The sequence below is a fragment of the Semicossyphus pulcher genome, unplaced genomic scaffold (assembly GCF_022749685.1).
Source record: "Semicossyphus pulcher isolate SPU_LCO1_2020_fin unplaced genomic scaffold, fSemPul1.0.p SCAF_15, whole genome shotgun sequence".
In the NCBI taxonomy this organism is placed as follows: domain Eukaryota; kingdom Metazoa; phylum Chordata; class Actinopteri; order Labriformes; family Labridae; genus Semicossyphus; species Semicossyphus pulcher.
Window position 1 is genome coordinate 25,119,634 of NW_027211659.1, and position 142,760 is coordinate 25,262,393.

A 142,760-nucleotide genomic window follows, 5' to 3' on the forward strand; every position below is an offset into this window, starting at 1 on the left:
TGGATGAATTGATCATCCATCCATCCATAATTGATGTATGTATAGATGGATGGATGCATAGTTTGATGGATGGATGGATGGATATATAGATGCATGGATGCACAGATGGATGGATGTATGGGTGGATGCATGAATAGACAAACAGAAAGACAGGTAGATAAGACAGATAAAATACATAGACCTCTCCACAGTCCGGGTCGGACGGACGGACGGATGGATGGATGGATGGATGGATGGATGAATTGATCATCCATCCTTCTATCCATCCATCCATAATGGATGCCTGTATAGTTGGATGGATGGATGGATGGATGAATTGAAAAAATGAAAAAATCAGCTTTATCATCAGGTTTAAGGTTCGGAGTTTCAGAGCTAGGGTGGGGACGGGTTTATCTCTCTCTCTCTTTCTCTCTTTCAGGTTCATCTGTGCGGGAACGCGACCAGCTGAGGATCTGGAGCAGCTTTATTATCAGGTTTAAGGTTCGGAGTTTCAGAGCTGGGGGGGGGGCGGGTTTATCTCTCTCTCTCTTTCTCTCTTTCAGGTTCATCTGTGCAGAAACGCGACCAGCTGAGGATCTGGAGCAGCTGCATTATCAGGTTTAAGGTTCGGAGTTTCAAAGCTGGGGAGGGGGGGCGGGTTTATCTCTCTCTCTCTTTCTCTCCTTCAGGTTCATCTGTGCAGGAACGCGACCAGCTGAGGATCTGGAGCAGCTTTATTATCAGGTTTAAGGTTCAGAGTTTCAGAGCTAGGGTGGGGTGGGGTGGGTTTATCTCTCTCTCTGTTTCTCTCTTTCAGGTAGAGTGTATAGTTGGATGGATGAATGGATCCATCCATCCATCCGTCCATCCATCAATCCAACCATAGACAGGCCTCTCCACAGTCTGGGCCACTGCACCATGCTGGTCAGACCGCTGAGCCAGGGCACCATAAAGGTTCAAAGCCGCTGAGCCCTGGCGCCAGAGGGAATCGGTAAGGGAAGGCTGGGACGATGGGCCTACTCACCATGCAGGTCAGACCGCTGAGCCAGAGAGCCAGCGGAAGCGGTAAGGAAGTGGCCAGGACGGTGGATGCATGTATGGTTGGATGGATGGATGGATGGATGGATGAATTGATCATCCATCCATCCATAATTGATGTATGTATAGATGGATGGATGCACAGATGGATGGATGTATGGGTGGATGCATGAATAGACAGACAGAAAGACAGGTAGATAAGACAGATAAAATACATAGACCTCTCCACAGTCCGGGTCGGTGCTGGAACGCGACCAGCTGAGGATCTGTATCCGCTTTATTATCAGGTTTTATGAGGAGGAGCGATGCTGTGCGTCCCTGTGTGAGTAACAAGCAGAGGAGTGCGTGTTGTGAACTCGCCTTTGTGTGCCCATCTCACCAATGCGCCCTTTTAATAGCAGGAACAGCACTGGAAGAACAGCATTGTGAACTAAACTGTGCGGCTGTATTAATTTTATGAAACAAAGGTAAAAAAAAACATTAAAAGTACAACAGATACACTCCTCATAGAACTGCTATTCCCATGAAAGGAGTAGAGAGGGCAAAACCCACGGAATAGCCAAAGAGAAACTCATTCATACAGTCGAGGATTCAGTCCAGTACATCTCAGTAACAGACATGACGGAGGGAACGTGAGTATTTTTTTAGCGGATAATATCGACGAAATTACAAAAAACAAAGTGTGTTAAAGCAATTGAAACTAAATTATTGTCTGTCAAATTTTAGGTTAACATGTAGGCTTTCTGTGACTGAACTACAGTGTAGTTACAACAGTTTCATATTAAGTGTTGTATCCCTGTAACAAGTTGATTTTAGTTTTCTGAGTTAAGGTGACGTCTGTACTTTCGTAGGATGAGCGACCAGTAATTTAAAGTGTGTCAGGGTTGATACATGTACTGAACAGACTACTTTATGTGCCAATTTATATAGGTACATAAATAAAGGGAAATAATTTAGCTTGGTGATTGTTAAATTAGGCTACTATATCTTACAGATAGATCAAGATCAATTGTAATGAAAGAGCTGTACTGTTTGCTCAGCAATATGCAAGATATGACCCTGGAGGTGTGCATAAGTTTACAGGGTAAAAGGTAGGTCACTCTTTCGTTGACAACCAAATGTTGTGCTTTGTAAAAAAAGTAATTTTTGCATATAACGTATTAAGTAGAATTTAAATTTAAATATGCAGCTATGTTTTCTTGAGTTCTTCCAATGTAGGCTCTTTTTGTTTTACAAAAAGGCAACACTTATTTGACAGCTGCAGTTACCTGTTTCTTTGTATACTCAAACTTTAGACTGTTTTTGTTCAATGCATTTCAGACTTCATCTCCCGTCGGACCTCGCGGTGCCGTCCGAGGAGTTCTCTACATGGAGAGACATGGGCAGAGACTCAGCGGTCCAATCAGAAACCGGTTAGGCGGGGAAATGGGCGGGTCTGCCGTGAGGTTCTCCAATCAGAGCGCTGCTACGACAAACACTACACATGTGCTCACATTGTTATGACAGCCCTGGCATTATCGCGTAATTTGAGGGCTTTGGCAGTAGCTACTCTATTGTGGAAAATACTTAAAAGTACAGCTGAAAATAATACTTGACAGTTTTGCAAGTTCTTGGTCATAAATACAATCTCATGGTGGCACTAGAGGTAAACTCAGGGACCTCTTTATTTGGCAGGATTCATCATCTGGAGAGAACCTCCATCTTTCAAGATACGTTACAGATTTTTATGGAAATCAACCAGATGGTGGTTGAAAAATTTCAGAGTAGCTTAAATCAATCAAAACAGTTGCCATTTCATTTTCTGTAAATTAACTGATTGATTTATCTACTAATCATATTTTCTGCATTAGTATAAACTGTTGAGTTTAGGTTTAAACAAAACAACATACCGTATAAGTGTTTTACGCACAAATATTTTATAGATTATGTTAGTAATCGAAAAATCAGCCTCTAGCTTCCGATATAGAATGATATCAGACAAAGTTCTGTGTCAAACGAAGAGTGGCATTTGCTCCAGAAGAGTGTGTGACTCTGTGCTCCTCAATCCGTTGCCAGCTAATTAGCCGAAAACATTGGAAGGGCCGTTTTGGCTTCAATTCGGGGTTTGAGCACTGCAATAGTTTTAAGCAAACATTTAAACATCGACTGCAGCATTACAACCACGCACCCACCTTCAGCTCACGAGATTTTTCCTTTGCTGAAGTAAGTACTCTGGCCAGTACGGAGCCCTACCCACCAGGTTTTTAATCCACCAGGTGGCGACAGAGCAACATACATAATACAGTAACATCAATGTTGCAGAAATTCAACAATAAAGGTTATTCCTAACTCTGTTACATTGAGGATGGATTTGTTTTTATTTTTATTTTATCCAGTTCTAATTAGGCTATCGTTCAAAAAGTAGATTTAATTGTAAAAGACAGGGAGTGTTTTCATACGGATTACACAACATTACTGTAATATTTAACAGTTGTTTTGGGAGTATGAAATGTCTCAACATACAGTATGACTGAGTTACCTGGTTGTAGAATTCCTGCAGAAGACAGTCCAACCAGGGTTCAGCCACCTCCATGGGCCGCGCCTCATTGGATATGTCGCTCACTTGTCGTTCATGATCAGAATCATCATCAGCTTCATCGAGAGCAGGAGCAAACAGATAATTGTCAGGTAACCAGTACTTATAAAAGAAAGCTAGAGGTATCTTAAGCAATATCTGAGCAAGCATAAAAGCTACACTATGGGGGGCGCAAGACAAAAGTCTAATAACAAAATCCTTAATGTAGTGGGAGTAGTGGTTCTAGCCTGTGTTTTTCATTGTTGGTCTTGAATGCAGCCTCTTGAAAGTAGATCAACTCCTCCTCTGGCCCAGCCCCTTAATCAGCTGAACCATATATAAAGCACCTGTGGCTACATGGCTGCCTTTTTCTCCTGTCTGCTTGCTGGTTGCCATATGTTCCCTGTGTTGAGTCCCCTGTCTGTCTGCCTCTCTGCTTCATATGAACTGGTGTCCGGTTTAAGTGTCTGTTTTCCTGCTGGTCCTTTACCTGAGGCATAAAGACTTGAAGTCTGGCTAGCTGTCACCTTGTTTCAGTGTATTAGTGAAGCCAGTTAATTGGTAAGTAGGGCAACATAACTTGAGTGTTTATTACATATGTATTACATTGTTATAAAGAAATTATAATTTGTAATGGGTTTATTTTCTGTATTTCAGGCCTTTTATCGGCTGCTGTTTTTGCCTTGATGTATTTTGTAAACTGAACCAACTGGTTTATTTGCTTTTCTTTGCTTAATCCTTTTGTTATCTCCACTCATAGTGAAGTGGTTGCCGGCTGCTGGTGTAGGCTAGGCACTTACACTGGAACACACCCTTTGATGTTAAGCTGCCTCCCCTCTGCTGGCACCCCTCACTTTCCCTTCCCATTTTGCTATTTTTAAATTAACTTGGATTGGAAGTGTCTTTTTAGCATAAGATATACCAATTATTGTAATAAACTTTGATATTTTCTCCTAAATTGACTAATTTATCTCCTTACAGCAATAACTAACACCCTCTCTTCACAGATGCTTCCAGTCTAAATCATTAATAAATTTACATTGTTTTTTTGGAACCACGTCTCTGTCTTACTTCGGTTATTGAACCTGTGTTGCCTTTGTCTGGTTAAGGTGTTTTTTATATTTCCTGGGGTGAAATTCCCCAGGTGGCGTTGTCGGGTCAGTTTTATTGTCTCTGGTTTATCATACATTAAGCCTACCCTTAGTCCGCTGAGTGTCTCAGCTCCCCACCACCCAGCCACATCAAAATGATTTAAAATTGCAGCAGTCGGACCAAAATGGGATTTTTGATACTAATACGACACAAGTTTTAGAGCTGATTATTGATGTTGCAGCCAACAAAGCTGATTTTTACAGCTGGAATTACATTTCTCCTTTTCTATGTGACTTGAATATGACCGTGCAAAGATACTCAGAAGTCTGCTTTCTTTAACAACTGACTTCATTAAAGAATATGTAACAGTTTTAGAAATTGCAGACCATTGTCCACTGAGATGAGATGCCCTGGGAATGTTAAGTACAGAGTCAGAGCGCCCTCTGCTGGACAACCTGGTGACCCTACAGCTCTGGAAAAAATTCAGAGACCCCTCCAGATGTTCCTTAAATCAGCTACATGTCATGGCCAGCCCAATCCAGGCCCGAACCCCACTGAAAACCTCCTGAATGTGATCAAGAGGAAGATGGATGGTCACAAGCCATCGATCAAAGTTGAGCTGCTCCAAGAGCAGCCTGACGTCACCTAACAGACTGTAACAGACTGGTGGAGAGCATGCAGAGATGCATGAAAGCTGTGATTAAAAAACAGGTTATTCCACCAGATATTGATCTGTGAACTCTCCCCGAGTTAAAACATTCTGTTTAAACATGAACTTGTTTGCATTATTCAAGCTCTGAAAAACATCTTTTTTTTTACATCTTTTCTTAACCAGTCGTCATTTTCTGCAAATAAAAGACCTCAATGAGTATTTGATTTCAAAGTAGGAGAAATAAACAAAAGTTCATTTTACTCAAACGCTAAACTATAAATAGAAGTTTTCCCTTAGCTGTATTTCTTAATCATCCCATGCATCGTTGTTTAATTATGTGTTTTCATAGCAACACAAGGAAAAGCATATTCGTCAATATCTGTCATTGGCCAACACTGGGAGATATCTGGTTACTGATAAATCTGTAGGGCTCTAATATCTAGCAGGCTGAACTACAGTACTTTTCCTATATAGAAAATGAATCAAATCAGATGGAGCAGATTTTTAAAATCACATGCACTGGGTTAATCGTGGTTTACTTAATTTTTTGTCTGTCAAATCAGCACCCGATCAGTCAGGTAGTTTTCACTTTTATTAACGCAAAACAATGAATTATACATTTAAGATTCAACATCGGCTCAGTATACGTTTAAAGGTGCATTGTTTCTTGTTTCAGTATTATCTATTCTTAATTCATCCCTCAAATGCGAAACAAAAAGATGACACATGAATTTCTCAGTGCATCTGCCCGTTGAACATATTGTGTCCTGCTCCCTTGTCTTACATTCTCAACTTACCACGTCTCTGTGGTCCTTGTTGGTGAAGTCAAAAGCTGGCAGGATGGACTTGAACTTGTTGAGAATCTAGTTGTGCCTCGTCATGTCGGTGGCCAGAATGCATCTGCAGTTACAGCAGAATAAATCATATATGATCGGCTGCTCGGCTAACCCTAATGAGAAAATGTGCATGCTAACAGAAATGGAAAGATAATCTCACTTGATGATCCCTTCTCGAATCCGTTTGTACTGATCCATAGAGACATTTCTGAAGATGTTGCTCTCTGTCTACAAAACAGGAACATGTTCATTGCGTAGTTGAGAGGTTTAATCTTATTACCTTAGCCCTGGTTCTTATGCGGGTTCAGTTCAAATCCCTAAACTAAAATGTATGTTTAATGGCAGCGTGAACAGAAAGCTTTGCACAGACAGCGAGTTGTCTTCCTTACCTTCTCCAGTATCTCGAAAGCTACAGCACAGTGGTGGTTCTCCAGTGGAGAGATGTCGTTGTAGCGCAGCGCGAGTTCAGTCCGAGCATTGATCTGAAAGAGGGTCAGATACTTGTTAGACTTTCTGATTGGGATCAAAATGAGTTGATGTTGAAGTAGTTCTGTATGCATTGATGCTCCATCCTCAGCAGATAACTACACAAACTGAACAGAAATGAGAAGGTGACATTCACACAACTGGAGGGAACAGGGAAGGCTGTCTAAAAAGCACACAGAGGGAATGTATCTATACCTGATAGGCGTTGTTGTATCCTGTGTGGTCAAGGTCATGGCTGACTGCAGAGGTCAGCATGATCAGCAGGTCGGTGTTGTCCATCTTACTCCTCAGGTCAGTGAGCCAGATCAAACCATACACCTCAGAGAGAAAGAAACAGACACATGCCGAACAGGGACCCGAGGTATTCTCTTGCAAATCATTTGGAGAAAGCAGGCGACCATCTACGGAAAGATTAAAGTCCTCCAACCATTACATCCATCATATGAGTTGATTGTACCGATCCTCCTATACAACCCACAGGAGCACTTCCTGAATGAGCCCCTCTGGTTAGGATTATGTAACAAAACTTCTTGTTTAGGTTCAGAAAAAAATGGTTTCTGTTCAATAAAGTACACAAAAGTCCTTACATGAGTTACATTCTGTATGTGACATTAGTGCATACGTGAAGCTGGGATACTAATTTAATAGAAGTCATCGTTGACTTTTGTTATCACACAGTATTCAAACTCTGCTCCCCAAAGGCAGTCCTTTGTTTGTAGGGCCCATCCATCAACACGTTTTTTTCTCGTCTTATTCTACTTCACCTGACTTGGGACTTTGCTCATTTCTGTAATGTTAAGGTTCTTAATAATCTGTTTCCAAACCTTCCTATACAGAAGTTTTCTTTAAAGAAGAAAGTCTCCTTTTTTTTTTACTTCAGGCTGTGCATGAGCCGTGAACAAAACTACAACCACAACACATCCTAACTGACATTTCCGGCTCTTTAGCTGCTAAATGCTGTAATATGTTCAACAGACAGATGCTTCTTTTGTCCCAAAGCTGTTTGTTTTGTACTTTAGCCAACCCTTTTACATAACAAAGAGTCATGTGTTTTAATGATATGAAACTCTCACTCTCTCTCTCTGATGGAGAGCTTGGCATGTGGAGCTTGTCCACGTCTTTTGGCACCACCACCACATCAGCACCAAACCGAAAGCAGTATGATGATGCGAGGAGAAGAGGGGGGAAAGCTTGTCCCCATAACTTTATTTCACTGTGTCACTAAACGATATTTCCTCAGGAGGAGGAGCGATGCTGTGCGTCCCTGTGTGAGTGACAAGCTGAGGGGTGCGTGTTGTGAACTGGCCTTTGTATGCCCATCTCACCAGTGCGCCCTTTGAATAGCAGGAACAGCACTGGAAGAACAGCATTGTGAACTAAACTGCTTTCTTGAAGCTCCTTTTTACTCCACGTGCGGCTGTCAGCAAAATCTGATCCATATTTAATATATTGATCATCATTTTTAACTTTTAACTTTACTTAACTGACAACTGTGCGTTGAGAGCTGGCATCATGATGTCACTGGTCGCTGCTGATTCCAGAAATATGACATCATTACTTACGTACAAGGAAGGAACACATGACGATAATATGATGTCACTGATCTTTCGAACCGAGGTTATATGTAGATTCTCTCTCTCTCCTCCCAAGGTAGATTCAACTTTCCTCTCTCTCTCTCTTTCAGGTTTATCTGTGCAGAAACGCGACCAGCTGAGGATCTGTATCCGCTTTATTATCAGGTTTTATGAGGAGGAGCGATGCTGTGCGTCCCTGTGTGAGTGACAAGCAGAGGAGTGCGTGTTGTGAACTGGCCGCTTTGTGCCCATCTCACCAATGGGCCCCTTGAATAGCAGGAACAGCACTGGAAGAACAGCATTGTGAACGAACTCCGAACCCTTTGTTTTTCTACCGATTCCACAACGTTCCATCATAGATAAAAGGACGAATTACGTGGTGGCACATGCGCAGCTGATCCGCGCTGTTGGTCAGTGGCGTCATTCTGACGTCATGATTCTTTAAAAAACCTTTTATCTCTCTCGCTCTCCTTCTCTCTTTCAGGTTCATCTGTGCAGAAACGCGACCAGCTGAGGATCTGGAGCAGCTTCATTATCAAGTTTAAGGTTCGGAGTTTCAAAACTAGGGTGGGGTGGGTTTGTCTCTCTCTCTCCTTCTCTCTTTCAGGTTCATCTGTGCAGAAACGCGACCAGCTGAGGATCTGGAGCAGCTTTATTATCAGGTTTAAGGTTCGGAGTTTCAAGGCTAGTGTGGGGTGGGTTTATCTCTCTCTTTCTCTCTTTCAGGTTCATCTGTGCAGAAACGCGACCAGCTGAGGATCTGGAGCAGCTTTATTATCAGGTTTAGAGTTCGGAGTTTCAGAGCTGGGGGGGGGGACGGGTTTATCTCTCTCTCTCTCTTTCTCTCTTTCAGGTTCATCTGTGCAGAAACGCGACCAGCTGAGGATCTGGAGCAGCTTCATTATCAGGTTTAGAGTTCGGAGTTTCAGAGCTAGGGTGGGGACGGGTTTATCTCTCTCTCTCTTTCTCTCTTTCAGGTTAATCTGTGCAGAAACGCGACCAGCTGAGGATCTGTATCCGCTTTATTATCAGGTTTTATGAGGAGGAGCGATGCTGTGCGTCCCTGTGTGAGTGACAAGCAGAGGAGTGCGTGTTGTGAACTGGCCGCTTGTGCCCATCTCACCAATGGGCCCCTTGAATAGCAGGAACAGCACTGGAAGAACAGCATTGTGAACGAACTCCGAACCCTTTGTTTTTCTACCGATTCCACAACGTTCCATCATAGATAAAAGGACGAATTACGTGGTGGCACATGCGCAGCTGATCCGCGCTGTTGGTCAGTGGCGTCATTCTGACGTCATGATTCTTTAAAAAACCTTTTATCTCTCTCTCTCTCCTTCTCTCTTTCAGGTTCATCTGTGCAGAAACGCGACCAGCTGAGGATCTGGAGCAGCTTCATTATCAAGTTTAAGGTTCGGAGTTTCAAAACTAGGGTGGGGTGGGTTTGTCTCTCTCTCTCCTTCTCTCTTTCAGGTTCATCTGTGCAGAAACGCGACCAGCTGAGGATCTGGAGCAGCTTTATTATCAGGTTTAAGGTTCGGAGTTTCAGAGCTAGTGTGGGGCGGGTTTATCCCTCTCTCTCTCTCTTTCTCTCTTTCAGGTTCATCTGTGCAGAAACGCGACCAGCTGAGGATCTGGAGCAGCTTTATTATCAGGTTTAAGGTTCGGAGTTTCAAAGCTAGTGTGGGGCGGGTTTATCCCTCTCTCTCTCTTTCTCTCTTTCAGGTTCATCTGTGCAGAAACGCGACCAGCTGAGGATCTGGAGCAGCTTCATTATCAGGTTTAAGGTTCGGAGTTTCAGAGCTAGGGGGGGACGGGTTTATCTCTCTCTCTCTTTCTCTATTTCAGGTAGAGTGTATAGTTGGATGGATGAATGGATCCATCCATCCATCCATCCATCCATAATTGATGTATGTATAGATGGATGGATGCATAGTTTGATGGATGGATGGATGGATATATAGATGCATGGATGCACAGATGGATGGATGTATGGGTGGATGCATGAATAGACAGACAGAAAGACAGGTAGATAAGACAGATAAAATACATAGACCTCTCCACAGTCTGGGTCGGTGCTGGAACGCGACCAGCTGAGGATCTGGAGCAGCTTTATTATCAGGTTTAAGGTTCGGAGTTTCAGAGCTAGGGCGGGGTGGGGTGGGTTTATCTCTCTCTCTGTTTCTCTATTTCAGGTAGAGTGTATAGTTGGATGGATGAATGGATCCATCCATCCATCCATCCATCAATCCAACCATAGACAGGCCTCTCCACAGTCTGGGCCACTGCACCATGCTGGTCAGACCGCTGAGCCAGGGCACCATAAAGGTTCAAAGCCGCTGAGCCCTGGCGCCAGAGGGAATCGGTAAGGGAAGGCTGGGACGATGGGCCTACTCACCATGCAGGTCAGACCGCTGAGCCAGAGAGCCAGCGGAAGCGGTAAGGAAGTGGCCTGGATGGTGGATGCATGTATGGTTGGATGGATGGATGGATGGATGGATGAATTGATCATCCATCCATCCATAATTGATGTATGTATAGATGGATGGATGCATAGTTTGATGGATGGATGGATGGATATATAGATGCATGGATGCACAGATGGATGGATGTATGGGTGGATGCATGAATAGACAGACAGAAAGACAGGTAGATAAGACAGATAAAATACATAGACCTCTCCACAGTCCGGGTCGGACGGACGGATGGATGGATGGATGGATGGATGAATTTATCATCCGTCCTTCCATAATGGATGCCTGTATAGTTGGATGGATGGATGGATGGATGGATGGATGAATTGAAAAAATGAAATAATCAGCTTTATTATCAGGTTTAAGGTCCGGAGTTTCAGAGCTAGGGTGGGGACGGGTTTATCTCTCTCTCTCTCTTTCTCTCTTTCAGGTTCATCTGTGCAGGAACGCGACCAGCTGAGGATCTGGAGCAGCTTTATTATCAGGTTTAAGGTTCGGAGTTTCAGAGCTAGGGCGGGGTGGGGTGGGTTTATCTCTCTCTCTGTTTCTCTCTTTCAGGTAGAGTGTATAGTTGGATGGATGAATGGATCCATCCATCCATCCATCCATCCATAGACAGGCCTCTCCACAGTCTGGGCCACTGCACCATGCTGGTCAGACCGCTGAGCCAGGGCACCATAAAGGTTCAAAGCCGCTGAGCCCTGGCGCCAGAGGGAATCGGTAAGGGAAGGCTGGGACGATGGGCCTACTCACCATGCAGGAAGTGGCCAGGACGGTGGATGCATGTATGGTTGGATGGATGGATGGATGGATGGATGGATGGATGGATGAATCGATCATCCATCCATCCATAATTGATGTATGTATAGATGGATGGATGCATAGTTGGATGGATGGATGGATATATAGATGCATGGATGCACAGATGGATGGATGTATGGGTGGATGCATGAATAGACAGACAGAAAGACAGGTAGATAAGACAGATAAAATACATAGACCTCTCCACAGTCCGGGTCGGACGGACGGATGGATGGATGGATGGATGGATGGATGGATGGATGAATTGATCATCCATCCTTCTATCCATCCATCCATAATGGATGCCTGTATAGTTGGATGGATGGATGGATGGATGAATTGAAAAAATGAAAAAATCAGCTTTATCATCAGGTTTAAGGTTCGGAGTTTCAGAGCTAGGGTGGGGACGGGTTTATCTCTCTCTCTCTTTCTCTCTTTCAGGTTCATCTGTGCGGGAACGCGACCAGCTGAGGATCTGGAGCAGCTTCATTATCAGGTTTAAGGTTCGGAGTTTCAGAGCTGGGGGGGGGGGCGGGTTTATCTCTCTCTCTCTTTCTCTCTTTCAGGTTCATCTGTGCAGGAACGCGACCAGCTGAGGATCTGGAGCAGCTTTATTATCAGGTTTAAGGTTCGGAGTTTCAGAGCTAGGGCGGGGTGGGGTGGGTTTATCTCTCTCTCTGTTTCTCTATTTCAGGTAGAGTGTATAGTTGGATGGATGAATGGATCCATCCATCCATCCATCCATCAATCCAACCATAGACAGGCCTCTCCACAGTCTGGGCCACTGCACCATGCTGGTCAGACCGCTGAGCCAGGGCACCATAAAGGTTCAAAGCCGCTGAGCCCTGGCGCCAGAGGGAATCGGTAAGGGAAGGCTGGGACGATGGGCCTACTCACCATGCAGGAAGTGGCCAGGACGGTGGATGCATGTATGGTTGGATGGATGGATGGATGAATTGATCATCCATCCATCCATAATTGATGTATGTATAGATGGATGGATGCATAGTTGGATGGATGGATGGATGGATGGATATATAGATGCATGGATGCATAGATGGATGGATGTATGGGTGGATGCATGAATAGACAGACAGAAAGACAGGTAGATAAGACAGATAAAATACATAGACCTCTCCACAGTCTGGGTCGGTGCTGGAACGCGACCAGCTGAGGATCTGGAGCAGCTTCATTATCAGGTTTAAGGTTCGGAGTTTCAGAGCTAGGGTGGGGTGGGGTGGGTTTATCTCTCTCTCTGTTTCTCTCTTTCAGGTAGAGTGTATAGTTGGATGGATGAATGGATCCATCCATCCATCCGTCCATCCATCAATCCAACCAAAGACAGGCCTCTCCACAGTCTGGGCCACTGCACCATGCTGGTCAGACCGCTGAGCCAGGGCACCATAAAGGTTCAAAGCCGCTGAGCCCTGGCGCCAGAGGGAATCGGTAAGGGAAGGCTGGGACGATGGGCCTACTCACCATGCAGGTCAGACCGCTGAGCCAGAGAGCCAGCGGAAGCGGTAAGGAAGTGGCCTGGATGGTGGATGCATGTATGGTTGGATGGATGGATGGATGGATGGATGAATTGATCATCCATCCATCCATAATTGATGTATGTATAGTTGGATAGATGGATGGATGGATGGATGAATTGATCATCCATCCATCCATAATTGATGTATGTATAGATGGATGGATGGATGGATATATATATAGATGCATGGATGCATAGATGGATGGATGTATGGGTGGATGCATGAATAGACAGACAGAAAGACAGGTAGATAAGACAGATAAAATACATAGACCTCTCCACAGTCCGGGTCGGTGCTGGAACGCAACCAGCTGAGGATCTGTATCCGCTTTATTATCAGGTTTAAGGTTCGGAGTTTCAGAGCTGGGGAGGGGGGGCGGGTTTATCTCTCTCTCTCTTTCTCTCCTTCAGGTTCATCTGTGCAGGAACGCGACCAGCTGAGGATCTGGAGCAGCTTTATTATCAGGTTTAAGGTTCGGAGTTTCAGAGCTAGGGCGGGGTGGGGTGGGTTTATCTCTCTCTCTGTTTCTCTCTTTCAGGTAGAGTGTATAGTTGGATGGATGAATGGATCCATCCATCCATCCATCCATCCATCCATAGACAGGCCTCTCCACAGTCTGGGCCACTGCACCATGCTGGTCAGACCGCTGAGCCAGGGCACCATAAAGGTTCAAAGCCGCTGAGCCCTGGCGCCAGAGGGAATCGGTAAGGGAAGGCTGGGACGATGGGCCTACTCACCATGCAGGAAGTGGCCAGGACGGTGGATGCATGTATGGTTGGATGGATGGATGGATGGATGGATGGATGAATCGATCATCCATCCATCCATAATTGATGTATGTATAGATGGATGGATGCATAGTTGGATGGATGGATGGATATATAGATGCATGGATGCACAGATGGATGGATGTATGGGTGGATGCATGAATAGACAGACAGAAAGACAGGTAGATAAGACAGATAAAATACATAGACCTCTCCACAGTCCGGGTCGGACGGACGGATAGATGGATGGATGGATGGATGGATGGATGGATGAATTGATCATCCATCCTTCTATCCATCCATCCATAATGGATGCCTGTATAGTTGGATGGATGGATGGATGGATGAATTGAAAAAATGAAAAAATCAGCTTTATCATCAGGTTTAAGGTTCGGAGTTTCAGAGCTAGGGTGGGGACGGGTTTATCTCTCTCTCTCTTTCTCTCTTTCAGGTTCATCTGTGCGGGAACGCGACCAGCTGAGGATCTGGAGCAGCTTCATTATCAGGTTTAAGGTTCGGAGTTTCAGAGCTGGGGGGGGGGGCGGGTTTATCTCTCTCTCTCTTTCTCTCTTTCAGGTTCATCTGTGCAGGAACGCGACCAGCTGAGGATCTGGAGCAGCTTTATTATCAGGTTTAAGGTTCGGAGTTTCAGAGCTAGGGCGGGGTGGGGTGGGTTTATCTCTCTCTCTGTTTCTCTATTTCAGGTAGAGTGTATAGTTGGATGGATGAATGGATCCATCCATCCATCCATCCATCAATCCAACCATAGACAGGCCTCTCCACAGTCTGGGCCACTGCACCATGCTGGTCAGACCGCTGAGCCAGGGCACCATAAAGGTTCAAAGCCGCTGAGCCCTGGCGCCAGAGGGAATCGGTAAGGGAAGGCTGGGACGATGGGCCTACTCACCATGCAGGAAGTGGCCAGGACGGTGGATGCATGTATGGTTGGATGGATGGATGGATGGATGGATGGATGGATGAATTGATCATCCATCCATCCATAATTGATGTATGTATAGTTGGATAGATGGATGGATGGATGGATGAATTGATCATCCATCCATCCATAATTGATGTATGTATAGATGGATGGATGGATGGATGGATATATAGATGCATGGATGCATAGATGGATGGATGTATGGGTGGATGCATGAATAGACAGACAGAAAGACAGGTAGATAAGACAGATAAAATACATAGACCTCTCCACAGTCCGGGTCGGTGCTGGAACGCGACCAGCTGAGGATCTGGAGCAGCTTCATTATCAGGTTTTATGAGGAGGAGCGATGCTGTGCGTCACTCACACAGGGATGCACAGCACCGCATTGTGAACGAACTCCGAACCCTTAAGTTCAAAGGTTGAACTTAAAGGTTCGGAGTTTCAAAGCTAGGGTGGGGTGGGTTTACCGCTTTATTATCAGGTTTTATGAGGAGGAGCGATGCTGTGCGTCCCTGTGTGAGTGACAAGCAGAGGAGTGCGTGTTGTGAACTGGCCGCTTTGTGCCCATCTCACCAATGGGCCCCTTGAATAGCAGGAACAGCACTGGAAGAACAGCATTGTGAACGAACTCCGAACCCTTTGTTTTTCTACCGATTCCACAACGTTCCATCATAGATAAAAGGACGAATTACCTGGTGGCACATGTGCAGCTGATCCGCGCCGTTGGTCAGTGGCGTCATTCTGACGTCATGATTTTTTAAAAACCGAGGTTTTAAATAGGAGCTGCGTGAGCCATGAGAGTAAGGAGAGACTGATATAATACATAGACCACTCCACAGTCCGGGTCGGACGGACGGATGGATGGATGGATGGATGGATGAATTGATCATCCATCCTACTATCCATCCATCCATAATGGATGCCTGTATAGTTGGATGGATGGATGGATGGATGGATGAATTGAAAAAATGAAAAAATCAGCTTTATTATCAGGTTTAAGGTTCGGAGTTTCAGAGCTAGGGTGGGGTGGGTTTATTTCTCTCTCTGTTTCTCTATTTCAGGTAGAGTGTATAGTTGGATGGATGAATGGATGGATGGATGAATTGATCATCCATCCATCCATAATTGATGTATGTATAGATGGATGGATGCATAGTTGGATGGATGGATGGATGGATATATAGATGCATGGATGCATAGATGGATGGATGTATGGGTGGATGCATGAATAGACAGACAGAAAGACAGGTAGACAAGACAGATAAAATACACAGACCTCTCCACAGTCCGGGTCGGATCACATTCCACCATGCAGGTCAGACCGCTGAGCCAGAGAGCAAGCGGAAGCGGTAGGGAAGTGGCCAGGACGATGGATGAAGGCATGGATGGATGTATCTATAGATGGCTGGATGGATGAATGGATCATCCATCCATGGATGAAAGATAATAGTAATATAATATAATATAATATAATATAATATAATAATATAATATAATGAAGATAATAGTGAGGTTAAAAAAAAGCAATAATCTATCAGAGATACCAAAAGCATTTGTGTTTGAAAAAATCAGCAGGTGTGAAAAGGAAAACTAGGAATTGGCCAACAGGCCGGCAGACCGAGGAGGAGCAATGCTGTGCGTCCCTGTGTGAGTGACAAGCAGAGGAGTGCGTGTTGTGAACTGGCCGTTGTATGCCCATCTCACCAATGCGCCCTTTGAATAGCAGGAACAGCACTGGAAGAACAGCATTGTGAACGAACTCCGAACCCTTAAGTTCAAAGGTTGAACTTAAAGGTTCGGAGTTTCAGATCTAGGGTGGGGGACGGTTATCTCTCTCTCTCTTTCTCTCTCTCAGTCTCATCTCTGCAGAAACGCGACCAGCTGAGGATCTGTATCCGCTTTATTATCAGGTTTTATGAGGAGGAGCGATGCTGTGCGTCCCTGTGTGAGTGACAAGCAGAGGAGTGCGTGTTGTGAACTCGCCTTTGTGTGCCCATCTCACCAATGTGCCCTTTGAATAGCAGGAACAGCACTGGAAGAACAACATTGTGAACTAAACTGTGCGGCTGTATTAATTTTAAGAAACAAAGGTAAAAAAAAACATTAAAAGTACAACGTTGAACCTAACATGCAGAGATCAGCTTGTGCAATTATTGTACTCAATAATTTAGAAAACCACAAATAATTTTTTCAGAACCACTTTTTACATTCCACCAAATATCTTAAAAGTACTTTTATGTTTGTGTCACACGTGCATTTAGCAGATCCTTATTACCCTCTTAATTAAGCAGAGGTAATATGATCTGGATGATCAACAATCTAATAATATTGATTCAAATAAAAAACATCTTTATCATCATCTTTGCAATACACCTTTATTTTGACATTCAAATGGCACATTTGTGCTACAATTTACAACAAAGCACACCTCCTCCCTTTTTTACTTAAAAATATATATTAATATATAAAGTTTTTTCTACACTGGCCTCCTCCCACAGTCCAAACACATGCTCATTCAGTTAAATGGAGACTCTAAATCGCCCATAGGTGAGGGTGTGAGTGTGAATGGTTGTCTCTATGTGTAAGCCCTGTGATAGACTGGCAGTCAGTCCAGGGTGTAACCCCACCTCTCGTCCAATGACGGCAGGGATAGGCTCCAGCGCCCTGCGACCTTGAACAGGATAAGGATGGATGGATGGATAGATTGATATAAATGTAATTAAAAAGTTTCTTTAAAGGAGTATATAACATGGTCTCATATCGACTGCAGGCCTCTGAATTTAACTGAATCAAAATCGTAGTACAGTTCAGTTCATCTTTGTCAGAGTCAAGGTCCATTAGTTAAAAAAACCATACAACAAAAACAAGGTACAATACAAACAGAACAAAAAAAGGGGCAAAAACATTCTATTTTTTTTTATAAAATACAGTTATACCAATATTTCCACAGGGCTGACTGGTATTACAAAACACAGAACATAGGATCAGTTAACAACATAATAACATTCTTGGAGTCATTCAGGTGATTAAAAAAATAAATGTATACATTATGTTACTCAGCAGAGCATAGAAAGTGGGGACTCCTGCAATACAAAACATTTCACTAGCACTGCACCACATACGTTTTTCAAGTAACTTCTCATACAGTCATTGTATGCTACCTAAATTTCATGCATGCTCACTTTTTTAAACGTGACGCACAGGGGGGCAGTATATACCGAGGAGTGCAATACGCTCTGAAGAGGGTCATCTTGACATGGTCTGAACACATTTCCTAGCCAACATGTTAGCTTGGGCATGTACGGAACTGCCTATATATATCATCATCAGACATCTGATCTGTAATGAAGTGCCCCAGATATTTCGTTTTGTTACAAACACTTAACACTTGCTCTGATGGATACTCAGAGCATACATTCAGCAGCTGTTGAAACCCAACACTGCTAATAAGGTGTTACTAAGATGCTACAGCCAGTTTTGCAACCTCTGAGTTGCTCGGATAATTAACTCGTATATATACAAACATTTAAGAGAGCTGGTGAAAGAAGCCGCCCCTCTCGAACTCCATTACCAACCCCAAAGGGAGCAAAGAATCTATTGCCCCATTTGACCTGCATACTCTGGTTGGCATACCAATATGCCAGGATTCTTATTATGCTGTCAGGCCCGCCCCTTTCGCTCAATTTTAGGAACAAGTTCTGGTAGTATTCCATACTTTGTGATATCTTCAAACAATCTTATTGTTTTCAAAATTTACATGTAAATATCAGAAAGTGTATGTATGTACAATCTAATTCTCAAATTTTGCTCCGTGTTTTTACGAGACCTTGTTTTGTTTTCTGACTGACATCTGTTCCAAAAAATGTTCCTCGTACTTCATCCACAACATTTCAAAAATGTGCCGTGCCAGGTTCAATGTCTCAGAATCAGACGCAGTTTTGAGAATTGACAGCAGCGCTGTAAATTGTAGGCGTCTCTTGATAAGGTGTGCAGAAGTCAGGGCGTCCAGGTGAGTATAACAGCAAATCTGGGAAGAGTTCCTGTATCACTTGTTTACCATCCATCTACAAGGAAACAAAAATATTCTGTCAATTGACTGCTGAGGAAAAGTTGTGGCATAGAAACAAGGCAAATCAAACTATCTGGACTATTTTTAAAAAAAAAGTGTATTTTCATATTAACAATGGATCACAAATATTAATGAATGATACTGAAAGGTATGTAGGGTAATTACTATTGCAGCAAATGTCATAACCCACACTCGGGTCTTTGTTCGACTCCATGTCCATCATGTCCATCATGTCCAGCTCCCGCGTTGGAGACGCAGGTGGTGTAGGATTGCTGTGAAAAAGACACATACATTTAGGCAAATATGTCTTTAAAGCATCAACAATATAACATATTTTTTAAAAACCCTTCTAAGGAAGGACAAAATACAATTTTAGGAGGACTTAAGGTTCTGTAATTGTTATCTTTTTAATCATGTTTTTTTTTTTGTTTGATTTCATATTTTCCCTCGTGTTAAATTGTTGTCAAGTAAATAAAGTTATTCAAATTAAATTGATTATTGTCGTCTTACTTACTCTGAAACAGGGATGAAATTTTTGGGTACATATCCGTCCTTGCTATTTTTAGACGTCGACATTCCTGCATGAACAGAGGTGATTAGAGGATAATGCAGGGCTCATGTTCAATAAAGAATAGCATGCCAACAAGAACATTACACTTATTTTCAATCACAACATTACATTAAATATCCATGAATCATCACATGTAAAGAGTAAGAGGGGATTTTGTCTCCTGCTGTTGCATTAAAAGTCAGTCACCAGGTGTACTTGTAAAGACTAGGCCGGGATTATTTTATGCAAATATGAGACAAATAACTGTTAATTGACCCTTTGCTAAATCCTGCCCCCCTTGGTTACTGTTGCTATGCCTGTCAAGCTTTCGCACCGGCATGGAATTATTATGGCGTTTTCAACTATAACAGTGAGAGATGTTCCAAGGGAAATAATAGCAAATTTCTGGGGAAAAAAAAATAGTTCCCAAATATCAGAGAGAAGTCGACGATACACATTTGAAACATCCAGAATATAATTTGTCAGCGTAGTGTTGACAATGAAGAGGACATAAAAATCAGGCACCCCATGTCTTGACAATTCATGTTAAGGACAATCATATACAGGAACAACAATGTTCTTGCACAGCAATATATTGTTTATTTTAAGCTAATGTTTAGTTATGACTCCCTATTGCATTCATTATCTAATATTTTTTTAGCCCATTGCTAGCAAAACTAAATCATCTCAATTTTTCATTTTGTTCAAAGCACATCAGGATGTTGCTTGAATATCGTGGCCTTGATCCAAACACTGGATCTCCTAAAGGCTTTGCCACAAACCAAGGGGGGGTAAAATAAAGGCTGTGCTGATATCATCGGTGTTGGTAGCGAAGGATGGCAAGCGGGGAGCAGTTGACTGTCTTTCACAACTTATAATCCATGTCCGACATCTCTCCTCTCGAGTTTTTTGCTTCGGAAAAGTGAAAAATATGACTAAACTCTGAAGATATCTGTCAGATTTGCAGATTCCGTATGAAAGCTTGACAGGCTTCCTGCGCCTAGTTACGGTTGCTAATGTAAGACTGGACAGTGGTCGTTCAAGGGAGTGGCTTAGCGAAGGGTCAATTACACAAACTGGCGTCCAAAATATCTGGATACTTTAGCACCAAGTACCAGGTATGCTGCCATTGCCATACCTGGCTTGTTAGCTTGTTCAGCGTTTGTCCTACACTGATATAATTTGGTAGGCTCATGCGTGGGATTCAGGATTGCTGTTGGCTTTTCCCTGCAGAGTAAACGGTGGGCCTCAGTGATGAGATTGTTCATTTTAGGTTATTCGGTTTGTGTCGATCACACGCTATCCTCTCTCAGGAGATAAGGTTGAGAGCGTCAAGTCTGCTGCTTTCTACACACCATTAGCTTCTTTAGTGTATTAAATAAACAACTGCGGTCAGCAATTAGCCACAGGCACAGACTGCTTAGCTTTGATAACTCTGCGTTTGCTAACCCCTCCCTCCTCTCCAGCTCCACCCTCTCCTCCAAATACGGTCTATTCTGGCTCCAAAAAAATTGACATGGCGACTCCAGGCTTCAGACAGTCGATAAACCACTGGGTGAGGTCTAGGTGGCTACCTCCATTATTTATAGTACAAATACGTTTTTTTAATCATTCAATTTATGATGGAATTTAGATCCCTTAAGTGCTGGTGGACAAAATAACTGATCATCAACTTTGGGAAAGTTTCTGTTCATTCATTGTTTTAAAGTAATCTCAAAAATGAGGAAGAGACGATACCTGAGGTGTTGTAGTAGCGTCCGAAGGCAACATCTTTGTGGATGTTGGGGTAAAGATAGAGCAGAGGTTTCCAGGTTGTGTTCGTATGGTCCTTCAGGCTGTAGCGGTTAATAACATCTGGCAGAGAATTGACTGACAGCTCTGGCTTGGTGTAGGGCTCGACTGCATGCACATGGGTCTCTGTACAGAAAGAAAAGCAAACACAAGACAAATATCTGAAGGTGTGGTATGGAAATTATTTCATTCCAGTTAGGAGTAACAAATGGATGCAGGCCAGAAAGCAATGATTATTTTAATGTTTTATTCTCATGGTGGTTGTTTAGGCTGTTTAGATTTCTAGCTGTGGATAAGGAATGGGCTTATGTGGAAGGACAATGAATATCCAGCCTGCCTTCTTCCCACAGCTACCCTATAAACCCTACACCTCAGATATCATCTCTTCCTCATTTTTGAGATTACTTTAAAAATGTGATTTATTAGACCAGGCCACCTTCCTCCATTGCTCCGTGGTCCAGTTGTGATGCTCGCATGTCCATTGTAGGTGCTTTCGGTGGTGGACATGGGTCAGCATGAACACCCTGACCAGTCTGCAGCTATGTAGCCCCATATGCATCGAAGAGTGATGCTCTGTGTGTTCTGACACCTTTCGGTCAGTACCAGCATTAACTTTTTCAGCAATTTGAGCTACAGTAGCTCTTCTGTTGGATCGGACCACATGGGCCAGCTTTCGCTTCCCACGAGCATCAATGACCCTGTTGCTAACTTTTGGTAGGTACTGACCACTGCAGACCGGGAACCCCCACAAGAGCTGCAGTTTTGGAGATGCTTTAACGCAGTGTAGCCATCACAATTTGGTCCTTGTCAAAGTTGCTCACATCCTTAGCTCCCAAGCAGACAGAGCGAGGCGCACCGCACTTCCTTTTATCTGTTGAAGCCTACGGTTCAAAGTAGAGCAGCTCGCTGTGCCTCTTTTTCTTTTTTACTGTTGTTAAGGCAACCACCGAATCATTAGCGGCCATTAACCTAACTGTTATATTGTAAACTGACAGAAGGCCCACCTCTACATCCAGTTCATCCAATTGGACAATGAGAAAAAAATGGCAATGACTTTTCTGCTTCGAGTTGTTTTTTCAACTCAAGTCGCTCAGAGCGTTTCCCCAAAAGCCCGAGACGCTGAGCGGAAAACAGTGAGGCGCTCTGCAATGCAAGAGCAGCACGCAAAAAGCTTCCCTCTCATCAGAAACAACTACAAACAGCCGCCCCCAGCTGCTAAAACGCGTTCCTGCTTCCAACACATCAACTTAGAGGACAAAATGTTCACTTGCTGCCTAACATATCCCACCCACTGAAAGGTGCCATTGTAAAGACATAATCAACGTTATTCACTTCCCCTGTCTGTGGTCATAATGTTATGGCTGATCAGTGTGTAAATACATACCACCATTGGCGTGCTCCACCCAGCTGAAGGTGATGGCTCCGTCTCTGCTGCTCTCGCTAAAGCGGAGCAGAAAGGTCCCGGTCTGTTTGTCCTGCAGCAGCTCCTGTGTTTTCACCCTGCTAACGAACCCCATGATGGACCTGAAACCCACACAGAGTTGACAACACACGGCAGTGCTATTGTTTCAGTGGTCTCATTTGTTACTGGGTTGTGCATCACTGTCTCATACTAAATGTGATAATTATTGTGAATGGTGTATTTTAATGTCTTACCCATCCCGCCAGAGATCCAATAAGTGTCTTTTGATCAAATCCAGGATCCCGTCGATCCAAAACCAGGCACTGGTCTCGATCTGTCCGCACAGGACAGCAGAGGTCAACATGTAAATGGAGGGGGGATGTTGTAGTGACAATAAACACAAACACGAAACACAGCGAAGAACTACATGTCATGGTTTCGACTACAATACAACAAAGAACTAGCTCACCTTGGAGAACTCTTTCCAGTGAACAAGATCATCAGGATCCTCTGTGAGGAAACATGAGCATTACATGATGAAAATGTGCAACTTTGAAACTGACTGTGTGTTAGAGAAACAGTTTGACATGTTAGTAGCACTTTTTATACAAATTCTGATTACAAGACTGATACATTTCTAATATCTGTGCCAGTATGAATCTATAAAAGCTTAGCATAAAGAATGGAAAAACTAGCTCTAGCTCTAGATAGTTCCGTGCATATTATGCAGCACGACTACAAGGGGTTGTTTGTACTCATCAGTCTTCATGCTAAAGGAATGAGGGAGGAGGAGAAAGAGGAGGAAGAAGAAGAAGAAGACAGACATCGACGAAAAAAAAGAAAGAGGAAGAGATAGAGAAAAAACACATTGGAATTCAGTTTTAAAACTCATGCTGCACACAAATAGGCCCTAAATACAAACATGCACAAACAGGACCCTATGGACATGCATTAATGGAGAGATGTCAGAGTGAAGGGGCTGCACATGAACATGCGCCTCGAGCAGTTTGGGGATTTGGTGCCTTGCTCAAGGGTACCTTAACAGTGCCAAGGATAGGAACTAGCACTTCTCCAGCTACCAGTCCCAATTCCATGTTTGTTCCATACCGAGACTTGAACCAGCCACCCTCTGATTCCCAAGCCAAGTCCCTACAGACTGAACTAATTAGCTGCTAGATATGGCTTCCTGTTTATCAGAGACACTGGAGTGGCATGGTTCGTCTTATCTAAAAGCATATTTCCAAAAATGTGTAATTATTCAACACGGAAGTTCTCTTTACATTAACTTGCTAATAAGAGCTGAACTACATTTCACAAACAACAACAGGAAAGCAACACGATTTAAATCTACTGAGGAAGCAGGTCTAACACTCACCCACAAATTTGTCTCTCAGCACGGAAAGCTGGTTTTCGTTGAGCCCCAGTTGGCCAACAGCCAAAAACTGCCAGCTCAGAAGCTGTGACAGCTGCTGCCAGGGGAGCGAAGGAGGGTCGAGAAACAGGGACAGCTTCTGCAGAAATAAGACGCAGTCTTTTAATACAGTCTGTTCTACAATATCAAGTCTACCTCACTAACTTTCACATGGAGCACAGAAGTTAAAAGGTTAATTCAGTGTCTCACTTCACCCTATTTGTTAATGTCTTGTGGTCCTTATGACTAACATTTAGGCTACCAAAATTTACGTTAAGGTAGAACCCTTTTTTAATCTGAAACAGGCGTTACATCGCTCTCTTCAAAGCCACCAGACTCCATTGACCAAGACAGTGTTTTTACCTATATATATACGTTTTGTTATCTTTGTTAGACAAATAAGAAAGTGATGCAAGTGTTGTTTCTGGTTTTAAAAAAGGGAACTTTCCTTAAAGAAAAGGTTCTCTCTGTGGGGATCTTTTCTGTAGTTTTGTCAGATAGTTAAAGCTACAGTAGGCAACATTATTCCAACAAGAATTTGGTTAAAGTAACAAATTTTGATCATTGCATTCTGTCACTGTGAGCGCCCCTTTGTATTGTCTGAACCAAACAACCAATCAGGATTAACTTTCCACGTAACTAGCCAATCACAGTGACTCAAACACTAGCGACCTTGGAGGAGAAAATTGCTACAAAAGAGAGCCCTTAATAACAAGAGGGATCAGACGAGTGGGAGTGTAAGGGGCTGAAGAGCGATGCAGAGGTTGCCCCGTTCCTTCTTGACAGGTGACGGTAGCTCTTAGGGTAACAGCGCACGGTAGCACTAAGCTCCAACACCTAGAGGTAAAAAGGTGGTCCACACCAAGAGTCATTACAGTGATGGATAACTTAAGTAGTATTTGAACATTTTGCCAGCAATAAAGTGTACATTTTGGAATAAACAGCGTCTCTCCTCTCTCTCTCTCTTTGCCTCGTTGCAGCAGAGAAACACACACACACCAAAATTTGGTTGCAAAATGCGTGTGCATGTTTTGCGGAGTCATACAGAGAGGCAGAATGTTTTTTCCATTGGATTGTTCATGTTGCTTACTGCCACTTGAAATTAACAATCTGTGCCATAAATTAGCACTCGTACGGTGATTAAGTGCACTCGACTGCAAGAATTACATTTCAGCCATTACAGCTTGTTTCACGGATGCTGGCTGACACAATCTACCTTTATTTGTTTTTTTTTACCTTTGCAGACGCTAAATTATTTAAAAAAAAAAATAGGGCCCCAATTTAAAAAATACTGAAAATACCCTCTACATGTAGAAAATTGAATTTGCAAATTCTAATTTATGCATCTAAATATGAAGAGAGTAAAAAGAATGATCTGTTTACGGTTCATAAACCTAAAAAGCATACATATGTCTGTGTGGTGTGACGTGGATGACCATTATCATGAGGTTTAACATGAGGTTTATTTGTTGTGTTGTGGTGTGATGGTATTACCCTCGGTTCGCTCTGGGACAGCATGTTAAACCACATGACAGTGGCCCAGGCGCTGGGGACCTGATTGGTGCTGGAAATGACAACCAGAGGCAGAGAGCTGGTCTGGACCAACACAAGAGGAGGGGAGCAGTTATAAGTTAAGTTCGGGAGTAGCAGAAATTAAAATGCATGTGACTGTAATTTACGCTTCATGCCGTCTCACCTCGATGTTAAAATCCAGTCCAGCGTGCTGAAACGCCGTCACAAACTTAATCATGTGGAGTTCTTCAGTAACTGCCAGATGACTCTGTTCTTCTGCGCTCTGATTTCTTTTCCTTTTGCTGGCCGGCCGGTCCATCACTTTGGCCTGGAAATATTTCATAAAGGATGAATTGTGAGAAAATACATATACATATTTTTCTACTTACAAATGGCAGTTAAAATAATTTGATCATCATATCTTACCTCTTGAGATCCTTTGACTTTTCCTTTTGTATCCTTGAGTAACTGATAAAAAAAAAACATGTTGATATATTTATGTAACGTTTACAATCACAATAAAGCATCTATCTAACTATCATCTTTAAATTACAGATCTTTTTTTTCTTGCTGCATCTCATGTTCATATATCAAAGCTGAAGTTCGGCAGTGTGTGGAGTTTCATACCATGTGACCAAACTCTGCCACCAATCCTCCAGCAGGCGTGTACACATCCAACAACTTATAGTCGCTGCTGAAGTCAAATTGACGGAACCTAAAACAACATTAGACCATCAGTGTGTCTGTGTCGACAAATGTGTTTAGCAATAATATCAGTAGTGACAAACTGAACCTACCCTTTGACTGTCTTGGCTTCTTCAACATCCCTTATTTTTAGAGAAAAAAGATACACAAAATGATGAGAAAATGATACAAACAAAAAACAAAGAAACAGGCTCACCCCAAAGTTTTCTTTGACTTACTTGTCAAACACAGGTTGGACTTTGAGCAGGCACTTCTGGACGAATTCTTGGGGGTTTGCTAAGAACCTGAGAAGAAGAAGAAACAGACGCTTACAGAATAATCTTAATTGTGGTTTGTTCCATAGACCGTATAAAAAAGATAGACGGGCATGACACATTCCTAAAAGTGAAGCCAAAATCTCTCTATCGCCCCCTCCTGACTGGCTGCATGGAGGATGGAGGACCACTGGTCTAAAGCTCATGTTTAGAGATGAATAGGTTAATCCATGTTTGATTGAAACATAATTATACAAATAAAATCACAAGTTATTTTTTCTTTATTCTTTCTTTTTTCTTTTATGAAACTCCTGAAATCATAGTGAACAATTACTTTATGAAACTGGAGAGCAATATGTGTAAGGCCCTTACCTCACAGTCACTGTGAAGCGCACCCCGGTCTTAATTACAAGAGGTCGCTGTGGTAAACTCGCCATCACAGGTTGTTTCTCAACCACCAGAGCACTGCAAAGCAAGACCACAGACAAACATGTCAACGATATACCATTGTCAGTCTGAGTGTATTAACTGTATACAGCACACAACAGTCCTGATGCCACGTTTTACATTGAAAGAAGTCTTTGGAGCAAGGACAATGCAAATCTCTTGATTTCTGCCATGGGACCGAGGAGGTTGGAGGCATCAGTGCTGTTGTATTTCTTGATCAAGTCTTGCAGTTTCTGCAGCTGTTTGCATATTATTAGAAGCACTTCTGCAACCGTTGTGAACCTGCACAAACAACATCACAATTAAGACATCAGGATTGTCAAAGTATGAGGTTTAAAAGGTAGGATAGGTGGATATTTTCTTTAATATACTAAGTTTCTAACTGGGTAGAGTCACCAGACAGGGGGACCACCACTAAGACCATAAGCAGTGGCTATCAGTGTCAGAAAGGTTAGAAAATAATGCTCTTTTGTTTCAACCTCTCCCTGTTTAAAACTATTGATATGTTTTCAAACATGAAGCACAAATAAGTTCATACCACTTCTCGAGATTGTCCAGAGAAGTGTCAGCAAGACTTCCAATACAGGCCATCTGCTGCCTGCGCTTCCACTCAGGCAGCTCCTCGTCCTGCAGAGTCACTACAGTCTGCTCTCCCATTTTTAAAATTTGCACGATCTGCTCCAGCACCATCTGCAAGACAAATTATGCACAGCAAGCGGTAAAGAACATGAGGAGGCAGGTCGTACATACAATTAAATAACTAGCAAATGTAGGTAAAGAGAAAATAGTTATGTCTTGTTGTTTGGGTGTCGAGTATCGTTTACGAGCAGATAAGGGTTCAGGATTTTCAGATTAAGCCAGAAATGGAGTCAGCATCTGAAACAATGACTGTATATAATGATGGATGACGTGTCTCCATCTGCTCTCTGTATGAAATTGAAGCAAAAATAGCCCCCGGTGTTGTGTATTGCCATCTTGCGCTGGGGATGTCATTTGGAGCCAGAGTTGCACAGTAGAGATTGGAGAGTGTAGCTGCCATGGCCACTTCCGCGAACCAAAACACACACTTAACTTACTGAAAAAAACCCCAGCATGGATCCCACACGTCAGCGTGTTTAACAGCAGAACAGCTTCTTGTGTTGGTCTGAAGCAGACGTTCACAGATATGGAAATTTCAATGACTGTTGAGAGGGTTTGGCTTCACTCTCCGGGAGCTGTCATGTCGTCCATCTTTTTATACAGTCTATTATCTGAATATAGTGGAGATAGCAAGGCTACTCTCAAACATTGAGGCCGGCGAGCCATCTCTGTCTTTAAAATTAATCGTAGCTTAGTTAAAACACAGAACAAAGGATTTTATAATCAGAGTCTTTGATTTAAAAGTATAACAGCAGGTCTGTAAGTTAGTTAAGTTGATGTTGGGAATGCTAAAGAGTCTGTGTAAGTCAGTTTGAGCAGTGAGATGTCGTTGTTGGATAGATTCGGTTGATTAAAGAGCAAATAAATGCAGCACAAAAAACTCCGAACGTTTAACAGTTTTTAACTGTTAACTTTTAATGTTATACTTACGGCTAAAAATGACAACAGATTTAAATCATGTTTTTAAATTACACATAGCGGACTGTGTGGTTACTCTGCCAGTCGTCGAACAGGAAGTGTTTTTAGCGCAACATCACAGTGGTTTGACCTACAGGCAGATTTGTTATCGTCCTCCACAGAGGAAAGGGCAAAGGGAGAGGTGTTGTCAGCTGGTCACAATCTGTAACCTCGCCGCTATATAATAATTAATCTTACACAATGCTCCCTTAATTACTAAAGTGCTTCATAAAAGTGTTTTTGATGTGTCAACTTCCAAAGAATGCATCTACAGTACCTGCTTAGTTTTTGTGATGAAGTTGGCCTGTTTAAGACATTCCTCCTCCACAACAGCCTGGGACTGGGGCAATCCAACGTGCTCCTCCACTGGAAATGACACATGAGACATTAATAATGAATAATGAGTTAATACCAAACCCACCACGTGTTTCTTCATGTCTCCTCCGTACCTCTGCTTTGCCAGTTCTTCTGTATGAAGTTCAGCTTTTCAATCAGGTCCTCCAGAGACTTGACTTCCTGTTTTACCTCCTGCATTGGAGAACAAATTCACAGGTTATGTGATGATAAAGAAAGGATGGTAACACAAACACAAAATCTGCTTTGTTATTTAAGGGAGTTACCGAGGTCTGCCTTTTCATATCATTGATTTTGCTGTCCAACACTCTCCATTTTGACTCCAGGGTTGAACTTCCACAACCCTGAAGAAAACGGATATTTATTTCACTCTTTTATTGGCATGTAGAATATTTCATTAAACAGAAATCATTTATTTTCAGCAGCTCTGCTTCATCTTACCCTTGCTTCAGAGGCTGAAGCCAGGATCTTCTTTTCCTCCCTGAGGCATTCAGAGAGGATAACAGCCAAATTCAGTGGGAAATACTCAAAGTGTTTCTAGGAAAGACGGACAAAAATAATCAAACACACACAGAAGAAATATGAGAATATGTTTCATGTCTCATAACAGATTTATTACATGGCATGTTAAATGTGTCTGCCTTACCAGCATGTAGACTTTCATCCCCTGAAAATCAGGTCCCTGTAACATGTTGTTCTCCAGGACACAACAGTTCCACTGTTCTTCCAGATACACCAGAAGTGCTTGGAAACAAGTTCTCGCTTTATTTTCATCCACAGCTGCCAAATCCCTGAAAGAGCGCAACAGATAATGTATATTAATTTCAGGATTGTGTCCGTCTTTGAATAAATAATTCAACATCAAAACTGAGGCACAAAGTAGTTTAAAATTAAAATCAGGTAACGAAGTAGCGGACGATTCAGCTTTTTCAAACTGATTGGGTTATAAATCAGCCGATTAAAATTTACACAGGTCGTGGAGAAGGGTGAACTTCCCCTTTAACTGAGTGTATTTGTAATCTGATTGCATAATCTGAGTTACCAAACAATTCAATAAAAATTGCAGGGTGACATGTTGTACACAGGAACTGGAGTTAAAATGGTGCCCATCCTTTTCTTAAAGGGCTCCTGGTATACTTGAATGCTGAGCTGTTTTGGTGGGCCATAGGCTCAGTCACCATTGTTTAAAGCCCCTGTGAGGAGTTTTTCACTGGTTATGAAACAGACAAAATAATTCTGATTACTCTATATGACCTACAAAAGCAAACCAGACCATCAGTGACAAGATTAATTCTGTCTACATTAGGGCTGTCAAAGTTAAAGCACATTCCCTTTAACGCCACTAATTATTTTAACGTGCGATTAACGCACGCACGTTCTATTATTATGACCCTCCGCCCGCCCCGTAATTTGAGAAATCAGGAAGCGATGCAGCCGCGATGTTGTGGATAGCATGCAGAAACAAGCCTCCGTGAGCAGTAATGAATAAAGAAAAGGGTCTTTTAAATGGCAAATTGAGCCAATTCAGCAATTAAACGACTACGCCCCTCTAAAAAATAGTGTTCAATACTTCAGTAACAGTGCATTCAGATCAATCCATTCATAGTGACATGACTTTACTAGGATATCTAGATCTATAGTTACTCACGTTAGACTCCACCTAATTTCTCAAGCATATTTTACCAAATGTTTATAAACAAATCACAGTGCTCAACATCATCTGCAGTAGAGCCTTTCCCCTTTCTCATCAAGCATGGATGAAGCAAAGGGGAAAGTTTTGGGCACATTTTGATCAATCACTTATGTTCTTAATTTACATCATTTGTGTTTAAAGTAAACATGAGATGTTAATTTTCTATAAAGTCAAAATAACATACGAAGGATTTACAGCTTTTACTCTGGACTTTCACAAACACTCATCCAGGGAATGGTGGTTGTATCTGAATTTCGTCAGAAGGCAAATAGGGAAATGAGTGACATGTACTCTGTACTGTGGTTTTGTGACCCTAGTTTTCAGAAGAAGAATCACATAATAATATAAACAACAACCATATAACATTTTCGATTGCTGATGATTTATGAGTGTATTTTAAGTAGAAAATTCGGGATGTTTGGAACGTATCCGAGTTCTGATTAGTTAAAGTGTAGCCTATTTTAAACCTGGTGAATATCAACCAACAAAAGTGAGATTAGTATATAAATAAAGTTGTAAACTTGGAGCCTCAGCAACACTTTATATTCCTATGAAACTCTTACCAGTCCTGGCTCTCTATCAGACAGCAGAGGTAGTGTCGGATCTCACGGGGGAATTTCCTCTCATACAGCTGACTCACTCTGCCCTGAAGAGCGGAGTCCAGCTTCAGCAATTCCTGCCACTGAGCCATCTGCCGGTAGACGATCAAAACTGTGACAAGTCTGGAAACCTCGACTGAGTTTAACAATAATATCGCAGTATTTGCTGCATGTGGCTGCTTTTCCACATGCGCGAACATGTAGACTAACTACTTTTAACGTTAAAAGCCTTTAGGTTGATATCTGATCAAAACAGAGATTTCCAAACTCAGTAACATTGTTTCCTGTATGTAGCAGGCAAAAATGGCTTACCTCGTAGCGGACGCTGTTTTTGTTGTTTGTCGAAATGCGGTAAACAACGGCAAAACCTAATTTTCAGTGTCGTCTACTCCTCTGGCTGTCTCTTGCGTATCTACACGACAGGAGGAAGGAGGGTGTTGTTATAATAACAACACGCACCTGGCACTCCCCCACAAAAGGCAGCATGTGATTCTCGAGAAATGGTTGAATGAGCGATGTCAAGTCAGCCGGTGGTTTCACAGTTTTCATTTCCGCCTTCAAAAATAAGGTAACATCAGAGATATCGGTTGCTTCTTTTTCGGGTGGTGTAACGGACAACGATGTCCTAACTCATTGGCAAAAATAGTTGTGCCCAACGTTTAAAGCTTTAAACCCTATATTTTTCGAAGTCCTACATTAAACTGGCCTGGAAAACATTTTTCATTAAACAATGAGCAATCACACAAACATGCACTAATTCCGCCGCCATCCATAATCACATATCCTGTTGATAGCATGGGAACTTTTGTTACATATGTGCATATGGTTTACTAATCCAGGGTCAGGGAGGTGAGAAAGCTGTACTTTGCCTTTTATTGGATAAAGGTGTATTTGCCTCTTTAGCAGTGTTTATACTGCTTCTCATTTCCCAATTAAAATATATTTATTGACTGATTAAAACTTTAATTTTTACAGGAAAAACACACTGCCGTGCAACTGTGACATGGCCTAACATTTAAACGTCACATTTAAAAAAACTGTCTGTAAAGAAAAGGGGTGACTTAAACTATCAAAACCATGCAAACCATGGAAGTACCTGCTTCAGAAATAGCATATAAGTTGCCCTGCATGACGGAGAAAACGTCTTTTGAATGAAAATTAGACTAGCGTGATTGCTTGCGAGTACAGTCTACAGAGGCTGATCATTTTTTTAATGGATAACATTTGTTTTATTGAATCATTCATTTCGCTCCACTAACAAGTACAAACTTGATTGAAACACATTAACATGTCCTGCACTGATGGCTGATTCAGAGTGATGCAAAGTAGGCCTATAGCGACAGCCCATCATGCCTAGTTTCCCATCAGCAATATAGTGAAAAGTCCCAGTGCTCTTGTACTCTATATCAGTGCTCATGGAATGCCTCTTGTCCAATCAGATTACTTGGTCAGAGCTTACAGCCGTAGGCCTAAAAGCATTATCAGGCAAGAGGGAGTGCTGTTGTACTGAATATCAGCACGTCTGTGATCCGGTCAGGACCACAAATGAGATTTTGTTTATACAGCAGTTCTACAAGTAGCAGCAGTAGTAGTTACAAGTAATAAGCAACAACAGATTATTCTTTTTCATTTACTCCTCTAACACAACCAGTTCATATATCAGCATTAATGGATTGCCACTTGTTCAATCTTAGTGCTTAGTGTCACCTTTTCCTGCTTCTTCTAAATACAACAGTTACATCTGTGGTTTTCCTGCTATGACTTAAATGATCATCAACTCTGGTTTCTCAGCTCTACTGACGACTACCTGAAGTGTCAGCCAACGCATCCCCTAACCCCACGAACATTTTGTGACATTAAAAGTGCAGATAAGGTCTGAGGAAAGAAAGTTGAAGATGCATCATTACATAAATTGAACACTGTATGGATTGTCAGCTTCATTTTCAGTGTAGTATTATGTCTGAATCCAGGGAAGACCATTTCTAAATATATAAAATAATGAGTCTTGTGAATCTTAGGGGACAGTATACTAGATTTCATATTCATATTTGTGGGGTTTTTTTAATTGGTTATGAAAACATTCCCTCTCTGCTTGCAGTACCGCTGCTTCATCCATACAGAGAATAGGTAACATTAATTAGGACTAAATTATATTCTAAATTAAAATCTAAAAACGTGTTATTGGCGAATGGCAGAGTGTACATTTGGATCATGTTGGTGGATTTTAATTTTATTCTGTAGGCCTATCTAGATGAGAGTTAGCCTATATTGTTAAAAAACTGACTCAAGTAAACAAGATCAAACTGATCCCACCTCATAAAAAAGCAGACATTTGTGTAGGCCTGTTTTTTTTATCTATTGTATCACGGTAAATTGATCAAACCAACTTTTGTCTTCACGACAGAACATAACCACACCCACCACCGCGGTCTACACTCTCCGGGAGTCACATGGTTCCCGAAAAACTCTAGATGCTGTAAACTGCTGGATCTAGCAAGTAGCAGTCAGGCGCAAGCGTTTCCATTTCCGGCTGATTTCAAAATAAAAGTTCAACATGTGTTGTAGACCCTGCCATGCTTCTTTTTGAGCTTCAGGTGGCAGATAATCTCTCACTATATGATTACATGAATGATGTTGATGATGATGATGGTATATGTGTATTCAGCACAGGTTGATTCAAAATGTTGTGTAACTACCATGTGTGTCGCCAGTAACAAATTAACACGAAACTGTGGTGCTTTGGATGTAGAAATGGTAGAGACATGGACATGGTAAACTGCAGTCTAAATAAAAATATGACTATAAAATATTGTTTTTGTATGTAATTCACTAATAATTAATAGAAATAATAATAATAAACTTTATTTGTATAGCACTTTTCAAAACAAGGGCACAGACTGCTAAACAGTACAACATAAAATAGTATACACAGTGAAAGTAAAAAAACTACATAAAACCCTATAAAACATAAGAACTAGTAAAAGGAGAGTATTATATTAACAGCTGAAATAGGAGTGATAAAAAAATGAAAAAAACAGGAAAACAGATTAGCTAAAACGATCGTCCTGTTAAAGTAAGTAAAATCACTCAGAGTTTAAATAATACTACCTTAATAATAAGTCACAGAGTTTCATTAAAAACAGATTGATAAATGAATCATTTTTTCAACTTTGTTTTATGTTCATGAAGATAAAGACCGACGTGTCAGGACAGCATGAAAACTCTTGACCACTGAGAAAAATGTTTCATCTGGTGTTACTCTGAATACGGCGAACTCATCTGTAACACAAAAAGGAGAAGAACGTTAGCAGCAGAACTTTTGTGAATGTGGAAAAATATTAATTTCAAGATATTTTTATTCTAATAAAGTAATACTGTATCATGTTTTCATAAAGCATTTGTTCTGCAGCATTATTATTTTCTTATAAGAACAGTTAAAGAACATTGTTAGTGTTTGTTTTTTTTACAACAGAAGTGGTACGGTCCACCAAATGGCAAATGCATGCAAACTCACGGTATCAATGTCGAAGCATAAGTGCTCGTTTAGCATGTCAAACTCCCCAGGAGTCATAGGTGGTTCAGGAGACTGACAGGAGGTTGGGGTGGTGCTTGTATTAGAGCTGGAATCACAGAGCAGGGAAGATAATAGTTACTTTATTTTTTCTAAATCATTTTAGTTTCCTCATCATGTTGTTTCCAGCATTAACAGCTTTGTGCCATAATCAATTTTTACTACCTCACATGAACTCACCGTAGTTCAGAGATGGGGATCAGGGTAGATGGTATGTAGGGATGGACTGTAAATTAAACAGAGGTACGAGAGACTTTAGTGTTTCAGCCAACAATAAAGGCAGCTAACAAAGATTCAAAACAAGAATTTAAAATACACAAACAATTCTAAATGCGTCAGCTGCTGCTCTGCTAAAGGTTCACTGGCACATCTTTCCTGGTTTTGCCCTGTACTATGCAACTTTTGGACCTCAATATTTGAGTGTTTCTTAAAGGCCTACTTCAGAGACAACCAGTCCAACCACAACCTGACCATCTCTGGATGCTCTGCAGATAGTTTTGAGTTGTTGTACGATATGCAGATTGCTCTGCAATTAGGAATGGTGGTTGCTAAAAGACTTATTCTCCTCACCTGGAAGTCTACCTCTTCACCCTGCTTCTTGCATTGGCTCAAGGACATGTTGTATGTCGTACAAATAGAAAGACACAAACCCACTACAGAGATTAAATTTGAGAGAGTTCGGGGACCTTTCTTGGCACAGTGTAATATTAACCCGCAACCATAGGGACTCTACAGTCTGGTGTTTAACTTGAAACTCTTTCCAGTACATATTCATGTCACCTTATCTTGCTCACGAGATGTTACTATTGTGATAACTGTGGTGGCAATATCTGATGACGAGACCAATAAAGTTCTTAGGGAAACAAAGTTGTCTTTTGATGCCATTTAATTGAAGAATATTAAAAGATGAGTAAAAGCAATTAACAACTCGAGCTGGGTCAGACCAGTACTACACAGAACGCAGCAGTGTATGTTATACATTGCAGAAAGAACTCCCTCTCACAGAGACAAAGTAAGGTGTCATTGTCATGACTTTAGCTGAAGCGCCTGACTATCTAGAGTTTACCCCTTGCCCTGGAGCTCTCAGCCCAGACAAGGCCACCAACTATCTCTCTAAGACAGAAGGAGCAACATTAAATCATGCACAAGACCCTGGAGAGGAGTAGACAATACACATGCTTAAAATTAACCTTAGCTGATTATACCATGATTATTAACTCCATAATATTAAAGAAATTTAAACCCATGATCAAACAGGTTAACATAAGAATGTCTATCACAATAACAAGTTTGAAACACTATTTATGCAACCCTACAAACTGACAGCCCTGTTTTTTGTTTTTGCTGTAGTTTGTGTTTAACTCAGTGTTGTTCTCTACTTGTATTGTTCTGTAAATCTCTTATTTGTCATTGTAAAATTGAATACTGTAAATAAATAATATATCCAAATATATATATATCCAATATATCCAAAAAAATACACAAAGAAATGTGTCTACACTCTTGCCTTTGCTTGGCTGACTGTTGTAAAGCCGTCCGAAGGCCTCATCTTTGGGGATGTTTGGGTAGAGGAACTTGAGCGGGTTCTCTGGGACGACCCTGTCTGTGATCACTTTGTAGTCTCGTATGATGTCGGCGAACGGGAGAGCACTAAGACGGTTTTTAGTGTACGGCTCCACAGAGTTTAACCTCATGTCTCCTGTGGGAAAAAGGTTATCAAAGCAAATTAAGAAAAGAGAACAAGCCAGAAGGCCAAATGAAATACATACATTGACTTTAATAACAACTGACTAACATTATGTAGGAATGCACTGAGTAAAATGCACAGAGTTTAACATCGTTATTTAACCAGCTGAAACGTGGAGAAGGAGATATTTAAAAGAGACCTCACCGTTGTCGTTGTGCTGCACCCAGGTGAAAGTGATTCCTCCGAGGTGGCTCTCACTGAAGCGTAGGAGGAATGTGCCTTGCTCTTTGTCCTTTAACAAGGTGCGCTCCATCTCTTTACTCACAAAGCCCATGATAAAGCTGCACGGATGATGTTTGTAAAAGAGAAAGAAACACTTTTTTATACTTTGCACTTTTTGGTTTTCCTGCTTCTTCCTTCACAATTCCAATTTTTTTTCTCCAAGTTGTTGGTTCGGATGTGTAGCTGTATTTTTTCAACATCTCTCCAGTACAAAAGAACAAAACTGAACAAAAATATGCATGCGTCTAAATATAAAACGTGTGTGATACAAGCAAATTCAAGAAGATGGTTATTACCTAAATTGGTTCAGGACAAGTCAAACAGTGCATTCAAAGTGATACAAGTGGAGTGGAGAAAACTGTACTCTATATTCCTTGGCTGAGAGAGAAACAAGAGATGACCTGTATTAAGGTGCTGGCTGGCTTATTTTGTTCCCTCTGAGCAGAGCCAAGCTAGCAGTTTTCCCCATTTCCAATCTTTATGCTAAGCTAAGCTAACTGGCTTTTGGCTGTAGCTTATTATTTAATGCACAAACGTGCGTGGTGTCATTCTTCTAATCTAGCTCTTAGTTAAAAGGTCAATATTTGGGTACCAGAGGGAGTGAAGGATAAATGCTCAAACTCTTTCCACATTTATCCTCTCCAGTGAAGTGGAAACAGTTACATTTTAAACACTGCCAAGAATGAACCAGCATATAAAATACAAGATCATATTTTGGCAGGAAGTAACAGTTTGGGGTTTTTTGTTGGGGACAGGAAGGTCCAAATTTAAAGAAAGAATGTGTGAACAACTGTTCCCACCTCTGGTCAGGGCCTTGCTTAGACCTACATCCAGGTATATACCGACCTTTCTATCCAGTTAATCTAAGTAATATCCTAAGCCATAGACTCTATATAACAAGGCGATGAAGCCACCATGATGTCACAAAGTATGTTTGAACGCCTCATGTTTGAACGCAGATTGTCTCTATCCTGACTGAGAGGTCGCTCTGGTCGTGACTTGCCAAACACTGATAGCCACGCTACTTTACTTTAAATGGGACCATCATTTACTATTAACAAAGAAACTAGCAGATGAGACCATCAGCTTATTAGAAAAATGTTAATAATAAATCAACTTAGAAGTAAAGTCTCATAGGCTCTATACTAATATTAATCTTTGCCACCCGTGGGGTCGCCATTCAAATCAATGCTCAACTTAGCCTTAGGCTTTGTCCACTTCTTTCCTACAGTCTATGTCCTCAGCTGAGGTCTGTTGGGAGAGTTGACAGTGAAATGAATCGGTGTCTTACTTTTCATTCCAGACTGGCAGCAGGTGCTTCTTGATGAGCTCCAGGATTGAATCCAGCCACATCCAGAAACTGAAGGGCTTTCCAGGAATGTTCTCCTTTAAGACACAACACAGGGAGAAAAACATAATGAGAATTATTTAGAGACATAACATCAGAGATTTATTGTAGATATGGAATGAAATAGAAAAATATAAAAATTTCCAGGCTCAACAATACAGTATGGATTAACTATAAACTGCATTGGACTTTGTGCTATTTACCATAGACTGTATGTAAGATGTGGAAGTGCCTCCAACCTGCATTCTTTGTGATGGCCAGCAGGGAGCGACCAACTGTGTGTTTGCCTCAGAGAACATGAGCCTGCGCCTCACTTGATGTTTTCCTTGGTAAACATTTTCTTCACTACTTCAAGGACTTGATCACTAGTTTCAAGTCTTTTCCAATAAATCATTATGTTAAGTTTGTAAATTATGGTCCTATTTAAGACAAAATGGACAATAAAGCAGGGCACACTGTAACTCTTGCTATTTACATTTTGTTTAAAGCCTGTTTTTTTTTTAAATCCAAAAGTAGTAGTAGTATGGATGCACCTTGCTAACCAAGCTAGCTCTGGCTTTTGCTGATACCTTTGCAATTGCTAACCCCAACTCCTCTTTGCTACACTCCACAAATCCAAATATAGTCATACCTGCCTCCAAACAAACAAAAATAAGCGGGTTTCAAAATTCAGGTTTCAAAAGAGTTGTCCAAGAACTGATGAGCGACTTAATCCACTTCTTATATGCAGTCTATAGTGTATACATATTACTGAAGACTTACCTTACAGAACTTAGACCAGGACACTTGATAATCACTACAGGAGGCGTGCTGACCTACAAAGAAATCCAGCAAATAACATAAATTACTGTATCAAAGAACATGCATTAGCATGGCAGTTCAAGTTTTGTTTTGGCCCTGTTGAAATTATTATAGTCAGGAAGCGTGTTTGCCCTTGAGGGCCACTGTACAATTATCTATCATGTAAATATTTACTTAAAGAAGCTGGTTAATAACGTGTCTTTGATGTATTTAGTGGTCTGAAAACTAAAAGGCGAACACACCGAGCAGCTTCTCTCCCAGCATGGTGAGCTGCTCCTTGTTGAGGCCCTGGCCAGCGAAGGTGGAGAACTGCCAGCTGAGGACCTCGGAGAGCTGGCTCCAGGTGGCACGAGGCGGGTTTCCGAAGAACGCAAGGTTCTGTGGATTAAAGGAAAGAGGAGGAAGAAGGTTTAGAGGAAGGAAATGAGGATGTGGAAGTGGCTTTTAAAAACACATTTTAATATAATGCAATACAATTCAACGGTAACACAGAACACATCCTCGAATGATCGTCCAGTTTAATATTTCAACACTTCAGAATAAATATCTGAAATTTAGGCATCATATGTTTAATTTTTGATATTTCTTTTTATTGGCCGTGTTAATTAAGAACAATTCCCTCACAAGATATTAGAACTTGTTACAGAGGTTTTATTGCTGTTTCAGTCTCTAGAATAATAAAGCTGTGGGATCTTAAAGTACAAAACTGGTTTGTCAAAGTCACAATTTCTTATTTTAGGAATATTATCCTTTTAATTTAATTTAATTTAATTTAATTTAAACAGATATTGACAAAGTGTTTTGTTGCCAATTTTACACTTCAGCAAGACAATCATCAATCCTGTAGACGTACAGAACAAAACTCTTCATATGAGAGGAACACTGTCAGTCATTTGAGTTCATTCATTTCTTACATTCTTACATATCTATTTGTCTGAACTTTTCATCAGTGTTGTTTGGGCTGCGTGTTTGTACGACAGGTGCATACAAGTTCATCACGTCCCAAAGACAGTATTTAACTTGTACATATGTTTGTAAGAAATGTATTTGCCAAGTGATTCATTTCTTTCTTTAATAATAAACTTATTTCTTGTGCAAGTATATTTATTAAAGGAGCAGTTCGCCCCTGGAAAAAGCCACTGTCGCTCAAAGCTGGTGTTCTCTGTAATCGATAGAAGCATTAATATTTGAAATTGGTGCCATAGCTGTTGAGAAAGTTGTACAAACAGCTTGTGGTTCCGCCCATTCTACATTCCTACAACACCCAGCATGCATTGCACCCTCCCTCTGAAAGGAACGGCCCAGTGAGAGGCGCCACAGTGAAATACTACCGTTTGGCTGCAGGCAATGGCTCAGAGCGGGACAGAATCTGACATACGATGAGACTATACCGGTGGATCGTCTGAAAAATCTTCAATTCTGCAGTCTACATTTCAAACCTGACGATTTAGAACGAGACAAGACATCGGAGGCAGATTACATAATCATCTGGCGTCACTCTCTGCACACCTGCACTGGATCTCCAGTCAGCACACCTGCCTGCCATCAAGCAATCACAACCTCCTACAAGAACCCTGCACCGACCTTTTTGCCTGTCTGTGTACTTACCTGTTTGTTTACCTGCCTGCTACCTTGACTTTCACCTGATGTCCCTTTATCCAGCACCTCCATTTTGCCTGCCTGCCTTGCCATCTTCCTCTTGGGTTCTCCCTCACACTCCAGCCCAGGCCCCCCACCAGCTACCCCTTCACTACCCCACTGCCAGCTTCTCTAAATAAAACACCTTTTTGACACTTTACCTGTGGTAAGCCTGCATCTGGTTTCAGCCTTAACCAATGACAGTACCATAGCACTTTCCATTCTGAAACACATTTAAATACTCTGTGTCACAGTGTGTTCGCTCACCCTGGGCTCATCCGTCAGGAGGTTATACCACATGACCGAGGCCCAGCCTCCAGGCAGCTGGCTCACATTGGATATGACCACCAGTGGCAGAGAACACGTCTGGAAGAATTCACAGTAAGAAAGTTCAAACAACAGCAACAGAAACCCAAACATAAAGTAAAATCTATGTTTCTACTGACCTCCAGATCAATGGTGAGACCCTGCACTGTGAAGCACGCCTCAAAACTGAGAGAGTGCAGTTCCTCTGTCACAGAGAGCAGACCCTGCAACACACACAAGCACGTACAGGAATAAAGGGTCAGACAATAAAGACAGCTGAATGCACGAGTACAATTAAACATCACAGAAGCATACGTACTCAGAATTGCTGGCACATTAATGGTTAACTCATCTTACCTCATTCCCCTTTGTGCCATTGATGTATTTCTTCTCTTTCAGCTGCTGTAAGATGCAAACACAATATCAGCTGTCTTAAAGAGGAGTTCTGCTATTAGAATGTGCCCTTTTTTAAACATATTTTGGGGTGTAAATTACTAATTTGTGCAAAAAGTTTTGGAATCGTTCCAACAGATTTCTAAACCAGCAGCTGTGAAACGGGCTGTAATGGCTGTAATGTAATCCCTGCATCTGATCACACATTGTCAAAAACAATTGTAAATCGATGTCATGTGTCCAACAACATTACTGAAAGGATCCTGACAGAGACGGACAATCTAAGGTACGGTCCCTTTTTTTCAACCAGAAACAGCTTTTACATCGCTCCCTTCAAAGCCACCAAAATTTTACCTTGCAGAACATGGGAGTTGTTGGCCTACCTCTGCTTTGATTAACTCTTGTTTGTGTTATTGTGCGACTTTTCTGTTTTAAGTATGTTAGTAAGTTAGTTTGGATCCAGCAGGACACAAAATAATAATAAAAAAACTAACCAGTTAAGGCAGCAGTAAGTTATAAACTCCTGTGTTCTGTGAGGTAAAATCACTGATTTTTTAAATGGAGTCTTGGAACATCTGTTCCTGACTTCAAAAAAAGGTCTTATTCTACTAAAAAAGTAGCTATTCTTTCCCTAATGTTATCAGCCACTTTGACCATCGGTTGAATGTTTAATACCAAGTGCAAGTGAAACTGGATTTAGTCTAATGACACGGTTGAATATCTACTTAGTATGAACTTAAATAGTTCACTTTTTTATCCCATCTGAGGAAAAACAGCTTCCCCTTTTCTCTCTGGAAGCTCTAAAAGACTTGCTGTGTGCGTCCCCCACGTGTTGATATTTTCTGATATAAAATGACACAAAAGCATAACTGAAGTTCAAAAGAGGAAGGGTTATCTCACCAGGTGTCTGAACTCCACAGAGAGGCAGCCGTTTGAGTAATCCTCAATGTCCATAACTTTAGTGTTGTTTGTCAGGATAAAAAACTGACGACTTCTGAGGAGAAAAGGGAGGTAAACCATGAAGAGTCATGGATTTATCAAATTTAACAGGTATCTACCCTGACTGTTCTTATACAATACAAAAGCAACTATTGCTGCTGATGTCTGATGTGTTTTCCTGTGTTTCCCCATTCCCCTTGTGTCTGTCTGTTCCTGTCAAGCCTCTCCACCTCCTCCTCCTTGCCTCAAACCTGCTTCCCATCTACAGTCAATCCTGCAGCTTCAAAACCCTGGCCTTTCTTCCACTCTTCGCCAGATCGTCTGCTCACCTACAGTGGCAGTTAGAGTCGGCCACTTGGATAGTGAATTCAAGCTTGTTCTGTGAAAAGTCTTTTTTGAAAGTCTAACACTTTTGTCTCTTTTTTGCTCTAGTGTTTTTGCCTGCCCGCCTGCCACCACCTCTTTTTCCTGCTTAGTTTTTGGACAATAAAACCCCTTTAAACCTGCTCCTGTGTTTGGTGTGTTGCACTTGGGTCCAGCCTTCAGTTAATCGTAACCAATAGTACAGTACACCAGATTACAGTGTTTAGACACTTCTCAGTTTTTAAGCGGAGATATATATATCTCCAGTCACTGTTCTTAACACCTGCTAACTTGGTGCCTCGCTTTTTTATCAGTGCTAAAATTAAACATCAGCAGCACCTCCTGTAGTGAAGTTGTACTCACACTCTGCCAGGGGGGAGGTCTCTGCAGACACACACACACACAAAACCAGAAGAATATAAGTTATCACGAATTTGTCTGAATAATATCACTTTTACAATGAAGATGGAGATTTAAAACATTATGCACATTTTTGCACATTAAAGTCATCTTCTTGGCCTGGATGAGAAAACCAGTTACATATATTTAATAAGTATCTTACTTGTCAAATGTTGTTTTCACTTTGAGCTGATAATCCACTTCTGGAAGTTTCACCAGGAGTCTGGGAGAAATCAGGAAAACAAAAATACATTTTTCACCAACAACCATTATTTTAAATATATATATAAATAAAAACACACCACATCACATTGTACCTGACTTTGGTGGTGAACTGTACTCCGGTCTTGATGATGAGGGGCTTCTGTGGGTGGGTGGGCATGCAGGGCTGCTTCTCCACGACAAACGAGCTGCGAATAAAACCCCACCTTATATTAGAGACACTTTCCATTGTCATGTTTATTGACGGCTCCTGCCTGTGACTCTGTACTATATTTAAAAATATTAAACAAAGTTTGAAAACTTTAGTCATTTATTGCCTTTAATGAGTCTTTACATTTTTAATACTCACTAAAGACCATAGATTGATCACATCAAGCTGACTTAGCCAATGAAGCAGTAGCTTGAACCTGCAGTTTTTCTAAAGGCCAGCAGGGGGCGACTCCACTGCTTGAAAAATAAATTCTGATCGTATGGAAGTCAACAAGAAAAGTACCCTACTTTCTACTTCATTTATTACCTCTGTAACATTTTCCTATTGAGTTTAAGTTCTCAGTCGCTAGGTTCAAGTCTTCATCAATTCAGCATGATGTTCATTTAGTAAATTAAGGTCTGATTCAGAGTAAAATAGACCACAAGTCTTTTTCAGCATTAGGTTGTAATAAAGACACTCTTGGATCTTCAATTTTGCAGTAAGTACATTTTGTTTAAAGCCTGTGATTTACTAAATCAGAATTATTAATTAGTGGTGCACCTTGATAACCAAGCTAGCACAAGCAGTAGCCGGTTACTCAGCATCCACCTCGGCTCCAACATTCCAAATTGTCTCTTCTGGCTCCATCAAAACAAGATTGCGACAGCCTAAATGTCATCTCACGCCTTCAAAATGGTAGTCTACAAATCAAATAGTGACTTCACGTTGGCTACGTCCACTTCTTATTCTACACTCTATGCATGCTAAAGACTTAACGTAAGTTAAGTTCTGCTTTGATAATGTCTGAGCATTTTCTAACTGTCTCTACTAGCCTCAAACACCAGGTTTTTTAGGTGTCGTGGTGTGTAACACTTGTATTGTCTTCAAAAAAAGGACGAGGTAACGCTAAGCATATCATTAGGTGCAACCTATGGCAACCACTTTGGCGATGCTCGAGCCAGCTGTAACAGTCATCGTAATTTTTGCAAACTCACTACTGACTACTAACGTTAATATTACTGCTACTAATTACTACATTTCAAGCTAGCTAAGTTTCAACAAGTTGCCACTAAACATTGGCAGACATGTTTTGTTTTTTTAGACGGAGGGGGCGGTTGTACATTTGCATAGTGGGCGGGGACTGGACAGATTGGGGATTTTTTAGAATGTATTTTGCAGAAAAAAACATACCAGACACAAATTATTATTTCAAGCATGACTGGAGCTGGTCTCTGCTGTAGGAGTAGTAAAAGGTGAGCAAGTATGCCAGCACTGTTGTATTACATTGTATTTTCTGTACATGTGCATACTTTGGGCTGCTTTTTAGTACCTCTTGATGAGGTGGTAGATGAGGTATTTGACTCTCTCCTCCATCTGAGGTTTCTGCAGTGGGATTGGGTCGCTCTCGTAGGTGACCTTCACAACCAGCTCACCCAGTTTGTCCAGCTGTCGCTTGATCTGGAAGAGACTCTGGGCTGTCAGAGTAAACCTGAGAGGGGGACAGGTTTGGTTTTACTTTTATTTTATTTAACTTAATGTACATTTACAACAGATTATGGAAAGACTGGCATGAAGGTAATGAGTTCAGTAAACATTCGGCTCATTACCAGCTCTGCAGCTGGTCCAGGCCGGTGAGCAGCGGACCTCCGATGGCGGCGATCTGCTGCCTGCGCTTCCAGTCCTGCAGCTCAGGGTTGAGCTGAGAGGTCATCAGGTCATCGATCTCCTTTATCACTACATCCATCTTTGACAGGATCTCCTAACAAAGGAAATAAAAACAGCTGTGGTTGTTTTTGTGTGTATATGATGCAATTAGTCTTTATTTGTCACTTTTATATTTAGAGGCGTTTTGTTAAAGCCTCTCAGAGCTTCACACGAAGATACAAATGCATACCTTCCTTTTAAAGTCGAGTCTGTTCAGCATTTCCTGCAGTCTTGTTACTTCCTGTTTCATCACCTCAGAGTTCCTATCTGTCGATTCTGATACACACACACACAAACCAAATATATGAAAGAGAAAAGACGATGGAACACTTTTTTCTCACAACTTCTGTGTACACATCTTACGCATGAGATGGCTCACCTCGTGACTGAAGGGTCTTGTAGCGGAAATCGAAGTCGTCCTGCATGTCCTCGATGTATTTCACAGCCTGGTCCATCAACTACGCACGGACAGATGCAGTTTAAACGTTTATTTTAAAGTTAAATGTAGATTTATCTGTTTTTAATATTCTCTCTGTGTTTCAGTTACCTGCACGCTGCCCCTGATGATCCCCACTCTGTTGTCCATGTTCTTCTGCCTCTCAAACGCCACAGAACTCTGCAGGGATTTCTCCAGTGGACCCTGTTGGAAAGTGTTTGACTTTATTGTCACCTTTTTCTTTTCTTTTATGAAGATTCAGACCAAATATAGACTTTTCTCCTGTCTTTCAATCCGTAAACTGTAAACATTTGGCCTTTTGTGCCATTATTGAGAGAAAGGACAATGAGTAGTGTCGGAAACAAGGGAGGAGAGAGTGAGGGATGGCGAGCGGCAGGTGGGCAGAGGGTGGGGGTCGAAACCCGGGCCGCCATATTGAGGACTTTAGCTTTGCACATGGGCTGCCTATTTAACCGCCGAGCTAAACAGACGCCTTCTAATTTAACAAAACATTTCATGTTATGCCCAGAACATATCAGATAAAGTTTGAGACTTATGAAACAAGGAGTTCATTACAATTGACTTTCGGACAAGTAGCCATATGATCAATTGTTAATAAAAAATGCCAATTATAGCCACTTTTACGACCTGAAATATTCACCTGGCTGTTATACTGTACGTGTTTACATTTCTCAATTTAAATGTGCTGGGACGGCAGACGGGGGATTTATTGGTTTATTGGGAATATTTGATAAATTACACCATAAGTTGGCCTTGATTAAACAGGAGAGGTGTTACTGTGTGTGTCAGTGGAGCCTTCTAACTAATGAACAGGTACAAAAGGCGCAGAGTGAGAGGAGACTTCCAGCGGATAAAAAAAACCTAAATTAAATCTGTTGTGATAAAATTCTCTCCAGGTGTTGGTGACCTTGACCTTTGACCTTAGACGACCAAAATCTAATCAGTTCATCCTTAGTCCCAAATCTGAAGATGTTTGCTCCACAGTAATGAGACAAGAGTAATGAGCAGAAGAGGGTTTTTCAGGGATGATAATAATGTCACAGTGAAGTTGACATTTGACCTTTTGGGTATAAAATGCCATCATCTTTATTTTAACCAATTAGATGTGTGTGTGTGAAATCATTTCATCATTAGTGCATTCTTTTATTATGGCCAAAAACGTTTGCTTGAGGTATTACAGTGAGCTTCAATCTCGGATCCCATCGGCTACCGTCTGAGATGATATAGCTTCTGGGGACACCGGTGAACGTTCCGGGCGGTAAGCGACAAACGACTTCCCGTCACTACTTCCTTTTCCACGTGCTGCATTGCTACAGAAACCGTTTCCTTGTGATTTACTTGTTATTAACGGGTCTTACCTTTGCAAAAATTTCAACATCATGATGCTGATTTTTAAGAAGTAAAAATTCAAGCTTTGTCAGATCTGTCCTCAAGAGAAAACTTTTAAAATACTCGTTTGATGAACGGAGGTCTGATCGATCTGATGCATTCGAGGAGGTCGGGAAATCTGAGCTTTCGTGACAGGACGTCAAGGCTATTCATCTCAAGTTCAATTTTAGAACAGATTGTTAGTTGAACTTACATTGAGATGTCTGTTTGTAGAGATTAATAAGAAGCCAAAATGTCGTCAGATCACGGTGATAGAAGCGGGCCGGCATTACGGCAGATTAAGTTCTGCCTGCATACACCGCAGCCTGCTGATACGTGATTGGTCAATATTACTCGGACTACAAGTGTAGTTCAAACGGAAACCAGAACTCTTGCCTTCCCGGAAATCCACTTCCCTGTGTACAGATTCTACTATGTGCGATTACAGTGACCTTTGACCTCTGACCAGCAAGTTCTAGTCCATTCATACTTTTGTGGGCGTTTGCTCCAAATATGAATATATTCCTATGTTAGGGATTAAAAACCTGAAAAACATAATGCCTCAGGACACAGCTGTCATTAGTGTGGGTCAAAGAAAGAGGGGAAGCACAAGGTTTGTTATATTAATGGTTAACTTTTTAAAAGTATCAACCATCTTCAAAAACACCACTAAGGGTTTTTTAATAATTTATGTTTCCATGACTAACTGGGTTCTGAAGCAGCAAGATGTAATTTTTCTCTATAAATCTTTTGTTTTATAGATAAAATTCTTCCTTATTGTCATTGGTATTTTTCTTACAACATCCTTGAAGCAGCCTAATTACATAATGCCGTAGGACGGTTTCTCCGGAATAAAGTGAAGCTGTTGGGAATGTGGGGGTGTTCATAATTCAATACCAGCTTCCTGGTAGTTGCCCTAGTTTACCAGCAGCAGCGGCTGTTATGCAGGTGGAAGAGGGACTTTCCCTCTGAGAGAGTGACAAACCTGTTCCTGCATGCAGGCGCTGGAGAGGATCCGCCGCTCTTCCCTGAGGCAGGTGGAGATAACCCTGGCCATGGTGGCAGGGGTGGACGCGTATTTCACCTGCACGCACAAAGTTAATAGTCCAGGTTAGAAAAAACACCCACACACACACTTGGAAGAAAAACACACAGAAGCTATAATATAATTGCTTGTTTATCTTGCCATGTGGAGAAAACTGACCCGTAAAAAAGAGGAAGTAATTTCACAGATATTTATCACCATTGGCCTCTGAAGTGTGAGGGTTTTACTGGAAGGACTTTTATCTTATTCAATCAGCAAAAGGAATGAGGTTAAACTTGACTCGTGCAGCAAATAAAGGCCACACTGATTGTGAGTCATAATGAAAATGACAACAGGAGGCTTGTTGCCTAAGGTGTGCACAGATACTTGGAGTACGACCAGCTTTTTCCAGGCAGTTAGAGCCTTCAACCATGTTGTCACTTTGAGTCTTGGAACATTTTTGAAGGCGTTATTGTCATTTTTTACCAAAACGAAGACTCATAAACATTACTGGAATAAATACAGAATATTTTTAGCTTTGGAGCCTCTCACACATAATAATAAATGAAGTAGATGTTTTAAAGGGGTACATTATCAATTTAGACACACTTCCATAAAGTTTAGGAGACTCACATCAGAGAGATTTGAAAAACTTTAAAACTTAAACAAAGATGGTCAAGATATCCTGACTCTTAGTCTCTTGTATGGGTCAGGCTGTAAAAAAATGCTGGATCCTACATTTCCCATAATTCATCCTGAGAATCTTTTCATCATTCTCCTTGTCTCTGAAAGGAACGGCCCAGCGCGAGACGCTGAAGTGAAATACTACCGTCTTCCACTTAAGGACAATGATTGCTGCAGGCATTGGCTAAGAGCGGTACAGAATCCAAAACATGACGAGAATATACCGGTGGATCGTCTAAAAAATCTTCGGGTCTGCAGTCTACATTTTAAACCTGACGATTTTGAACGAGACATGACATCAGAGGCGGGCGTCCTTGATTGAGGGAGTGTAGTTTAGCGAGCTCCCTGGCTTTCCAGGGCCCGTAGGAGAAGCAGACAGCATCCTCCAAAGGCACAAAGCGTAAACGTATTTTTCCTACCATAATGGCATTAGCTCCCCATAATAGTATGATAGGACTGAGGTTTAAAATCGGCAAACTGGCCCTTTAAACCGTCAATCCCCCCAAAACTGCTTGTTATTTTGGGTTTAGGGCGTGGAGTGATGAAGCTGTATTTTGGTTTCACAGAGGACACAGCAGTCTCCTTTGTGATAGAGAAACAGCTTCACAGCGACGGTCACAGAGCTCGCTGAAGTGTGCGCTGCTACATCCTGCAAAACCACACCCATCCGTGTGACGGACTGCCTCTTTGGGGGATCTCTTTACAAAGACATTTTATAACCGCTCTTTCTGACTGCAATTAAACTATACTTTGTGAGAATTTGATGAAGTATCCCTTCAACCAAGAAAAACTGTTCTGTTTTAATTCAAAAGTCAATCCAGTTACTACTCAAAAACTTACCATTGTAGAGATCTTGGTCTCATTCTTGATTTAACTTAGACAAACATGTTAAATCAGTGATTCGATCCTCTAATTCCCTGCTCTCTGCATCAGTGTATAAGTCCCTCTCTCGCCTCCATCTCATCCAAAACTTTGCTGCCAGGATTTTGATTCATGCTGGGAAACATGATCCCATTTCACCAATCCTTTCTGTCCTCCACTGGCTTCAAGTGAAAGATGCAAGCCTGTGTCTCTGAGACGGATTTCTGAATATTACTGATAACTGTCAAAGCCCTGAGAGACCTTGCACCAATTTATTGATCAGATCTCCTTCCCTTCCACTTGTTGTTATGAGGTCAAAGACTTTAGAGCCTTTGCAGTCTTTGGAGTGACCTGCATGAAGGGATAAGGGCTGCAAACTCTGTGGCCCTGTTTATATCTGGCATCAACATGCATGCTGAGTCATTATGTCACAAGTGGACAGCCTTCAGTTCAGATCTAAACTAAGGTTGTCAAAAAAACTAACACAATCTTGTTCTTGTACTGAAAGGTAGCGAAGCTTTGAAAAAAACACACATCTATTATCAGTTTAAGATCCAAATCTGCCACAAGTGAGAGAGAGAGACAAGAAGGGAAGAGAGAGAGCGCCGTTTAAAAACATGGCGGTGAAATGAAAAAATAAGACGGAATTTCTGAATGTTTTACAGCAGTTTTTTAGCAGAACCCAAATGTGAGAATTCAAGAGTTTTTCTTGCCTGCACCCTAGTAAAAAGTCTGCACTAAGTCCAGGTGAGCCACAGCAGGTAATCTTTATGTTTTAGTGATATTAACCCGGACACGGTCACCGCTACGAAAGAGTCCTCCTCCACCTGCACGCTAGTTGTATGTTTGTGTGGGACATGCAAGTCGGGGACATGTCAGAGCCTGTTCTTGAGTGAAAGGGGCTTTAGTTTAAGACTATGCAGAGCAGTGAGGATACAGATGTTTTAGAGGAGGTGAGCGTAATAGACACGGATGTATTCGTCTGTATTTTCCCTGTTAACGGACACCTCCGTCTGCATGGTGTTCATACACTCACTGATTAACAAAGAACTGTAGAGGACAGAAAGTTTTCTCTCTTGTCACTTCTGTGCATATTCACAAGCTCCCTCTCTCCTCTCTCTCTCTGCGGCGAGTCTGCATCACATTTTTTTATCAGTTGAGGTTTTTTATAGGCCATCAAGGGTAAAGGAAGCTACGAGACTATTTCTATATAGATCAGGGAAGTGAGATCTGATCACAAGTCGTGACCGGCGATGCATTTAGAGACGGATGTAAACAGAGCACCTGTGTCTTCCTTAAAATCACACTTCATAAAAAATGTTTTTAGTCATTCTTTCTGTATTTTCTGATGTTCCTGTTTGTTTTAATGTATTTAGTTTTATTATTTTATCAAGAAACATATCATTCATTCATTGTACCACATAAAAAGGTTGGATTGTAGCACATGTGAAAACTTTGTCCAAATTAAAAACAGAAGATAATGACTTGAAGCACTCTTTTGTTCATGCACATCTAAAATATGATGCAGCCACAGTTTTTCCCAACCTCACCACGTTATTTACATGCTATGCCTTAGATCTACACAAAGACCACTGTGGTGTTTTGTTTTGCTCATTCAAAAGCACATTTAGAAAAGTACCAAAAAATTCTGCTGTGGGAAGAAGAAACTTCTCGCCTCCAAGTTCATGCATCAGCATCATTGCCAGGACGGTGACCGAGGACGCATCAACACACACCTACACGCACACTTTCATTGCAGCCACAACAATGACATTTAGCATCAACAAGGACCAGAATTGTTTGGTTTCCCAGCATTTAGAAAGATGGCAATAAAAAGATGAGTCTAGTTTTGGTTGCATTTTCCAGCAAATATGTCCAGAAGAAACATCTTTGGTGTTTGCTTTGTACTGTTCGGATTCTAACTAACCTATGAGATGGCTTTTTCATTAAAAATGTCCTTGAATTTCTGATAGAGATCAGTCAAAGTTTGAACAGAAATATCAGAGTACCAGAGAGGGGATCCCAAAGAAGTATGCTGCTTGCATGTGGCGGACAATGACACACAAAGAGCCTTAGCTCTTGTTAGAGTCTCTCTTGAGTTAAATGAACTCACTTACACATCAAACCAACAATAACAACCCGCAAACAGAGTGCACCGCACAGGAGTAGCTGCTTCCTCTGAGAAGTGTTGACTCTGACACATTCAGACTCACAGGAAACAGTGGTATGAGGCTGACGGGTTTGTTCTGCAAAAGTATATGTGTTTAAGAAATATAAAAACCGAACATCCTGTACAGCTCATAGACCAAACGCTACACTCAGCAACTACACAAAGACTTCACCTCCAGAATAATATTACAGACAGTGAGGAGTGTATTAGTGGAATTAATTAATATTGTTTTTTGGGTGATAAACTCTGAATGTCATATCAGTACTTGCATGACCTTTACGCTCTTAATTTGACATTTAGACACTGAATATCTGGGCTAGCAGCTGAGTCAGAAACTACACAAAAACCCCCATTAAACTTTCAAAATGACTTCAAATTTTAAAGTACAGTCATTATACTTTACTTCCCTTTCAACCCCAGTACACACATATCACAAACCTACTTCTCCATATCAAATATCTTTTCAAACGGACTGTTGCAAACGATGACAGCATCCTGACTTCATGGTTGAATTGTATTTCCAGCATGAAACAGGCATCCTTTTACTGGGAAATAGCATGCAGGACATTGTTTAACACATGTCTCACAACTGAGTCCTGACCAAGACAGCAGGATAAAAAGGTTTGAAAGAACGAACAAACCGCAATAAGTAACTGGACACGAGCATTTAATGGCTATAATATAGACTCAAATCCTGGTTTTTAATCATCGCCCGAGCTTATAAAGTAATTTAGCTTTGAGGTGATAATCTCGAAGATTTTCATTTAAATAAATGTCTGTTCAGTCTCTATCTTTCGTCGAATGAAGTAACACAACGGTGATTGAGCCTATGGCCCACTGATGAAAGCCTTTACATTTGCAGTATTACAGACTGGGTCACTTTAGCAGAAAAAATCCCAAGCGGCGCCCAGTTAGTGACGTGTTTTCCATCAACCAGCAGTGGTTGGTCTGCCAGAGAGGGTAGGCGGAGCTAAGCGGCTGCTTTTCCGCTCTCTGCAAGTGTTGCGAGTAAACAGTAATCTACTATGGCTGAACAAACAAAGAAAAGATGGATGACTACAGATACAACTTCAACAAGAAGTGAAAATCCAAAGAAGAAGAAACAAACTCGACGCTCAGATGAAGCAAACAGTCTGAAAAGGAAAGCGACCGTCAGCCAGGAAAATCAAGAGTTACAACCGGAGCCAACCGTGGACGTCACACATGCAGCACTGTCTGGATATCTGGGAAGTGTGCTCCCGCAACTACCGTTTATCACCAGGTGCTGCCAAAGAGAACGACACTGAGATCTTCAAGATTACAACTTTAAGGTGAATGTCATACCAAGATGACAAAAAACAAAACTTTAAAGGCACCTTAACCAACGGTTTTGAGGAGACATCATTTGTCTGTGTGACCAAAGGTTGTAGCTTTTGAAAGTTTTAGGATGCAGTAGAGAACATAAACAAGAAGACAGTCCATGTAGTACAGCCTTAAATATAAAAGGTCTCATTCTATTAAGAAAATAAGCTAACAACTCAGCAGCGTATAGTAATCCAACAGAGAAGATGAGACTGCATGCATTTATAGAATAGGATTCTGTCCATGACTGTCCATAAAGATGGACAACACGTCTCCATCTTCTCTCGTACAAAAATGAAGCCTCAATTCTCCTCTACCCTGCTGCAGGAGCCGTATTTGTCAACAGAGCTGTCAGTCATGACGCCAAACACCCTTTTTATAGCATGAAATAACTAATTAAAAGTAAACTTGGACATTTGGACTAAATCAGCATGATAAGAAATAACTATAATGACAGAAACCATGTTTGAGAAAAATGTATTTGACGTGTATTTTGATTTTATAGTTTGACTCATGTCCGTCTGTTAACATGGAGGAGGCGGGCTTTATGAGCTATACTGCAGCCAGTCAGCAGGGGGCGATAGAGAGGGTTTGGCTTCACTTTTAGGGAGCTGTCATGTCGGCCATCTTTTTACACAGTCTATGATGTATGTATTTGTTTTTATAATTGAACATATATTAACTGAATGACAGCTGTTTCAATACCTGTACTGGTTTAAGAAAAGCCTCAGATACAGCCTAAAACATGCTATCAGGTATCAACTGCTACTCCACTCAAGGCACCATCTGATAACATGATTTACTAACCCTGAAAATATGCTTCAGGTAAATCATCACTTGGGAATAACTAACAAAAAAAAGAAACCGATGAGTGTAACGACAGTCAAAGCCAACAAAATGTCAGCAAAGAGTTAATACAATAATAACTGGTACAAAAACATAAATGAAAGCAGTTTAATGTTAAAAATCAGTGTTTATGTATAAAAGTTTATATTTCTTCTAATGTTTTGTCATCGAAGAGGTACCTGGTATGTGAAATATTCAATTCAAGGTATCAGAAACGATTCTGGGAAGGACAGATGACCTCATTGCAACATCTCTAACTATAAATGTCAAAGGAAGCGGTAGAGATGGAGATTACTGTGGACAGGTATGACTGCATTTTAAACCTTTTTTTGAACTACTTTGTCTTTTTTATGCTCTAAATTGTTGTGCATTGTGCTTTCAACCATCCCACAACCACAACCAATTTCCATCTCTCCCCTGCCTGCCAACTGTGACCTCAAACACTGATCCGTTCAAATTCTCGCAAGTTGTGTCACATCAAAGGTCCTCCCTACTTACTTTGTAATGATACGTATCAACATAAACATGTAAGTGAAATGATCTAATGTACAGTCATTTCTTTCTCATAGAGTTTTGATGCTTCCTGTGCCATCGCTTTAGCACTTCCTGTTTTCTCTTTGATGCCACTGTTTGTCTAGATACACTGCTTTCTAATAAAGTGCACGTTATAGTGAAAGCTGTTTATGGCGTTAATGAAATACGACATGGAAGATGACGACAAAGAGATGCAGTGAACGTTTGTGGGGTTGATTTTCTGATGGAACAATCAGAGGAAAGCATAAACAGGAAGTCAACAAACTATCTTAAGCATTGTTGATTATCACATTTAAAAATGTTCCAAAATCAATAAGAAAACATAGAGTCCCTGTTTGAGTGCATATTATAACTAAACATGAAGGCACAAAAGGAAGGTGACCCACCTGTAGCTGCTGCTGTATGATTTTCATGTTGTGTCTCTGCAGGAAGTTCTGCTCCTGCGAGCGCACTCGCTCCAGCTGGGACAGCAGGTTAGTGAACATCACGGTCGCCATCGACTCATCGTTAGCTGCTATGTCCCTGGAAAACAAACAGAGTGAAATGTTCTTTTGCTCTAATGACTTGTAACGATGCCTGACATGTAAGTGTTTTAAAAAGGTGCTTGCATATTGCCAATCTTGGAACCCATCGGCTGTAGTCTGATGACGACATATCATCTGGGAGTGATGGTGAATTTTGCAGGCATTCCTGTTTAGCCACTGACACACTAACAAGGAACAAGGACTTCCAGCCAAGACTTCCTTTTCCGTGCGCTGCATTGTTTATAGTCCAGTTAGCAACTTGAGAAGCGACCGTGTGTTCAGAATTAAAGCGGAATTCACCCCTCCAGAATATGTCTGCAAAATATACGCCGTCATTTCATGGTTCATTGCGTCTCAGTTTCACTGTAAATAGTAAGTTACACAGAGGCTGCACTCTTACTTCAGCAGTATGAACCGGAGAAATAAACCGTTTTCCTTGTGATTGACTTTCATTAACGGGTCTTGCCTTTGCAGAAATAACAACATCATGATGCAGATTTGTAAAATGTCAAAATGAAGCTTTGTCAGGTCTGTCCTCAAGAGGAGAAGAAAACCTACTGTTAAAATGCTCGTTTATCCTCCTAATTTCGGATGCATTCAGATGTAGGGAAGTCTAAATGCTGAACAGCTTTGGCGACACAGCGTCAGGCTCAAGTTGATAGCTGAACTTGCATCAGATCTCTGTTTGTAGAGATTAATAAGAAGCTAAATCGTTGTCAGATTAGCGCTGATTGAAGCCGGGTTGTGACACAAGTGATTAATCAATACTACTCCGACTACTAACAGAAACCAGAACACATCCTACAGATTATACATTTGTATATAGAATTTACTCTCATATCCAGGATTCTACATTTCTATGTAGGATCATATTGCCAACATACATGCACTTCATGTTACCATACTAGAGGGCGATATTGCAAAACTGTCAAAATTATTTAAGTCAGAATAAAGTGAGCAGCTTTTCTTATTTCACTGTTGGTTTGACGAAATCTAAGAGATAATGTTTCCCTCTCAACGTAAGACTTCAGATACTTTGGAGGTGGGCTTCGGCTGCTTTATGATCATTGACAATATATTTACATATTGTGTCAATCATGGCATGCTTCTATATGTTGGCATGCCCTTTAATTTAAAGTTTCAAAGGTCTAAGTTGCAAAAACATTTCTCACTTGTCTTCACTGTTGTTTATCTTTGTTCACGTTCTGTACTATACATAAGAAAATATGCTTCACTCTGTAATTTTGGTAAAGTAATATTTTAAGTTTAAAATCCAAGCAGGACTCACCAATCTTGAGACTCGATCCAGCTGGCCAGACCCTGTCTGATGTCCATGGGGAAGTTATCATCGTACAGGTAGTCCACATGTTCCAGGAGTCTGATCTCCAGCTGCTGAATCTGCTTCCACTGGCTCATGCTGACAACCACAAAACACACAAACCAGAACGTTATTAGCATGAATACAAAAATAGGTAGATAATACCTATTTACAATTAATATATCTCATTTCGAAATAAATTGTTCGTAAGTTCAATGTGTATTACCTCAGTCGTTTCTGCGCTGCTTCCCCTTTAGATTCATTCACATGTGAGCTACTTTCACTCGATGACTTTCGTTTTAAGATGCGCACAGTGTGGGGAGGGCCCCATTTACTCTCATATCCAGGAAACATACCATCCAACTACCGCACACACACACACACACACACACACACACACACACACACACACACACACACACGCGCGCGCACACAAACAGAACAGTCATGACGTGCGTGTGTGGTGAGAGAGGAAAAGGCAACATTTACCGGTAATACACCTTTGTTATGTAAGTCCGTCGGCATTTTTTTTTCTTTTAAAGTTTAATTTGAAGCGGTTGATAGACTTAGAAAATAATGACATCATTGACTAAAGAAATCAACTGACTAATTAATCAGCTAGGAATTCAATCAAATCATAAGGGATCAGTTTATAAGGAAGAAGTTAGAAACACTGTAAATGAAGCCTTATGAACATAACGTAATTTCTTTATTTGTAGAAATTATTTTATTATATTCAGATTAGCAACACACCACTTCTAATGTACTTGTTTGTGTAAACTTTATTTTTGAGATGATTTTGAATGAAAAATAAACTAAACAAAAAACGGGTCAATTTGGCCTATTTGTTAACTTAACTTAATTTAACATCACTTAACTTAACTTAACAGTAGAACTCCCTCTGGCTAGAAATACATAAAATAAAAATTAAGAAAGGTAAATTACAAATGAAATAAAATAATCGATCAAAATCTGAAAATATATTGTATACAATGTTTTATAAAATTATCTTGTATAAAATACAAATAAAAGGTACTATATAGCACTTTAAAGTGAAAACAAATGATGACTTGAACAAATTAATGCAAATAATAGTGGAAAAAATATATATAAAATATATATATATATATAAATCTCCTCTATTCATTCGATGTTTTAACTCGTCTTTTCCTCTGCAGTACAACATTAAAATGTTTTGTGCAATGAGCAAAGCTTGAGCGCAGATATGGAGATAATTAAATATCTTTAGCTTTATTGTATGATTTTTACAGTAACGGATATACTCCAGACCAGCAGTTGGCGACAAAGCGTCAGAATCCAGCTTACAAACCGATGAACAAACTAACTGTAGAAGAAGAGTCGGCGGGGTCAGGGGTTAAAGTTGAACTCGGTAAAAACATGGTTGAACACGGGGATATCCGCGTGGTTCACCGAGGTGGCAGTAAAATAAACTTCAGGGAGCCTGTCATAACCAATGATTCAAGGTGAGTGTGTGTTTTCAGTCCGATAATGTTTAATGTTTGCAAGGAGAGATTTTCGCGATGTCTAATATTTGTTATTAGCTAGAGTGCTAGAGCCGGTGCTAGCCGTTAGCATTAGCTGCTAGCTGACTGCTGGTATTTCTGCTGCTGTTTACAAAGACTTCCCACCAGCTTGTCTCATCTTTGTGTCAATTTTCTTTAACGGAAAATTAACTGGCACACATAACATTAAAACACCGCAGTATTTTGTTCCGTAAACAGGGATTTCCTTTGCAAAACGATCTGGTTTTTGTTGGTACAGGTTCCTGCTGTGTGCTTCAGGAGAGTGTGTAAAGGTGTTCAGCACCTCCACAGAGGAGTGTATCCACGACCTGCGGGGACACACCGACCTGGTGACAGGTGTGCTGCTGAAACCCTCCAACCACCTGCAGGTACAGTCATCTAACCACACAGATTTAGCTTTCTCTTATCAAGTACTGTTATTTCGAACTTCTTGCTTCTGTTGTATGATAGACTTGTTTCACCAAAAAAGTAATCAACCTAAAGACTGCTGACTTTAATATAGTAACCTTTGTCTAATATTGTTATAATATGAAAATGCACATTAAGAACTCAGAGATCAACATTATTACAGACTGGAAAATACAATATATAAGTGTCGCAATTGATGCAGATTTGCAACTGGCTCAATACAAGAAGGCAATTATGCATAATATAACACTATAAATGAACATTTAATTTGGTGAAAGCCAAACTATGTTAATTAAAAGCAACAAGAGAATTAAATACAATCAGAGAATGTAAACCTTGATTGATCCCACAACGGGGAACTTTTCAGTTACACCGCAGCAAATACGAAAGAGAAGAAGCAAACAGTGCACAATACAAATTAAACACAGTAAGGTAAGAGTGGAGTTACCAATAATCATGGGGCAGTATCAGACAGAGCTAACAGCAAGTTAATGAAATTGAGTCTTTACATTTTTAATGGTTGATTAATGGTGAAGCAGGACTTAATGTGGGATAAGAGACTAGGAGCAGCAACCAAAAAAAGCCTTTCTCTCACCCTCAGTTTTGTTGATAGCTTGAGGTACTGAAGGGACAAACCATACAAAAAACATGAAGTTTGTGAACTTCTTAGTAACTTTGTCATTGTATTCAGACAGATTTGTAGTAGATAAGGTTTTCAGATGTTAGTTTATGGCACTTTGAGCAATTCAAATCAAGTGCCTGTAAGTATGTATGGGGATCTGCTAAATTATCATAAATGCCAATATGTTTGAATATCAGCAAGGCCTGAATAGCAAATCCAAATAGAGAAAAGATTTGAGTTTGGGGTAAACTGTTTCTAAAAACATTAAAGTATTTTTGAAAGTAGTGTTTTTAGAAGTAATTCTATTATGACATTGTTATGATGCATCCCTGTTTTGTTGTAGGTCTACTCGTGCTCAGCAGATGGCACTGTTAGACTTTGGGACTTCACAGATGGCATCCTTATCAAGGTACGGCTTGATTATTATTGTTCTGTTTTCACTCCCATTTTGCACCATCACTCGTTTTGTCCACTTAATCACTTATTTGTATGCTTGTGTTGGGTGTTACGCAGTTATTCAGCAAGCATGCTGAAGTCTCCATTACTTCTATTCACCGTGCATGGGGCAGATAATGAAGGAAACGCCATATGTGTTCCAATTAGCATCTTTGTAAACAGATTTTGATCGTGCATGAATGATAGATGTGCCTGAAGTGAACTTGATTACACAAAAATTGCTTAAAAATCGTCGTTTTAAAAAATATAGCATATTTGATTGTTTTGGGGAATTCATACACTTGGCTTCACAGTATATAAGATGATAATACAGCCGTTAATTTGACTCAATGCTCAGAAAGCAGTTGTGAAGACGGAGTCTGTGTTGTGTTTTCTCTGATGTTCAGGATGATGTGTGACAGCTGTGTTATCTCTTTTAGACTTATGTCATTGGATATCCGGTATACTCCATCTTCGCATCTGCAAACCATGAAGGAGTCATCTTTATTGTGACCCCGACCATAAGTGACAAAAGATCAGGTTGGTTTGACACCTTTTTTAATTGTGGTCCATGCTTTTGGTTTACTCTGAAGTCATGTCTGCAGGTATTAGCCGCACCGGATGTGGTCTGCCAGAAGATGTCTGTGCGCAATTTTCAAGGGCCGCCGCTTTAAAATGTACGATATGATTCATTCATTGAGAAGACTCAAAATAGACACACATTCAGTCAGTCAACCCTCTGTTTGTATTTTAGCTTACAGCTTACCCTTACAGAGACGGCCCGTGTACTGTGTAATCAAAAGTGGCTGCTGAAATAGTACCAAACAAACTGCAAAGCGCTAGTTGGCATGCTAGTTGCAAAGATCAAGCTAACAGTCGCCTATAATTAGAAATGAAAAGCCGTGTTTTCGAGGCAATAAATGAAAAATTCAGAATAGATTTCTCCTGAATTTTGCCAGACTAAGATGTATTTAGATCAGCTAACACCTCTGTGTAGAGTCTTTATGCGGCTGAAGCATTTTTATGATGTCAGAAATCCTGGTGAAAGTTTGTATAGTCCATGTGTAACTTTCAGACCATTTCAGTATTTCAACTGGCTGCAGTATTTGTTCAGATACTTCCACTAGATGTCGCCATGTTCACACCAAATGTCTTTAAACATATGTGAAGTAGAATCTGGGTAAAAGGTCAGGGCGTAAGAGTGTGTGATAAGCTGATGTTTGATAGTGTGTGTGTGTGCAGAGTTGTTCCAGCTGGTTGCGGTTCATCTGCCGCAGAGTGGAGATCAGCTGGTGGAGGCCCGAGAACTTTCTGCTGTGCTCAGCGACGTCAGCTCCAACCCAGCGGCCATCGACTTCGGCAGAGGGGTACGAACACCACCACTACAGTCACCAACACAACATCTGAAACAGTTACAATCCTACATCTAGATTCATCGATTGGTTTATTCGCCTTGGTTTATTACGTGTCACAGGAGTATTTGTATGAAAGCTTTTGGCTTTATCAGGTTCTGCTATGCCAAATAAAATGATAAAGGAGGCGATTTTTTAACCTCAATTCAAATAATGTTTCCAAAAACCCATGTAAATGGTAAATGGACTGTAGTTATCGCGCTTTTCTAGTCTTCCGACCACTCAAACTGCTTTTACCCTACATGTCACATTCATTCATTCACACACACATTTACACACTGATGGCAAAGGCCTAAGTGCCAATCTCCAATCAGATCTATACCCACTCATAGCCGATTGCTATGCCACCTATGCTATGTGACTGTAGCAGTCAGGGATCGAAACCAACCTTCTGATTGAGATACGACCGACTCTACCACTGAGCCACAGCCGCCCGTGAAGTGTAAAATGATTCACAATCAAATTGACTTCAGATGAAGATTTTGTTCTTCAACCACGTTCATTTGCCTTTTGGATTAAACCTTTGAGTTAATAACCAAATATGATCCTTTTCACAGGGGGAGTATATTGCTTCAGCTAAAGGTTTGCTGCTGGAGGTCTACTTCTTCAAGAAGCAGAAGGCATACAGGTGAGTGACAGATTTGAATGAGGATGGAAAATATACTAAACACAGTCACTTCACTCAGGGCCCGGACATCTTCAAACTGAAATCAGTTTTACATTTTCCCAGATTCTGTTTTATTTATGCCCATATTCCATTTTTTAAGTTAGTTTTCTTCTGTCTTTGAAGATTTAAGCATGTAGTGACTCTCCTGGCCTGTTATTCACTCTGTGGGTGCGGGCCAGAGCAGGGCGGGATGTTTTGACGCGCTTCCATAAAAGATTTCTCAGAAATAAGGAATGTCTGAGCTGTAATCACTGTTGGGTGATGTTCCCAATAAGATTTATTCAACAATAAAACTGAACTTATGTGCAATGTGTCGGATACCATCATGGAGGTTGTAAGAGCGTGACGAGCAGGAGGAGCGGTAAAACCGTGTGCTCTTCCCCTCACCCATGCCATTGCCCCGTTTCCTTCTACCACCACCGACCTACACTGCCACCTGTGGCAAACTGGTGTAGGCAACAAAATATACACAGAAAAGACAATGAATGGCTCCAAGGCATATTGTGTCATCAACAAGAGTGTCTAATTATTATGTGGTGGCTGAATTATATGAGAAACGCTCCAAATTTTATGAATATCAATTCATTTTTTTTAATTCAAAGAAAGTGCTTCTTCAGACACAATAGATCGAGGGTGACGTTTTTATATTTGACGTAGTTGAAACCACATTTTCCTACAAAGCCATGAGGATGCTCAGTAACACAGTCTTTCTGCCTTCGTAGGTTTTCCCTCAAAGAAGACAACACAAAAGGGGGCAAGAACACGTTCATGTGTGTTGCCTGTCACCCCAAAGATGACTGCATCGCAACCGGACATGAAGACGGCAAGATTCGCTTGTGGTGAGTGTATGAACAACATGGCATGGAGTGTTTATAAAGAAGGTGAATGTGGCGCTCTGGTGTAGCTGAGAAACTTTATTTTTCATCATTTCAGGAGAAACTTCAACCATAAGAAGGAGTACACGTACTCCACCCTGCACTGGCACCACAGTGCTGTCAGCTCACTGTGCTTCACCCCAGAAGGTAGATGCATGTCTTTTGTTTCTCTGTTCATCTTTACGTTTATAAAAGATTCTTCATCTTTATCAAGATATTTTGTGCAAGAATGACCACATTCGCTCATCCTTGTCCTGTCCGTGCCTCTGTATCAATTTCTGCTTCGTTTGCTTTATCAGGCACCAACCTGTTGAGCGGAGGCATTGAGTCGGTGCTCGTCCAGTGGCGGTACAACCAAGAGAGCCAGCGGGACTTCCTGCCCCGTCTGGGCGCCGCCATCACACACATCGCCGTCTCACCTGATGGAGCGCTGTTCTGTACCTCCCACAGTGACAACAGTAAGAAGCTGTAGGCTGTATAACAAACTACGAAGACTAACAAGATTTTGGGAAAGTATTGTGAGTTTCCAACAAATGGAGACGGCTCAACTGTTTTCCCAAATATCTTAAAAAGGTCTTAAAGATGGTTTGCCAATAAACATTAAGCCATGTCCAAAACCTGTGCAGAAGAGTGCCTGCCTGCACCACATGTGTTAATCTGTGACAGTCTGACTTTAGACTAGTTCACTAGAGGGTTTACAGGTTTATATAATTGTGTCAGAGTTTCAATATGAAAGTAAAGCTGTGGTAGCTGATTTCTGTCTCGTCTTGTTTTAGAGATCACCATCATCCAGAGTTGTGTTAAAGTGTCAGCTGTCATCCAGGGTCTGGTCAAAGGTGAGTACAGACTGTGGGCTGGCACAGCACGTACATTGATCATAAACATGCTGTGTGGGCTCATAAATGATGAACATATGATCATAGATAAGTTTCTCAGTTCCTGGAAAACTATCTGTGTCAGAATGAACTTAAACAGATATACCTCGCCTTGTCTTATCTCATGTGTTTTATGTTATTGGAAAACAAGTTCTCATTAGTGGTTTCATTGTTCTGTATTTGTAAGTAGAATTAAAAACTGTACCGTGTAAAAATAATCACACATTTATGAGCAATCGCACCTCTCTGTTTCCTGAAACAAAGCCTTTATTTTCTTCATGTGACGCAACAATATGTCTGTAAAAATTTTTGTCCTGGTGCAGGAGAAAGTTTGAGAACAGACTTGATGATGGACCCTCGCAGCAGATCTCTGGTGCTGAACGGGAAACCAGGTCACCTGCAGTTTTACTCCCTCCAAAGAGACAAGCTGCTGTACAATGTAAGCACCCTGCTTCAGTCAGACTAAGGAAGGTTGTGCATGTGCTTATTTCTTTTGAATGAAGTGCTTTTCCAGTTCCTGAAATAGGTTAGATATGGTTATTGGTAGTTGGACAAAACAATCTACAAACAGTCTCACTTAAAGGGAACTCTAATATTTTTAAACCTTGGACCTATTTTACACATTTCAGGATCTTAATGACGGGAACAGAAAGTTTTTGAATTGCTGCAGTAGATTCCTTAAACCAGCCACCACAAAACGGGCTGTAATTGCTTTGTGTAAAGGATTTAGAGAGAGAAACTTTTTTAGTTTAGGATTAATCTGTAGCAATTCAGCTTGAGATGAATTCCCTTGACACGTTGTCACAAAAGTCGTTCAGCGTTCAGATTTCCTGACTTCCTCGAATGCATCAGATCGATCCGACCTCTGTTCAACAAACAAGCGTTTTAAAGTAGTTTTCTTCTCCTCGCGAGGACAGACCTGACAAAGCTTCATTTTTACTTTTACAAATCTGCATCATGATGTTAAAATTTTGGCAAAGGCAAGACCCGTTAATGTAAGTCAATCGCCAGAAAAACGGTTTGTTTTTCTGGAAGTCGTTTATTGCTAACCGCTGGCTACACGCCCGACATGTTCACCGTTGTCCCGAGATGCTATATCGTCGTCAGACTGTAACCGATAGATCCGAGATTGGTTTAGGATTAAAATGCCTTTTCACAGTTAGAAAAAGCTGTAACATCGTTTCTTCAATGCCCCCAGACTCCAACAGTAGTTCAACCTCACAGAACACGGGAGTTGCTGGTTTACTGCTTCCTCCATCATGTGACTTAGTATTTTAAATGGTAAGTTGTTGGAAATTCATGGGGATCCATAAATACAGAAATGAACAGTAAGTAGACAAAAAACAAAAAATAAAACAAAATAAACAAGATAAAACAAAACAATACATATCAAATTATGATAAGGCATAAGAGATCAGGAGATCCTACTTAAGACAAAGCATAAACTTGAGTGGTTCATCCGCTCATAGATGAGTAAATACAATAGGTATTCTGGACAGTGAAGGCAGAGATGTACCTGCATGACGGCCACCACACGTTCCCATCCAATGAAGACTTTCTGTACCATGTTAATATAAAAAATACTAGACAGTGCTTTCCCCGCAAGGATTATGTTTCAGCCATTAGAGCCCATCACATTCCTGCTTACTGGACCAATTCCAAAATGTATGTGGCAATTAATCATTTAGACCCGAAAGTATGTAACAATAGTTTAAAAATGCTGACATTACCCTTTAAAATACTTTCACCTGGGTTCGAAAAAGTCTTAATATTATGTCTTCTGTGTTTCCTGCAGCTGGACATCGTGCAGCAGGAGTACATTCACGAGTCGGGTCTGGAGCAGTTTGAGGTGGTCAAGGCGGCCTTCAATTCCTCCGGCAGCTGGCTGGCAACCGTGGAAGAAAGAAAACAGAAAGTGGCTGAGCTGGAGCTCAACTTGAAGCTGTGGGCATATGATGAACAAACACAGAGGTACAGACGTCTGTGTGATGTTCCAGTCTGTCTGCAACACGAATAAAATCTTTCATCATTTTGTATACAAACCCCTCCGCTGTCCTGTCCTGTTGTGCTTCACTTTGTGGAATAGCGATAGTTTAGTTATAATAGTTTCTAGTTTCCTGCTGGTTCTCACTGACATGCTTACTGTATCACCTGCAGTTTTGTGCTGAACACGACCATCTCGGCCCCCCACGAGGACCGGATTACAGACATGTGCTTCTGCCACGCCGCCGACAGCCAGACCACCATGCTGGTCTCCACCAGCAAAGATGGACACTTCAAAGCCTGGAAACTGGCCGCACCAGCCCACACAGAAGGTAAGCTGCAGTCCAGCTCCGTTTCTAACCATTCAACCAAAAGGCAGAGTTTGGCTGAGGTTTGTACGAGTGTGCTAATATTTAGTGCCCTCTTTTAAGTCCTTCTCGGTTGTTGTAAGCGTTGGCTTCCCTGCCCCATGTTGTGCTTCTGCAAAAGCTATGTGTAATGTAAGAGTTAATGCTCACTTAAGAAACTGCATTACTATGTCTGATTTGTTCTCATGTATAGGATTTAAGTAGTTCACATGTTCTATTTGTAATTTAAAAAAAACTGCTCATTTTCAACAAGATCTACGATCAATAACACCCGTTACCCAGCTCACTTTGTCGTCTTTCCTTGTACTTGTGTTTATTTGTTTTCGTTAGTTTGAACTCCCATGTAAAGTGACCGTGGGTTTTTTTGAAAGGTGTTTTATAAATCTGAGTTGTTTTTTTTTTTATCATTATCATTATTATTATTTACCTCAAAATTTCTGGTACTTTCCCTACGTCCAGCTTGATGTTGGAAAAATGCACCAAAACCAAACAGCAAAATACAGGCTGTAGCTGCAGATTTGTATGGAATCGATTGCATTCACTTGAGAAGAAGAAATTTCGTTATCTCAAAATTACAAGAAAATAAAAAATCTGCTTTTTTTTCCAAATTAATGTGATACCTCAAAATCCTGCGATCACCTCTCATTTACACTCAAGATCGATTTTACAGATGCAAGCATGTCTCACCTGTTGAGTTTAATCCTGTCTTTTTTTGGTTTGGGGTTGAGACACTGGCAGATGCTCGTGTCTTTAAGTAATATAGATGGTATTGCTGTTTGTCGACACGCAGGCACCTCAGGACTTTACGGTTGTTCGGACAGAAAGCCCTTTCTGATCTGCTACCTCGTTAATTCAGAAAAACAGGGCCCAATGTTTTTTTTTTCCCTCAGATGAATGCAACACGCTTCCATAGAATTATAAAAATAAAAAACATTTTTCATTTCTATCAATCACAAGTAGAGCCGGGTGTCTTTTAGCAAAAAGCATGCTAAAATAATGCTACAAGTTTGGGGAATATCCTGCCCTAACATTAGCTCAGCTTCTTTCTATGTGCTTATTAGTTTTCCAGGTTAGGATACTTTTTTTCCGAGCCTAAAAACAAGATCTCCTCCTCTCCAAATCAAACACTATAAAGGCAGTCTTATGTGTTTCTCCCATGCTCTTTCACGGGGGCTCTGCGGGCTGTGAGCCAAGAGCCAAGGCAGCTTGTATTTCCAGTTACTTAAGATCTCTGACTAAACTCCTTCATTCAGTTAAAAGATATAGCCTTGTTAAAGTAACCCATACCTAAAATGTGATAGTGACTTGCACAGTAAGAAAGTTATCCACTGGAATTTTAAAATATCCAACAATCTGACCGAAAACTGGCGCTTGTAGAAAACTGTTCGCTGTGATGGAGGCTTTTCAGATCCTTTCCAGGGTCTTGGTTTTGGTTGGAAACCACATAGATCGTTAATCTGAGCTTCATCACCTCAGAAATATTCAAACCGCGTCTGTATATTTGACGTTGTGTTGCTTTTTTCCTCATCTTTAGAGGATAACACAATTAGACTTTCACTGTCGATTTCATGAGCCCAAGTTTCACTCATTTTTTCCCCCTTTTTCAGAGGAGGTCAACTTTTTCACTTTTTAGCTCAAACAAGGCTTTGCAGAAAGAAATGTGTGTACTTTGATGTGCAGGCTAAAAACTGCAGACTGACTGGCTGTTGCAAGTTGTGTAACATTTTAGTTTAATCGTCTTAAAGCGTTTAAACTCCATTAAATAATGTCTGTCCCACCATCAGAGCCATGCAGATGGTGCTTTGATGCAAAAACTTTTGCACAATCATGCATTTGCACATTTTTGACCAGGGAGACTTCAGTAGGAGTCACTTCAGTGGTGCCAGCCGCTACCATTTTTACTTCACAACAATTCAGATTCAACATGAGCTCTGAGCTTAGTTCGTCTGTATTTCTCACTAATCCATCTCCCTGTGTCTGCCTCTCTCTTTTCTCCTGAACGTGCCGGCAGATGAAGGGCCGTCCTGGTCGTGTGATTTTGTCGGGACCTATCACAGCCTGGTGCCCGAGTGCTGCTGTTTCTCAGCCGACGGCTCTCTGCTGGCCGTCAGCTTTCAGGAGGTGGTGACCGTGTGGAGCCCGGCCTCCTGGGAGCTCCTCACAACTCTGTCTCAACCTCCAGGAGCCATCAGGTGAGAGCAGAAACATGCACGAAAATAAGCCAAACTTTCACCAGGCATGGTTTTGAACCTCAGTACTTTTAGTGCTGAACTGATGTTTGCAGCATTTTCAGGTGTAGAAATGATCTTTTTCTGCTGGACAGGTTCTTCAATCTTACCACAAATAGCTGGATAGGAAGAGCAGTCACTAAGATAACATTTTAGAGAGCAAGTTTAGCAACATTTTGACACATTTTTTTAGGACTAGGACTTAAAATTAAATACAAACAAAGCCACTGAGTTTGACTTGGTGAACAAACAGCTAGTGTTGCAAGGTCACTACAAACCGTTATGACAAAAGCACAGACTGAAATCACATCATCAAGGCCTTACAGACTGTATAAACACTGTAGTTGAACAGGAAAACACTTGACAGTACAAGAAGATAAGACCGATGTTATTCTTCGTGTCATACTTTCTAACTTTCCTGTCGTTCTCGGACTGAAGCCCATTGACTTCTGCTCAATCTGCACCTGTAAGAGGCGTAAAGAAAGTCAGTCTCTAAAAGTTTTACAGTTCAAAGAAACTCTGTAACCAGGCTTTAATTTAGTCCAGCCCCAGTTAGTACAGACTGGGAACACTGGGACTCATTAAAAAAAGGACCTGCAAGTAACAGTGAACAGTTGCTGAAAGTATAGTGCCGTACACACACACAGTTTCACTAAGCAACCATCTGTTGCTGTCGAGACTCGTCAGCAGTGGACGTCCTCAAACGGTTAAATCACCTACTTTTCACTGCTCTGGCAGAGCTGCACAGCGCTGTTTCTCACAACAGACAGGAGGCGTAACAGCCCGAGAAAATGAAGTGCTGCTTGTCAGCCAGCTGAACTCGGGGACGGCCTGCAGTTTCGCAACTTTGCTGGAGTCTCTGAAATATTGGCTGAGGTCCCCTCTTTCTGCTGAAGGGGCCCCAGGGTCACTGAGGACATGAAACTACTGTTGTTAGTTTCTGTACCACTTTTCTGAAAGCCCAGAACACTGAGTCAGCTTTAATCTTTTAAAAAAAAACAAAAAAACATAGAGAGATGACTTGCACTTTATCTTTAAAGTGAGGGAACCTGCTGAGATATGCATTTAAATAACTTTAACCCCATGAAACCAGACCTCCTGCGGTCGCTGTTTACACAACCCAGTTTAAACTGAACTTAAATTAAAACTGTTGTAGCCCTCTTTCTTTTTCATCTCATCTTTTGCATTCTCATTTTGCAAGTTTGTTTAAGATGTCTTTGCATTATTTTATGTGCAGTATAAATGTGGTGACAACGTGCATGGTTTAGTTTTATAGGCCTACAGCTGCTCTTCGCACTGTAATCCAATTGGTACACAGTATTAGGGTAACAGTTCAGGTATCACAATCAGTATCGGGAAGGAAATAGTGGTAACACGACATCTCTAATTACCCTGTTTGAATTAATCTAGAATAAAATAGCTGGAGCCTTCATGTTTTTGCAACAGAAGTCTCAGGCTTCTGTCTTTCGTGTCCTCGTGTTGCACGTCGTTTATGACGTCATCACGTTATGTTACAGTTTGAAATGTGGGGGCGGCTGTGATCTTTCTGGAGGACATAGTTGTAAATGACACATCATAGCTAGAGCATAACTTGTAAATTATATGTAACCTTTAGGTTGTATGGATTTAAGGGATATGAAGCATTTTAAGATGCGTTAAAAAAATGACATCACAAAAATAACGATGTAGGCATGTATTTCTACTGCAGATGAAAAGAGCAAGACGTGTTTGCACTCCACCCATAGGAATGAGTGTATCTCAAACACTAACTGTACAGAGTTCAAATAACTTTTGTAGTGTTAACATGTTTTTGTCTTTCTACATTCAGATTTGTTTTTGATGATTATGTTTTTGTGGGGAATCAATCTCAGATCCCGTCGGCTATAGTCTGACAATGAGAGAGTCTCTGGGGACAACGGTGAACATGCCGGGCGTGTAGCCAGCAGTAAATGACTCCCAGCCAAGACTTCCTTCCGCGTGCTGCATTGTTACAGAAAAAGAAACCGTTTTTCTTGTGATTGACTTTCATTAACAGGTCTTGCCTTTGCTGAAATTTCAACATCATGATGCAGATTAGTGAAAAGAAAACTACTTTTAAAATGCTCGTTTGTTGAACAGAGGTCAGAGCGATCATTTCTGATGCATTTGAGGAAGTCGGGAAATCTATGACACTGTGACACAGCGTCAAGAGAATTCATCTCAGGTTGAATGTTTTGATCTGGAGCAGATGGTTAGCTGGACTTGCTGCAGATGTCTGTTTATAGAGATTAATAAGAAGCTAAATCGTTGTCAGGCGCTGATGGGAGCCGGGAAGTCATGACGGCGGATTGTGTCCCGCCTGCTTTTGCTCTCCACACGGACTGTTTTTCCTGCATACACCGCAGTCTGCTGATACGTGATTGGTCAATATTACTCTGACTACAAGTGTACTACAGACAGAAACCACAACACTTGCCGTCCCTAAAATCCCCTTCCCTGCCTACAGATTCTTCATTTCTATGTAGAATCTGTAAATAGAGATTAGTGGGGAATTAATCAGATGTCTTGGGATATGTCGCATTTGAAAATAGTCCAGCACTAATAACCACAATAAGGAAAAACACCAGTGTGGGCACTAATGGGCCATTTCTATGCCAAGCTCCGAAGTTTAAAGGCATCACAGTCGGCCAGACTAAAAAGGGGCCTTTGTTAGAGTCAGACATTTATGTAGTTGTCTGAACTAATAATGAACAACCGATGAGCTGCCCTGCTCCAAAAACCCAGCAATACTCAGACAGCCTCTTCAAGTGAGCAGACGTTTCCTGTGTAATTTGGGAGCTAAAAGGGAATTTGTGCTTAATAAGACTTCAAAGCTTAAAGTGGGGAAACTGTAAGGCTTTAATGGTTTTGCTGTTGTGACAGCTGCCTGGTGCCCCTTACATAACTACCACCTATGGATGTGTAGAGCCAGGTCAACTGCTCGACCTACGGCCTCAAGAGCCCCAGACGCTTTACATGCAACTGGAGGAATTTGTAACTGTTGTCCATGTTATCAACTCCTCTGCATGTGGGCCAAACAGTCACCTGCATTGGCAGCTTTTTTAAGTCTGAAAAGGTGGTCTGCAATTGATTTATCGGCCAGACACAAATTTTCCGGGTGTATGCTTCTTGGTGGGTGTTCAGACCCTGCTTGCGTGTTCCCATTTGAAGCCCCCAAAGCGGAAAACTCCTCAAAAGCTAATCCTGTGAAATATGTGTGGTGTGACGAGCTGCTTGGGTGAGGGGCGGTGGGCTTGGGATTCTTTAAAGTCGCAGGAAAACAAGAGATTTTTTTTTCTCCACCAGGAATCTTTGTTTTGGGCGACTAAGCTGCTCCAAGTATCTGCTGGGAACCACGGCCAACAACCTGCTCTGCTGCTGGAACCTCCTCACCTGCTCTCGTAAGGCTGCTCGTGCTGTGCATGTCAGAAGCTGAAGTTTGCTGCTGCGTGCATTTGTTGAAATTAATTTTATTTGTACACATAAATAGACTTTTCTGTCCCTCTTGCAGTGGAGTGGAGCACCTCCATGGACGTCAGCCTGCTGCTGGCTGACCCCCTCTCTGAGAACATGGCTGCCTTCTGCTGCCAGGCTGGATGCACAGACTGTAAGCTTTCAAGTATTGTTTTAATCAATCAATTTTTATTTATATCACAAAGTTATCTCAAGACACTTAAAGAGCAAGGATAGACCAACTCTTTCTTGTATTATTTAGAGACACCCAACCTTAATCAGCTATGAGTGAGTTCTTCGCAGCAGTGGCCAGAAAAACTTCCTTTAACAGACAGACACTTTGAGCAGACCCAGAGTCATCGGTGAACAGCCGTCTGCCTCGACCGGAGGGGCCGAGAAAGTGGGATAGAGAGAGAGCGACAAAGAGAGAGAGTAGGATTGAGACAGATTGAGGGACGTACACACAGCAGCACATAGCAACAGATAATACAGATTCATAGTGACGCTGCCAATACGATAATAACTGATAATAAAAGTACGCCTTATGATAACATTTATCAGCAACTTGTTTTTAAAAACTATGTAGTGACAAACTCAATGCTGGACAATGTATAAAAAAGGATTTCCTGTCCAAAAGACAATCAAAGCTCCTTCTAGGATATCAACTGTCCGTGTGGTACAATTAAACATGAAGTATGTGTAGAAATCCTAACGAGATCGTCATTGTAACAAGGAAACAAACTAACTTGACACAATCAAAGCGTAAAATCAAATAAGGAAATAATAAGTAGTGAAAGTGGAAACTTTGATAAACTGTTGATTAAAATAAAGAACAGCCGTTGGTTTGTGGACTACAGTTTTTGAGGCCTCAGGTTTGTCATTTGGCCTTTTGTTAAAAACCAGAACTGACCGTATTTGGAGTAGAGGATTGCTACACCTCTTACAGATTCACCTCTATTCCTGTTCCCAGGCTTTCACTCTTTTTTTTTTTTTTTCTTCCTTTGTGTCCATCAGTTCTTTAAAGAGCAGCTCCAGTCATGTTTTAAGACATAAACTACTCTATAATAATAAATTGTGTCTGATATGTTTTTTCTGCTAAATGTTTAATTACCTTGTAAAAATCCTCCCAAGGCATCTCCTCCTTCTCCCTCATTAAAAACTCCTGAATCTGCATAGGCCCCGCCCACAAAGCACATTTCCAACTGCTCCCTCAGTCACAAAAACATGCACGTCTCTGCCGTCGTTTAGTGGCAACTTGTTGAAACTTAGCTACCTTGAAATTTAGTAATTAGTAGTAGTAACGTTAACGTTAGCAGGCTGTAGTGAATTCGCAAAAATCAGTGGTTGCTAAAAAATTATATAGTGGTTGCCATAGGTTGCACATAATGATATGCTAAGAGTCACCCCGTCCATTAACAGGATTGGCTCCTTGGGTTTGTGACGTCTCAAACCTGCCAATCTGAAAAGGTGTTGTTCAGCCTGTCCTTGGTACACTGCAGTTTAAAAGCAGACAGGCCCAGCCATGGAGGTGACTGCTCATGTTGTCCCTGATATGTCTTGTAGCACATGAAGAACACCACATGGAGATGTTTACAAGGTTAAACACTTGATGTTCACTGGAGGGGGGCTTTAATAAAGTACAGAAATCAATGTTACCATATCAGTCATTTTTGCTGTTTTTCCTTCTTCTATTTTCAGTGTTTGTGTTTAAGCCCAGCGAGCCTCGGCCCCTGTTTTCCCATAAGGCCGTGTGCTCGGGGAAGGTGACTCGTGCTGTCTTTGCCCCGAGGGAGGAGATGCTGGAGAGCTGTGAGGAGAGCAGCCAGTGGCTCAACAGATCCCAGCTGTACTTCCTCACTCAGTATATGGTAAATACCATCACCAGAAAACAATTCAGAGACATTTTCTGATTGACAATAAAATTAGAATGCTGCTGTCCTATAATATACTATATTTTTTGTTGAGAGAAGATGCAGTAGTACTCTCCAAAACTACAGGAACTTTAAATTCTAGGCAGGCTGAACATTAGTCCGAGTACTGTAAAAACAGCTGACCCTTTTTTATATATATAGTGAGGAGGACAGCATAAGTTATGCAGGAACTACATAACAATTCGACATAGAAATGTGGAACAGGCAGGGGCGTGGATTTTATGGATGTGTTCTGGTTTACATTTGTAGTACGCTTGCAGTCCAAGCTCCCATCTCTGCCACATCTCAGCTCCCATCAGCGGCTATCGACGATTTAGATTCTTATTATCCCTATAAACAGAAATCAGCACAAGTTCAGCTAACCGTCTGTTCTAGATGTTAAATTATACTTGAGATAAATTCCCTTGACGCTGTGTCACGAAAACTGTTCAGCTTTCAGATTTCCAGACTTCCTCGAATGCATCAGAAATGATCAATCCAACCTCTGTTCAACAAACGAGTATTTTAAAAGTAGTTTTCTTCTCCTCTCGAGGACAGACCTGACGAAGCTTCATTTTGACTTTTGGCATCATGATGTTGAAATTTCAGCAAACTTAAGAGCCGTTAACTAAAGTCAATCACAAGAAAAACGGTTTCTTTTTCTGTAAAAAATGCAGCACACGGAAAAGGAAGTCTGGACTGGAAGTTGTTTATGCTAACTGCTGGCTACACGCCCAGCATGTTCACTGTTGTCCCCAGAGGCTATATCCTCATCAGATTATAGCCGATGGGATCTGAGATTGCGGCAAAAAAATAATCTAAATATTCGCTCTGTAAGGTGACAAACAAAGATGATGGTAAGACGTGATTTTGCTCCAGCTGAACTGAATGAAGTCAGACGACTCATGCTGATTCGTGCGTGTTGAATTTTTGCAACTCGAGGGAGAAATCCACTTGACTTCATGTTGCTAAAGACCGTTTGGCTCGATCTCCTGACGTCCTGACTTTGCATCAAAAATGGTTGATCTAAACTCTGTTCAAAAAAGCATTTTAAAAGTATTTTCTTCAAGACAGAACTGACAGAGCATACATGTCACTTCTGCATCATGATGACATTTCAGCATCCTGTCACAGCAAAATTGTTTGCCTAATTGCGGTAATCTGTTTCTACCTCCGGGTGATGAACATGGAAACGGCAGCACTTGGTTTTTCTACATATTTTCAAAATAGTTTAAAGAATAAATTAGCTCGAAGCTGCAAAATTGGCAAGTTCTGATTAAACAACACGAATAAATAGAAATGGTCCTGTGCTCAAACTCAATTCAAGGCGGAAATTTGCTTCAAGTTTGGTTTTATATGGTCTTTATGTCATGCCTTTGTCATGTCACTTTAGTTACGATGTGGTCTCTCCTCTGCAGGATCTCATGACATTCAGCACCAAGGCGGAGGAGGACAGACTGATGGCATCCAGCAAACAGGTACAGCACACCTCAGCGCCAACCAAAACTCATGTGTTTCATAATCCGCCTGCCGCTCAAGACTTCAGGATGTTGCATCTCGAGCGTGTTCGAGCAGCTTTTCTCTGGGGGGTCAACGGCATGAGGAAGTGATCATGAGAAAGAATCAACTGATCAGTGGGAACAAAACAAAACAAATAAAGTGGAAACTATGAAGATGACATTGTCAGTTTTCACTTCTTGTGGTATGAACTTCTGATAATATTGAAGAGCTGGGTCATGGTACTCCGCTTAAGTTACAGAAACTAGCGAGAGGTTAGCATAGCTGTCGTATAAATTAGCCTTCAGTGGATCCAACATGAATAGCACAATAGCATTCTGTTTCTGATCCTCTACAAATAAAAACATTGATTCTGAGATTTGAACTCTGACCTCTGTTGTTTTTTCCCCCATTAAGCTTGTGATCGATGACAGCGTGGCCATGACACCGTTCTACCTCTTGCTGGGGAAACACAGGCAGCAGGAAAATCAGGACACGCTGAGCAGCCTGTCTGCAGAGAGGACCGCTCTGCCACAGGGCTCGGTCGCTATCAAAGAGGTTCGTAGTCCACTCAGTGCTATATGTATATAAGCTTGTGTAACGGCCTCTGAAGTTCAAAGCAATAACATATACGTTATATATTAGTGAATGACAAATGACTGCACAAACTTCCCTCTCAGTTTATTGTGCGTTAAGTCTTGTTTCTTTCTTTTTCTGACAGCTTCTGCAGACGCCGGCCCACGTCTTACCCTCCACCTCGTTCCTCTGCTCCATGTTTGTCAAGTCTCTGCTCATCTCTGTGACAGACACCAGGTCAGTGGTCCACCAAGGCTTGTCCGAAAAGTAGGGGTGGGACAAAACAGTGATATTTTCATTTACAAATAAAACGAGTTTCTGACTGAGCACGTCTCTGCTTCATGACACCTTGCGGTGGCTCCTATGATAAGAGTTAGGGTAACGTGAACAGAAATGAATTGGCCGAAGAAGAAGTTGACAGCAAGACAAAAGAAGACAGCGGGATAATGTCAGATAACGGTGAAAAGAACTTAAGAGATGCATCAGTCACTTTCAAATCCAGAGTCCTAATTAGTTTTTACAGTTGTTCTATAGTACAGTTAATTTAATTTACAGACTGAAAATTGAATACATCCTGCACTTTACCTTTTTAGGGGCATTTTATATTCTTCAGTTAATTAAATATTGTGATGTGTCCTTATGATTGTCTAACAATATATCAATTATCGTAGAATCGCTGTATCGTGATATTATCGTTATTGGGGCCACGTATCGTGAGTTACCCTGCCAAGTCGAGCAAAAATAGCATTATAGGAACTGTTTGTTTTGCAGAAGATCATCCAAAATGCACTCAGAATATCTGAAAAACTAAAGATATAATACTTATTATTCAACTCAACTCAAACTTTATTTATAGAGCACATTTTAAACAACCTTTAAAACAAGTGCTGTACAGATTAAAAGCATTATTGTTATATTAGATTGATTTCATCTTTCTAAATTCAGAATGGTTTTGGATCAGTATGTTCTGGTTATTAATTTAGCCAAATTAGCTTTAAAAATATGTCGATAGTTTTAGCCATTATCATAGATTATTGACGTGCATAACATTTACGGTTAGGTTGTGCAGATTGTAGCTATATAAAGAGAAGAGAAAGAGCACTGTCACAGTCATCTGTGCCCTCTTCAATATGTTGATATGTTTCTGACCCTTCACTCACTTCATATTTGTGGTTCTAGAAAGTCCGCGTGAGTCAACAAATATCTCTCTCAAGGGACCAGCAACTCAAGACAATGAGCTAAAACGGAACATGGAAATATGTGAACTGTAAGTTTTTTCTCTGAAAATATGCAGACTCATGTCTTTGTTCCCATTTGTGTTCCAGAGAGGAAAATAAACAGGCTGAGGAGGAAATGGAGAGCGAGAAAGAGGAAGAGGATTCAGAGGGGGAAATGGAATCCGGCAGCGTTAGACCGACGCAGCAGACGCCTGATGGAGGCGAGGCTGGAGAGTGTGCAGCCCCCGCTCTCACTAAAGCTCAGCTTAGGGAGCTGAGGAGGGTGAAGAAACTGGACCACAGCTGGCTCGCAGGCCTGCTGGACTCCTGAATGTGACCTTGTACAAAGACAGACTCTGACAGATACAGCGCACGGAGAACATTTTCTACACATCAATGTATTTTTTTATGTTTTATTGTTTGAAATCGGAGTGGGAAAATGATCAGTGTTAACATATACAAACAGAATATTTGAAGGCAGCGATCAGAGATTTGAGTCAATGTGAGCGGCTCGTAGGTCATCTAAAGAAGTCTGGACTGCTTTCAGGTCTATTTACATTGTTTTTAAGCCCTTTCTGTATAGCTCTGGCTGTATGTTTGTTGTTTTTGTGTTGAAAAAATAAATATCTTTCGGAGACAACTCTCTCACACACTGCAGCAAGTTCTCTTCCTGTATATCATTTGCAGTTCTGGGGCCTCTATCAACAAATTTGCAACAAGCCACAATTGTTTTAATAAACTTTATTTTCCCTTTTCTCTCCTTCTGACCCTTCATAGATCAACCGTATACTTACAGATCAAGCACAAGCATGCAAGAGGTCTTTAGTTAAACTACCACTCTTGGCAATCTCTGATCCCATCGGCTGTAGTCTGACACGATATAACCTCTGGGGACACCGGTCAGCGATAATCGACTTCCTTTTCCGTGTGCTGCATTGTTACAGAAAGATAAATCGCTTTCTTGTTATTTACTCGTTATTAACGAGTCTTACCTTTGCCGAATTTCAACATCATGATGCAGATTTGTAAGAAGTAAAAATTCAAGCTTTGTCAGCTCTGTCCTCAAGAGGAGAAGAAAACTTTTAAAATGCTCGTTTGTTGAACGGAGGTCGGATCGATCTGATGCATTCGGGGAAGTCGGGAAATGTAAACGCTGAACGGCTTTCGTGACACGGCGGCAAGGGAATTCATCGCAAGTTAAATTTTAGACCTAGAACAGATTATTAGCTGAACTGTTTATAGAGATTAATAAGAAGCTAAATCGCCACAGCCTGCTGATACATGATCGGTCAGTATTACTCAGACTAAACAGAAACCAGAACATTTGTTTTCCTGGAAATCCACGTCCCTGGCTACAGATTCTACTATGTAGAATCTGTAACTAGAGATTAACTCTTGGTGATCCTTATTTTAGCAGTAAAACATGTCCCTGTTACCTTTTTAAAATCCTTTCAGTGTATGTGTTTTTGCTGATAAACAGTCTTTGGTTTAAAGTTTTATAATTATGATTAATTAGCTCAATGAGAGACTTTAAGTTTAGGCTGCGTCTCTGTTTTCCAGCGATTTGGTCAAATAAGTTTTTGTACTATCACCACTTAGAGGGGCAGAATTTTATTACTTTAAGCTATCCGTTAAACTTTTGTCTAAGACTTCTAACCAGTTTTCACACATTCTCAGTTGCAGCACATTCATTTAAGGTGTTGTGAGCAGTGTTGCCAGGTTGGGCCAGTGTTGATTACCTTGGGCTGGGGAAAATACTGTTGGACTGGTAGATGAATTTCAGGCTGCTTCTGTCAACATTCGGCACGGTTCTGAACACCAAACAAGCCGTCATATTATGATCAAAAACTTTGATTGTGTCAAGTTAGTTTGTTCCTTTTTTACGATGACGATCTTGTTAGGATTTTGTACAGATACTTTATGTTTAATTGTACCACATGGACAGTTGATATCCTAGAAGGAGCTTTGATTGCATTTCGCAATTTGTGTGGTTGTCTAACTGCACTGGAAATTTTATCTTTGGTTATGTGATGCAGATATGAAGCCTTGTATGCTTATGATCTGTTTTATATTGTGTGGGTTAGGATTCGGACTGTTTTTGATTGAATTTGGCTGGTTTTCAGTTTTAATTGAACTGGAAGCTGTCAATCTGATCTGGCAGCACTGGTTGTGAGAGGAGTTCAGTTGGTGGGGAAATTTTGTTAGGTGGAAAAAATTACACTCCTTTTTAGTAGATTCTCCCTTTAGTCCAAAATGTGGATATATTTCTTTTTTTCCAGCAATTTGCAACATTAATTTTTTAAAATTAAATTAAATTAGCTCCACAGCTTTCAAGGCAGCCCCCAGGTATAAGTTCCCTTGGTTGGGAGCCTCTGGTCTTCATGGTATAGTTTTGTACGGACATTGAACAAAGTAAATCCAGGTCTTCCACATAAAGCTGCCTTAAATTGGTTATAAACACATCACATGTTCATCATAGGACTTAAAACAACTCGCTGCAACAGTGTAAACATTTGTATGTAACAGTATTACAAATGTTTGCGGTCATTAATGTTGATAAATCTTAAAAGTGATTTTTATTTACTTGGACATGAAGTTTTTTCTCTTGTTGACCAGGATGAGAAAAACAATTAATCAGGTTTCAATAGTCCAGGGATGGGATGTAACCTTTCTCAAGGCACTGTCTGAACGCACATGTATGTGTGGTGACAATTTTTCTATGCTTTGAATTTTAATAAAAAGATGGACACCTTCCTTAAAGGTGTCAGGCTCGATGATTTCTCACCTGTTACACAACATCAGTCTGTCTTCCAGAGTCCAAACTGGCAGCCTTTCTTCGTGGTCAGTGCTGTATGATGTAATTCAGTGTGTGAGTGAAGGTTACCTATGTACATGACATTGCTCAAAGTATTGTATAAGCCATGGCAACCATGACACTCATCTGGCATCTTAATAGTATTGATAAATGAGGCCAAATTAACAATATTTGACATATTGTTTGAATTAATGCCTAAAATTATGCTTGGAAATGAAGCCCATTGCAAACCTTCCCCATAAACATTCCTTCTGTGAACACGACCTTGAGAAGTCACATTATTGGTGCTGTAAAGTCAGGCCGGACTCAGCAGACTCTGAAATCTTAAATAACAAGCCCCGGGTAAGCTGTCAGCAGAAGTAGAAGGTCACGTTTGGTTTGCACTTTCATCTCAGCATTTTTCAGTTCCTTTCTCTATCAGGCGCTTCTGCCTGCAGAGCCCCCCCCCCCCCCTGAGAACAGATCCATCGTAGCCTTTCATGACTTACATTTGACCGGCATTTAGGGCGTACAGGATTAGTCATCAATCTGGGTCACTTTCTATAGTATCCTTATCGAGACCTGAGCTCTTTATCTTTCAGTTTTATTGACTTAATATGAGCTGGGCTGGTGTTGTAAAACAGATCATGTGAGGCAAACAAAAAAACAAAACTTAATTAAAGCTCAAATGTTGTTATAGAGGATAATGTCTTATGGTTGGGTTCCTGGTTGCAAGTTGTTTTAATGTAAGGAATTTGACATATTTATATCTATTAGCTGCTTCTTGACTATTATGATCAATAATAAAATAATAATAAAAATAACATACAGTGAAACTCAAGAGGGACATGGGTCTATATTCCTACATATTAGATAACCTGTTAGCTAACATTAGCAACAGCTAACGTAAGCATGCAAACAACATTGTCTTTTTTTCCCCCAATCCTTTTCCAAGTCCAAACCTGGTGCCTACATTACCCACAATGCATCTTCATCGCTGTTGGTTCAGTTGCAGATTCTGGGGTGTTATGCTAGTAGCCAAGCAGAGATGAGGGGTGAGCAACAGTCGTCTGGTAAGCCCCACTTCTTTCTAATTCTTCACTGTCATTTTTTTCAATTTTCAAGCATGTAGTCTTCAGCCTGAACATTTTCTGACTCGAGTTACATCACACGAGGCAATATTTTACTCATGTTGTTCTGGAACCAAAACAAGGCTTTATACAACCTTTTGACATGAGCAGAGGTACTCCAACACCTGAAACAGACATTCATGTATATTCAGTTCAGCCCTTTAGCTTATGTTAGCTTAGCACAAATTGCTATTCCAGCTCTGGCAAATGTAAGAAAATCTGTTTTCCAGCACCTCTAAAAAGGTCACGTATTTACACATATCTCATAACTCAGGGGTTCTCAAACTTTTTAGGGCCAGGGATCCCTTACAGGGGAGGACATTTTCCAAGGACCCCCTCATAATCATAACACGCATATGCTTATTACCATTTTCACCTGTCGACATGCAGTTTTTAATGATACAGCACAATTTTATAATTTATTATAAATTGATTATAATTATTTTGCAGACCCCCAGGCTATGGTTCGTGGACCCCCAGGTGTCCCAGGACCCCACTTTGAGAATCACTCATAAATATTTCTTACAAAACGTGCTGCACAATTTCTTAGCCACGTGTATTTAGTCTTTGTAGTAGTGAGATTTTTAAGTCAGAAAGGAGTTTTTGTTAAATCAGCAAAAAAATGACAGAAAACATTTAAAACATTTTTTCCAGATGCTAAGCTAAGCTAAACTAAGCTTACTGGTTGCTGGCTGTTTCAACGTTTCTGGTCTAAATTCCTCGCTAAGCTGAGCAAACAGTTTTTGGCGGTTTACCCCTGTTTCTCATCCAAATGCTAAACTAATCTAAGGGGTTGCTTCCAGTTTCCTGTTCCCAGTGTAAATGGTAGCTAAGCTAAGCTAACTAGTTGTTGGCTTTTCCCCATTTTCCAATCTGAATGCTTGAGAAAGACTTGAGAGTGATATAAATCTTCTCAGAAAGACAGCAGATAAACATACAGTATTTCCCCTAATGATAAACTATTTATTGTGCTCTCTCAAACTAATCAAGACTAACATAAAACCTAATTTATAACAATTGTCTGTAGCAAAGGTGCACCTACTATAACTTTATGAAACAATGTATGTACTAATTAGAGAAATTGAGCAACCTGACTTTCACTGTCAGCTGTGGTATCAGTTATTACTGATATAAACTTTGAATTAAAGCCAAAGGCCTTTTCTTTGAAGCCTCTACTTCAACAAAACAAGTGAACACAAAGACCTGACAGGGGAGTCTAAACAAACACACAAATGTATTTCTGACCAAATGGGCTTCTCTATGAATGTTGCATCTAGTATTGCAGAATCTATAGTATCAGAGATACTATAGATTCTACCCATAAAGGGGAACATAAGAGGGACATATCTCCACATATCTTGAGTCCCAGTTCCTGTTTCTATTGGACTTTTGCAACAGTCAGCAGCCTTTTCTGAAGTGCTCATTTTTGAAGGTGTTTCTCCTTAAATTAAACTATCTGCCCTAAACTTTTAATGTTCATATAATTTGTGAATGAAATAACAGTTTAGGGTCTAAATCTTTAATATTGTACAGGAAATGCAAACAAGGGGCAGATTCAATGTTTTATTTCAGTGAATAGAGGGTGTAAATTAAGTGCTGCTGGACAGATCATGGTTTATATCACTAAAGGAAAGAAGTTTAATTCAACTGATTCATCGAGATGCAAAAAAGCATCCGACTTTTGGCTGAATTACATTTTTTGTGCCTACCTTGACTATTTATAAAATTCCATTCAAGACTTTATTGAAATGAAAGTTTTAGAAACTTTGTAAACTTTGTAAAGCAAGATGTTCGATAGAAAATGATCAAATATTTACACAATGCACAAAAACAGTAATACAAGCAATACAATTGCTTTATAGGGTACAAGATAAAATATGTCTGTTAAAATGTGAGATATTTCTGATGCAGAAAATGCCTGCAGAGAATCAAAAAGGTACAATTGTACTTATTAGTTGTCTTACTTACTAAAAGTGCGTTGGTATCATGCAAACCTCTTGGATTGGTACTCCTGGTCAAGTCCTTCTGTCGCTTGTGTTGCACTAAAAACCAGGTCACTCTTTCTTTGTCTCTTTTCAGCAGGCATGCAGGTCCAGATCACCCAGCTAGGATTAAAGTCATTGAGTTTAAGTGCAGCTGCCTGAAAGAAAGGGATTCTGGGAGGAAATTAGCAGCTAACTGTGCTAAGCTGTGGTATGTGACCTCACACAGCAGCAGCAAAGACTAAGGCTGAGCCCAGGAAACCTGTGTGCACACACACACACACACACACACACACACACACAAAAGACATAACAGGCGGGCGATTGTAAAGGTTTTCTTTATTCATGAGACCTCATGCAATACAAGCAGTACCAACGTCCTTATACTCAGTGGAGTGCGATTATGACATATAAATGATTTCATAATGATTTGATGCCTTTGTCTATTAAACTATAATAACACTGATATATAATGTATATATATATACAAAGAGATCTATATAGAATCAGATCAAAGCAGTATTTTACAGATGTTTTCAAATGAGATGCAGTAATTTTCTTTATACACGATTTAAGGAACCTTAATTTGACACAAAATGTGAACACTTGGAATATAAAAATATGTAAAAAAAAAAAAAGTCAACAATTCCAGACAAACAGTATACACAACTTTTTTTCTGCATTTTCCTAATTGTGTATCGACTGACAGCTAATGTATTTACATCAAAAATATAGAGTTATGGCCATGTGTGATATTCCTGAATCAGCAGAACAACCGTTACAAAAGCTTGTTTTGTTCTCGCGCCCAGACCGAGTCTGAGGTTACAATAATTCAACGTCGGTGGAACATGAAAATTAAGCTCCATTCCCTGTGAGTCTGCACCTCCCGGCACACCTGCAGACGTCCTGACTCACCACATCCTTCACCAGGATTCAAGGGAATGTGCGACTAAAAAGTGGCCTTCTGTTCTCCTACATCTGGTGTGGCTACTTCTGTTTCCAACCTAAACATTCCCCCTCTCCGCATTACCAAAATCTTGGCTTTTATTTCATGGGAGGTTTGCAGCGAGAAACCACCTTGATGTAGCCACTTGTGTGCGTTTAACAGCGGATTTACAATAAGGCGACAGAAATCACTGACGGTCAGTGGTGGAAAGAAACTAGTTACAGCTACATTAGTTACTTTATTTAAATCTTTTCAGGGGAATATGATAAAATAACATTTTACTTGGCTTAATATTGAATGGTTGAATTTATAAGCACAGGACCTTACTCAGCTTAATACATTTGGGGCTTTTGCTGCTATAGCCTTACTGGGCCTGGTTTGGGCAGTTAGCTTATTGTGGCTAATCTTAGCTAATTAAGATAGATACTACCGTGTAACTGTGACAATACTCAGCCAGTTTGTTGTTAATCTGACCCTTCACTTTTAACTATATTTTCACACATATAATTATCCTGTAATTGTCAAGTGTGTCCAAAGTAGCTACGTTTTGAATTTCTATGACTTAAAACAGTTTTTGGAGACTTTCACAATCAATTCAAATGAAAAGTAGACTGCAAAACACTTTTGTGAGACACTAATAACTTAATTTTCCTAGACTGGTTCTGTTAAGCCAAAGATGTCAACATAAGAGTCACAATTTTAAGTAAAATGCCTCTGGTGAACTTTAAACAATTAGAACTTAAACCCTGACTCAGTTCAAGTACAGGGGGCTGTACAGTGGATAGGAAAAGTGGAGTCTGTGCGGTCAACAGTGGTGACTACCATAAGGTCAGGGGTCTAGTTTTTGGCTTATAATTAGTCAGCATTTATTTGTGTGATGGTCTTACTTGGATCAGACTAATTTACAGGTAAAGTAAAGACTGTTCTTGCACTTCAGGCCAGTCTAAAATCCCAAATCTCTCTGTGAAAACAGCCCCAGAGTCTGTTGGCAGTCTTAAGCGGTAAACTGAAATCAGATTAAAAGTTGCTGACGAAGCTCCCTGCCTGATTTTTTAAGTAAACTTGGGGTATCTGAGGTCAACTCTGGTACTGTTTCTCCCCATGAAGATGTGGTTAACATATGTGCCTTTTTCAAACCTAAATTCCCCCACAGCGCATGAAAAGTAAGTGTTTGAAAGAGATTGAGCATGGAGGGGGAGGGGGGCCAGAGCTTCAGCCTTGTGCAAAAGTATTGATCAAATGCCTGATCACGCGTTGGGTGTAATGACAGACGTCAATCACTTAAAGTGCCCATGTAACAACAATCATGATTATAAAATTACTCAAGAAAGAAAACAAAAATCAAACGGTGACAAAATAACACTATAAATGTAAACTACCGGAGGATTAAGGTACAATCTCAGAGTGGGTTAGAAGGACTCAGATATACTCGATGTGTCTGAAAGCTTTAGTGAACCTACACAGCGACTGTCACCTGATGTAAAAATATATATTTGGAATGCTCCATGTTTCCCTCACTTCCTTATATGCCACTTATGGACTTTGACTTTGGTAACTGAGAGAGATATTGACAAAGGCTGCATAGGATTTCTCAATTTGTCTTATGGCACAACTGCGACAATACTGTAGATACACTTATTATAAAAACCACCGTCTGCATTTCCTGAATAAATACAGTAAAGAGCTTCGACTGTAGACTGTATATAAGAAGTGGATGTAGCCTCGGTAGCTAACGTTAAAACTACAATATCTCTAATGGCCAGCAGGGGGCGACTCCACTGGTTGTCAGATTGTAGAGAAGTCTGGGAGAGAATTACCCTACCCTACTTCTCACTTGATTTATTACCTAAATAAACATCATCCTAATGAGTTTATGGTCTAAATCTCTAGTGTCAAGTCTTCTTAAATACAACATCATGTTCATTTTGACAATTATGGTCCCATTTAGACTTAGATAAATGATAATGCAGGGTATTGTTTAGGGCGTGGCTACCTGTGATTGACAAGTTGCTACCACAGAGACCTTAAAAATGTCTTAAATACAAAACTCAAAAGGTGTCTACTGTTCATTTTTGCAGTTATGACATCTTAAAGCCAGCCACAATAAGTATCCCAATTATTATCACACAACGCTGCTAACCAAGCTAGCACTGAAGGAACTTTCTGGCTTGCTAACTCCCTTGCAAGATGGTGACCTCCAAAACTCGAGGCTTCAAAGCGACAGTCCACAAACCAGTCGGAGAAGTCACGGTGGCTACGTCCACTTCCTATATACAGTCTACTGCATCGCCCATATAACCACGTAGAAAAGACGCTGGATCCCAGTTTTGTGTTTGGTTATACAAAAAGTATCTTCCTGCCCTCTGGAGGAAGACAACCACAACCTGCTTATCAAACATGTAGGCTATCAGAGAACAGCTATTGGACACAGCTACAGCACCAACAAAGTGAGGGACGTTCTGTCTTTTCGTCCTCACTGCCTGCTTCCCTGCAACATTTCTTCCTCCTTTTGCCCTTTAGTCAGCTGAAGCACCTTTTAAATCTTTACAGCTAGGTCCGGGCTGTTAGGAGGAGAATGTTTTACAGTGCCTTATCTCCTGACTTCTTTAGCAGGACTCACTTTGGGGTCACAAGCGTAGAAGTGATGGATCCTTGTGCATTTATGTATCAAAGAGCTTGGACCCATAGATGGGAGGCTGAGGCTCGCATCTGACTGAACGAGACCCCTTGCCTTATCCTAAGTCTGACTATGGATTAGTTACTATGACTGTAAGCTTTCTACATACCTCCTTGTGCTTATGATTAATGCTTTGTTAATGGCTCCAGTAAGCATAGCATGTTAGGTTACCTTTCTCTGGTGTATGTTAGCATTCTGCCAGCTACAAGTAAAGTTGTTAGTTAGTTAAACAAGAAGCAAGGTTAGCGTAAGGCTTGAGAGATATGTACCCAGGACAGAGTCTCTTTTATGGGATTAGACAGTGGTAGGAAGTGAGGGGCTGTCCACGGTCTCAATCTTCTGCTCCGGCGAGCAGCAGAGGAAGAGGCGGCTGCCCAGGTTCTTGAAGGCAAACCCAAAGTACATGATGTGACCCATGGCCACGAAGGAGACAGAGATGATGACCAGCAGGCCAAAGGCCTCCGGGTTCGGAGCCAGAATCACCATGATGAAGTGCAGCAGGTCTAAGAGGTAATTCATGGAGTTCTGGACACCGTTGATCACACCTCGCTCCGACTCGATCACATTCTCCTGGATGAGCTGGGTCACTGTCAGGTCAAAGGACCACAGGCCTGCAAGACAGAGATCAACAGTCACTTCTAATGGTATTTTTACAGCCGCTATAAAATGACTTTGGAAGACAACAGTAGCTGTAGCACAAATTATCAGCAAAAATTATTGGAATCAAAGGTCGGAAATATTGCTGTGACATCCATGTAACATCCGTAGAGGTGAGGTGTGAGACTGCGGTGACTTATGAAAAAGTTCAACCTTGTATCTGCTGAAGTCACCTTGAGGAAGTAATAACGTGTGAAACAGCCTTTTATAATCTTATGACAGGAAGCCAACATGCCAGCAAAGCATGAAAATGCTAATTTCCTTTCAGATAAAACCAACTTAAACTATGCACCTCCGCTATAATCACAATCAGCAATAATCTGCACTTTGAGCTTCTTCTTGGCTCCAAAACAAAAAAATATTAAAGCTGGGGTAGACAAAAAACAAAAAACACATAGACATAAACGTGCAATGCTTTCTCACTGCTGGTACATGCAGGTTGCGCAAAGGTAGATGGGCAGGTAGGCCATCCAAACATGGAAGGTCTTCTTACAGGCAGATACCAGATATTTTTCTCTTTTTTTTTCTCTTATTGATTGCTTTCAGTAGAATTCTTCTGATACTTATACCAGTATTAGAAATGGCTCTGATACAGCCTAAAATGAGTGGCTGGGTATCGGCGAAAAAGCAGGTCAATGCACCAATCCATAATATCCTTAATATAACCTGTTTCTTCCTCTCCAAAGCAGTGGTATACACAGCTGCAGTCTATATTATGGCTGCCATAAAATACAGGTTTAGAGAGGCAAATGGTGTGCTGCTAGCAAAAGCAAAACGTTAGCCAAAGCTAGCAAAATGGCTTCAATACGATCTTTTTGTTTGAAAGTTCAGATGAATTAAAGCCAGTAAAAATAAATAATATTTAAAAAAAAAAAATTAAAAAAGTGTTGAAGGAACTCTGATAAACTGAATCTTTAGCAGCAGGAAGTCATCAAGAGAGAGCTGCCGTTAATGTTATCGAAGCTTGTTGCTAGGTGCTTAGCTTGTTGCTAGGTGCTTAGCTTGTTGCTAAGTGATTTGCTTGTTTTTAGGTGAGGATTCCGTCAGTGTACTGCGCCAGATCATATCACAATAATATCAGTCATATCCCATCCATAGATGGTTAGTCCTGTAGTTTAGAGCTGTTAAACAAGAGGGGTAGTCAGTATTGGCCAGTAAAAAAAAATGGTACGTATCCATCTTTTACTGTCGGGATATATATGGAATTTCATCCAATATGACAAAAAATGTTGTTTAATAAATAACCTACCCAAGCTTTAAATAAAATGTTCCAGTATTTAAACAATAAAAACTTAAGGGGTATGTGTTACGTACCAACTCTAGCAGCAATGACGCCAGCAAACAGCAGACTAACAGACATGTAGGACTGCAGAGGTGGCAGCTCTTCAGCTGGGGCAGCAGTCGTGGCGTTTTCGACAGTAAGCATGCCGGTGAGGAGGTGGTCGGCCTCGGGCAGCGCCTTCTCTCCGATCAGGTGGGTGTAAAGGTCCGTGAAGGGCGACACGCTGAGGTCGAAGGGGCTCCCGGGCGCAAAGACAGAGACGACACACAGCATGAGGCAGGACAGCTGGGCCACGCCTGAGATGAAGCCGGTGCGGATCAGGCCGCACTTCTTGCGAACCCAGGTGAAGGCGACGGTGCCGCAGATGCCCGATATGGCCGAGGCCCCCATCAGCAGGCTGAGGACTGAGCCGTTGAGGCCCTGCGTGTAGGCGTAGCCAGTGGTGATGCAGTCGAAGCCCAGCACCGTCATGTAGAGGAATGCCAGGGACATCCCAGCAAAGAAGATGTTCTGGTTGTAGTAAGCCACCCAGCCGGCTTTTAAGGTGCGCAGTGGTTCGGTCACCTGGTGGCAAAAGCCGCTCTGCTTGGGGGAGTCGGGTTTAGCCACAACTGAGGTTTCATTCATGAGCGGCTGAGACGACTCCTCAGGACTCTGGCCATTCTCCAACTCTGTCAAAGGGCAGAAACACGGAGCGATTTGGTTAGATCATCACACACGAGTGAGTAAGATGCTTATTAGCAGAAATAACATCAAACACAAGCTCTCTTGAAGTTACCTTTGGGGGTGCTGAGCTGTTTAAGCTCCTGTTGCGGCTCCTTCTGACCGGCTTTCACCGCCAGCGCTGGCGTCTTCTGGTAGACCTTCCACAGCAGCATGTACTCGACACACATGGAGCACAGGTTCCAGCCGGAGATGAAGCCGCAGCCGATGAAATGGGAGCCAAAGGACATTATCTGACCCACCAGCATAGGAGCCAGGATGTTGGTCAGCTGGTCGATGATGCGCACTGTGGCGTTCATGTCTGTGTGATACAAGAGTGGAAGAAGATGTCAGTCAGTAGAAACACCTGATTCAGGGTGATTCCTTCAGGGTGAGACAAGACTCATCAGGGTCCTGCTCTAGCCTGTCGGGGTTCCATTCCTCGATAACAACCTGCTCACTATACATTATCCCTGAATCATAGTCTTACATGTATAGTCTACATTGTGGCAGGTTTTGCATTCATACAACTGTAGGTTTTACAAAAGACCTGGCACTAACACAGCAGAATAAAATAGGTCATTGAGTTCATAACCTCTCAGACTGTTTTCCACCATGTGAGCAATCTTTTAAGAACTTTACAACAATCGGAAAAACTGCCGGATGATAAAAGTTAAAAACGAGAGTCAGCATCCAGGGTTCAAAGTCTGTCCACCTGTCGAGATCTGATAACGGGTCACGTGAGGCCTACATTCGACGATAAGCCAGGAAGAAGGTAAGAAAGACTGACCTGCCAACTTGCTGCTGTCCTGACCTGCTACAACCACCACCCAGTCCCTCTGGATGGTGATGGATGTCGCTGTGCTGGCCAGGTTGGCGATGTTGGCGATGGTGATCACCAGAATGTAGCAGCTGGTCTGAAAAATACAAAACAAAAAAAAAGGGTTATTTTACATTTGTTTAATAAGATTACATTTTAATGTCTACTTGGTGTCAAATAGAGGGAATAAAGGAAAAGGTCTGTAGTGTGCTGTATTTTCTTTCTGTCAACAAATTCCATATAGAGTCTAATAACAACAATTAAAAGTTGTTAATGAGTATTGCCTCTATACCTTAATTGTTAGCTAAAGCTTCGGCCTACACCTTTTCCGTCAGTAATTTGGGTTTTTCTTTTTATTTTATCCCTCACTGTGTATTATTTGCAATTCATAACATAAGATAGAACTTTATTAATCCCGAAGGAAATCATAGTGCCAGATATGAAGTGTATGGGTTAATGCAAAACAGACAGTGCCTAAAAGAAAAACAATATTATAATTATTACGTAATATTATATATAGCTTCTATATGTTTTCTGGTGGGGGGGGGGAGTTGTTTAATATGGACAGAAATAAACTACTACTACTAATATAACTTCTACTACATGTGGAATTAATCCGCAGAAAGAAATAGTCCCCAAAAAGAGGCTCTATTATTTTTTTCTCCTTTACTACCATGCTAAAAATAAAACTACATATTTGAGAGCTGTTAAACGCTTTACATCTTCAGTATGAAGTAGGCTTGGGGCTGAAGTTATGAAGTATTAGAGACCGACTTAAGAAATGGTTTGGTATTTGTATGGAGTCATCATTTTGGGAAAACAAAAATTATAGTTGATTTTATTAAAATGTAATTTAAATTTGAAGACTGACACGCAGCTTTCTGACTCTGCAAAATCATAAATCCACCTGTAAAATGAGACTTAGTTCCTGCTGTCATATTGGAAGTACAGATTTCACCTGATACTGACATGAAAATACTTTTAAACCAAAGACAGAGCTCAAGTGCTGCTATCATCTTCATCTTATGCAAACTACAATAACCAAAAACCTCCTGTTGAAAAATCTATAACATTCTGCAAACAATAACGAGCACGACAGCTAATCTAATACTGAGTCACGTGACTTCAACTACAGCAGCGATAAAGAGCAACAGATGGAAAAACAAGAAAACATAGCATATATTGTGAAATATTTAGCCTATGAATTATTAAATAAACACAGTGTCCAGGCTACAGTTTGTCGATCTGCTGGTTCATTGTAACGGTGAAACAACAATTCAACAGGTCAGGCCACATTTCTCCCTCTCTCTGTCATGTGATGGGCCTTGAAGAACCTGCTGACTACACAGCCTTCGACGAGACACTCGATCTCCTGTTTCACCAAAGCTCTCTCCACCTCCCCACACACGCACACACATACACACGCACGCACACACACACACACACACGCACACTTCCCTCTAAACACTCTCACATGGCTAAACCCCCCCCCCCGCCACTCCTTTCTCTGGAAACACAAATGGCCTCCCACAAATGCAGAAAGCATTGCAGGAGACTTTCTTGCTGACAGAAATCTTTAGTTTTGCAACCTGACACTCAAACAAGTCTGCCATGATGGTCGGACACATGTCAAGTTGGGCAACACAATTCATGGAAATCGCTGTACAGTCAGCATTTTTGATAATGTGTTAAAAACATCGTTATAAGGAGGTACTGCAGTGCTGCAGAGATGCTCTGGGCTACAGTTCTGGTTCTCCAGATGTAAAAAGATGGTAAAGAGGCCAAGCAATTGTCACATCATTGACTTTTAATTAATTGGGGGTTTTTTTTACAGTCAATATGCAATTTTTTTTTTCCAGCTCTGCAGTTCTGCATATGGGTCAGCAGCAGAATCAGGACTGTCTCTTTGTGGCGAGCGGAGCTCAAATGAAAACACATAACTGAACAAGTGTAAACAAGCCCTGTGGCAAAACCCTGACAACAGCTCCTTACAGAAGACTGTTGAGGACATGTGTAGCGACTTCCCACGCTTTGATGCATGCAGCAAGCTCTGTTTTCTTGTGATTAAAAATAAAATCTTGATTTTAATCAATTTGATGCCCCTGCTGTTAACTTCTTTATAACAGGTGTGTTTTTTGGGCTGCTAGGGTCGTATGCAACTCATCAAAAAACTATACAGCTGACAGTTGTTGGCTCAAGGTCTGATGCTTTAGAGCTTGAGCTAAATCATCACTTAAGCATTAGCGGCTGCCACAATGTTGACATATTTCCTGTTTCTAACAAGAACATTTGCGTAACTATGAACTTGTGAGCTCAGGGAAAACGTGGCTTTTTAATACTGTAATTACATGGATTACGTACGTTTTAAATTAATCAGTAAAATCAATATGTCATTGACCAATACCTGTTTTTAACATAGTTCAATAAATAATAGTATTAAGCAAGAAAAGGAATAAGTATTTTGAAATAGCCATATATGGTTTTTTTTCTGAACAAAAATTTAAATAACTAACCTTCTCTTTCTATTTAAGTTAGTAGAGCAGTCAAAGGTCTTGAACTTAACTCATTTCACTCAACTGTAAAAGCTGTTCAATGGTCATAAACCACACTGACTCAGGAGCTCATATCAGTAAAAGTAAGCAGGTTTCAATCTCCGGGGTCAGAGTGAAAAAAGCCTAAAAATACTTTCATTGAACAACCCAATCAGATCATGTTTGAACAGCGAGTGTGTAAGGACAGTAGAGGAGGGGGATCTCACCAGAATCCATCCATTGTAAAGCTCCACAAGCTGTTCTTTGAACTGGAAAACAACCATCAGGAGGATCCCACACACGATGACGCAACTGTTCTGGACGAGCAGTGAAGTCTGGGCCACTGTGGAAACACCAGGAAGAACATTAGGGACAGAAATGTGATCAAAGACAACAGATTTCTGTCTGTTAACTAGTTCATTAAGCGCTGGCGAAGATGGCTGGATACATTAGTGTCTTTGCCAAATTCCTCTGGATAAACTCTCCATTTGACTGTGAAAATGAGGGAGGAAACACCAACAGTCTGTTTAAAAGTGCTCCACATCTATTTTTCTGCATCAAATCTACAAAGTTATGACATCTTATTAATTAATTTGTGATGCCTTACCTTTGAGTCTGGGATTTCTGTCCACCCAGTCCCCAATGATGGCCCCCAGCAGCAGCACGGAGCCGGCCACCACCAGCCCATACACGGCTGTGAGCAGCAGGCTGTTCCCGTACAACTCCACCAGGAAAACAGCCACTGCGAAGTTCCACATTCGGTCACCCTGGCAAATCAAAATACCTATTATTACTATGCCAGGATGACTCTTGATTTAAAACATCCAGGTTGGGGAAGATAGGAAATGTGATGCATGAATAATAAGAGGCTTTCTGCCTTTATGGGCTGCTAAACACCCTATTTGTAGAGACAAGTATTGTGGTGAGCCACACATTGAAAACATGTTATTCTGTGTTGTAATGACAGTTCTAACAAAAAACACCATGACAATAGCATATTAATGTTGTATTACATTCAGTTTGACACATAAAAGCCTGTCATCACAGAAAGCGTGTACAAATAACTGATGGTGTGTCTTTAAATAGACAATAATGAGTGTAATAGTGTCAGTGTTTTACTCACCCATGTTGACAGAGCATGTCCCATGTAAATAAGGAATTTAGCTGAAGTGAAGAAGTCTTTCACCGATTCTGCAAAGTGCCAGAATAAATGTGTTAGAGCTCGTGCTCCCTATACGTTTGCCATTCATGTAAAAGCTCCGTTTGAATAATATATTTTAATTACAGCATGTAAGAAAAATAACCTACCAGAGCATGTCTTCTTGGGCCCAGAGTTATCCATTTTAAAGCTGTCCAGAATGCAAAAATCAAACAGAGTATATTGCTTTTTTCTTTTGCAGCTCTTTTGTAATGTATTGGAGGTCGACCAACGGCTAGCACTGCATCCAACTGTCTGCAGCGACACAAAACAAACCACGACACGGCGTTTCTCTCTTTTCTCCTCTCCGAACTTAGCTAACACTGTAGCTGAAGTTGGAAAGAAATAGTTTTATAGCCTAAAAGGCTGCCTGGTCGCAAAAAGCACAAAGCTTTAGGAGCTGTGTTCAGCGGTGCTCCGGTGGACGGTTCCCTCTGCTCTGCTGCTCTGTTTACGTCCCTCCTCGAATATACCCACGTTGTCACGTGACCTGCCTTTATTGACATTGTGTCAAAAACAAATGAGGTCCTCCTACCGATACATGCGCTGAAAAAAAAGAAAAGCCGGACTATAGCTGCACAAAAAGGTGTCATTGTTACCAATATCATAAATCTGGGTGTTTACTTGCAAGCGCGTGAGCTCCTTTCTTTTCTTTTGGCGGACATGTAGAGAAAGAATCTCCAGTCTCTAATAATCTCCAGGCCAAAGATGCGTTCAAGGAAAACCTGTAGACCTACCTTCATCACAGCATACACGTACTGTAGCCTACACCTTTTCGCAACTCAGAATTTACATTTTATTAAGCTAAGTGTCTGACTTATTGCAGTTATTTTACCACTTTTGTTTTACATCTTTATTTAGCTAAAACAATCAACTCCACTGTATAAAAATACACAATTACAAGCCTTTCATTTAATATCTAACTTAAGCAGCAAAACAAAAGTATTGGTGGAAAAACCTATACTCAATATATATCAATGTAAATGTAGGCTACTTGTTACACTATAATTATAAATGTATAATTATGTAGTATACTATGAACTATTATGTCACTACTACCTAAATGTTATTATTGTTGTAATTGTGATATCAACTGTATGTACATCATTTTTAATATATATTTATTTCTGTACACCTGTAGTTTCATGTTTATGTGAGCATGCCGAGCTTTTGTCCTTGTTTAAAGCTGAATGTATATCTATTTTTTGTGTTTATGTACATTAGGATAAATTAAAAAATGGAGTCCAAGATGAAGCTAACTGTAACTACTTTACATGCCGTTGGGTAGTTTAATCTTCATTATCTAATGTTTAACCATGAAATCTGCAATGTTACTAGTAGTGACTGAGGCTGTTAATATATATATAGAGGAGAGTACAATGTTTTCCTCTGAAATGTCGTGGAATATATGTATGAAGTGGCATAAAAGGAACATCCTTCATTAAATTGCACCTAGCAAAAAAATTTACTTACTACAGTAGTTGAGTAAATGTACTTTCCATCAGTGGTTGATTGCCTGAAATAGAGCACTCAATGTGGCCAATAAAACAGTATAATCCTTTCTGTCTGTATCTGAATAAAGGTTCCACAGGGTCAGATTTACAGCCAAACTGTGTCACTAATTAAACTATGGCCAATATAAGATAAGATACATTCAGTGCAATAAAACAGTTTCCTCTCATATGGAGAAAAGATTCGATGATTTTGCTCCCCCTTTACAAAATCCAATAAAATCATTTAGGGCCTTTTTTAAACCGCCTCCTGCAGTTTCTCTTTATATAAAATAAAAATTCAGATAAATAATTGATCTTAAAAAGAGACCCACAGAAGAGAGCAGGAGAGATTGCTAAAGTTAAAGATTAACTGAACTTGCTTTTGTGTTTGATGCCAGACAAAACAAATTATAGAGCAATGTGGGGAGCTTTTTGGTAACCAGGGCTGCCATTACTGCCTTGACCTGGTGAAGCTGTTTACCAAGAGCTTGGCAGTGAACAAAGAACAAATGTGTACAAAGCACACCTTCAGATGACTTGCATTTGTACACCTATGTCAACAGAAGAGGACCGCAGCTGTAATTATTGGCTGCATGCATGAGGGCTCCTTGGCCTGAATGCATAAACAGTAATAAACACCAGCTCAGTGAGCGCATGGCTAACATGTTTTTTTTATCACCTGGATGCACAGAGGACTATAAATGGCTGTTACAGCTGAGTGGGACCCCCTGTGTCCTGTGTCACCACTGAAACACGCATCGTGTGATGACTAATGGCAAAACTATAGAGCAGTAGGTTGGTATGTTACCTCTTGGGGCAACTTGTTTTGTGTGGTCTTCATGTTGTCTTAAGTAGATAAAATGTACACTGTACAGTTCTGTACTATGAACTCTGCCCGACAGTGAGAACCACCTTTGTCACACGGCGGCCATTTTCCTCTGACATCACACTCAGGGCGGGAAGCTCAAATGCAGTTGTATTTTTTTCCCGCTGTACTCTAGGTTTGAAATTTTTGGGAACGTAAAGATTCTTAAACATTGTTTGCTATTGAATCATGTAACACTATTAAATACTAATGTTAGCTGGGAAGTGGTTGAATGCTAACGTTAGCTATTGTCTAACAGTAGTTAGTGGATTATGAAATATGTTTGTTGTCTTTTGAAATATGACCTGAATAAGGTCAGTGAACACTTAACAACAAATATATGCAAAGCACGAGATACTCTCAGGAAAAAACTCCCGAACTGTGGCTTAATCCACCAAAATGATGTGGACGGCGTTTTAGTGCCACATTAAGAAAATAAAGTCTGAGATTGAGAATAAAATCGTATTAATACGAGAATACATCATAATTTTACAAGAAAAAAAGTCATAAGAGAAGAAAGTCTTCTTAATATGAGAAGAAAGTCCTAATATTACCAGAATACAGTCATAAGAGAATAAAGTCGTAATTTTACGGGAAAAAAAAGCATAAGAGAGTAAATTCTTTATATAGTATATAGTCGTTATATCATGAGAATAAAGTCGTAAGAGCGTAAAGTTGGAACTTTATGAAAAAAAAAGAATTAAGTCGTTATATTACCAGAATACAGCTGTAATTTTATGAGAATAAAGTCATAAAAAAAGAAGACCTAAAAGCTTATGCCTCAAAAGTAATTATTAACTAACTGGTCAACAATGCCCGGTGAGTGTGAGAAAGAGTGCCAGTAGGGGCCCACAGGTTGTTTTCCCCCATGGCCCGCCCTGAAGATTACTCCAGCCCTGTATTTGGATTTTTAAGCCTGACCCTTTTTCAGCCTACCAACACTTGTTCAAGATGATTACTTTTACAAATGTAGGTTTAAAAAGAAAGACGTATAAAATTCCTTTACAGCCCAGCATGTAGGCCTCCTCTGTGCCGTCTCATCGCATGAGGGAGCAAAACTGACACCAACAAGCAACTTAAGCCCATATTTTCAGCCTAGAGATGACAATAGGCACTTCTGTCCCTTTGTGACCTATTCAAGGATCACACAGAGCTCTTACCCATTTGAAAGTCTGCACACATTGAGCCGGTACAAACAGATTACAGGCCGCACTATTAGTGGGCCAACGTGTCAGCCAGGTACCTGTCATCAGTGGTCAGATGGCTACTGTGTCATTTTGCGGCCATGTGACCTGCAGGTATGTCTGCCCCTGACGGGATCCCTTTTCAGCCGGGCTGTGCAACAACAAGCGGTGTTTACGTGGGCTAAATTTGGACTTCAAGGACCAAAATATGTGAATGACTCGCCTCCTGTGGCCTGACACTCGCAAGCCACGGCTAAAGACAGGGAAACACTTGATGAAATCTCACCTGCAGGGCGGTGTACCTGAGGCTGGATCAGATTATTCATCCATTCTTTATGAAGGAATTCTGTTTTTTTTGTGCTGAACTCTTAGACCTTGTTGCAAGAGCACTTAAAGGTATTACAGCGCAGCTCCATTGGCCAAGTATTTCATTGACGGTTGGCCTGAATAACTGAGGTGGGGCTCTTGAGGTGTCCCAAGATCTTATGGCACTGGACACAGTAAGATTACAAAACATCTCAATAACAAAAGAACCAAAAACAATGATTAAGATTGTAATCTCTACCCATTTTTGGAACATAACGGTGTGGTCTTATTGTTTCTGTGGAAATTAACCGCTACCAAAGGTCTAAGACTTGGACGTGTGCCCAACAGAGAACGATAAACATCAAAGTTCATTGTGTGCCTGTGACGACCTGGCCACCTTTCCCAAAATGACAGCCTGTATTTCCCAGGAATAAAGTGATAAACATCTGACAGCTGTTTCAAATCAATACTACATGGCAGCTTAAACCAACGTAAAGCATCAGACAGGTGTGTTTGTCTGCTACAGCTGCAGGTTCGAAGGGTGCTTGACCCACAGCTGGAGAAAGATCAACAATTGTGTCATCTAAGTCGGGTCATTTCTTGTTACCAGCTGTTTACCTCTGCCAAGCTGGTAAATCTCAGGTCCTTTAGATTAACTGTAAACACATTACATCAATAAGATCATAAGCTGCATATAAGAGGTGGACATAGCCTCTTGTTTTCAGTCGGGAGTCTAATGCAGAAGGGCCTTAAACCTGCAGAAAGAGGCCTGCTTTATGAAACCAGATTGGAAAACGACCCTACTTTTAAGACGGGGTCATAGTCACAGGAATGTCTGCCATTGGTTTGTTGACTTGAAACTTGTGATTGAGATAATTCACTCACAGGGAATTTTTTTTACTGAGGTAATAAATAAACTAAGTAGGGTATTTTTTTCATTGGCTTGTGTTTCTAACCAGTGGAGTCGCCCCCTTCTTACCATCTGAAAACATGCAGGTTTAAAACACTTCCACATTGGCCTCACTTTTGAAACAAAGAGGCTGCTCCACTTACTATTAACTGTTTATATTCTAGTAATTCTCATTACAGTGGGACATATAATAAGAGGAGTGGGTCACTTGAAATCAAAGAACATAAGCGGAATGAGACACATAATGCTGAACTTCGACAAACACAAGAATTATTACCCATTGAAATGTTGTTTACAATGATCTTTTAGTTTTGGCTTTCCTGTTTGAGACAAAGGGTTATTATTGAATATTTCTCTTGGTTTTTTTTAATTTCTTTTAATAATTTTTAGTCTTTGTCTCTATGACTACTGTCTGGCTAATGTTGTTGTGTCCTACATGTAGGCTACTTAACAAGTAACCTTCATATGTGCACTTATACATTTCGTTACTTCCTCACATTTCTTATTTATAATTTTGTATGAATGACATAATGCCAGCCCATTTCACGAATGGCTGTTATGTTGTAGGTATGTAAGTTATTTGCTTTTACTTTGGTTTATTTGTTTTGAGTGGGTGGGATACATATATACAAAGACCTTTATTATAATGCCATAATGCCTGAAAATGTTATACAATACATAGAGGCAAATATTTGTACTTGGAAAGAAAACAGAATTAAATACACATACATAATGTTAATTTTTACAAAGACATTTTATTCATTGTTTTAATAAATTTGCTCATTGTGGACTAAAAAAATGTGTATTCATGTGGGGCAAATATGTTGCAGAGCGATATTTTTTGTATTTTCAGATGGAAATAGTTTTGCATACAGAATCTGTAAAAGGATTAAAAATGATGAAAATTATGTTCGTGTCATCCGCCCAGCTCCAGGGGGCAGTAAAGTCCAAAGTGGACTGACCTCCGTACCCGGAAAAGATCTCAGAGCTAGAAAAAATGTGAAAAACTGATGCTAGCTAGCTTCTACTTCTTAGATTAAAACTCTGAACTGTCTTTGTCCACATTTCTTTTGACCAAAATGTCTTCGAAAAGCCGAGATAACGACGATAATTTTGAAGGACAGTCTGCACTCAAGGAGGAGCTGAACAAAAAGGTAGCTTAGCCACAACATGTTGCTGTTAGCTAATGTATTAGCAAAAAATATTAGCTGGTAAACATGTAGCATATCTGAAGGATGGCATTATCGGGACGTAAGAGTATACAAAACGTTTTGATATACAGACTTATAGCCGCCTTTCTTTTTTATTGTTGCCTGAATTCGTTTTAACAGTAAAATACGTATTTACTTACAGATCAAGGAGCAGAAGGTTGTGGTGGACGAACTTTCCAATCTGAAGAAAAGCCGGGTGAGTAAAGTGTTTAGGAAAGCCAAAGTCTACCTGATACTAACCTATAATCTGATTTAATTATTCAAACGTTACTATGCCCTATAAACTATGAAGAGAGATGTATAGTTTGTGTATGAAGAAGGTGTATTAACCTACACTTTCTATGTCTTATTCCCTCAGAAAGTCTACATCCAGCAGAGGAACAGTAACATATTCTTTCTAGCAGACAGAGGTCAGACACTGAGTTCAAGCAAAAGTAAGTTCAGAGCTGTAAACTTAAGTACATAAACATTATTTTAGTAAATCCGTTATCTGTTGTCTAATCTATTAATCCCAAATATAATTCGATAATAAAGCATTGTATCAATACTGAAGAGTGTTAGAGCCAGGCTTAAGGGAAAAGGGAAATTTTCTGAAATACTGAAAGTTCTTTATTATTGAGAATTCAACTTTATTCTTAACGCTTCAAGGTTATTCTCGAAATGCAAAAGAAAAAGGTTTCTTTGCATTTTGAGAATGAAGTTAAAATTCTCAAAATGGAATAAATCGTCTTCCTCATTTTATCTTTGCACCAATACTGAAAGATCAACTTAATTCTCAACCTTCCAGATGTATTCTCAAAATACAAAATAAAATAATCTTCCTCCTGTCATTTTTCTCCCACTGACCCTTATACTCCGTATGTCATAGATAAACATAACAGATGATATTCTCTGTCTACAGGGGAGCTGGATAACATGAAGAAGGAGCTGCAGGATATGTAAGACTCTCCTTCAACACAACAATGTGCGGCATATTCTGTCTGCTCAGTCTGTCACCAGCTCAGATTGAGTGGGACAAAACCGTTCATGAACATTTGAAGAGAAGAGGACCCAACTTAAGCCGGGATCTCACAGTCCGAGGCACAACTCCCTGCTATCAATGTTTGTTCTCTGCCCATGTTCTTCACATGAGAGGGCTCCTCACCCCTCAGCCGGTTCAAGACAACGCTGGAAATGTCCTGCTGTGGAATGGGGAGATTTTTGGAGGTGTCCCAGTAATGCCAGAGGAAAATGACACTGCTGTTATCTCTCAGAGGCTTTCATCTTGCAACAACCCCTCAGAGATTCTGTCCGTTCTGTCCTCTATGCGCGGACCGTGGGGGTTTGTTTACTACCAAAAGGCTGCCGACTGCCTCTGGTTTGGAAGAGACTTCTTTGGCAGGCGGAGTTTGTTGTGGAAATTTGATGCAGACATAAACGCCTTGACTCTGACTTCTGTTGCTGCCTGCAGTTCTGGCCCTGATGAGTGTATTTGGCAAGAAGTCCCAGCAGCTGGTGTTTACAGGATTGACCTGAAGGCAGTGACGGAAGGTGGTTCAGTCGTGTTTGAAGTTTATCCTTGGGCTCATGGAGGAAATGATCTTGTCTCAAGCTGCAGTGATGCTGTATTGGCGTCTGTTCCGAGCGGCTGTGCTGCTGTGATGAACCAGGCAGGCCTAACACTCACCTCACCTGTGTGCCCTCTTAATACATCCATCCCAGAGTCATCAAATGAACAAGAAATTCATCCAAACTCATGTGCTAAGGATCTGGAGCAGCTGCTCGCAAGCAAAGACAAAAATGATGAAGTTAACAATCTTATCGATGTTCTCAGTGAGGCAGTAAGGCGACGTGTTCAGTCTCTGCCTTTCAGGAGGCAGGAAGATTCCCCTCTTACTTATAAACAAGCTAGTGTTGCTATACTTTTCTCAGGAGGTATCGATTCAATGATCCTGGCTGCATTAGCTGATTGTCACATACCTGCTCATCAACCAATAGACCTTCTCAATGTAGCGTTTAAACTACAGGAGCCAAAGAAGCAGAAAGAATCTGCAAAGAAACCCAAAAAGCACAAAAATAAGCCCACAGGTGATAAAGCTGGAGTTGATTCCCCAATTTCCAGCCCCTTTGATGTTCCAGACAGAATTACAGGAAGAGCCGGTCTCAAAGAATTACAAGACTTGAATCCTGAAAGAAGGTGGAACTTTGTTGAAGTCAACGTAACGCAGGAGGAGCTGCAGGAAATGCGGCAGGAGCGTGTTTGTCATCTGGTGCATCCACTGGATACAGTGCTCGATGACAGCATTGGATGTGCTGTGTGGTTCGCAGCCAGAGGGTCAGGGTTCATCACTGAGGATGATGACCAGAGGCCCTTCACATCGTCAGCAAAGGTGAAATACAAACATCAGACTTTCCAGGAACAAAGGTTTCTGAGCTCTGTTGAACTTTATACCAATGTGGGAGATTGAAGGAAATTATCAGTAAATATGTCAGAAATGTGTTTCTTTTCTCACCATTAATGAACAAAAAAATGTGCAACCAAGGTGTTTAATATTAACATTTACCAGCTTTCCTGTGTTGCTGCAGGTGATTTTGACAGGAATAGGAGCAGATGAGCAGCTTGCAGGTTACTCCAGACACAGAGTCAGATTTAAGATGTCGGGACACGAGGGACTGATCCAGGAGCTGGCCATGGAGCTGGGCAGGATCTCTTCCAGGAATCTGGGCAGAGATGACCGAGTGATCGGGGACCATGGGAAAGAGGCGAGGTAAGTCTGTTCGAAGTGCCTGTCACATGTGAACAGAGCTTTAAGTGATGTATCAAAATTCACTTTATATTTCTGTTCAACAGTTATATACGGTAAGTCATAAGGCATTAGGTTTTTTTCATTTCATTGTTATTTATGTGCATCAGGACCATGATAATAACACAAATGGAGCACAAAGAGAGAGTACAACAAATATTACTTTAACAAAAGGGATTAAATTAATATCTGAATATCTCTGATTGTTTTAATCCAAATCAGTTTTAACATAGATGGGCGGTTTAAGTAATACTTTGGTGCCTACTTTCATTCTGCTGCTTATATTCAAACAAAATATGATACTCACCCTGCAAAAGGTCGTCATTATGAAGGTAAAACAACAGAAAAATAACCATCAAAGGTTCTCTGTGAAGCAAGTTATGTTTACATTTAGGATTTAAGATGTTTTATTTATCCGTAGGTCGTTATAACATAAACAACATACGTTATATTAATTTTTTTTATTAATTTAAAACTAAATAAATTAAAAGAGCTTGATATGATTGTGATATTATTGTAATAAAAACCTTAATAGAGTGGTGTTGTACAAATTATATTCAACAATAAAATTACATTAAAGAATTATTGGCTATGGAGGTTATTAAAATGCACTGTTTTGTAGTGTCTATAGGTAGTTAATATAATCCTGCAGTCAAGCACCATCACTGACCTGATGTGAACTCATCACAGTGCATTCAACTGAAGTCTGCGAGGGCTCAGTCTGCAATACCAGAGGGTGGACATGTGGATTCAGCCAACAAAAGAGGAGCCTACTCATTAAAACATCAGTGCTCGTAGTTGTCAGAACACTCCACAGGGTACCTTAAACTCAAGAAATATCTTATTACTTCTTCTGTTTGTAGCTTGAAGCCTGTTTGACAGAATAACTACTTTGTTTTTGGCAGCTAAGAAGTGGAAGAAAAATCCAAAAACAGGGCCAAAATGGAGAGGGTGCCTCTAAAATTGAAACATAAGCTAATAAGAACTCTGAGTAGTTAAGCAGCATGTTGTTCAGCACTGTTGTAATGTTAAGTGTGATCTCCACAGTGTTCCAATCACCTCTATTGTTAAGAGTATCTGACTTGTAAAACTCTGGCTTCTGCAGGTTTCCCTACTTGGACGAGGACGTGGTGAGCTACTTGAACTCTCTTCCCGTGTGGGAGAAGGCGGATCTGTCGCTACCTCGAGGTGTCGGGGAGAAACTCCTCCTGAGACTGACGGCGAAGCAGCTCGGCCTCGGCCCATCAGCCGTCCTGCCCAAGAGAGCCATGCAGTTCGGCTCCCGCATCGCCAAGATGGAGGACAAACATGAGAAGGCCTCTGACAAATGCACAAGACTGCTCACAGGGTAGACTTTATAAAAATCATTTAATAGAAAATATTCATTATAAAATTACATACAATTAATATTAAAGGCAATATTTACAGTTTTAAAATTGTTGATCCACTGTTACAGACTGATTCTTGTAGTTTTGATTGTTTTCTCTTTTTTTTTTTTACACTGGGAAATAAATACGGTGTTTCTGTCTACTTCTGTTTTAACTACACCATGTAGGTCTCAACATCTTGTTTTTCTTTGAAGTAAAGGTCACATTCAATGTAAGAAGGCAGATTTCCAACATCAAAACGCCCAGAAATCTCATGAATGTAAACCGGCTTCCTGAAAGAAAGAAAAGAGGAAGGGCAGGGGGGGATGATTTATGAAGGAAATGTAGCCAGATTAACACCTAAAAAGTGTATTAGATTTAGTTTAGTAGCTGCATCCTTGCTCATTTACATAAAATATAAAAAACACGCAAAATAATCCAGATCAGATTTTAAACTATAAGCACAAAAGAAGGCCAGACGCTTGTCACACAGCAGTCCTGCAGAACTTACCTTGGAATGAGCCACGACACAAAGTTTCCTGGGGCATCTTTCTCCTCAATAGGAGCCTCCTGTGGAAATAAGAAGATGTGTTTTACAGTGAAATTAATAAACACATAATTCACTGTTAATTCACTCCACATGACGGACATTTAATTAATTAAATGTACCTTTTTTTCCTCTAAGAAGGTGTCCAAGAGAGGAAGGTTTTTCTTGGAAAACACATAGAAACACGGACACTGAAAGAAAAGTGGAAATTATTAGCTGTGTGTTGTCTGAAATTCGAAATGCTGTTTGATGCATTTTCTGTACATGTCAGGTTTAGCTCACATATATTAATAACATGACTATTGTCTTATTTCTTGTCAGCATATTAGACAGAATGATTGGTCGGCCTTTGTGATTTGTGATCTCACTCTAGGAGAAGATGACCTATATAAAATGGTGTGTTTGTAACATTAGATGCAGTGATTTATGGCCCAGCTCCACCATTTGGATTACACAGTATTTTCTGTGTACAAAGTGCATAGTAAAACGTTTGCCTTTGTGAGTCTACAGTCTGCAAACATTTGTCTTTATTAAGACTTTATTTCTTAGCAATAGACATCTGTCAGCCCTAAAGTCGTTTATCTTAAGTCTTGAAGTACATTTCGCTGTTGTTCACAGCATACTTATAGATAGATACTTTATTAATCCTTCACAGGAAATTACACTGTCACAGCAGCAATTAGTCAAAACACCTAATCTGAAACTGAACATAAAAACATTTGAGCACATAAAAATACTAAAATAAGTTCCTAAAACAGACTTTAACTTACAAAGAAAATAGTAAAAATAGCTAAAAATTGTAATAAAAAATAGAAATGTTCAGTGTCTGTGTTTGACTTACAGCTCTCCTTGACTTTGTTTCAGAAGGCAGCGGTTTCTCCTTCATGCAGTGGACACGCAGATCACCATCTACTTCCAATATCCCGTATTTACTAGTTTCTGTACAGACACACAAAACAGAGAATCAAATTTGAGCACAAGGCCAATTCATGTTTTTTATTTCAGACTATTCACCCCCTTTCCTACACGCTCTCCTCCTTTAATTTTACACTTAATTTCTCACCCTCTTCTTTGCACTGGTAGGAGAGCACCAGACAGTTGTCCTCACACTCTGCTTGGAGGTTAGAAAGCCTTTCTTTGACTTTAGTGAGGCTGAAGTCTTCTTTGAAGAGGGTGTCACTGTTACAGATAGAATAAGTTGTATTCATTTGTCAGAAACAGGCTTTCATTTTGCATCTGTTAAAGAGTAATACATATATTTTAAACCCGAGACGAGTGCGTCAGTCAGCAGCTGGAACCAGGCGGTTCAATGTAGGTCAAATAAAAGTGATTGTTTTTGCCACTGACAAGAGTAAGATGCTTTTTTTGAAACCAGAAACAATCGTTTTATCTTTCTCAACAAAGCCACCTCGACTTTCAGTGGACGTACTCCGAGGGACATTTTCTCCTAAGGATTACTGTGCATCCATTACAGCATTACTGGCTGAACAGTCTACTGGAACAATATGCAAAAATAGGACCATGGTTAAAAATACCAAAATTCCCACATGGTAATATTGATAATATTTACTCAGTAAACTTACCCCCCAATTACAACGACATGATCTTCTATCTTGAAGTGCTTAACTGCAAGCTGCAGGCAGGCCACAGCACCAAGACGGCCCTGGTGGAAGAAGAAAGTTGAATTAAAGGTTTAATCACTGAAAAAAATGCTGACATAAAATTCATTCAAATAGGCTTAAATCCCCTTCTCAAAATTGTAAAATAATATTTACATCATTGCTTTTCGTCTGATCGCTGAGAATCTTCACATTTGTGAAATGTGATGCCCATTCTTCAAATGCAGCGTTGTACAGAGCGTTAGTCTGTGGAGAGGAGAGCAGTGTAAAGACAGTGGTCATTCATTCAGTTCAGGTTTACACAGGTAAAAGGGATGAATTTCAGGCATGACTGCATTTCAAATGCATGGTAAGATGTTCATTTCTGTATTGGCTTAAAAAGCACATTGTATATAAAAATGAGCTCAAAATATTTTTAAAACTTCGCCTTTTGCAGAATAGTTTTTTGTTATTATTGTTATTATTAATGCATTACCATGTAATTGGCTTATAGTAACAAATGTCATCAGACTTTTAACTGTATTTTCACTCAATTTCATATCTGGCATGTGGAATTGTTTTGTTATTGATATATATTTTTAGAGAAGGTTTGGACGCTTTTTATAAATATATTGTCAATGAGGTTAAAGGGATGACCTTTAAAATTATTTATAAATACTGTAATGTAGTCAAAGGTAAATTATTTCACTCTAATATTGTGGTGCAAAATAAGTATAATGTAACACAACATGAAAACTATAAAACTAGTACAAGCACCTCAACTTGTAGGAACAGTACTTGAGTAAAGTTACATTTCACCTCTGCATACACTGTTGCTACTGTTTACTTACTACAACATAGATGCCGTCCACAAACCCAGATGCGGTCAGAGCATGGACCCAGTGAGTTATCAAAGCACACCGTCCCACTGGCAGCAGCGGCTTGGCAATGCCGGCCAGGTGAGAGAACTTCCCGCTGCTATCTGCCACCACATCCCTCTGGAGCCTGGTTCCGTAACCAGCGGCGAGAATTACAGCTTTCATTTAAACTCTGAACAGAGGGAAAAGCTGCTAACTGTTAACCTGTATTACCAAGAAGGGAAGTAACTGACTAAATACCAGTGGAGAGTTGTAAAGTTGGTACACAGTCCACGAAGAGGGTTCGGACTCATCTCGCGATATTAGCTATCCGGCCAACGTCAAAAGTCTGGCTACGCGAGACCAGAGCCACGGAATTAAAGTACTTCCGGTTGGGTCTTCCAAAATAAAAGTAGAGCTTCTTCCGGTGAGTTCACAGGAACACAAATGTGGACTGTTTACATTTTTATTTAATAAAGATAAGTTGTAAGAATGATTTGTAAGAAATAAATAAATAAATTAAGTAGAGTGGTGTCGGTCTCGAACAAGTAGACTGTAACAGTTGGCTCCTGTAAGAGACAATTTTTCTTTTTGGAAAATTAAAACAACACATTAAAAAGTGCAGCCATATAACTAACAATCAATATACAAATAACATGTTTGAGCCAAGCATAATCATACGCGTTTATTACTATATCATCAAAATTAAATCGAATCTTTGTCAGATTTGTCAAGATTTAAATGTTGACTGGACCACTCCTACCTGTCTGCTGTAAATTTCACTCATCTGCAGTTTGACTAGTTACAGCCTTCTTGCATTCAAACAGCAACTAACATACAAGTTAATCTACTGTACTCATTGCAAACTATTTCCTAGATTATGTAAAATAATATAAAATGCATGAAATACATTCACAGTGTACTCTTATTGGCCTTAAACCATCCTTACACTGTAGATGTTAATACAGCAGAAATAATCAAAGTACAAAAAACGTTTGTCACCTGTGCTACCAACTTGATGCAGAAAGAGATGATCACTATCAAGAAGAAATTGTAATATAAAATGAGTGATCATATATTTCATCTCTCTTACTGCAGTCAAAAATACTTTATGTAAAGGGGGATCCATGTTATGGCAGTAAGGACTCAATGAGGAATGTTCTGTATACTATATGTTAGTAATTGCCCTGACATAAAATAGGCATCTTATTGATTATTGACACAACAAAAATGACATTATCAGTATTTGCAGTTTTATCCTTTCCAAAGCATGCTTATTTTAAAGAGTCTTGAAAACCCATCTCACTTTTTTGTTAATAGTACTTGAAAAGTTATTTTCCATATGTAAAAGTTATATTGAATGTGCTCTTGAACATATATATGGCATTAATTATGGACAATTTAAAACAATATGATAGAGATTAGGGGAGGACAGTGGAAATTGATGTTTTATTTTTTATTTTGATCCAATTTATATTACATAAAAACAAGTACTTAGGCCCTCTTTTTCTCTCTGTCTATTATTGTTATTATACCTTATCTGTAGATATATTTGTCCATGAAATTAAAATAGTTCAAAAACAGGTTACTTTTTACTTTAGCATCGCTGTCTGTGGTGCTGATCAGGGATCTGTGATAGAAGTGTCCAGCAGGGGCCGCTGTGTCATGCGTTTACCAACAGTAGAAGAAGAGCGATACCGCTAAACATGGCAGCTTCCCTTCTGAGCTTACAAAGTTATTTAGCTTATTGAATTTATAAAAGGTACTAGATTATTTAGTATATAAAACAACTCACATTTAATTACAGTTGCTACGACGAGATTAAGACCCTGTTCAGGTATAACATTTGTCTTTATAATGTTAAACCAGCTAGTGGTGTTAGCAATACAGTTAGCATGGGGCTAGCGCGCTAACTGGGAACAAAGTATTTTTATTGTGATACTCACTATTAAAGCTGATAATTATTGTATCATAAATCTACTTTGGTTAAAAACACTCAATTGTGCAAATCGGTATGGCGAGTAATGTGTAGCGCAAGTCTAAGCTATCGTCACACTTTTTAACACTAAATGTCAATGTGTTTATTCTCAACGACTTATGATATAGGGTACATGAACTACTAAATAGTAATATTTCACACATGTTTCAGAATTTAAAGGGATTTTGGAGACCATTATGCCCACATATTGAAGGAAGCAGAGTAGCATCATGGAAGTTTCTTCAGAGGAGGGAGAATCTGACGCTCCCCATGCCATCGACATGACCACGAGTGAAAAGGTAAGCCTCTTAAGTCCTAATGATGCACTATGAGTAGATCTGTGAATTATAGTGGCATAACAAAGATTTCGTGTAATGAGACGAGATATTGGCTGGATCTTTTGGGAATAATCCAGTATACCTGACAGTAGCATCAGTCACAGACGCAAATACTGTTATTTACATTACGTGGCTGATTTTTTGCAGGGACAGCTGTCAAATTATCAGGACTTAATTGGCGGCTTAAAAATAGATGACCTTAAATTGTATTCTTATCAGAAATGTTTGAAAGCAGCTTCTACACATTATACCCTATCTGCACAAGACAATCGGTACCATTTTTGACAGAGTTTTTGCTTTTCCATTCCAGGTGGTGGATCTTCTGAATCAGGCTGCCCTGATACCCACAGATGAAAAGCTTACAGTGCTCAAACAGGTTTGCTTTCTTCAGTAATGCTTTTGCTGGTTTAAAATGCTATTTCTCATTTCAATGGACTGTGAACTACCCCAGTGTGCTAACAACAACAACCCTATGAAGCAGTAAGTAGGTGATGGATGATGCAGCATCTATGTCATTTTCAGGTCCAGGAGCTCATCATTAACAAGGATCCCTCTCTTCTTGACAATTTCTTGGATGTAAGTAAACCTAGCTTTCTTAAATGTGTTTTGACCTGGTAAGCTGCATTCAGTATAATATGGTAGTAAACTAAAGGTTTTACATTATTCATCTTGTAGGAGATGATCGCATTTCAGACTGACAAGTCTATTGAAGTGAGGAAGTATGTCATTGGCTTCATAGAGGAAGCATGGTGAGTTGTTATCCAGTCATCTAACATTCATGTTTTTTTTAGAAAATGTTTTGTAGTTTTCAGCAATCCTGTTTCTTTATTTTATGTCTTTTCCAGTAAAAGGGACAACGAGCTCCTTCTCAGACTAATTGCCAATCTGAACATGTTGCTGAAGGATGAAAGTGTCAATGTGGTGAAGAAAGCCATCCTCACACTCACCCAGCTCTACAAAGTTTCTCTGCAGGTGTGTGATTTAGCCACACGAGTTGGTTCTTTTCATTTATTTTAGTCTGCTTTTTTTTCAAAAGAATATTCAACGGAATTAACTTACTAACACAATATCTGATGTGTTTTCAAACCCTTTCCTCTTCTGCCTCTGTCTTGCCAGTGGTTGGTGCGCTCTAAAGCAGTATCAGAAAGGCAGGAGGCATCCTGGGATATGGTCACACAGATGAAGGGGGATGTTCTGGCCTTGCTCGACTCTGAAAATGACGGCGTTCGCACTCATGCCATCAAGTTCACAGAATCATTAATCATCACTCTGTCACCGCGGGCGTCTGATTCGGACGTCCCCAAGCGACAGGAGGGTGACATCAGCCTGGACAAAGTTCCCAAAGATCACTCGTACATCCGCTACGGTACGGATGTCAGGAAATTGTTGTGATGACAATTGTGGTAGTTCACTCCATTAAAGCTTGTTTTATAGACCTAAAATCTTGATGCTGTTCCAAATCCACAGATGTTTTGTGCGAGGAGGGAAAAACTGCACTTGAGAGGCTGCTGAAGTTCATGGTTCATCCGGCCATCTCCAGCATCAACCTCACCACAGCACTCGGCTCTCTGGCCACGATCGCCCGTCAGAGGCCGATGTTCATGTCCGAGGTGGTGCAGGCGTATGAGACACTGCATGGTAAGAGACGCTGAACCACTGCAGAGTCATGTTTACATTATAAAACACAATTTGTTGTGTTGGTCTGATATTATGGAAAGCTTATTTTGATATTTAATCTGTCTATCTGACTAATAGTGAATTTAATTTCATTTTCACGACTAAAAACCTTTGAATATTTGAATTATCAGTATCTGTAATTGAGTTTGATTTTATTGGTTGTAGTTTAAGTTGCATTTATTTACAATGAACATTTCAATTAAGAAATTAGTTTGATTACAAGAATTAGCATTTTAACAAGTAATAAACACATTTTAGATTCATTAAAATGCTTTTGGTTAAAAATAACCTTTTGGATATGTTACTTATTATTAAAATTAATAATTAAAAAGCAATAAGCTATCTGCAACTGCTATAATGGATACTGATTAAAAGCTCAAAGGGCTCGCCATGTTGATAATGCAACAAAACAAACTGATTAATTTAGACTTCCCAAATCAAAGTATTTTTCCTTTTCCTGTACCTTTTTAGCCAACCTGCCTCCCACTCTGGCCAAGTCTCAGGTCAGCAGCGTGCGAAAGAATCTGAAGCTGCACTTGGTGGCGGTCCTCAAGCATCCCTGCAGCCTGGAGTTCCAGGGTCAGATCAGCACTCTGCTTTTGGACCTGGGGATGCCCCAGAGCGAAATAACCCGCTCTACACCTACACCTACACCTGCACCGCAGCCGCGCAAAAGGCCTCGTCATGACCAGTACAAAGAGGGGAAAAAGGTCAAGATGGGTGAGTGGTGATAGTACATTGAGACATTTTGGTTGAATAGATAAAGTCATTGGACTGTGTGTGCTACACTGGTGTTGGAAGTAAAGAATTTAATTGAACACATCAGCTGGATATTCAGGTTTTGAGTTTTTTAATTATGAAAAGCCTTTGGAGCTCTGTTAATTTATGAAAAGCACCATTCATTTCTGTGGTTTCAGTGGTTTTAATGTGTTCCTCTGTATTCAGAGCTAACCCTGATGGAAGATGATGAGGACAAAGAAGAGCCGGCCCCTCTCTCTGTCCCTAAACCAGCCGCTGTTCCAGTCGTTCAGTCTGCCATTGACCTCACAGCCGAGTTCCTGCACCCTCTGCTTAACCCCGACAACGTAGCAAACCTGGTGAGCTGCAGAGGCCTTTTTTATGTATGTTTCTGTCATTGAAGCCAAACTGTGACAGTTTAACTCATATCTCTGTGTGCCTCTGTTCAGGTGCTCATCAGCATGGTGTATCTGCCTGATGTCATGCCAGCATCCTTCCAGGCCACGTACACACCTGTGGAGTCAGCGGGCACTGATGCTCAAATTAAACATCTGGCCAGGCTGATGGCCACACAGATGACAGCAGCTGGGATTGGCCCAGGTGAGTAAGGAAGACATCTCACACAGAGTGGCAAAAAGGGTGTTTTTTTTTTTTATAGGAAACAGTAAGCAAAGGAATAGCTTGTAAACTATGAGTGCAGAGGATGCTATGGACGAGGAAACCTTTTGCACTGTACTCTAACATGCTTACATTATACTGTATGTTGGTTCGACTCTAATTAAAATCGTAATATTTTAGGACTTGAGCAGTGCAAAGCCAGAGAAGACGATGCAGGCAAAGGGGAAGGCACCGATGAGGATGCTGGTGGTAAAGACCTGCTTATCAAGCGCAAAAATCCGGCTGTGATGGTCGGACAGGCGATCTCTGTGGTGGGAGGTTACCAAGAAAAGGCTCCGACTCAGGAGGCTCCCGCCACAGTAAAGAGGCTCCCTGAACCCATCCTTCCTACGGCACAAACAAAGTGAGTTCTGGTGCTCAGAGAAAGATGAATAAAGTACTGTAAGCTGCACCTTTCTGTCTATGTTGGACTTCTCACACTGCATGGTGCTGTTCTGTTGCAGACTGGCAGGAGCGAGTGGGAAGAAAAAAGTGTTTAGACTGTCAGATGTCGTCCAGCCTTTATCAGACACCCAGATTGAGAAGTTAACCTCCAGAGCAGTCAAACGCATCCTGCACTCAGAGAAGGCCATCGCTCAAAGCGGCATGTCCCATGTAAGTTATCACCCTGTGGTCAATGTGCTCATTTCTACTCCCCATTTCTGTTCTAAGTTAAATATACAGTGTTTTGTTCCAGTGCTAAAACAATATGCTAACATAAATCCCACTACTGCCTACTTTCCCACGATTCACATTGGCATATGCAGCTAATTCTTGTCAGAATGTCAAATGAAGTTTGCACGCTTAAGCTTAAAAAGACCTCCTATTTAACCACTATTATGAAAAGGTTATGGCTAAGTGTTAAAAATGAATTGGTAAACGTGTGGAGGTTGTTGTTTGTGTAGCATTTTCGGGTTAATAAAGCACAAACGTGCTTGTGTAAAAAGATAACCTGACTAAATCTGTGCTGCAGGTGAGAGTGAAGCTCCTCTCCAGGCTCGTGACGCAGTTTGAAGGGATGATGAAAGAGGACGTGCTGGGATTTATACTGGACGACATCAGGACGAGGAGCGACCTGGCCTTTTCTCTCCTCTACCAAGAGTACAACACTTACCTCAGCCAGCTGCCAACCGGGCTGCTGGACAGCTACGACCACTGTCTCTACACTCTGCTGTCGGGCCTGCAGGAGAAACCCGAGCAGAGAGACGGGTGAGACACAATACTCAGCGTTCTCACATGTTTTTGTCATGCTTTGTTTTCATCTCTTATTTAATAATAGGGATTGAGATTGTGGACTAAAGATGGTGAAACATGGCTTTTCCCTGTTTTATAATGGGACACTGTGCTGGAGGGCTGGGCGATATTTGGAGAAAAATTCTATTTTCATTAAAAGTGAAATTGATCACAATATGATAATTTGATGGAGCTGTTGAGGAGTATTCTGTTACTGATTGAAGACTGGAGAAACCAGACAGTAGTTCATTTATCAGTTAAACTTTAGAATAAAGTTTAGTAACACGTGCTGTGACAATCTGGATTCATCCCAAAGGATTGCACGTACACACACACCCCAGTTAAACCCATTTCCACAACGCACTCACAGATTTGTCGTTTGCTCGCGCCACCATTCAAACCCACTTCCTTATTTTCCTGTCAGTGTTGAGGAGAGGGAGAGAGAGGAAGCAGTGCGGTCAGTCGGAATGAGTAAAGTTGTGTCTCACACTGTTTTCCTTTTTTTAAATAACAAAAAAAATAGAACCTGTAAAACCACTAAATACAGTTAGTATGCCCTCAATGTTCATCATTTCATGAGGTTTCTACCAAGAGCTGAATCATCTGCAGAGATCTGCTCCTCTTCAAAACAAACTGACCCTGCAGTTAAAACTGGTAAAAACATTTAATAAGTATTTTCAAGATACAAATCAGTGTTTTTGCGACACTCTTTGGTTTGGCTTGAGGGGCTGTGAGCCAAGCTGCCACTGGTAACTCTTGATTTTACTCTTGAAGTTGTTTTTTTCCCATGATGTCGCCACAGACGCCCAGTCTATAATACTGCAAATGCAAAGGCTTTCATCAGCGGGCCATAGGCTCAATCACCATTGTGTTACCTCATTCTGACATTTATTTACATGAAAATCTTTGAGATTATCACTTTAACGTATCGACATTTGTTGACTAAAACCTGTGATGCATCTTGCACAGTCGTTATGTTTTATTATCCAAGTTGCAAGTTTGAAAAAACGCAAACTAATGGGCTGTTGTTGTGTTAATTTCCACTATGTGATAGGCTGTTCGATCTATCCATACTGAGAAACAAATGTCCAAAGTTTGTCATGTTTATTGACAGAAGTTTTATCACCATCCCATATCAAGATCACTTAATCGCTCAGTGTTATTGTGAAAGGAAAAAAGAGCCCATTATTAGCCCAAATTAAATCACACTGTTTTCATGTTCTGTCTCTTTCAGTCTTTTCACCAAACTGGTCCTGGAGGCTCCGATTATAACAGAATCAGCGTTGGAAGTAATAAGACGTTACTGTGAGGACGAGGTAAAAGATGTAGTAAAGACATACCTTCTCCTACAGAGCCACTTCCCCACATGTCTTCTAACCTGTGTCGAAACCTCTGTTTCAGTCTCGGGTGTATCTGGGCATGACGACTCTGAAGGAGCTCATCGTCAAACGGCCCTCGAGGCAGTTTCAATATCTGCATGTACTTCTGGATCTCAGCTCGCATGAAAAAGAGAAGGTGATAACATTTCTTCTTCGTATATTTTTAATGTCTAACTTACACACACAGTTCGATTGAATCATTTATTTCCTCTGGTCCTCATAGTTTTCAATGTCTGTTTAATTCTCAGGTGCGGACCACTGCCTTGGCTTTCCTCAAGCGTATGTATGAGAAAGACCAGCTCAGGGACTACATTGAGAAGTTTGCCCTGAACTACATGCAGCTTCTAGTTCACCCCAACCCTCCGTCTCTGCTCTTTGGGGCTGACAAAGACACAGGTGTGGTATACAAGTGGATCTGAATCTGAATAGTACCTCACTAGTTACTGTCTCTGATGTACCTTTACACTGCTATCTGTCTATCTAGAGAATGAGCTACCCCACCTGTCATAATGAGCTATCCTACCTGTCAGAATGATCTACCCTACCTGTCACAATGAGCTCCCTTACCTGTCACAATGAGCTACCCCACCTGTCAGAATGAGCTACCCTACCTTTCAGACTGAGCTATCTTACCTGTCAGAATGAGCTACCCTACCTGTCATAATTAGCTGCCCTACCTGTCACAATGAGCTACCGTACTTGTCACAATGAGCTACCCTACCTGTCAGACTGAGCTACCGTACTTGTCACAATGAGCTACCCTACCTGTCAGACTGAGCTATCTTACCTGTCACAATGATCTCCCCTACCTGTCACAATGAGCTCCCTTACCTGTCACAATGAGCTACCCCACCTGTCAGAATGAGCTACCCTACCTTTCAGACTGAGCTATCTTACCTGTCAGAATGAGCTACCCTACCTGTCATAATTAGCTGCCCTACCTGTCACAATGAGCTACCGTACTTGTCACAATGAGCTACCCTACCTGTCAGACTGAGCTACTGTACTTGTCACAATGAGCTACCCTACCTGTCAGACTGAGCTATCTTACCTGTCACAATGAGCTACCCTACCTGTCACAATGAGCTACCGTACTTGTCACAATGAGCTACCCTACCTGTCAGACTGAGCTACCCTACCTGTCAGACTGAGCTATCTTACCTGTCAGAATGAGCTTTTCTTCCTCTCAGAAAGAGTTACCTTACTTTTGACTACTTTTATAGAGGTAGTAATCAATTTCAATATTTCCCACCTGACAGAATGAGTTACCTTACCCGACAGCACATTTCCAGTCCTTTCCCAGCCCAATACCTACAGACAGGTAACTTGCTTGTTTTTAGCCACCTCTCTGACCTCACACTGCTTTGTGTTTGTTTCGACAGAGGTGGCTGCCCCCTGGACTGAAGAGACGGTGAGACAGTGTCTGTTCCTCTACCTGTCCCTGCTGCCTCTAAACCACCGGCTGGTCCACGAGCTGGCTTCTGTCTACACCGAGGCCATCGCTGACATCAAACGCAGCGTGCTGCGAGCGATAGAGCAGCCTGTAAGTCATTAAATCAAGTCTTAAATCTGTTGTTTGTTTGTCTTAGGAGTAATGCTATATATTTTTGTTTCCTTCTTTAGAGCTCGGGTTGAAATTCCTTGTTCTTGTCAGGTGTCTGAGGCATTAATCATGTTTAAAAATGATTGGATTACACTAAGTAATCATGTCAAACTGTATACTGTAACTCATTTTTCTGGAGGTAAAGGTGACTGTTGTCATCTGATAGCATGTTGTTTCATAACAAAGAAAACAAACACGGTTTAAAATACATACCTCTGAGGTATTCAACTAAATTGCGCAAAAATTAACTCAGATTAAACAGTTCTCCTGTTGAGTTGACCTGTTTGTGAAAACTTCTGACACGCTTTTTTATCACCATTTCCTGCAGATCCGTGGGATGGGGATGAACTCTCCTGAGCTGCTGCTCCTGGTGGAAAATTGTCCCAAAGGGGCAGAGACGTTAGTGACTCGCTGTCTGCACATTCTCACAGATAAAGGTAAACATCACTTTTCATCATTACAGGATGACTGAGGCAAATTAGCAGAAAATGTTGCAGATGTATGAAACGAATCTTCTTCTCCTCCATTCAGTGCCTCCGTCTCCAGAGCTGGTGGAGAGGGTGAGAGACCTTTACCACAAACGAGTGCCGGATGTTCGTTTCCTGATTCCTGTCATTAATGGCCTAGAAAAGGTAATTTCATCAGTCCACTAAAGAATCCAAAGATGTTTTTTTTTATTAGAAGACTTTTAAGGCACCCAAATGATAAAATTCCTTTTGTTGATTGTTTATATTGCATAAAATGTACTAAAATGTAACTTCTGTCCAATATTCTTCACCCTTAGAGCAAATCTGATGATATTTATGATGAATTCTCGGATGGATTTTACTCAGTGTTTTGTTTGTTTTCCTCGTACAGAACGAAGTCATCCAGGCTCTGCCCAAGCTGATCAAACTGAACCCGATCGTGGTGAAGGAGGTGTTCAACCGCCTGTTGGGCACGCAGCACAGTAAGACCTATTTTTGTCTTCCAGGTTACCTTCATCCTAGCTCTCATTTTGAACATGAAGCACCCTGCTCACTCATTTGTACATTTTATCAAGAGCTTTGGCTTAAAGTTTTATTCTAGCTCGTAGTGAGTAGAAAATGTTATTAATATTATAACAATAATAAGATAATAAGATGTTATTTTATATATGTTAATTTTAATGACATATTTATTGCCAGTGCTTCTGTGACGGTCTGTGATGTATTCTTACTGTTGTTTTTTCTCTTCCAGGTGAGGGAAGTTCTTCTGTGTCCCCTCTCACACCAGGAGACCTGCTGATCTCCTTACACAACATTGACTCGACTAAATGTGACATGAAGTCCATCATCAAAGGTTTGTGAAGTCCAGACAAAACCCTAAAATAGACCGTCTGTTCAGTATGTTGGAGAGCTTCATCAGTGTCTCTGTGCAGCAGTTATGATACAGTCTGTTGTAATCTCTTGTCCTGATTCTAGCAACATTTATGAATATTACTGGACGATATTTTGGACTATAGACGGGTTACTACATGACTTTGTTTGCTTATTTAAAAAGAATAATATAGTGAGATTTCATACACTGTTCATAGGTGATATGATCATTGTCTGATTTTCCAAAGAGGATGTAGCCTCTGGATGTAGTATGTTGAGCAAATGCCAAAGAGCATTACACCTGCATTCTCTCTAATGGCCAACAGAGGGCGACTCCCCCGGATTGCAAAAACAATCAGATTGTTTACAAGTGAGGAAATGACCCTACGTCTTACTTGATTTATTACTTCCTTTTTAAGGAGTTTAGGGTCTCAATCTCCAGTTTCAGTTCTTCAAAGCCGCACGATGATCAACTTCTTGAATTTGGGTCCCTTTCAAAGTAATATGACATTTTTGTTCTGCCATATTTATTGCCATTTTAAAAAAATCAAGGAATTATACCAGATAAATGCAGTGTGTTTTAATGTTCATATAAACAATGAACAATGGTATTATTTGGGTCTTTTAAGTCACACAACAAACAAACTCCTCTCCTTCTTTTACCACACATGGTTCAGCGACTCTGACGCCCTTATGAAAAGGCAGAGAGTGAACAGGTGGAGCGACACGTTTATTTAGAAAATAATTACACACAGACTTGTAACTGTAATTGTAACTTGTAGGCTTCAGTTGTGTTACTTATACAGACTGTCATCTACTGTTTCTAATACTCTCACTTATAAGCCATCTTGCGTTACAGAGCGCCTGCCTAGATCATCCCACAGACATGATCTGTGACAGCAGCAACGTTGCATGCTTGTTTACAGTTTACAGGCAGGTGACACACAGACTATACTGCACAGAGGTCCTTTTTCAGATCGCTCTCTGCCGTGTTTGTACAACAGCTGACAATAAGAATGTTCTCTGTCTGCATCGCAGCTACCAACCTTTGCTTTGGGGAGAAGAACGTGTACACGTCAGAGGTTTTGGCGGTGGTGATGCAGCAGCTGATGGAGCAGAGTCCCCTCCCCATTCTGCTCATGCGTACCGTCATCCAGTCCCTCACCATGTACCCTCGACTGGGAGGCTTCGTCATGAATATCCTGTCCCGCCTCATCGTCAAGCAGGTCAGACACAAACTCCAGACAAATATTCATAGTTTTGAGAGTCATTGATGTCCCCAGATTCCTTTTTTTTCTCATTAGTTGTTGTTTAACCTGTCATTTATATAACAACTCTTTTGTCTACTCCCTGATCCAATGCTTTAGATGTCTTTCCGATAATTACCAGACCAGAGAAACAGCAAAACTCAGCAATTACATTGTTCATGTCCACTCATATTTTTTCATGTTAAATCACCTTTTTTTGCGGTCTACGGCTCATTGTTTTTCCTTGCTGTAGGTGTGGAAGTACCCCAAGGTGTGGGAGGGTTTTGTGAAATGCTGTCAGAGAACGAAGCCTCAGTCGTACAGCGTGCTCCTGCAGCTGCCGCCTGCTCAGCTAACCAGCGTGTTTGAACGCTGCCCGGAGATGAGAGAGCCTCTTCTACTGCACGTCCACTCCTTCACTCCTCATCAGGTAGAAGCGATTTCCAAGTTTACTAAACACACACTTAAGATATTCTTCCCTCTATTGGGGTTTCCTTATGTATCGACCCCCCTTTGTTTTTGTGTTCAACAGCAAGCTCACATCCCGGCCTCCATCATGTCGGTCCTGGAAGTAAACAAAAAACCAGAGCCTAAGCCTGAAGAGCCGGTCGTGGAGGACGAGGTAACTGATGAGGATATCAACATGATTCACAAGGTCCTTTTAACACACCACAGCTTTAAACATCCTCCAATGAAATAGGCATTATAATTTACATGATGTGTCTTCATTAAAAGGAACCACAGAACTTTAACTTCCTGTCTTTTCAGCATTGCTCGGTCCTGCATTGTTTCCCGTTGCTGTTCTAATTCTTAGGTTGTGATATCCTCCTCCTTCTTATAACACAGATGGAGCCAGTTCCTGTCCCAGTTGAGGAAGAGGCTCCCATTGCTGCAATGAAAGAGCCGGGGACGCCAGAAGAACAACAGCAGCCAGTCGTCCTGAAAGATGAGGAGGAACCGATGGAGCAACACGAGTCTGATCCAGTGATAGAGGAGGAAACAGCCGACACTGCTCCTCAGGTAACATTTAGCTTAAATAGGCCTATATGTTTATAAAAGGCTGGTTGATATGACCTATAGATAATATACAGATACTTTTAGACTATACACAGGCAATACACAATGTACAGTATCTCTGTATTTTTTACTATTTTCAAAAAATATCGTCTATTTTATTATTACCTGCATTGTGTGTGTATGCATGAAAACATTGTAGCTTGTATTTATCATACATACATATAACTTGAATGCAAAAAGTTCCTGTTTGCCTGCTTCCATCTCTTCTTCTCTGTGCATTGAGCTGCTTTGTCGTTACATTTAATAAAGTGAACCCAAATCTTTGATGTTTAGCCCTGTCAGCCACAAAGCCCAATATGTAAAAACAGTTACACAACAGACGGCCAACGCTGGCATCTTTGTACCCGATGAGGGACTTTAAAGTGTTAATCTTGAAGATCTCAGTTTCGTTCCCTTTGGCGGCACCTATGGTAGTAAACGGTAATTACTGGAGCACACTTCCCAGATATCCAGACAGTGCTGCATGTGTGACGTCCACGGTTGGCTCCGGTTGTAACTCTTGATTTTCCTCGCTGACGCTCGCTTTCCTTTTCAGACTGTTTGCTTCATCTGAGCGTCGAGTTTGTTTCTTTTTCTTTGGATTTTCACTTATTTAAAAGTTGTATCTGTAGTCATCCATCTTTTCTTTGTTTGTTCAGCCATAGTAGATTACTGTTTACTCGCAACACTTGCAGAGAGCGCAAAAGCAGCTGCTTAGCTCCGCCTACCCTCTCTGGCAGACCAACCACTGCTGGCTGATGGAAAACGCGTCACTAACTGGGTTGCTTGAGATATTTTCTGTGAAAGTCGCCACAGACACCCAGTCTGTGATACTGCAAATGCAAAGGCTTTCATCACTGGGCCATCGGCTCAATCACCATTGTGTACTGGATACCAATGTCTAGTCATTTATTAAGTCTCATTTAATACAAGCTATTAAATATCGATGATATCCAGTATTTTCGCCCACAACTATTTGGGATAATAAGTAAACAAATTGGGCCTTTTTTTCTGTACTCGCATGTAAATGTGTTCGGCTAAGTGGCAGCAAACTAAGCTGTCAGACTAAACACAAACAGGAACATTTAAGACAAGGGATCAACTGAAGGTGGAAAGTTTCATGCAGAATTTAATTCAGAATGAAAGAAAACGTGATCGGAGAACGTTTTGCATTGTATACTAATTTCTGGTTCTCCTCAGGTGGAGTTGACTAGAGCAGAGCAGACACCATCACCTCAACCAGAGCCGGCTGAGGAGCCGATGGAGACCGCTCAGCCTGAACCGTCGGACCCCGAGGAGCCAGAAAAAGATGTGGAAGCTGAAGTGACGGGACCTGAAGCTGGAAGCAGCGGTGAAGAAGCAGAATGACTGCTTGAAATAAAATGAACATTTCTCTCTTCTGCAAACATCCAACTGATTTCACAGCATTTATTTCCAGGAAATGTCTCTTTTTTTGTATTTGTAGAAAACAGATTGTGAGGAAAAAGATTCTAGGTAACAATTCCAGGAGTGTTCATGTCATAAGTTAGTAAATAAATCAAGAAAACACTGGTTTATAGAGGGCTTCCATTTTGTTTGTTCAACCTTCTTCCATCCAGATTAATCTGTTAAATAGATCATAAACGTCATAGATAAAGTTTAAAGACTTTTTAAAGCAGGTTTAATCATCAGTATGTGTGAAGCATGTCCAAGGAAAATGTCACAAGTGTGTTAGAACTGCTGGACACCCTCAAGACATTTATGTTAAAGCTCCTGTGAGGAACTTTCGGTTTGTGTTGATTTTGGCGCCCCCTGTGGACAAAGCTGTACCTCTGATCTCTGCTGATTTTGTCCTGTACATGCTTAAGTGGTGGTTTTACATGTGCATCCCTGTTTCTCACTCTTCCTTTTCTTTTTGGTTGACCGTCGGGGTCAGCCCTACAAATGGGTCTGTATGTGACTGACTGACTGACTGACTGACTGACTGAGTGGGTGAGTGTACTTTCAGAGCCGCAGAGAGAGAGAGAGTTGCAACATCGCAATGGCGGATCATGGAGCATATATATACTCTCTGTTTATACGGCTCTGGATACTTTGTTTGGGGAGGAGGCGGGGGCTGGTCATCCGCTGCTCCTCTGCTGTCCTCACCTACGTCCGCAGCGCGCACCTGCTTTCAAACACGTCATTGGCCTCATGAGAACAGTCCTTGTAAGGGCCCGATCAGACAGAACGCGCTTTGCTGGCTGTAAAACGCTGCCTTTTTTGTGGACGTAAACACCCAATCAGGCTTTTTTTCCTACTGTTGTTAAGGCAACCACCGAATCATTAGCTGTCATTAACCTAATCGTTACATTGTAAACTGACAGAAGGCCCGCCTCTCCTTTCATCCGATTGGACAATGAGAAGAAACGCCCATGACGTCGGGCGCTTTTCTGCTTTGAGTTGAAGTTTTTCCAACTCGAGGCGCTCGGAGCGTTTCCTCAAAAACGCGAGGCACACAGAGCGGAAAAAAGTGAGGCGCTCTGCAAAGCAAAAGCAGCGCACAAAAAGCGCCCCTCTAATTGAAAACAAAGACAAAAAAGCCCCCAGCTGCTTAAACGCTTCCTGTCTGATCGGGTCCTAAGGCATTGCCCACAAAAGCCATATACCAGGTTTTGATTTAGTCTTGTTAATTTATTTACTTGGAAAAAGTAACAACTGAAAAAGGTTGGTTCATTGTTAAAAATTGTGGTTGTGGGGTGATGGTTTAGCTCACTTGGTTGAGCATGCGCCCTAAACACAACAGTCCCCTGCTGCTCCGGCCTCTTGTCTGACCCTGACCCTGACCCTGCCATTTGGTGCACATGTTCCCCAAACTAGCTACTATCAAAAAGGCTTTAAAAAAATAGTTGTCAGAATGAGCTCAAAGCCACACACACAGAAAGAGGGAGAGTTATAGAAAGGACACTGTTTTTTTTACTGCTGTCTGGTGGAAATCTGCAAACACTCAAAACTCATAAACACATAAAGCATTTGATGGATTTAAGATCAGTATTTTGTACTGTATAAATATCTGATGAGAAACAATACCTGAATACACGTTGTGCCCCGTCTCTCTGTCAACCAAATGCTTATTAACAGTTAATTGTGCTTTTTTTCTATTAGTCTTAGTAACATATATTTAATGTTAATAAACATCTTATACAGACATATGAGGATCTTATTATTTAGCTATTACCTAACGCTTTTTACAAGAACCTAAAGCTCCATCAGAAGAACAGTTAACTCATCCTACAGGCAGGGAGGTCGTCTCCTTCACAGCTCACGCTGCCTCTTCGGCTCTGGACTGGTTTCCTCCTCGTTTACTTTCCTCTCTATAAAAGACAAATGATGGACAAGGTGAGGCCTTAGTTAATAAACAACGTCAGTAATGAGGAGACAGTATATATTAGTATATTTACCTTTTTTTGTAAGATGGCTGACGGTGTGTAATCTCTCCTCCTCTCGTCTCGTCTCAGCTCCTCTTCTCTCTCTCTAAAACACAAACAAGAGGAACAACAGTTAATAACTTCAGCGCTGAGAAACACAAACGTTTCTGATAATAACAAATCAACGAGTATTTACCTTTTGAAATGAGAGAGTAGATGGTGCAGGCTGCCTCCTCTGCTCCTCTCTGGTCTCATCTGGTCTGGACTCGTTTCCTCTCCTCTCTATAAAAGACAAATTACTTTCAAGGAGACAGAACAGTTCATAAAAAACATGAGAGAACAGAAAAAACTGTTCATTTTGTAAAGACTGATAAAAGAATTGAAATAAAGTATACTTATCTTTTTATTAAAGATGGTTCACAGTGTATGCTGTCTCCTCTGCTCCTCTCTGGTCCCTCCTGGTCTGGTCTGGTCTCTTCTGATCTGGTCTGGGCTCATCTGGTCCCTCCTGGTCTTCCTTTGTTCTCTCTAAAATTGAACCCTTGTGTTCATGTTTTGGTTACTCAGCCAATGTTTGCGGGTCTGGTGGACCCACTGCATTGTTGGGTTTTTAAATCAATACAGCCATAACAATGTATGTAAATACCTATCAGATGTTTACTATATCCCAATAACAAGCAATGAATACAGCATATATAGTTAATATTTAGCATTTACCTGTGTTAGATCATATTTATAAATAATAATGCAATCCGTTTTTCTGATAAATGGGGAAAAAAAAGAAAAAATCAACATCAACAAGAAAAACTTATTTTGAACAAATGCCACTAAAATAATGTTCAGAAATTGAACACATTTATGTCTGAAAACACCAGCCTCACTGTACAGACAGATGGATAGATCTAAAATGGTAAGTGGATTGTGCTTATACAGATTTTAGTCCTCCAACCTCTCAAAGCGCTTTTACACTACATATAACATTTACTCATTCACCCACTGATGGCAAAGGCCTAAGTGTCATTTTCCAATCAGATTTTTGCCCATTCATACCCCGATGGCTGTGCAACCAGCAGCAATTTGGGGTTCAGTGTCTTGCCCAATGACACTTCGACGTGTGACTGTAGAAGTCAGGGATCAAACCCCCATCCTTCTGATTGAGAGATGACCGCCTCTACCACTGAGCCACAGCCGCCCCATAGATAGATAGACAGATAGATAGATAGAGCCCAGGTAAATTTAGGATACAGTATCCACAACACTCTACACAACACATCAGCCCCATTGAACACATAGTCTATTCATGCCGACCTATACAACACTACAAAGTGTGTGTGTTGCTTGAAATGTAACAGTGTTGCAACCTTGTATGTGAATAGTAGGAGCGAAAAACACACACACACACACACACACACACACACACACACCCTACCCTCAGGTCCAGTGGACCCGAACACCACATGTGTAATATAAATGTGTAGGGGGTTGTACAGTGTGAAGTCATTAAAAATGTGTTCATTTATATGTTCGTCACAGAAAATGAGCCAAAGCCGAGGAGTCAAAGGTTGAAATAATAATAAATCACATCATTTTTCTTCTGGTAAACATTGAAAACGGGTCCCACAGACCCGAACACCATACAAGGGTTAAATGATGGATAAAAAGAGACATTAGGTAATAAAGAACTTCAGCATACAAAAGAAGAACTTCACTGTGTGAGACATTTCCAGATAGAAATAAAAATGCATATTACTCTTTATTTGTAAGATGGTTGAAGTTAGATAGTGTCTCCTCTGCTCCTCTCTGGTCTCATTTGCTCCTCTCTGGTCTCCTCTGCTCCTCTCTGGTCTCATTTGCTCCTCTCTGGTCTCCTCTGCTCCTCTCTGGTCTCCTCTGGTCTCCTCTGCTCCTCTCTGGTCTCCTCTGTTCCTCTCTGGTCTCATTTGCTCCTCTCTGGTCTCCTCTGCTCCTCTCTGGTCCCCCCTGGTTTAGTCTGGAGTTGTTCCTGTCCTCTCTTATTTATTTATTTATTTATTTTATTTCTGAGAAGATATAGAGTAGAGTGTGAGTTATTAGTGCAAGTTCATGTGTTTGTTTTATATATATATATATATATACATATTTTTTTATATATACATACATATATACCTATATCCATATGGATCTTTCAAATAAGCACACCTCCATCATCATGCAGTCCATTGAGCCCTTCAGCTATCCCCACTTCAATCTGAAAAACAAACACGTGCCTACAGTTCACACACAGACAGGTGCTGTCCCTGTAAAAACACAACGATGAGTGAAGCTGCTATGAGTTTGTATTCCTCTTTTGCCCTCTGTCGAACAAAGGAGAAAGACAAACATGACAAATTACTGAAGAAACAGAGAACTGACCCAGCAATGCAACACTGGTGTTGACAAGGTGCAGGAGGATGTTCAGGGACTTCCAAAGTAGCACCAAACTGGGTAGCCTACTTTGTTCAGTGTAAACAGGTGGCTTTTGTTTGTTTGTTTGTAATTACTATTACAATACTGATGTAATATCACATGTCATCACCTTACAACTTGGCGGGTATAATCTCTTTACTTTTACCCACTCTCTGAACATTATCATCATTTGGCCACATGAGGCCGCTGTGCTACAGGGAGAGCGATGAAACAGGAAATGCAGCATATGTGGCTCGATGACAAACGTGATCAAAGTCAGCAGCACTATGGCTCCTGTAAAGTGTCACAAATATCGAGCCTTCTACCACCCGGAGGCGGTCCAGAAGAAGGGGTCGGAGCCCTTCTTCCCCTTGTTGTTTCTCAGGTCAGATACTACACCCTGAAAACATTTTGCCTTCTTCCGCCCGAAGGCAGTCCGGAAGAATGGGTCAGAGCCCTTCTTCCCCTGAAAACATTGAGCCTTGTACCACCCAGAGGCGGTTCAGAAGAAGGGGTGAGAGCCGTTCTTTCCCTGTGATTCCCCACATCACTACTGGATAGAGCAGCTTGTCGCCCTGCGAGGGATTTAAATGTGTCTCACATGTTGCATTTCTGCTCGTTCATCCTCTTCACCAGTCCACAAACACTTCATCAGTGTTTATGGGCCAGTGTATCTGAGGTTGAGGGTCGGGGGGTTTGATCCCTGTCTTCTCTTATCCACAAGTGTACTTAATATTAGGTTCAAACACAAGAATGGGTAAGTATGGAAGACTGATTAACTATGACGGGTAAGATCCCCCCTGCCAAACCTTGGGACAACCTAAGACAGGTAAAGCCACGAGTACTTGACCCCAACACCACTGTGAGCAGGCGCAGTGTGCAAGAGCTCTGACAGAAGATGAAACGATGGAGAAAACAAAGAATAAAGAATAAAAAAATATACTGTACTGTGCAAAACTTGTAGGCAGGTGTGAAAAAATGCACTGACAAGCTCGGACTGTTGGTGTCTCACAACATCACGTAAGGAATCTTACTGAGATTAACCTTTTAGCTGTGTTCATCCCAATTTACGAGCCTGTTAAAAACACCAAAGTTACACCCAAAAACAAACAAGCAAAAAACAACTAATGAATGAGGTATGTACGAAAAGCCTACGTGGTTGTTGTAGTGGTGTAGACAGTTCAACCACGCTCACTTTCAAGCCGCGTTTCTACTTCCCTATGCTGCTTTAATATATTTGCTGCACCTCCATCATGTGGCCACCAGAGGGCGCCATTTCCCTGCCAACAGCTGCCTCTCTGCGTCAGTAGGAGGTGTGAAGTTGCATCACTGTTGAATGAATGAAGGTATTTTTTTACTCTGTCCTCATGTTTACCTTATCGTGGTAATGCGGGTACCCCGTTTCAATATGGCGGAATTTGCTGTGTCAATCTCAGCAGTGCTAATTTCGGCGAAGCCCACTGACTCATTGACGAACAAAAGTACCATATAGCATAGCTACTTTTTCTATGTTGTTTACAGGCGTGTTTATTCACCTGCGCATGTCTAATGTGGAAAAATGCGGCTGTGCCAGCAATATCACAATAACAAAAGGTAATAGGCCTACTTAATGACAGTTTAAGGTCCTGCATTCAATGTTATTTATCTTCTTAAGTAGGCTAAAGTTTTATTACCAACGTAGTCATTGTGCAAAGTGGAAGTATTTGGAGTGATGTATGTTAATACGGATATAACATCACTGTATTATTAATGATGCTTGATAGCATTAAAACACTTTGATTGTTGCTGTTGGTCGAGATGGTGCATTGTTAACTACTCTGAGTAACAAGTAGTTGAATCTCACAATGCATCACATTGATCATGTGTTTTAAATGGTAATCTTTCTGAGTAATGTAGTTCAAGAACTATATTTATAAATATTGCACATTAGAGAGAAAATTAATGGGAAAAGTAGGCCCTTCTCAAAAGTGGCATTAAAGTGCAGTAAATGCTCTCGGTGGATGTGTCTGTGCAGTGTTGTTGCTCTACAGGTTGACTACATTCATCTCTCTCCCACCCTCTCACTCTTTCTCCGCCCACTGTGGCGTTTTCCCACATTAATATGCAGAGTATATGTTATCAAGCAGCGAAAAACTACATCTCAGGCTCGTCAAGCTTCAGAATAATCCCTCCGCCACCCCAGCAAAGAGAGTCACACTCCACTGCAAATAACCAAACATTACGCCATCCTCCGGTAGGCTTCGCTTTTCTTATTCCTTTCTTTTTCTTTTTTGTAAGGACTGACAGCGGTTGCATGCTCTGCTCAGTCAGAATTTGTGCATCTACCGGGGCTGGTGGGAGGACGTCGGCACTGACTGCAGCACATTGCGATGCAGAGAGGGAGAATATGAGGATGCGATGCCTGTGTGAGCTGCACGCCTGAAGACTCAGCAGCAGCAGAGGCAGCAGGCTCCTGTGCGGGCAGAGTGGCAGGGAGGTGCTGCTGGAGTTTATGCGCACACCTCTGGAGGCTGCTGCCGAGGAGGGCCGAGGTGTCTCTGCAGCGCCGCAGCTTTTTCACAGGGATACCTTCTCGATACGTGACTTCGAGCCCAAAGCTGCCCTGGCTCGGGATCTGACAGGGAGGGAGGGGGGGCTAGCGCGGCACCCCGCCCGTCTCTCCTCATTTGGACTGCAGGGATAACGACCTAAACCGTGATATCCCCGCGCAGAAACCACTGAGCAGGTGCTGGTGGCAGCGCTGTCATCGTCCGTACATCGCGTCTTCCATCCCGCACCTCTGCGCCAAAGGTAAGCTCTGACACACAGTGCAGTCAGGAATGGAGGGACCGTGTAGGTGTTCATGGCTTCAAGCTGTCAGGGGCATAACGATGATGAGGATGATGATGCCGCTGCTCGAGCAGCAGAATCTGTCATTAAACAACCGCAGCGTCGCCTTCTGCGTATCGTGTTCTGCTGTTGTTGTGGTTTTGCACTGAAGGGGATAATTGATCGATTTTGGTTTCATGCATGCGTCTTGTGCAAGAGATGCATAAAAAGAAAATGACGTAGGGAATTCCCACAGTAATCCAATAGCGAGCGATGACACCTGCACAATCCGCCAGTGCGGTCCCTATATGGCCTGCTCAGTCATGTGCGCAAAGCGGCCGCGCGCGGCCTCGGCACAGCGCACAAATTGTTTCGATATGATTAAAGTTGGAGACCAACTGTTATGTAACGTGATTTTGCTGACGTGATTCTGCCATGAGCGGGGGTTACCTTCACGTTCCTTCTGCCATGAGATGTTATGATGGTCACGGTCCAGTAAGGTGCCCGCGTTTACAGTCACATGAGCAGTGATCACTCAGCTGCAGACCTGAAGGCTCAATATTTTCTAAAATGTATTGATTATTGGTAATAATTGAGATGAAGTGATATCGTGCATATAAATGCCTGTTGTGCCATTGATACATTCTCCCTGTGCATGTTGCTTATATTGTTATTAACTCTTTGTCAGACCTTATAAGGCAGAGGTTTGGTTGGATGCTGATAAACTGCTAGCATGCAGAGCTTTCATTAAATGATATGAGAAGAAGTGGAACAAGCAGAAACACACTTTATGAGATCTATTCTCTCTGCAGGTCGTCACAAAAACACCCAACAAAGTTCTTCACTTGACAGATTTTGGCAAAGGGGGAAAACGTGCGAGTGTTTGATCCTGACAGCGGCCCAGACTGAGCACAGAACCTTTAATGTCTGTTGGAAATATGTTTGATAACTGATGAGTAAAAATGCATGTGGAGTTTTGTGTTGTTGATAGATATCATGAAGGGATATCCTGTATTGTGAGAGAAAAGCCAGGTAATGCAAAATGCTCTCATGAGCACAGAATCCAAAACTACTTGCTTCATCTCTTAATCATAGACAGTTTGAAAACGGATGACGTAATGGATTTGTTTCTGATTGCTGTTCTGAAGCCTCCAGTTTGTCGTCGTGGCCGTCTCGGGTGGTTTTTAGAGTCAGAAGGGACCATATTTGGTTGAGTGATTGGAACTCAGGTGGTTTGTCAACGGAAGTTATTCAACTAAGGCTAAATCATTAGCAGGCTAATTAGCTACGTAATGAACCAACGGTCAGGTATGGCGAGCACAGACAGCAATACCTGCCACTAATTTAATCTAATGCTAGAATTTCACTTGAAAAGACGAAAGCACAGACTTCTTGGCCTGATAAATTGCACACCAAATCATATATGTGCCTGAACAAAACTCCAAAACTCACCAACCACACATGAGAAGTCGAGGTTCGTGGCTCAAAATATCAGAGAGCTACTGGCACTCATCTGTCACCTTAATGGCCAATCCTCTAATTATGCATCATTTAAGCCTTTATATAATTTAAACGGGTGAGTTATATAAAATTTAGCCCCTTTTCAGAGACGGAGAAATTACATGTGGAGACCAGAAAAGGCTGTAACCCTCTTTATCTCTGCTGTGAGGTTGTTTTTTCAACGTCTGCCTTCATGGTTAGTGACTCTATTTTGGAATCAGCCTCAGGTGGCCATTAAAGGAACTGCAGTTTGTGCAACTTCAACATTGGCTTAACTTTGAGCCCTGGAGGTTGCAGCTTGCTCTTAATGAAGAAAGAGGTTAAGAAGATGCAACAATCTAATATATATAAACTCATTGATTACAGGAGAAGAAGGTGTTTGATGTGATGGACTGCTGAAGAATGAACGTTTCATCAGTAGTTTGTTTACACTTCTACATTTGGGATGATGTCTTTTTGAAGATGTTACTGTTTGTTAAAGCTCATACAGACAGCGAGATCGCAATGTGGCCACAGCATGTGCTACTGTGTGTGCCGGTAGTTAAGTGGCATGTGCCATTGCCGATGGCGTGCCACTCGGGGGCCAGCAGCATGTGCCGAGCGTTAGACTGGCATGCCGATCCCCTCAGTGATATGCCACTCGTCTTCCAAAGGCAGGTGGTGCTCGAAAGTGAAAGGGCATATGAAAATGTACGGTGGTCTTGCTTTACGACATTTACTGCCGTAAATATTGGCTATACATTTTTGTCTTTATTGATAACACAACATGTAAATAAAGGAATGTATTTGTTTCTCTCATTGGTCTCTCATGTGTTTTGATCGGTTGATTAGCTCCGTGATGACAGAAAAGTCATTTCATAGCATAAGCCTTTTGTACCGTCATAATTTATGACTGGCATAGACGTTGGGATGCGTGTATTGATTGCACCTGATGTAGCCTTATTCTACTGTACGATCTGGAACAGGAATGGCATGCCGCCGTTCTCCACCGACACGCTACTTGGTTTAGAAGCGGCATGCCGCTTCTGTTCCAGAGCTTACGGTGAAACTAAACTATACCAGGTGTAATCAATACATGCAGCCTTTCATCTGTCATAATTATGCCAGTTAAAAAAAGTTCATGATATGTTGAAGCGGGTTTTTATGATATAATATGGGATTGCGTTTTTTCTGCTATCGATTACTCTGACCGGCTACGGTGGCTAGGCTAACCATAACCTTAGCTGAGATAAGCTTTGCTACGAGCTTACTGGTTACATCGTCAAGGATATGGCACTTTCAAGCACCACCTGCCTTTGGAAGACGAGTGGCGTATCACTGAGGGGATCGGCATGCCAGTCTAACGATCGGCACATGCCGCTGGCCCCCTAGTGGCACGCCATCAGCAACAGCACATGCCACTGAACTACCGGCACACACAGTGGCACATGCCGTGGCATGCCATGGGCCACTTTTTGATCTCAGCGCTGCTGCACATTTGTGTGTTGCCTGATTAGAGCCAAGGATGTGTGGGTGTGTACAAACACCTCTTGAGTGACATCTCCTTTTCTCACTTGGAAAACACGTCACCTGGTTGGTTCTGTTTATATTTGGACACAAACACAATTTTTGAGCTGTGTGTGAAAACAAATGGAGTTAAAGAACTACAGCTGTTTGATAGGTTTAACCATCTTTTGAAGGGACCAAGAGTAACTGGACAGTCACGGACAGGTGTGGGCTGAGTCCACTGTGTTTACTGATGACAGAAGAAGCTGGATGAAGTGTACAGGGATATACTGTCTGCTCAGGTCCAGCCAAGTTCAGCTGTTTGGACGATGCTTCACAGAACAGATTGACTATGGCTGAAACCATGCTGTGAAAAGAATGAAGGCAAGAAAGTGGAGCTGATCGAGCAAGCATGTCACCTGCTGAAGGCAACAAAATGCAGAACGACGCCTGAACCCTGAAACTCGGGAGCTGTTTATAAAAATGGTTTTAATGTTTCTGACGATATTTTGAAGTTCAGCTGAAATTCTGCACTTCCTCTGCATCTGGATCATTATTTCCAGTCCTTTAGGTGGTGTACAGCGGCAAACTTATGAAAATGGTTGCACCATCCAAACATTTCCAGACCGAACTTTCTTTCTTATGTAAAATAAGTATTTTCAAGGATGCTTGTTTTGTATCCTCCGCTCTCTTAAAGCATGCACCATCTGCACTTGAGGAGAGTTGTCCTAAACCCAACAGGAAGTCGGCCATTTGACCTCATTTCAAATTTGTGTATATTTTATGAAATCCACACGGGCCATACACATGAAGATATCATTATTGATGAAAATGAGCTCTAATCTTCATGACAGGGCTGTGGCCAGTGTTTGCCATGAAACAGGAAGTTGTTGTAATTCTCATACACAATGTCCAATCTGCCCCAAACTTCACCCCAAGACTCTTTGGGCCTAGAAAAAGAGGGATACTAGGCGCTCATGGTAACAGGTTGTTAAACTCCAGGTGTCGAAGGAGGGAAGCCACTTGGCTTTCTTCAGGCACACTCGCACTGAGACAAGGATTTAGTTTAAAATGCCTTTATTAAATCAGGGCATCTCTCTTAAAAAACATGAATATTACAGGAGTAAAGGGTAACTAGGAAGAGTCATGAAACAGAATGTTAGGTGAGGCCTAAGACTCTTTGGGCCTTTTTGAAATCACCGAGTGAACTGCGTTCGACGTCACACTCATTAAATACAGCGCCGAGCTTTGAGGCGAACTCCCCTCATTTGGGCAGAGACAGGAAATGTGTGTTACCATGGTTTCATGTCATACAAGTAACAAAAGCTATGTGAATACCAAAATCACTCCACTCTATGAGCAAAATAAACTGGGAGCTTCCTTTGTGGGGTTTCTTGTCAGTACATATATTTTTCAGTCTGATGTGAATGACCTGCTGAGTTTTTACAGCCGTCCCTGTAAATATAAAACACTTTAAACGTTTCACTTGTTTCGAAAAAGAAAACCGTTTATTAGATCCTGAATAACGTTAACTTTAAGACGCTGATGTCAGTTTATTATTCCATGTTTATCTGAAGTAAAGCACTTCTCGTTTGTACGGGTAACAACACTGAACTTTAATTTGCGTCTCTCATCTCAGGGCCATAACACAGCGTTGCACCTGGTCAGTCAGTCAGCATCGGTGCAGGCTCGCTGGTGGACTCAATGTGGAGGAGCCTCCACATGAGCATGCAAACACAAGCCTTTTTTACACTACAGTTCCGCCTCAGTGCCGTAACGAAGCTCCGCCTTCATGCCACCTTTGTCATTTTACATTGGACATACGGCGCTGTTCCGCCCTGCCCGCTCTGCAGTTTACACAGGCGCCGTTTCGCCTCTGTTACTACCTCCGATGCTGGCTCAGAGGCGGAACGACTTTGCCCCACCATTACGCCTCTGTGCGTTTTATATAGGAGACAGAACGTAACAGAGGTGTAATAATCCTGCCTTAAACTGGCAGTGTAAAAAGGGCTGCAGTGGCAGTGTGTAGGTAGAGGGGGAGTGGTTTGAAAAAGGCCCTTGCATTAACACATCTACACGCCAATATTCAGTAATATTCCAACAGTATGTCAACAGGAAAGGACACCTTTTGTACCAAGCAGGATGAACCGAACAACCTGAAAAAACCTTAAAACCTAAATGATGCTTTTTCCAGAACACTGTGTGATTTCATTTTGTCTGTGCGGCAAAGTTTGATGTTTTTACATGAGACAGGAAGTTGTTGTCCTGCTTAAAACTCTGTCTTTATCGCATGAGAACGTGTCCTTATTGAGTGAGGTGACTTGGCAAGGCTTCCTGATTTTACAGCCTGTAAAAAAGGTTTCTCATAAATGAAATCAGCCAATGAGTCAGGTGTTAATATTGTGGACGGCATAGATGTTGTGTCACCCTGCAGTGATGTCATTTTTTATACATCCTGAACCTTTTACCGTCCAGTTTCCCCTTTTTGTTTCCTCTTACGTCTTAATTGAAGCAGTATGATGTTTAATACTCTTTGTTTATTAGACTCTAAATTGAAATATTCTAGATATTTTGTGAATCATTTACTTTCTAAAAATCGAGCCTCTGATGCATTTCTTGGAAATGTTTGTGTCTCCACTTGAACTCAGAATAAAGTTATGTGACTTGTACAATTTGCATTCAATGCACAACCTGAATTTGTCACATCTGACCCCACAGTCATTCCTTTAACAAGACGTTTTCCTGTAAATGTGGGAGGAAGAAGAGACAAAGAATAGTCTGTTCAAACTCCTTTTGATGATGATCTGTCTGCATACTTTTGTAAATGTCTGCATACAGTTGTTATGCCTTTCACGAATCCTTACACAACCCACATTTCCATTTATAGAAAGGGCAGAGGTCTGAACGTGGAGAGAGAGCGATATCAATCAGTTTTCCGGCCGTAAAAGCTATTTTTGACTCTGTCATGAGGGATGCCTCCTGACGAGTGACTCATCCCAGACATGTACACCCAGGGCGATGTGTTTAGAGAAATACCCCGAGCGGGACAGGGCTGCTCTTTTTCTGGGAAGTGGGGACGCTCTGGCACCAGCGCTGTGGCCTGTGTTGTCTCAGAGTGACTCACAGAGCTGCGTCGTCCAGCGAGGCCTCACTGCAGTGATGTTGTTGCCGGGTGGACAGCGGTCTTCATCCAGCTTTAGGTTCATGGTCAGTTTGAGAAGAGAGATTATTTTCATCTTCTGAGTCAGAAACAGTGTTCGTTAAGGCCTGGGTGAGAATGTGTGTGTGGTTTTGTTGAGCGCCGGTGCTGGTTGTGTGCTTTGTTCTTAACTGCATGTGTCAGGGAGGCACAATAAGACCTCAGTGCCAGCTCCCCAAGGTGCCCGTTCTGTCAGGCTGTAAAGAGCAGCAGTCACCTCCACAGGAGCACAGAGGGGTCCCACTGCTGACATGCACACACACAGACACACACACACACACACACACACACACAGATATAGCCATGGAGGAACCGAGAGCGTGAGAGGAGGAGGAATCCCTGAATGACATCACAGCACCCACAGCTCAAACAGCTCCAGTTCAGAAAAACAAAAAGCTTATTTGTTTTCTTTATTTATTTCCAAGAAATATCCTTTTAAGTTGTGTTCTGTGCCGTATTTTCTTACAATGATCAAACCCAGAGATATATTAATTTTATTCGAGGCATTTCATCTGGTTGTCTGTCTTCAGGGTAGCCACCAGACACTTCAAATGATGACATTTAGCAAACCGAGCACATTAGTAAACATTTATTTAGGCTGTTAAATTAGGATTAACTGGTATCGTAACATTACGGATAGTAACTCTACATGAGAAGGGATGCCTCTGTTACGTTTCGTCTTTTATGTAAAACACACAGAGGTGTATGTGAAGCTCGCACAGTTTGTTAAAGGAGCAGTTCGACCCTGGAAAAAGCCACTGTCAGTCAAAGTTGGCGTTCTCTGTAATCGATAGAAGCAATAATATTTGAAATTGGCGCCATAGCTGTGGAGGAAGTTGTACAAACAGCTCGTGGTTCCGCCCATTCTACATTCCTACAACACCCAGCATGCATTGCGCCACTCCGTCTGAAAGGAACGGCCCAGCGAGAGACGCTGGAGTTAAATACTACCGTTTCTCTGCAGGCAATGGCTCAGAGCGGGACAGAATCTGAAATACGATGAGAATATACCGGTGGATTGTCTAAAAAATGTTCGCCTGTCTGCAGTCTACATTTCAAACCTGTGTAGTTCAGCGAGCTCCCTGGCCTCCGCCAGAGGACGCGTTTCACGTAGTCTGGTGGAGGTTTTCCAGGGCCCATTGGAGAAGCGGATAGCGTCCTCCAAAGGCACAGAGCCAAATTTTTTCTATTATAATGGCATTAGCGCCCCATAATAGCATGACAGGACTGAGGTTGAAAATCGGCGAACTGGCCCTTTAACACACTGTGTGTCTTCTGCTTCCGTAACGCTGTAAAAACACACACTGGGGCGGCTTCACGCCGGCGTTGCTTGGTTCAGTGTAAAATTGCAAAGGCAGCATAACGGCGGCGCTTCGTTACATCGCTGAGGCAGAATTGCATTGTAAAAAGGGCTAATGTCTCTGTCACCTTTTATATCTCCCCTGGCCCCTCCCTAGATGGATTAAACCATTGCAGGAGGGTAAGGAAAACCAGAGAGTAGCCTACAATTCCCACTGAAACAGTAATAAAACACTGAACAGTGACATGGAAACACTCTATTTCAAAGCGGGACGCCAAAACACATCAATACAAATCAACAATAGAAAACACGATGATGACAAACCTGTTTATTTACTCTGCTTGTTGCTGCTCCACACTGCGTCTAACCAGGCACAGGTGTCCTCACTAAGCCTAATGACTGCTGGCTGAAGTAAATGTGGGGAATGTGGAGCAGGTGAAAAGGTAGGGGGGAAACCTTCTCACAGGCATAATGTGAACAAATGTGACTTATCATAAAATAAAATACAACTTCATTACTTCTTCTCGTACTTCTTATATGTCAACATGATTTCTGCCTGAGTTACGTCAGATTTTCTTCTTCAGCGGTGGTTGTGCAACAATGAAGACATCTCCCATGATCCCGAGCTCGTTCACACTGTCAGCCAATTACATCTTTTGTTATTGATGTAAATTAAAGACTGGCTGCTGCCACTTTTATGTCTGTGCTGCACTATGGTGATGTTTTATACATGCACGCCTCTTCTCAAAGCCTATGCTCTTGACACTGTATCATGGTTCATCACTAATTTTAAAGCCCTCTCTCATCACTACTCGCTGTATGCACGTTGGGACATTGGTGTATTCTTATTTACAAGTGGATTTTTATGCTTCCCTCGTAGCTTCTAACCTACATCACACAGAAGGGTGCAGAAACAGTCTTCGGTCCCAGGATCTGTTCTTACCGTCTGTCTCAAAGGTCAGGACTGAACTGGACAAAAAGGTGTTTAAGTTTGCTGCTCCCCGGGGCGCTGGTTTTGCTCAATGTTTAGAGCAGGCGCCCCACATACAGAGGCTATACAGTCCTCGAGGCAGCGACTGCAGGCTCGACTGCTGCCCTCGGCCCTTTGCGGCATGTTATCCCCCACTCTATTCTCCCCATATTTCCTGTCTCTCTTCCGCTCTCCTGTCAATTAAGGCAAAAATGGCCCCCCAAAAAATCTTAAATATAACCCCTTTAGATTATGAGACTTTTTGATTCAGAAGTAAAAGAAACGGTAAAGCACAAACCTGCAGTATTTAAAGAAATGATTTGCCACTGCAGTATGTGCTTGATATGCATATGGTTCTTTACAGTGTCGACATTAGTGTGTGTGTGTGTGTGTGTGTGTGTGTGCAGGTTAGAGCAGTGCAGGCGCCTGTGATTGTGAGGATTCAGCACTTTGTCTTCATCTTGGCTTGAGGTGTGTAAGGGGAGGTGCGCAGCCATATTGCTACGCTGCTGCCTGTCAGTCATTACTGTCACATGGGACACCACACAAGACCTTTATAAAACACACACCTGCCACAAAGAAGGGCATTACTGTAATTCCCAAATACCTGGAAATCCTCCCTGATTTCTCTGATGTCCTCTGAAGGAACTCTTTTTGACAAGAAAATAACAATCCAGCACATTCTGCCACGCTCCATCAGATCCTCTGCTGCAGATGTGGCTTCTTTTAGTATTCACAGCACAGTGAGCCTGAGTACAAAGTATGTGGAGCCTTAAAAACAGAGCAGAGTCTTTGCAAGGGAGGGGGCAAAGTGAATAAAACCCCAGATAATGTTTAGAATCAGAAACACAATTTCATTTTGGGATACTTTTTGTAACATCTTGTTTATTTATCAGTAATCCCTCATCGGGTCAAATCTGTGCCGGGCAGTGGAGTTAGGATTATAAAAGGAAAAAGCAGTCTTTAGAAGCTCTGCTTTGCGTCCAGATTGTCCGCCGGCCTCTCCTGAGGTCATGTTTTGGTCCGAGCTGCTGCGTGTAACTGGTAGACACAATCCTCATCCCCTCTGCTGTGAGCGGGATGATGCAGCCGCGGTGTCTCCCCCTCCACAGCAGGCTTAGAGTACAATGCCTGGCACACACGAGGAGGGGGGACGCTTGGACCACACTTACGTAACAACTCAGCAGTTTTATACACCGTTAATTGTTTCTTCTTCTGCTTGTTTCTAGAAAAGGCCCCTCCCTGCTGCCGCAGCATGAACACACGTGAGCAGGATTTACGTATTCCTGCATCTGTGATGAAGGTTTTATTCCGTCATAAATCCCTGTATGCACTGTGTTCATGTGTGTGTGTGTGTGTCTGTGAGATGAAGCCACGCTCTGGTAATCTTGTCGAGTCAGGGACGTCCAGGCTTTCCCCATGTCAAATGCAGCAGATCTTATTTCAATATCAGGCCCGGCTTATTTGGAAACACGGCCAATCCACATACATCAGCTCAGAGGCCGGTTCATCATTTCTGTTGAGCCGCCGCTTCGAAATGCAAAGTGGATTGATTCAGACACTCAGGAGCAATATATACAGAATATTGGACTATTTCTCATACAAGCTACTGCCTTTAAATTACTGTTTCCAATCTTTACATGGTGGGAGAATTTCCACATACGTACACGCACACACAGTCAACTTGTTAGCTGCACGTGGAATATGATTTACAAATCAGACTGCAAAGAAAGAGATAAAGATGGAAACTGACGAGAGGAGACATCCGTAACAGCAGTCTGTTTGCAACGTGATGCATATATCCCGGCCTCAGTTTTGATCTTTTGTCACTTTGATAGATGATGTAAAGAAAGATGTCAGTGGTCGCTGTGGAGGGAGAAAATGAGGGAGAGAACTGAGTGAGTTGAGAGCAATGGCTGTATATAAAGATGGACGACACGTCTCCATCTGCTCTCATGGTACGAAAGTGAAGCCAAAATACTCCCCGTGACGGGCGCTGCCATCTTGTGATGGTGACGTCATTTGGAGCCAGAGCTGTGCAGTAGAGATCAGCGAGTGGAGCCGCTGTAGCCACTTCTGCGAACCAAAACACAAACTGCAAACCCGCACGGCGGTGTGTTTAACAGCATCTTGTGTTGGTCTGAAGCAGACGTTCGCAGATATGGAAACTTCAACGACTGTAGTTTTAGTGTTAGTTACGTCTCCTCTCTCTGTTCGTCCTCTATTCTGTTAATAGGGAAAAGAGCGCTGCAGGAGCTGGATTTGTCAACAGAGCTGTCAATCATCCTTTTTACATCATCAAATAACTCATTATAAGTTAACTAGTCAGATAACTAGTGTGTTTTGATTTTATAGTTTGACTCATGTCCCATCTGTCAACATGGAGGAGGCGGGCTTTATGACCTATACTGCAGCCAGTCAGCAGGGGGCGATAGAGAGGGTTTGGTTTCACTTTAAAGGAGCTGTCATGTCGTCCATCTTTTTGTACAGTCTATGGGTGAGGGGGACAGGTGGATAGCGGTTATTGTAGTTTGTGTAGTTTGATTAAGGTAGCTGTGGCTTTAACACGTCTCATTAAGAAAATGATGGTATTTTAAATCCTTATAACATTATGACCATTATTATAGTTCAAGTGAAGGACATGGTACCAGGATGCACTATGGGAAGAAGGCAAGCCGGCAGAGGCAGTGTGATGCTTTGGACAATGTTTTGCTAGGAAACCTTTGGTCCTACAATTCATGTGGTTACTTTGACACGTACCACCTACCTAAAGATTGTTGCAGACCAAGTGCACCCCTTCATGGAAACAGCATTGCGCCCTGCCACAGTGCAAAGCTGGTTCAAGGAACTTGACAACAAGTTCAAGGTGTTGACTCGGCCTCCAAATTCCCCAGATCGCAATCCAATCGAGCATCTGTGGGATGTGCTGGACAAACAAATCCGATCCATAGAGGCCCCACCTCGCAACTTACAAGACTTAAAGGATCTGCTGCTAACGTCTTGGTGCCAGATACCTCAGCACACCTTCAGAGGTCTGGTGGAGTCCATGCCTCGATGGGTCAGGGCTGTTTTGGCAGCAAAAGGGGACCCACACTATATTAGGTCATAATGTTATGGCTGATGGATATCCAAATCAAGCACCTTTCTGGCACTGAACCTTCTGTTATAGCAAACTTTACAAAGAGTCAGAGGTCGTTACGTGCATAAAAACCCTGAGGAAGACAACAGGTTAAGAAAGGGTCTCATTTTCTTCTGTATAGCTCCATTATGATGAGTTTAGAATCTCGATGATGAATGAGACATATATTCAAAATCCAGATATGTTTTATAAACCAACCACGACTCAACAGGTATTTAATTTCAATGTTTATAAGGAGGCACGTTTTCTTTCTAGAGCTTGGAAAGAAATGGAGCTCAGTGTAAGTTCAAGCAGGAAGACTGTTTCATACTCAAACTAATTGAAGTACTAAACCAATCAGATTTATCCTTGACTTCTGTCGACCGAACTTTAAATCTGTTCTCCTCTCTGCTGTCGTTTAAGTTTGATCATTGCTAGCCTCCTCCACCCCACTCACCGCCGGTCCACCTCATCAGTGTCCAGGTTCAGCTCTTCAGATGTCCTCATCACATCCTGCATCTGTCCTTCTCCACCACCACCAGTGTGTAGACTCCATCGAGGGCACAGTCTAATTCTTTACTAAACTGGTAAAATAAATCATTGAAGTCTCTCCTGATTGAAATGTAATAATTTGTGAATTATAATTTTGAACTTCCTTGCTACTCTCTTTTCCTGAATGATGCCTTTGAAGACTATTTTGGGCTGGGCATATTATTTATGCATGACACATTAATAAAAAATCTAATCAATTACAGGCTAAAAATACTTGGGCTGAAGCTGAGTAAAAGTCCCCACACCCAGCCACAGTCATATGCTGCCCAGTCTTCTGCAGTTTTTGCATGAATTCAACAAAAGAGACACGCAGTGAGATATCTGATCTCTCTCTACATCTGCACAGAGCCAGGCTAGCAGTTCTCACATGTTTACTGTCTTTATGCTAGGCTAGGCTGGGGGCAGCTTACAAAAAAGCTTAAACAAGTCTTACCTCACTTTAAAAAATAAGATCTAAAAAATAAAGTCTTAAATATAGTAATTTTAGGCTATTTTTCGCCTATATGTAATTATGAAGGGGAACCTCAGAAGAGCAGCAGACTGCCTGCGCTAAAATGAGGAACATGTGAAGTAAGACTTCACAGTGAGCATCTTGTGAAGTTGTGCTTTTAAATGATTGCACAGGAGGCTTAACACAACTTTACCAGAGCTGTATTTATTGAACACACTTGGGAGCAGGGAAGCATTGCATACATCTACCACGCGAGAACATGCGAGATCTCCTAGTCACCTAGGTTTCGCTAAAGACAGTGTTACCATATAATGGGGTAAAGCGCAAGCACATTACACAGCTTGATATTTAGTATAGGTGACACGAATATGAAATATCGTACAAGATCTTTTGGCACATCAGCACCACATTTTCATAAGTATCTGGACTCTGTAAAGTGATTTTGTTTGAAAATGACAAGTGATTTTAGTCATTTTAGCGCAGGCAGCTGGCTGCTCTTGTGATTAGTGTTGAGACCAAGTCATCTTTGCTCAAGTCCCAAGCAAGTCTCAAGTCATTTTTTCTTGGGCAATCAAGTCACAGGTTATGTCAAGTCAAGTCAAGTCTTTTTTTCCACCCAAGATCCAGCACTCTTACCTGAAGTATCCGGTCTTTATAAAGAGAAAAGACAAGGTGTTAGCAGCCCGTCTAATAATGATATTATTGGTCAATTTATATAACCTGTTCAAAAAGTATGAATTGTATCTGTATTATCTTGGCACAGACGCAGCCATGACGATGGTCTGCTCTGAGACTGTATTGAGTAGTAACGAGTTCGACTGATGAGGCTTCTCTTTGGGGGCTTTGATGTTGCGTGTTGCCATGACTGACAGCCAGTCATCCAATCATCACAATCACAGACCGGGGAGCTTTTTGAGTCGTTCAATCATTATTCCCAGTTTGTGCTGCGTACATACCTGATAGACAGAATCTTGACAACATTGAATTTTATCATTTCATATTTAACAGCTAACATTCAAACTTATGAACGCATGCAAGTCATCCGAGTCATCATGCCTCAAGTCGAATCTCAAGTCATTTATTTTTTGTCAAGTCAAGTCGCAAGTCATCAACACAGTGACTCGAGTTGACTTGAGTCAAAGTCACCAAGTCTCAAGTCCACATCTCTGCTTGTGATATTCCCTTTCAAAATAACATGTAGGTTGACCATAGTCAAAATTACGACTTCTTTTCTTTAATGTGGCTGTAGTTCTTTAAATAGCTACATCCTGCATTTCTTTTTAAAACCATCTGTTGTAGAATAAAAATAAATTAACCTTGAATATTATCATCTAACTAAGCAAAAAGGAGTGAGCTGAATGTTCCCCACAATGTTTAAACTTTAATATCAACACATACGAGGCAGCATAAACAGTCAGGGGCAGGTATGTTCAGTCATTTGAACCTGAGTGACATCTGTCTTGTTGGTTTTCAGTTCTGCTTCTTTGAAGGCTTTAACAATCCATATGTTTTTATTAAATACAGTGATGCATACAGTGCAGAGCAGACACTGAGGCCTGCAGAGGAAGAATTAGTTTCAAAGCATCACTGGACAGCTCAGCTTTTGAGACATATACCCACTTAAAATGCCAAAGATATCAGGGCTTAGCTCAGACTGCAGCCCACATGCTTTTCCAGTGACTGCACCAGGCAAATATTAGCTGAATGTTACCCAACCTATTCTCCGTCAGAAAAAAAACAGCTCTTCCTCTCAGCCTGTCTTAAAAAACCAGCTGCCTTTGGCTAGACTCTGAAGTCACATGCCATCCTTCCTTTAAAAACAAAATGGCTCTGATGGAGACAGCACTCCCCAGACGACTCCCAAACTGGCATTTGCTGATTGAAGAGTTTCCTGGGAGGCAGATACAGCTGCCTGTCTCTTCCTACCGAGGCCGCCTATACTGACAGAAACCATAGAAACACAGATGTGTGTGTGTGTGTTTATCTGTGCATGTGAGGGTTGGTAGGATGATTTAATCTATTTCTTTATCCAATGGTCATTTCAAATTTTAGTCTACTCTTCTGCAAAGTTCGACGGTCTGTTCCTACCTCCATCCAATACGCTGTTATTAAGTGTTTCATTAATCATTTAAAGAAGTAAAATGTTAGAAGTAAATGGAAATAAAATGGTGCGCATCCATTTCCTTGTTCATTAGATGGGTTTTCAGAGAAGAACGGGTGGAGTGTTGAAGTGGTTATTTGTGTTTTTTGACACCAAACATCCCTCTGGTGACTAATGCTCGTTCACTCATTTGTTGGTTTCCAATGCAAAT

The 142,760-nt window shown here is 41.2% G+C and overlaps 7 protein-coding genes and 1 pseudogene across 10 annotated transcripts; 3 read left to right on the top strand and 5 right to left on the bottom strand.

Moving 5' to 3' along the window:
• Positions 1–6,103: 6,103 nt before the first annotated feature.
• On the bottom strand, positions 6,104–8,635 carry LOC138592038 (high affinity cGMP-specific 3',5'-cyclic phosphodiesterase 9A-like; annotated as a pseudogene).
• An 8,462-nt stretch (positions 8,636–17,097) lies between these two features.
• Positions 17,098–31,596, bottom strand: LOC138592096 (signal transducer and activator of transcription 1-alpha/beta-like). Of its 2 annotated transcripts, none has more exons than XM_069662716.1 (24): positions 31,427–31,596; positions 31,079–31,206; positions 29,469–29,613; positions 29,264–29,359; positions 29,089–29,166; positions 28,918–28,996; positions 28,746–28,834; positions 27,411–27,562; positions 26,993–27,154; positions 26,798–26,890; positions 26,390–26,455; positions 26,264–26,293; positions 26,094–26,181; positions 25,893–25,934; positions 25,651–25,794; positions 25,449–25,550; positions 23,919–24,054; positions 23,013–23,053; positions 22,798–22,877; positions 22,526–22,665; positions 21,088–21,267; positions 19,315–19,378; positions 18,991–19,072; positions 17,098–18,795 (listed from the first exon to the last, which is right to left on the bottom strand). In XM_069662716.1, exons 2-24 carry the CDS (start codon positions 31,204–31,206, stop codon positions 18,658–18,660), a joined length of 2,355 nt encoding a protein of 784 aa, XP_069518817.1. In that variant the 5' UTR covers positions 31,427–31,596; the 3' UTR covers positions 17,098–18,657. The 2 variants fall into 2 exon arrangements, with proteins under 2 accessions (XP_069518817.1, XP_069518818.1); XM_069662717.1 differs by having other exon boundaries at positions 18,706–18,795; positions 18,966–19,072.
• Positions 31,597–33,992: 2,396 nt separating this feature from the next.
• Positions 33,993–56,364, bottom strand: stat4 (signal transducer and activator of transcription 4). Of its 2 annotated transcripts, none has more exons than XM_069662719.1 (24): positions 56,311–56,364; positions 56,055–56,183; positions 54,629–54,764; positions 47,768–47,866; positions 45,505–45,597; positions 45,337–45,415; positions 45,148–45,233; positions 44,861–45,012; positions 44,584–44,742; positions 43,159–43,251; positions 43,005–43,064; positions 42,806–42,826; positions 42,041–42,131; positions 41,105–41,149; positions 40,888–40,971; positions 40,709–40,807; positions 39,046–39,181; positions 38,765–38,817; positions 37,946–38,040; positions 36,577–36,713; positions 36,193–36,384; positions 34,866–34,911; positions 34,629–34,734; positions 33,993–34,393 (listed from the first exon to the last, which is right to left on the bottom strand). In XM_069662719.1, exons 2-24 carry the CDS (start codon positions 56,180–56,182, stop codon positions 34,370–34,372), a joined length of 2,214 nt encoding a protein of 737 aa, XP_069518820.1. In that variant the 5' UTR covers position 56,183; positions 56,311–56,364; the 3' UTR covers positions 33,993–34,369. The 2 variants fall into 2 exon arrangements, with proteins under 2 accessions (XP_069518820.1, XP_069518819.1); XM_069662718.1 differs by having other exon boundaries at positions 42,041–42,134.
• Positions 56,365–57,482: 1,118 nt separating this feature from the next.
• Positions 57,483–76,829, top strand: wdr75 (WD repeat domain 75). Its single transcript, XM_069663332.1, has 21 exons — positions 57,483–57,568; positions 57,867–57,996; positions 59,002–59,067; positions 59,534–59,633; positions 60,336–60,460; positions 61,063–61,133; positions 61,895–62,011; positions 62,106–62,194; positions 62,347–62,505; positions 62,824–62,883; positions 63,246–63,361; positions 64,718–64,893; positions 65,080–65,237; positions 67,285–67,465; positions 70,826–70,920; positions 71,031–71,126; positions 72,671–72,840; positions 74,301–74,360; positions 74,797–74,937; positions 75,101–75,192; positions 76,281–76,829. The coding sequence occupies exons 1-21, from the start codon at positions 57,483–57,485 to the stop codon at positions 76,501–76,503; spliced, it is 2,511 nt and encodes an 836-aa protein (XP_069519433.1). The 3' UTR covers positions 76,504–76,829.
• Positions 76,830–82,400: 5,571 nt separating this feature from the next.
• Positions 82,401–93,316, bottom strand: slc40a1 (solute carrier family 40 member 1). The gene is made up of 8 exons (XM_069663670.1): positions 93,002–93,316; positions 92,817–92,884; positions 92,301–92,460; positions 91,921–92,036; positions 89,133–89,259; positions 88,419–88,664; positions 87,673–88,311; positions 82,401–86,312 (listed from the first exon to the last, which is right to left on the bottom strand). The coding sequence occupies exons 1-8, from the start codon at positions 93,033–93,035 to the stop codon at positions 85,996–85,998; spliced, it is 1,707 nt and encodes a 568-aa protein (XP_069519771.1). The 5' UTR covers positions 93,036–93,316; the 3' UTR covers positions 82,401–85,995.
• Positions 93,317–99,219: 5,903 nt separating this feature from the next.
• Positions 99,220–103,545, top strand: asnsd1 (asparagine synthetase domain containing 1). Its single transcript, XM_069663060.1, has 4 exons — positions 99,220–99,294; positions 99,762–101,229; positions 101,426–101,607; positions 102,749–103,545. The coding sequence occupies exons 2-4, from the start codon at positions 99,823–99,825 to the stop codon at positions 102,993–102,995; spliced, it is 1,836 nt and encodes a 611-aa protein (XP_069519161.1). The 5' UTR covers positions 99,220–99,294; positions 99,762–99,822; the 3' UTR covers positions 102,996–103,545.
• Positions 103,052–106,258, bottom strand: LOC138592307 (glucose-1-phosphate adenylyltransferase). The gene is made up of 8 exons (XM_069663061.1): positions 106,007–106,258; positions 105,333–105,422; positions 105,141–105,220; positions 104,621–104,736; positions 104,399–104,496; positions 103,680–103,748; positions 103,522–103,580; positions 103,052–103,303 (listed from the first exon to the last, which is right to left on the bottom strand). Exons 1-8 carry the CDS (start codon positions 106,196–106,198, stop codon positions 103,186–103,188), a joined length of 822 nt encoding a protein of 273 aa, XP_069519162.1. The 5' UTR covers positions 106,199–106,258; the 3' UTR covers positions 103,052–103,185.
• Positions 106,259–107,717: 1,459 nt separating this feature from the next.
• Positions 107,718–120,806, top strand: sympk (symplekin). 2 transcript variants are annotated; one of them, XM_069663685.1, is made up of 27 exons: positions 107,718–107,849; positions 108,162–108,289; positions 108,639–108,704; positions 108,851–108,904; positions 109,004–109,077; positions 109,174–109,300; positions 109,445–109,694; positions 109,796–109,966; positions 110,477–110,725; positions 110,951–111,102; positions 111,193–111,343; positions 111,542–111,764; positions 111,865–112,015; positions 112,374–112,609; positions 113,868–113,949; positions 114,035–114,148; positions 114,261–114,408; positions 115,395–115,555; positions 115,944–116,052; positions 116,147–116,247; positions 116,474–116,564; positions 116,834–116,935; positions 117,991–118,178; positions 118,453–118,629; positions 118,732–118,854; positions 119,046–119,219; positions 120,456–120,806. In XM_069663685.1, the coding sequence occupies exons 2-27, from the start codon at positions 108,221–108,223 to the stop codon at positions 120,621–120,623; spliced, it is 3,711 nt and encodes a 1,236-aa protein (XP_069519786.1). In that variant the 5' UTR covers positions 107,718–107,849; positions 108,162–108,220; the 3' UTR covers positions 120,624–120,806. The 2 variants fall into 2 exon arrangements, with proteins under 2 accessions (XP_069519786.1, XP_069519787.1); XM_069663686.1 differs by having other exon boundaries at positions 118,732–118,821.
• Positions 120,807–142,760: the final 21,954 nt, after the last annotated feature.

Excerpts from the sequence above, each read along its gene's own strand:
- LOC138592096 (XM_069662716.1), bottom strand. The coding sequence starts at position 31,206 with ATGGCTCAGTGGCAGGAATTGCTGAAGCTGGACTCCGCTCTTCAGGGC. Across the intron at positions 29,614-31,078 it reads CTGATAGAGAGCCAGGACTG|GGATTTGGCAGCTGTGGATG; the intron begins GTAAGAGTTTCA and ends GCGCTCTTTCAG. Across the intron at positions 29,360-29,468 it reads GGATGAAAGTCTACATGCTG|AAACACTTTGAGTATTTCCC; the intron begins GTAAGGCAGACA and ends CGTCTTTCCTAG.
- stat4 (XM_069662718.1), bottom strand. The coding sequence starts at position 56,182 with ATGAGCCAGTGGAAGCAGATTCAGCAGCTGGAGATCAGACTCCTGGAA. Across the intron at positions 45,598-47,767 it reads GCGCCTGCATGCAGGAACAG|GGTCCACTGGAGAAATCCCT; the intron begins GTTTGTCACTCT and ends ACTTTCCAACAG. Across the intron at positions 41,150-42,040 it reads CTGTGGAGTTCAGACACCTG|CAGCTGAAAGAGAAGAAATA; the intron begins GTGAGATAACCC and ends TGCATCTTACAG.
- wdr75 (XM_069663332.1), top strand. The coding sequence starts at position 57,483 with ATGGTTGAACACGGGGATATCCGCGTGGTTCACCGAGGTGGCAGTAAA. Across the intron at positions 57,997-59,001 it reads AACCCTCCAACCACCTGCAG|GTCTACTCGTGCTCAGCAGA; the intron begins GTACAGTCATCT and ends GTTTTGTTGTAG. Across the intron at positions 62,506-62,823 it reads TACCTCCCACAGTGACAACA|AGATCACCATCATCCAGAGT; the intron begins GTAAGAAGCTGT and ends GTCTTGTTTTAG.
- slc40a1 (XM_069663670.1), bottom strand. The coding sequence starts at position 93,035 with ATGGATAACTCTGGGCCCAAGAAGACATGCTCTG. Across the intron at positions 89,260-91,920 it reads TTTACAATGGATGGATTCTG|ACCAGCTGCTACATTCTGGT; the intron begins GTGAGATCCCCC and ends TGTATTTTTCAG. Across the intron at positions 88,312-88,418 it reads ACAGCTCAGCACCCCCAAAG|AGTTGGAGAATGGCCAGAGT; the intron begins GTAACTTCAAGA and ends GCCCTTTGACAG.
- asnsd1 (XM_069663060.1), top strand. The coding sequence starts at position 99,823 with ATGTGCGGCATATTCTGTCTGCTCAGTCTGTCACCAGCTCAGATTGAG. Across the intron at positions 101,230-101,425 it reads CCTTCACATCGTCAGCAAAG|GTGATTTTGACAGGAATAGG; the intron begins GTGAAATACAAA and ends GTGTTGCTGCAG. Across the intron at positions 101,608-102,748 it reads GACCATGGGAAAGAGGCGAG|GTTTCCCTACTTGGACGAGG; the intron begins GTAAGTCTGTTC and ends TGGCTTCTGCAG.
- LOC138592307 (XM_069663061.1), bottom strand. The coding sequence starts at position 106,198 with ATGAAAGCTGTAATTCTCGCCGCTGGTTACGGAACCAGGCTCCAGAGG. Across the intron at positions 105,221-105,332 it reads ATCAGACGAAAAGCAATGAT|GGCCGTCTTGGTGCTGTGGC; the intron begins GTAAATATTATT and ends TTCTTCCACCAG. Across the intron at positions 104,737-105,140 it reads CATGTCGTTGTAATTGGGGG|TGACACCCTCTTCAAAGAAG; the intron begins GTAAGTTTACTG and ends TATCTGTAACAG.
- sympk (XM_069663685.1), top strand. The coding sequence starts at position 108,221 with ATGGAAGTTTCTTCAGAGGAGGGAGAATCTGACGCTCCCCATGCCATC. Across the intron at positions 116,248-116,473 it reads TCATTAATGGCCTAGAAAAG|AACGAAGTCATCCAGGCTCT; the intron begins GTAATTTCATCA and ends TTCCTCGTACAG. Across the intron at positions 118,855-119,045 it reads ATATCAACATGATTCACAAG|ATGGAGCCAGTTCCTGTCCC; the intron begins GTCCTTTTAACA and ends CTTATAACACAG.